We start from the raw sequence: 112508 nt of genomic DNA, 5'->3' as shown, positions 1-112508 counted from the left end.
AATGAAAAAAAAACCAAATTTCAGAGCAAGAAACCTGGTAAGTCCATAAATTTATCTTATTTATAGGTCATAACATTTTTTGTATTAATATAATTATAATTTGAATACATAATATCAATAAAGAAAAAGGAATGCTACATATTTTCTATATAAACATTAAGTGTATGACAAATATTAAAGAATTTAAATGTTTTTTTCTTCTCCTGAACAATTTCCAAAAGTGGACATACCAGGTTGTTGCACTGGACCCTTCAATTGTGGTCGATATTTGAAAAAATTGTTTTTAAATTAACCCATTACATAATTTCATGACAAAAAGGACGTAGCACACTACTTTATATTTTTCCTATGCAAGGAAAATAATTTATAGTTCATTGTTTTTCTCTCCCAAAAACATAGCTATTTATGATACCTACATAGATTTTCTTTGCAGAAAAAATATCAAGTAACATGCTATGTTTTTAAATTACAATTCGTAAATTATATCAGTTTTAAGTTTTATTATTATCAGTACTAAGGTAGGTTGAATTAATTTAACGATAGACGGATTACAGTTATGAATTAATACAGTTAACCCTCTTAGAGAGCGTGGTCACGTATCTAAATTTACCTAAACATAAACAATAAGTTGGTACATATTTTTTTCTCGTGAGTATGCATAGAAATTATCCTGATTGCTTTGTCCAATTTCATTATAATTTCCATTTTTATTTTAGTATTCTTATAGTTACTGGCAATAATTGCTTTTGTATTGTATCTTATTCACTGCGTTCCTATTATATGTTTAATTCAGTTTTGTTAACTTAATTGAATTTATGCTTTTACTTTAGAAATATTTTTTTTCCCTTGTAGCTTTTCTGTAATTTCCTTCATCAAAATTCAATATAGTTATGCCTCATATATTTATTCATTCATTTCTCAGTAAATATTTATTTTATATTCAACTTCATTTTTCTACAGTTAAAGTATATCTTGTATAGTATATTACTATTATATATTCGTTCCAATTTTAGTATATAAACTGCCGAAGCAAGTACAAAGCAAGTATATGTTTGTTATTTATGCTTTATGGAATACAAAAAAATATAACATCATAATATAATACAATATACAATTTCAAACCTTTTTTAAAAAAAAAAAAAATCTTTCAACTGATCTTTATATCATCATAATATGAGAATATGCGATTGAGTATTATACAATATTAAAACATAGATAATTTGTTTAACATAATATAAAAAATTATTTAAAAATATAATTTGTAATTATTAAATACGAATATAAAATACAAATATTATCTAAAATCAAACTATTTCAGATCGCTCCTATCTTTAATTTATTTTTAGATAAAAGATAATACTAATATTGAATCATTATGTAAAATCTAAAAATTTAATTTAAAAATGTTTGGTTAAAATAAAAAAAAAACTTGTGAACAACATGAGTATTGAATTCAAAAATGTAAATTTCCTATGACAATATTATCATTATAGGTAATAAAACATTATGTTTACTGTTTAGTATTAGTTGATGCAAATATAAGTACACGCATGAATTGTCTTTATCGATTATTTTCAATTACGGCATAAAATTAAACAAATTTAAAAACATACATAATTAATTTTAGTTTCTACTGACATTTTGTAAAACATTTAATTTATACTTACATATACGAGTATTTAAATTTTAATGTTTCAATTTAAATTCTCATTTTTCCGTATATATATATTTAATGTATAAATATACATCCACTCGCGTATCTCCACTGATTTATTATAAGCCTAATTATTGTTTATTATTTTATTTATGAACTATCTCATCTAAATAAATCAATATAGAACGAGTAATTATTGATTATTTTACTAGTGGAGTATCTAAAGGGGAGAAGGTTATTGAGGTTGTATCCCACTCATTGTCATATTTTTAGCTGACCTATTTATTAGAGCGGATTTTACTTATTAGTAATTACATAATAATCTGATAAACTTTTTAAATTTCTCCTATTGACTTGTATAAGTCTCTTCGTTACCAACATTTTTTAAATACTATTCCTAAAATGAATCTTGCCATAAATTTACTCCAGTAATACTTTTACTAGTTTTACTACCTTATATTCAGTATTTCAGTTTGATTTTCGTTCATCAACTGCATAGGTCAGTTTATGCCACGTATTTTTCTCTTGAAAAGAAATGTGTTTCCCATGTGTTCCATGATGTCTTACAAACGTTCATTAAGATCTGGCACAAGGAGTTATTTTATGAATTAAAACTTTTTCTTCCACCAAAATACTAATTAGTAATTACTGATTTAATTATACCTTAGCGACCGTCATTTCCATATCAGGTTTGGCTCTCTTCAATTTCAAAAATTGCAACCATTAGTGGAGGAGTCCCACAATGTAGCATTCATACTCTCCAAACATAACTGTAATTGAGTTTGCAAATGATAAGTCAATACTAACAATATAATATGAAGACCCATCATACTGCTTCCCTAAATCTTAAAAATCGACTACTTCAGCTAAAGACATTAGCTACGGTAATATAAACAATCAGGTAAACTAAATCAAACAACATTTTTACACTCTACTTCTACTCTTCACTTTGTTCCCTGTCCTGAAGTATTATTAGTTAACATCCCGAATCTATCTTCCCAATCGGTTAATACTTACTAGGCTAAACTATTGACTGCAATTTCAGGTCATAAAATGCATCTTTGTTTTCTATTAGACTCTTTCCCCACCTCAACCTCCTTATACGAAATTGTATTTAGTCACTCGTACAATTTTTGAAAATTCCACGTGACAACTAAAAATAAACTGGTATAAATATCTTCTTCATAGAGGACAGTAAAAAACAAATAAAAATTATTGTTATATCACTGAGTAGCTTTTTCCCTCATGTAAATAATCTTCACATATTCCTATTGTGTCCTAAGGCATATAAATACAATTTCTTTATATTTAAAAAAAATAATTATAAAATTATAACTTATTGCCTAGTACCTACCTACTATTATGTTCTGTGCTTCTGTTTACAATAAGTTATTTATGTTATTCATTATACAGAACACGTATAAGACTTAAAAACTTATCAAATGTAGTACCTAGCTGTAATTGTAAAAGTATCAATCTTTTACCAATCGTATTAACCAACTTATTTAATCAAATACAATTTTTAAAAACATATTGAATTCACCATGAAATTTAATTTAAAATGACTCTATTACATTTTTAAATTGATTAGTTCACTTATAAATATTATTTGAATTCAAAAATTTAATTTTAATGAGTCAAAAGTTCAATATCAAAAAAGTGGAAACCCCATTTTCAAGTAAACTGCATTACACACTCAAATATATTTTCAGAAGTGTTATGCGAAAACGAGTAGACTAGGATAGTCGGTTCAATCGACATAGGATAAATCTACTTAGATAAAAAACACAGACGGAGTTGAATCTCCTTAACGCTTATATAATATGTACAATATAGACTAAGATATATAAAATATTTAAATATATAAAACCTATCTATGTATTATTATTATACAATCGCAAGTATGGACTGTGATATACTTATATCTTAGTTTTGCTTGGTTCTAAATTATATTAATAATTTAGCCCATAAAGCATTAAAGCCTCTCGATTTTTTAATGGTTAACATCCACAATTTGTTAAAGTGATATGATTATTTATACGCTATAAAATCCTCTCCCATTAAATTCCTAAGCACGCTATTGGATTCTACTACTTTTATGGTTTTGAATATATTATATATATTATTTTTTTTTTTTACGAGCATTGTAGGTAATCAGTGGTGTATTGGTTACTCTGCACGTTTCTATATATACATGTTATTTTGGTAAAGATATAATAACGTATTTATAAAATATATACTGTAGTCGATATTGATTATTGAACCACGTGATAAACAGCTAATTAATAATATCATATTTTTATCGACCCTTAGCAAATCCTTTGCGAAAAAAAGTGATATAGTTATTACCTACACAAATAATTTATTAAAACCTATAATATAATGTATAATCACTTTAATCTCAAACGATTAATGGTAAAACCTATACGGGCTATACGATTATACAGTAATATTATATAAATAGTAAATAAATCTTGAAAATAGACAATATTCAATAATATTATATACTATTAAATTATTAATAAGATATTTTTTTTTAATTAGATATTTTTGACTAAAAGAAAAGAGTTATTGAATATTAACGAAATGATTTTTGCAATAAATTATTATAAAATACTTAAAATGTTAGGTTTTTTTTAGTATTCATTATTTTTTTATGTGTTTATTTTCCTGTAGCTAAAAATTAAATTAAAAAAAAAAATAAATAGGTACAATTAATAATTAGTTTATAGTCGTCATTTAGAGAAAGGCAAATAGTGAATAAAATAAATTAAAAATAGTGTATTTTAATGATGATCAATGACTCATGTATTAAGTTTTAATAATTCATTATTATTTGTTTTTTAATCATGTTTATCGGTTATAATCAAATTAATTAAATGTTATTTTAATAAAAAAGGGATCACAAGATATTATTCAAAAAAAATATTTTAGTAAAGTTTTAACTAAAAATTTTATTTTATTAAATTACAATTAAAATGTAATAATATTTAGGAAGGCATCGATATTAAAAAAAATAAAAATATATTCCAGTTAGTACTCCGTTTATCATTAATTTAATACGATATGAAAAAATAATTTTAATATCAGTTATATAGCACAAATTAATCATTATTTTAAACCGTATAAGATTGTATTTGTTCAAAACATTTCATCGACAATTTCATACAAATATAAATATAGACCATTGAAAAAATCAAAATAAATCTTAAATTTCATTTTTTTTTATAACATTTTATTTGGACTACGGTCGGAATCTAAAATTATCTACAAAAAAAAAATGTGCAGAGGACTTCAATCAATAATCATGATGCCATCATCAAATACCAATGTATTTATTTAAAGAACTAAAAAGTTTAAAATAGTTAAAATCATACTCATCATATTATTATCTTGTTTGTCGATTCGTTTACTTGACGGTGCTTTAATTTGATAGGTTTTATTTAACGATAATAATTTTACGATTCATATAATTACAAAAAGTATATATTTAGCATTAGCATATTTGTTTGATGTACCACTTAATTTTTAATTTTATGGACATTTATGTTTAAAAGATAATCTATAGTTATGTATATATATTTTATCATATGCCTATTATAGCAAAAACTACCAATTATATATCAAGCGCTATCTATTCGAGCGTAAAATATTATTATAGTTGTTAGTCAGTAGTCGCCTGATCGCCGGTACGAAAAATTCAACTCCTCTCTCGTCAAAATATTATAAATTATAATATTAAAGAAAACAAAAAATGGCTTTAATTCTCAATAAAAAGTACAAACTGGACTCCAGTGAAAATTTTGACGACTACATGAAAGCTCTGGGTAAGTAAACAATAAATATAATATTTTATTGTATATAAATTATACACGTATTTCACTGACGTTTTAAAAATATACTTTAGGCATGGAAACAATAAGTCAATACTTAAATGTTGCAAATTATTAAAATAATCGTTATTCTTATTTCAATCAAAAATTTTAATTGACATCAAAATTATACTTGTTATTAATTAGTAACGTGTTTATTAGTAACGCATTCCTATAGTTTTCAAAGTTACTAGACACTTATTTCTTTAGTCTCGATAATATAATATTCCTATTTCCTTGTGTATCATCTAAATGTATCACACAATTATTAATAGCTACTATTGCTGTATTAACATTAAGAACGCTGCATGTATTTTTTATTTTTATTTTACGTATAAAAAGTTTCACTGCGGAGTATTGTAAAAATGAATTTATAAGTATGCATTTTTTTATTATTATTACTTCCAATAACCTTCAAGTTACATGGGATATTTAATTGATTTAAAACGCATTGAAGCACATCTAAAGTGGTTTTCTGTTGACGTTGTTAGGTTTAATTAAAACAATTAATTTAAAATATGAGAAATACTTTTAAAATAAAATTCTTTAGATAGTCTATAAAATAAATATACAGGTTGATACACCGAGTATGCTCATCTATCCTTTTTTTGATAGTTAATTTAGTTAAGTTCTGATTTTTAGAATATTTAAGTATATTTAAACTTAAAAGACTATAGCATAAATTATTTAGATTTTTTACAACATTTTAGGAGTGTTCCAAGACTGTACTAACTTAATTTTTTCAAACGAAAACCAAATTTTTTTTACTTCAAATTATTAGGCAAGTAATTTTAACGAAAATGTTGATGTATCTAAATCAACATTCGAACGAGTAGTTCCTGAGTTATTAAATTATATATTGGAAATAAGCATAAAAAAATGTCTTTAATTCTACAAAAAATATATCGACTTAAGAAGTTAGAATTTTCAAAAATTTTAAAATTTTGATGGATTAATATTATAATTGGCAATTATACTATTATTTTACAATCACCAAATTCCTTCAATAACCGATATCTTTCGAGTTTATTATTATCATCCTTAGTCGATACACAAAATTAGATAACTCAACAATTACTCATTCTAATTTTGGTATGGGTACCTACATCAATATTTTCAAATATTCAAAAAGGAATCAAAGAATGGCGATTTTTGTTTGAAAAAACTTTGCATCGCCACAGTCTACAAGATACTACTGTTTATAACTAAGAAAAAAATCTAAAGACTTAAAAATATTACAATTCTTACGAATAATTAAAAATTCTAAAAATTAAAATTTGGATAACTAAAGAAAAAATGGGGTTGAACATTCTTGTCGAACCACTCTGTATAATAATATATTCTCAGTGATACTCGATATAGTCGATACTTATCATAGACTTATAATATTATTAGTCTATGATACTTATGTTCTGTAGTTTCTTGTCAAACAAAAGTCAATGCCCAACAAAATTAAACACAAATTTATGATATCCGTACTATTATTATTATATCATTATTATTTAAACATATTACTTTATTATAATACTAATAGCGATCGATTAATTACTGTTGTAATGCCTCAAATAGTAAAAAATCGTTTGTTGCAATAAGTTTTAAAAACAAATTACCAGATAAAATTATTTTTTTAAATTAGTAAATACTATTGATTTAAATGGTTATGATGACGTACGTTTCTTCGTGAATTCAAATTCAGAAATAAAATTAATAAATCTATTGCATACAAATAGTTTTTTACTTAACATACTTGTAGTTTGTATACCTATAGGCTATAGCTAATACGTTTTGCCATGAATTTCAAATTTCTGAATTTATTGATATTTATAATATTAGTTTTAGGTTTTGTATATCTATATAATATTATTATAATATAAAATTATGTTTTATTTATTAAGTCAATATAATTTAATGTCCATGGCCCATTTTATAATTAAAAACATTCGATTTTACTTTTAATTATATAGGCAGGTATTATAAATACCTTTTACCAATACGTAACGAATATTTACGAAATGTTTCACATGCATGTTTCGAACTGAAACAGATATCCATTTGATATAACAAAGCGTTATTTTGGCCGAGTAATGTTGGATTGTTGGACTATGATACTATAATAATTTATACTATCATGTCATTAAATATTAATCAATATCAAAGTATCAAAATGATGTGTAGGTACTGGGTAACTATACTATATTATATTTAACAAAAATAAAATGTGAAATGTGTATCTCATATTATAATTATTATGGTTATTATTGAAACTTAATTTTTGTGAATATGTATATTATTATATTATATGGTATAATTATATGAATAAGTAATAACTATACGATACACGGGATAATAATCAAACATCCAAATATCACGGGTTTTTTGATTATTATATGTTAAATTGTTATTCGTAGTTATTAATTTAATTAACGATCAAAGTATATAACCGGACCACGTCCCGATACGCTGTGTAAATATTATAAAGGCCACGGCAATTTTTCAAATTTAATGTTGTGCAACGAAATCGGCGGAGGGGAAGCCTATTCTGTACTTGTTGTAATTTTTAACTCGCGTAAACGCGTTCTTCGCCTAAGCTTATTTATATTGCCGATGCCGGGAAAGACGTTTAAAAAAATTGTTTGTTTTTCTACAGGCGTGGGCATGGTAAAACGCACATTAGGCAACACCGCGACTCCAGTGGTGGAACTGACCAAAAACGACGACGGAAAATTCGTGTTGTCGTCAAACTCGACTATGAAAAACTCGTCGATCGTTTTCAACCTCGACGAGGAATTCCTCGAAGAGACGATCGACGGCCGAAAAGTTAAATCGATCATCAGCCAAGATGGAAACAAGCTGATTCACGTTCAGAAATACGACAAGCACAGCGACACCACGATCGTCAGAGAATTCGAACCCGATCAATTGAAAATGGTACAAAACTGATGACAAAATACATATCATCGCGACTCCTCCCCTCCCTCCCAAACGAACACACACGCATACACGCATATATGCATATCACACGTTCCTCATACTTAGATCACGCGTATTAATGAGACCCTCGACGTATTATTATATAATAGTATAATAATATAAGTATATATAACAAAATTACGTCGTTGGTCGGTTAAACGTTTGCGTTTTATGTTAATGTGTTTTATATTCATTTATGATTTTTATATTTTTAGATCCTAACTATCGACGGAATCACCTGCACCAGAATCTACAAACCAATCGATTAAATACAATTTCACAATAATATATTATTATATTATAATGGTAAATGATTCAATCGATTTGATTATTCACTGCAGTCCTATGGAAGATTTGGACTACTGCAGCCTAAATTATAAATATTATATTTAGCAATATATCATACGATTACACAAAAATAAATAATTAATTTTAATTTTGGTCTTTGGTTTTTAAATTATTTTGTATGCATGTTTACTCTAATTAATATTATAATATACTATACTATTGCTATGTATTACCCGATACTTTTCCTAAGAGAAACGAATCAATACAAAATACGGCATTCTTTGTATTTCGGTTTGATATACGAGTACCTCAAAGTAAAAGTGAAAAATTGAGGTCCACTGACAATTCAGTGTTGTTGCACCAACTTAGATTTGTGGTTAAATCTGACCGAGATGGGGAATACCCGATTATATCATGAAGTTTATTGAATATGTATGAATATGTACATTACTGCAGCACTTGCAGATGTACTTCGATTTTAGGTAGGTAACAACTAATATCTAATAATTTCTTGAGAAAATTAGTTTTAAGTGTAAGTATACCTCCATTTAAAAAAAAAAGAAAAAAAGAAATGTAAACAACACAAGTTTTTAATACAGTAAAGTGATCTCTTAGAATATTTTAAAAATCATTGTAGTGGTGAAACCAAGGCTAAAATATTGGGGGACGCTATAGCCTCCGTCTGATATAACATGAAAAGTGACCTATGGCCTATGGGGGGGGGCTTTTACCCCTTTACTACCAAATTTATTAATTTAAAAATATTAAATAATAAATGAAAAAATTATATGAAAAAAAAACCAACCAATATTTATTAAATCAAGTTTCACTTTTAAAAATATTTTTTTTTAATATTTCATCAATTTGAATATCTTTATCTTTTCAATATGAAGTATTAATATGTTACTAGAACGATCTTGATTCATTGTGCAATGTAATTATTTTTCCTTATAGCTGAAAAAGAACATTCTGATGCAGTGGAACTGGGAGCGGAAGTAATTGAAACAGTAATAGTTACTAGCACCATTAAAATATTAAATACAAATTTGAAAACGATTTTGATTTTGATTTTTTTTTTTTAATCGAAGTCCTTTATATTATCACAAATATAATTTTTGAACACCAACATTTCAGATCATTATTTAATGCATTCTAAAAATAAATTCAACTATGAAATATTTTACATTGTAAACGGTTAACATACATATTATTATACTAGGAACCTACCACCTACCTTAAAGTGTTCGATCAAGAATGAGCTTTCCTCTTAGTCAAATCGCATTAAACTATCAACTGAAGTAACAATACGTAAACTTTCGTCGATAAAACCTGATTTTCGTGCTGCAAATAATTTAGTTCACGATGACATAGAAAGCATTAAAAATAAAATATTCTTTTTAATTTAAATCGTCATCACATAAACAATTTTTCTGCTGGAATTTAAATTTTTACATTAAAATCACACTTACTTAAGTAAGTAGGTTCGTCTCTAAGTCTCTTTAATCCTGTTAATATTATACAATTATAATTAAACCAATGTGTATTTACTAGGTAGTAGGTAAAAATATAAATAAAAATAATATTAAATAATTAATTTCAAAAAAGAACTATTAAATTTTACAAGGTTTATTAATATTTTAGGAAACAATTGAATAATTTATTTTCGGGGATAAACTCCCCAGATCTCCCAGTTGCGCTTATGTTGTAGCCACTAGTGTATATTTTCTTCTATACCACTCAATTCCCGGGAACAGGAATTCGATCTATGACATTTTTTATGCTTAAGACCTAGCCAAAGAAACTATTTGATGCAATAAGTTTTGAAAACCATTCACTACTTCATCAGATAAAACTTTGTTTAAAAATAAGTAATCCCGATAGGCCTTTTTCTTGTCAACAAAATGTTTTACGTTTTATTGTGATATGAATGCAAATTGAACAGTGAAAATCCCATTCAAATCCAATCAGTAGTTTGTAGGTAAGAGAAATAATATATGGAAAGCAAATATATAGTTTATAAATTAAACTCTAGCGGGATTTGAGTTAAATTTTATGCTGTTTAGATTTTAAATTTTTTTATAAATTAAATGATAAATACGCCGTTATGAAAAATTCTTGGAAAATATTTTCAGTGTCACCAATAGTAACCAGAAAATAAACAAACAAGAAAAATCAATTTTCGTAAAATATATATTTAACCAACCCTCTAGGGATTAATTAAATACCAGAATATAGAAAGTTAACTATTCGGCTATTCATCTAAATTATTAAAAACAATGTAATATAGGTATTATGCACAATAAAAATTTATCAGAAATCATGACATTCAAAAGTTTTTGTGAAATAGACATTCTATATTTGTCTACATCAGTATATTAGATATATAAAAATTTGGTTAATTATTAACTTAATTTAATTTTACATTTACAATCATTTTCACATAGCATTCAAGTTTCAAACTGATACTATTTTTACAAACATTTAATAGTCGTTCTATAGTATTGATCATATTTTTTTAATTTTAAAATTAAAAAAAAATTAGCTTCTCTAATCCCGTATTATACTGGTTCTCATGATCTCATCCTTTATTTCTCTACATGTGAGATTCAATAAATCATTATGTATTTGAAGAGATTGAAGTCACTTCAAGCATTCCACAAGTTGATCACTTGTCTCCTTTTCTAATTTATTTATTTATTATTAGTATATTATTTTTTTTCCCCTTTAACAATTCTAATATCTTACTTTTTGTTGATGTGAACATTTTTCTGTCTGATACTGATAGAATCCCTGAGTTATTTAATAAGCTTTAACAACTGGTGCTTAAAAATCGGCCTTTCCTTAAATATTAATAAATTTCTAATTATTACTTTTTCTAAGAAACCCACAAAGTTGATTTTTAATTATAATTTAAATGTTATTACTCTCACTCGTGCAGTCGTGCCTTGATATGTATATGACTATATACATTCTATAAATATTTGCTACACGGAAAGCTCGATGTTGTCATAAACCATCTGCACGGTTAGTTTTAGTTTAAGTTTTAAATCAGTTAGGTACAAAAAAAAAAATACAAAAGTATCTTTCTACAATATATTATTCACAATTTTCACAAGCCGTACATGAACTAATTATACAATTAAATAAAAAAAATTAAAATTATAAAATAATAAACAATTAAATAACTTAACAAAAAACTTTATTCATGTCAAACATAATTTTTACTTTTTAGTACACTGAATATAGCTATATAAGCTTTATATTAAAATAGGTACAAATATAAAGATCGAGATCAAGTAAGTGTGATAGAGTGGCTTTGCTTTATCACCATCACAAACGGTAATTAAATTAATAAAATTATTGTCGTTTGACATTTCCGGTGGTCGAGCCTGGAAAGCCCCCCCTGGCTACGGCACTGGTATAGTGGTATACAATAAACATACATATCAATAAACTACAATAATGAATAAATAACTTTTTTTTTTTAATCTGTCATTACAGTTTGTTTAATATTTCTTTTGTTTTTATAAAAATGTAAAAATCAATTGTTAGGACATTTAATTTACGCGTATTTTCCATTTCACTATATTGTATACGAGACACGAGTGATTACAATATTATTGACTACCAACGGGTGAAATCATAATCATTATGCTGATTGTATTATTTAATTTTATGTCCTACTGCAATAAAAATATTATTTGTGTATTCGAGATAACGAAAAACGATTAATTTTATTTCGAGTTATCGAGAGAAAAATGCTATTAAGTGTAATGGTAGTTTCATAGGGATTTCAATGGAGTTCGAGATAACGACGTTCAATATAATAAGAATCTACTGTATTTAAATTCCTGGCTTGGATTTAAATTCATTCGTACTTTTTAAGAATACTTGTTACGACACTTTTTATATTACAATTAATATGTATCTCTCAAAAGCCCATGTGGTAATTCAATTAATAAAATCATAATATGTTATTAGAGTTTTCATATTTTTTAGCGTAAAATAAATAGAAATAAAATTGCTACGTAGGTACTATAAATTATATGTAGTATGTAGAATTATGTTTTACAATAATTCACATATTAAGTTAAAATTTATTAAAAAAACAAAACGCGTAGATACTTATAATATAAATAATAACCATAGTTTGAACTTCAAAATTGTCGCCGAGGCGTCCATTTTACTATTATACCGATCAAAGTTGTAGGTACTTGATAATAATTTAAATCGGTTCAATTGATTTATTTTTTATAAATATGAACGTTTATATACGCATTCAAGAATGTATATTATGATATTTATGTAATCACGTTATTGATAAATGCGATATGAAAAAAATAAGGTAATCGTAAAATACATATAATATTTCTCACGTTCCTTTACTAAACATATAAAAGCCTCCGACCAGATACGAATTGAACATAAAGTGCATGTTAGATGTTGACTATAAATTCACACAGTACCTTTATACGCGTATACAGTAATCGTTTGACCGCCGGAAAGAAAAATTAAAACAGTTTTTTATTGGTTTGCAGTCAGTAAAACTAAATAGTAAAGAATGTCTCTGATTTTTGATAAAAAGTTCAAGCTGGAAACCAGCGAAAATTTTGATGAATTCTGTAAAGCTCTGGGTAAGTTTTTAATCAATAATTTATAATTTATATAGTAGTTTATTATAAAATATAATACCTACCTATCTTTCTTTTATTATATTAATATTATACATATCATTTTTAAATAAGTAGAAAATTAATAGATACACTATAGCAACCTATTGATAACATTTGATTTAATAACACAACATTACTCGTTTCTGGACTTAACAACAAATGTAAAGAAATGTAATAAATATGTTTTGTTTAATTATCTTTTAAGTTATAAAATAATACTCTATAATATACTAAAAAAAATCAGATTATTATATTTACACCATATTAATATCAAATAAAAATCCTATAAAATATGTGTCATATGTCACTAACTCACAACATTAATTAATTATTGATGTAAATTAAATAAATTAGTATAACTGTATAGTAGGTAGTCCAAAATGCATAAAGAAATAGATTGCTTTTACTGCTTTAGCTTCAAAATACTTGTTATCGTAAATCCTTTTCGTGTCAATAAAATTTAAATAGTTTCGTCGTCAACATAAATTGAGAAATAAACGAATCCATCCCGATACATACGTCATATACCATCATCTCCCATGTTTATATAGTATATCGACTTGATTGTATTAAAGGTGATGGGTCGTCGTAAATTTTAAATTTCAAAATTGCCTCGAATCTTGTTTGTTATATTGTATTTACCGTAGGTAGTAATATTTACTTCAGTCTAAAATGGAATCTAGACAAAATGATAAAAATATTAATTCAATTTTTCCTATAGAATTGTTTTTACTTTTTATTGCGTCAATATAATATATTATACTATTAATTTAATCTTAATTGTATTCAAGAATGAATTAGCATACACTATTGTGATTTAAGATATGTAAATACTTAGTTTAATTTATGATCGAAATACTATACTATTTAGTATTTTTAAGTTAATAAATATTTAATTACCATATTTAATAATTTATAACGCGAAATATCCATTTAATATTATTGTTATCATTATCTATAATAAGAAGTTTACCGTTGGCCCCGTTTGTTATTCGATTTACTTCAGTTTCCTAGGTATAATATTAATTATTAAATAATTTAAAAATAAATAAGTACGTGAACATATAATATGTTTAATAACTGCGATAACCGACGTTAAACTTGCATCCCGAGTAAAATATTATATTACACTGGCTGAATCGATACGAAAATCATTATAGTACCTAATTGAATACTTTAACGTTACAGACTAATGACTATTACTGTAATTAAATAAATTATGTATAACAATTTTAAAGTTTAAGTCAGTATTTTTAAAAATATTTGCAGGAAAACAGAATAAGAGAAAATAAGAAATTTTACGCAAATTCAGTTTTCAAAAAAATCGATTTTATTTTGTCGGTATAACTTGAAAACGAATATCCATATACGCTGGAAATTTAAAATTTTTACAAAAGCTTATAAGGTTATTCTCTATACATTACATTATAAATTTTAAATTATTTTATAGGAATTCAGAAATTCATAAAATAATTTCTTTTATACCTATCTAAGATTTGAAAATATAATAAAAGGTTCTTTAAAAGTTTTTGAATCTATAAAAGTTCCTACCAGAAAATAACATTTATTATTTATCATGAGCATTTTAAGTTTAAACTGTTATTAAGATATTCAATATCTTATAGGTATTTGCTCATAAAATAACTATTTTTGATGTTTTAATATAAAATAATTAACGTAGATAGGTACTTGAAAATTTCACAAAATGTTTATTATAATCATTTTCTATGTATGATGAAATTTTCAAAATATTTAGACTGAGTCAAATTTACTATAGACATTTGAAATTTTTTTTAGTTAAATTTCTTTGTATGTCAATAGAAAAATTTTACCCAAAAAAAACCTAACCCGAAGAAAAAATTTGAAAATTTAATACACGATTTTACATAAGTTTTTCTTATAGATATGTAAAAATATTTAAAATACATTGGCACAATATATTTTTATAAGTATTTGAACTTTAAATGTTGACAAAATTAGTTACTAATTAACTACCTATAAATAAATTCATTGTTTTGTTATAATTTTGAGCTAAAATCATGTGAGGGAAAATAAAACTTTTACGTATATTATTATATTTTGTACACGCAAAGATGAGATAAAATGCAACAATTTTGACATAAGTTAATTCAATCTACTGTATTAATTATACAGTAAATTACTTTATTTAATAGCCAATAGAGTAATAGTAACACCAAAAAAACATAGCATGAAATATACTTAGTGATATAGCCGATATAGACTGATAGATCGTTTCCGCTCAGATAGTTTTTCGTATACAATGATAAGTCATTGAATTCAAATTTAACACATCCATCACAGTGACCCGTTATTAATACTTACGATAATATAGCAAAGCCGCGCGTAGGTATAATACTCACTTTTTTTTGTTTTGAATTATATAGACTATAGTATTTATTTATTAGCGCTGTTTACCGATGTTTCCGTTTATTGATATTGTATAGGTCCCTCGTCGATAATACAGAAAAAAAGTTAAGTCTATGTGTTATAATAAATTATAATAAATAATAATTAAGCGTTTCTACGACCTTTAGACTCGTCGCTGCGTCTGTATTTACGCACCGGATAACTACTGCAACAACAACATATTGTACGTAACGTTTCAGGTATAAATGACGTGTGATAATATCGTATATATAAGTACTTACTAAAAGCAACAAACACATTGTTATAATTTATAATCATTCTTACACGCAATATTAGTAGATATATATGCCCGCGTATTGATCTACATTCTGAAATGAGGTAATAGACAATGTAGAAATTATAGGAAAGTAAATAATAACAAGTAAATAATATAATATAATATTATTGTATAATACCTAAATATTACCGCCGTTACCAGTATGAATCGAAAACAGAAAAAAATTGATGATATAGTTGAAGACGTCTGTTAACGTTTAGATTACAATAATCATATCATGTACCTATCGTATGTTTGAAAATGATTCTACTCGGGTGAATCTTCTGCAGGTGTTATTGAGGTGATGCGCACGTTGGGCAAAGTCATGACTCCGGTGGTGGAGCTGACCAAAAACCAGGACGGTAAGTATGTGTTGACGTGCAACACAATGATCAGAAACACATCGATCGAGTTCAACCTTGGCGAGGAATTCGTCGAAGAAACATTAGACGCCCATAAAGTGAGGTCGATCATCACTCAGGAGGGCAACAAGCTGGTGCACATTCAAAAAGGTTTAAGCAATAGAAAAGAGACAACGATAATCAGAGAATTTGAACCCGATCAACTCAAAATGGTAATAGTTATCTAAACCAGCGTTTCTCAGCCAGGGGGTCGCGATAACCTTGACTGGGGGTCGCGTAGGTCAAAAATAATAAAACGCTGATTTACAAAATGTATACCTTTTTAGTTTTTATTTAAAACTCTTTATTGAAAAAAAAATACTTAAAATAATAATATTAAAATTAGCCGATAAGGATATATATAAAAAAAAATGAATAAACATTATAAAATAAATAATTAGTGTGATCGTTGAATGATAGGATATTTTTATTTTTCAAATTTGTACTTAATATAGATGGAGGGGGAGGGGAAGCGAAGTGATTGACTATATTTTATACCTATTTTGAGGGACGCGATACTAAAAAGGTTGAGAAACGATGATCTAAAGATTCTAAACTATTCCTTCTAAACGAATCATGATGTTTAATAAACTACCCTTTCAGGGACTTGTCTCGTAACTGACGTAACTTGTGTAGTATTTGTACATTTTACATTCCCTTATTTCAACATTTTAAGCAACAATTCAAACTTAAGTACCAATAGTCAGCCACATACTATAATCACTAATTATTGTAAACCATCTAAGGTTTTAATGTGCCAGGATAACAAATAAAAAATATAACATTTTAAGAATACTTAAAAATGGCCACTTTATGATAGTTACGATTTCCTCGCATAAATATGGTTTGTACTCTATATACGCATCTCCGAAAATAAGCAGTTTAGTTATACCACTGTCTAGTCTAGTTCACATAATATTATTATTATTCATCATATATATTTGTGATTATCTATTAATTATTATAAATAACGATAAATATAATACGCATTAGTCGCGTGCCCAGCGCTCTTTTATTATATTTTATACTATTTGAATAATAATACACAGCTATGTGATTAGTATAAACATTAATCAGTAATAACTAATTATTATATATGCTTCGTTATCATAATGGTTAAAAATATTCAATTTTTTTATTAACGTATTCACCGTGTTCTTACATTAGGTATATTTATAATTTATATACAATCATAGTCCACGATCACTGATCAATTATGATATATTTGCATGTGATTAGGTACTATTAAGTTGCAACTTATAAGTTCGGAGTTCCATTCATAATAATAAATATTTATTAATTATTTCGTAATGGAAAATAATATATTGCTCTTGGTTGAGACTTGAGGTAAATATAATTTGGTATCTCAAATTCTCAAACAGCACGCAAAACTACCTATAAGCATTGATTATAAATACTAGTATTTATAAATTATAATCAATGCTATAGCCTATAAGGTACCTACTTAAAAGGTTTGATCACAGCTAGAATGTCTATTGTCTATAAAAAAAATAATGCATACATATTTTAGAATTTTGAGTTTCAGTAAAAGTATTAGGTACTTATGAAGAATTTACTTCATCAAAATAAATTAAAAACAATTTTTTTCTATAGCTGGGTTTGCGTAAAAATCTTGCTTTTCTCTATTTTTTTCTCAATTATTAACAACTCCAAGGATTAATAATTATTTACTTTTTTCCTACCAAAGTACTAACTAGTAACTAGTGAACTAGATTCACTTTTTAGTTTCCTATCGGGATATACATAATGGAGTTGAAGCATTTTTATTGCTCCAAAGGGTAGTGGCAGACACATACGCCATTATAAGCACAATGTCATCATTGTTCAACTCCGAACTTAAAATTTAAACCAGTTTTAATTACAATCAAGGTAGTTATAATACATATTATAACTACCTTGGTCGCAATTATTATAGATACGATACGATATAAGCGCACTCTACATACGTGGTCGGGATCACAATTAATATTATATTATTAATTACAAGTTTTTTTAGTTCTTATAATGCAAAAGCGTTATATTAATATTATTGTATAATGTATACATAGATACTAATAATTATGTGCTTATATGTATTTTTTAGTCGATGACTGCTGATGGAGTCACGTGTACAAGGATTTACAAACCAATCAAATAAATACGTCATTACACGTTCGAACTATTACTTCTGCAGTATACCTACCTTTATATATTGTAATATTATATTCAGAAATTTAAACTGAAATTTGACTTACTGTAATATATTTTAAACATTAAATACATAATAATACGTTTATTTTATGACTACACGAACTAAACTTATACTTATTCTAGTTTTGAGTTAATTTAATCATTCTTTACATGATTTGCTACCAGTGAATACGATAGTGTAGGTATCATATTATTATTTTCAATTTTGTCATGGTGTTCTCATTCATTCGTTGGTATGCAAATGCCCCATAATTGCCTACCCAAAACGCCGTTAAATATCGAAAGATTATTTCAATAAATAAAAATGTATAACAAAAACATTATTATCTCAAAATTTTTTTTTACAGTATAAGCCTTTAATAGTAAAATATACTAATATTTCAGTTTATATTCTAGAAAAAAAAATGATTTTACATCATGTAGACATTAGACAAACATTTTAAGTTAATCAATAAATTCAAAGATTTGAAGTGATGAGTAGTATATCAATTGACAGAAAAATACTAAAATATAATATAGAAGAATGAAAAAAAAACGCAACTAGAAAAATATGCATATTAAGAATGAATAACCACCTATTAGCCATGTAGCACGTAGGTGAGGTTGAGGATAATGATAATTAATAATACTAAATGTTTTGACTGTAACTATTTATTTTACTAATCTTTAGCTCTATCATTAGGGCTAGGCATTTCATGCCCTAAAAATCACTAAATTTGCTATTAAAAAAGTGTATTTGTACTTTGTAGTAAATAATATTATATGATACATAAATAGATAAATTTGATTATATAGATTAATTTGATTCATTATCTGAGATAATTATTTTCCTTTTCTCAGATTTGTTTTCATCTTACATTGAGTTTTAGTTTAAAATTTACATTGAACTAGGAAATTATTTTAAGTTGTGAATTAAAAACTTACCCATTCATATAAATAATTGTCAAGTATGCACTTATAAATGAAAAATGGTGAAATATGCAAAATATGCAACTATAAATTTTAAATATAAACTCGTATTGCTATGAAACAAATTTCTATATAACTTAGCTATGTTTTTAATGATTATTTAAAAACATGCAAACTCCTAGTATTACAACAATAGTTTGAGTGTATGAATATTGCACTATTTACATTGTGTCGTTTATATCTAAGTAGGCAAATATAAAAAAACACGAGAGAACTAAGCAAATATTGCAGGAGTAGCCCAATCATTTAAAAATGTTAACAATATTTACAAACGTTTTTTTATAAATCTTAATTTGAATGAGTATATTTTTTATTTATAACATTATTTTCTTGTACCAGATGTTTGATATTTTAAGAAAAAAATATTGATACGTTCATGTATTAAATTAATTTAATTTTAATAATAACTTTTTAAAGCACTGTATAGCAGAAAATTTTCACTTTACATCTAAAAAATATTTACTAAAAAGTCATTTTCCAATACTACGATCAGCATCCCAAATAAAGCGTTTGATATAGGTATGACAACACATTATTTTATGCTTAATTTAAATAAATATTGATCAAAACATGTATAACATTTCAGTACTTTTAATTCATTCAATAATAAATTGATAATTTGTAAGTAGTACTTAATGACTAATAGCATCTGGTGGCATGTATCCTGAATTACTATAACATCGTAAGGCTACTCTTCCATTAGGAAAAACAGAAAGCCAAGTAATACTTGCATGATCTAAGCTCAAACGTAACCATGCCTCTGGTGTCAACTGCAATGATCTATAACACAGGAATACAAAAACACAATAATGAAGTTAAAACAAGAGCAAAACAAAGTTTTTTTTAAATAGCGAAAAACCTATTTCTAAAATAAAATTGTAGGTTTTGTTAAGGTTATCAATACCTATGATTTCACATTTTTATCATCTACAACTAAGGATTAAATGCTTTTACACAATAAATAAATATTAAAATTACCTCATAACAAAATATCTTATAACATTTGCATGGCAAACTATTAATTCATAAGAGTCTTCTTTTTGTTCAGGTGGCGCCCTATGAATGAATTTTCGAAAAGCCGCCTCTATACGAGCTCCATCCCTATAGAACTGCTAAACATAATAATAACAATTTATGTAGGTTTATTATATGCAAAATATATAAGAGGTAAATATTTAATAAATTGAAGTTTACATATAACTCAGGTTTCCAGTGTTTGGATGGCGGATCTGGTTGTACTGGGGCTCCTTCCATTAATAAATCAGATGATGTTAGAGGAATATTTGCAGGCAATTGTTTTTGAATTATCGAACAAGTTTCCATTGCTCGAGTCATTGTTGACTGTGTAATTGTTGTCCATGGATAATTCAATATACTTAAGCGCTCACCGGTGAACAGAGCTTGTTTTCTCCCTGCAAGTAAATATTTTTTGAATTATAAACAATTTAATAAAAATATAGTAAATATCATAATTCAATTGTAGATAATAAATAAATACAGTAGAAAAACATTATTATTTAAACATATATAAATATATTATAAATGTAAATGTTTTATAAAGGTAGTGGTTATTGATTTAATATTGAATAAAGAGGGTAAGTTATCATAATAGTTTTTGTCTTGTTATTTATTAATATAGTTTACAAAACTGAAAATATTATCCATATTTAAGATAACAGTATATAAATAAAATTAACATTATTAGGCATATTTCATCACCATAGAATAAGTCAAATTTTCCTATTGAAATAAATAGTTCTATCAAGATACTAGTATTTAATAATAAACTTTGATTTAAATGAATTCATTCACATTTAAATATTTTCTTTGGACACAAAAATTTGTTATTATTCATTGATATTAGATACATACCTAATTCAGTCAACTTTCTTTCTCCGTCAGTCTCACCAGATACATTGTACTGGCCATGTCTAATAAGGAAAATGTGCCTTGTTGCAGAGGACTTTTGGTTTTCAATTTTCTTTTCATACTTATCTTGAAGCTCTGGTTTATTTGAGTCAACTGGTTTTACTAGACTTTTAGGTTGTCGCCTGAAAATGTATATGTTGACAAACACATTCAAAAACATTTACATGTGATAAAAGAAAAAGGTTAAGAATAAATAAAGAACAAATAAGAAATATATAGTATAAAATATAATTTATTAGTGTCATTCATTGTGCTGAAAGACTAGACAATATGACTATGTTAGTTTTGATTAGGACTTATTTTGCAATAAGCAAATAAAAAACAATTGAGATTATAAAGCAAAACATTAGTAATAGAAAATAGGAAACTAAATAAAATAAATTTTTCTTAAAGGTGACTAGGAATGTGAAAGAACATACAAAAGCAAAATATTAATAAATAAATATACCTATAGGTATTAGGTACTTAATATATATATCAGTGAGCAGAATATAAATTTAACAATGCAGTCTTATTTGATAGTAGTTGTTAGTATTCAAATATTATAAAATTAACAACATAAATATTTGGTGCACAAATTCAAGCATCCAGCAAATATTTTATTTTGGTATTAAGCCTCGTGCTCTAGGGTAGTTTTTATTTGAAGTGGGTTTAATCTTAGGTCCAACAGCACTGCGTACACTTTTGGGCCGTTCTGCAATTGATGCATCAACCTGCAGATCATCCTCAACTTTTAATGCTTCATCAAGCATTGATAATAATGAAGGAGAAATTTCTGGTTTCTTATACTCTTCTAATTTATGTTCAAGTGTAAGTAAATTTAATGTTATTAAATTCTCATTTCTTCTTGTATTGATCACACCATTAATGCAGCCACGTGTGTGGCCTTCTAATTGATTACTAACCATGCGCCACTCATTGGTATCATCATCATAATATAATCTATCTTTAACACTCTGAAGTTCATCTTGAGGTATAAAATTTGACATTATTATATTACCAAGTTTTAATTGACGAGTCATTGCTTCTTGATTTGACTCAATGTCTCTTCGTTGATTTGAGTATTCATCTTCTTTAACTTTTAATTCTCCTTTAAGGCTTTGATAAAGAACCATTAATTTGTCAAATTTAGCTTGTTTAGATTCTACTTCTTCCAGCAATGTTGAATAAGTTTCCCTGATTGACTCAGTATAACCAGCAATTTCTTCTAAATTTTTAGCTAGTTCTTGTTCCATTTTTATTTCTTCCTGAATTTCTTTATTACGTTTATCAATTTGACTTTGCTGTTCATATAAATGATCTGTTATAGATTTTCCTCCTCTTAACACACTGCTTTCCATGGACTGAATACGAGTAATCAATGAAGCCATAAAATCCATTTCTTCGGCAACTTTAGCCTTTTCTAATTCTATATCGTATAACATTCGATTTTGATCATCAGTAGATAAATTTTCTTTATTTTCTAATATATTGTTACGTTTTTCATTTAGATCTTGTTGTTGTTTTTCCAAGAATTTAGTATGTTCTTGAAGATTTTCCACATCATAATTTTTTTCCTCATGTTTTCCTTTTTTAGAAGTAACTTTTTTTGATGATTTTTCATTTAAAATGTTACGTAGCTTTGATATTTCATCCTGATATTGTCTAATTAAAGCATCCTTCGGGTCTTCATTAACACGTGGTGCATTATGTATATTTTTTGCTCTATTAGCATAGCGTAAAGTTGTTAGTGTTTCATCCCAGTTATAACTGGCTGGACCAATATTAGCAATCATCAATGTTTTTGAATTACCGCCTAATGAATCTTGTAATAATCGAGTGAGTTTGGAATCTCTGTATGGTATATGCGAGGAATTTTCTTCTACAAGTGCGTGTATAACATTTCCTAAAGTAGATAGTGAAAGATTTATTTTTCCAGCTTCTTTGAGCCTTTGGCCGGTAGCTCCACTCTTACTCTGTCTTTCACTACCTGCTAAATCAACGAGGTTCAATTTACCAACCCTAATACGTTCGGTTGAACTTTTTATTTCAACAGTAACTGTAAAAATAGCATGACTCCTAGAACTATGTTCATTCATGTCTGTAGCACCAATTGTTCGATTTTTATTACCTTCTTGCATTACTTTTAAGATTTCTTGGACGTTTTTACAAATATATTTGTTTAAATTATTTACATAAACTCCAACATCTTTGTCTTCACGAAGGTCACATTTTCCTTTGGATTTTGCTTCTAACAAATCATGAATTTCTTCCTGGTATATTTCCAAGTATGAAGAAAACACTAAATATTGTTTGTTATTTGACTGTTCAATAGTTTGGAAAATCTGTTCAAAAGTTCTGGGTATTATTCCACGGTTCTTTTGTTCAGATAAAGGAAGTTTTTCATCACGGATTCCTTCCATTGTAAATGTTTTACCAGTTCCAGTCTGCCCATATGCAAAAATAGTAGCGTTAAATCCATTCAAAATAGATTCAATGAGTGGATGGACCATTTTTTTATACAGCTCTTCTTGAGTGGAATTCCAATCAAAAACAGAATCAAATGTAAACTGTTTATATTCAGAATCATCATTCTTGGGAACAGCAACAGCAACAGAATTATCATCTTTGGATATTTTCACAACTTCTGTATACCCATTGGACACTTCTTTAGAACTCATCGGTCTACATCTCACAATCACTTGGATGTTTTCTTTTTTCGTTTTAGCTGAAGGCTGACGGCCACTTCGTTTTGTCGATGTTTCCATTTTGCAGTGGTTTAGCGGTAGTAGTGAAATATTTTATGTATGAACAAGACTGACGGACAGGAATAGTAAATATTTTAATGAGGTTGAATTAACACCTGAAAAAAAACGTTAAAAACACACTCCTGTCACAGTTGAACATTAATATTATATTGGATATTTAGGCGAAGCGATAGATGTTGTTCACAAAGAACAAACAAGAAGATATAAAAATATTATTGTTTGAATATTAGACACAAAACCGTCTGCGCACTAGAACACAAGCAGAGCGACACACTTACTTGTCCCAGTTAGAATCCCATTTCGATTCCTTGTTCTCGAATATTTTATAGTACCGCTGTTCTACTTCATTCTGTACCAGGGCTTCGGTTTCGTTTGATTCTAGAAACGAGAACACTGCGAAACCACTAACGGCACCGACACCAGTGGACAGCGCTAACGTGCTTAGGAAATGTTTGTTAAAGTATTTCGCCATGTGATTTGCAATAATAAATATGTACAAAAATACGTATCACCATAAAGGTATTCTAAACAAGTCGTCCTAATAAGGGTCTATTATGCGAGAACACAAGCACAACGAGAAACGATGCCCATTAATTATATATAGTCATGTATAGTATGACTAGTTGTTATATTATAACGCACTCATCTTGTCTGGTGAATATAAAATATCAAATAATAACTTATGATTAATGATTGTTATTGAGTAGTAAATACTTAAAAGTAATCAGTAATCAGTACAGATATATACAATATTGTGTATTAAATATTAATAAAGCATATGGTACAATCGAAATATTGAATGACGAATACAGCACCAAGTTTAGAAGTTTACTACCGATATGGCAATAACCGATTGGCGATTACCGAAAACCGATATGACTCATGATGTTTTAATATCATAAATGGTCATAATAATATATCTTCCACTACGACCACGACCACAGTTTAAAAAGATTTGTTTTAAACTTCGACCTAGGTCCACTATATCTTATCTTTTTTCGGTTGTCTCTTATCACTACTCCACCACTCAATCAAGGTTAGGTTTGTTATCCGATAAAAACATGTTTTGAACTTTTGAATTTCGCGTTAAAACACTGATCCGGACTTGTAACTCGTGAGTGGCGAGTCGTGGTTTCCCAACAACAATAATAATCCCGTCTACTTTCTAGATATATGACCGATGACCCTACAGTCGTAAGTTTAAATTAACATAATTTGTTTTAAATTTCTAATCCGTTTTAACTTGATTTATAATAAATGTTGTAGGCATAAGCTTAAGTACCTATTGTGTCCGAATCGTCATTTTTGATTATATTAAAATCAATGTTTTACGATTTAATTTTCAGATGTCTGTAGATTCAGATTCTGACCACAGTTTCGGTGACTGGGTGGAAAGTGGACCAGATATGGTAAAATGTCTGTTCTGTGAACTGTTATATGATGATGTACCAGAAGCAATTGTTCACTGTGCTAAGGACCATAATTTTGATTTATCATTGGCAAAACGTAAGTATACCATGGATTTTTATTCTTATATCAAATGCATCAACTACACAAGAACTCAGATACAAGAAGATGAAAATTTTAATCCTAGTATGCTGTTTGAAGTTGACTCTCAGCCGTGGAATGATGATAAATACTTAACACCAGTTTTAAAAGATGATCCTTGGCTAATGATTGGTAAGAAAACTAAAAGACCTTATTATTAATTTATGGTTAAATTAAATTATTAAATCTATTAATAGATATATAACAGCACTGTAATCCATTTGGTAGGATATAAGTTTATCATTTGTTAAGAACTTCTCATAATACAAAACATTTTTTTTTTAATTTTGCTAAAATTAAATATTTATGAGTTAATATTGATTAACCAATTTAGTTATTCTAATTATTTTAATAATTTATTATAACTAGTTTTAAACTTATATTTATAATTTTGCTATGTTTATACCTATATTAGGTAAACTAAAAAAAATTAAATATTAAAATATTTCAAAGCTATTTTAATAATTGTTAAATTTATTTTATTTTTATTATCAAGATATTGATGATGTAGTTGAAGATGATAAAGAATCAGAATCTGGATATACAGTCAATTTTGAAAATAATCAGTTTACATTGTCTTCTGAACATTTTAGCCATATACAAAATAAAATTCAAACAGTTACTAAACAAGTGAGAACAACAACTGTTCTATTTATTTTAATTATTCTTATTGAAATAATTTTATATGCAATATCTTCAGCTGGAAGTAAAAGAAAAAGAACTAGCTGACGCATACAATCAAATGCTACAAATGAAAGATACATTAACAAAAGTTTTATCTGCTCGGCCAAATGATTCCATTAACACAGCATCTACTTTAAACTTAGAAGATGATCATGGCTATTTTGGTTCATATTCATCTGTTGACATTCACTATGAAATGCTTAAAGTAAAGAATTAATTACCTATTTATAGGTCATAGCAATAATTAAACTATACAGATACTCAATTCATTTGCCAAAATAACTTAAGAATTTCTATAAATGTTAGCTTGAAAATATCTTAAGTCCAATAACTTGTCTATTCTTGAATAGTTATAAATGTATAAATTATTTTTGTATTATAATAACTTTAATGTAGATAATGTTTAAATTTTTAAAAACATCAATAATTAAAGTCTTCTAAATAGAATGACAAATAATAACTGTTTAATAAGCAAATTAATCATTTTCAGGATAAAGTACGAACAGAAAGTTATTGCTCTGCTATATTATTGAATACGCCTTCATTTAATGGCAAAACTGTATTAGATTTAGGCACAGGTAGTGGAATACTATCTATGTTTATGGCCAAAGCACAAGCAGTTAAGGTTTTTGCAGTTGATGAAGCTGATATACTGTACAATGCTATGGACAATTTTAGGTATTTTAATTTTTAATATTCTTGTAAAAATATTAGTCAATTAATGAACAACAATATTATATTAAATTTTCAGAGAAAATGGATTTGATGATGTGATTGTGCCAATCAAAGGAAGAATTGAGGATGTTAATTTACCTATTGAAAAAGTTGATGCTATTGTTTCTGAATGGATGGGATATTTTTTGTTATTTGAATCAATGTTAGATAGTTTAATATTTGCCCGTGACAAATATTTAAATAAAAATGGAATTATGTTGCCAAATGAATGTAACCTATTTATCTGTGGTGTGAGTGATATGGGTGAGAATAAATAATAATTCAATTTTAGTATTTATTATGATATTTTTTATAATTAAAATTGTTTTTTATATTTACTTGTAATTTATCTTTTTTTAACAATTTATAGATAGATATGATGAAATATTAGGATTTTGGTCAGATGTATATGGTTTTCGTATGCCTTCATTAAGGACAGAAACTTTAAACAAAGCACAAGTTGAAATTGTACCTGTTGACCAAATTGTTACTGAAGAATGTAAACTTTGCACTTTTGACATGTATACATGTGATACTAATTCTACTAATTTTAAAGTAGAATTTAAACTTAATGTTAAAAAAACATGTTCAATGACTAGTATAGTTGGATACTTTGATTCAAGATTTGATAATGATAACACAGTGATTTTATCAACAGCACCAAACTGTCCACCCACTCATTGGAAACAGACAGTATTTCTTCTACATGATCCAATTGATGTGAATGAAGGTAATTTTTTCAGTTCTTAATAAATTTGAGATTTATTTAGTATAATAAACCATTAGTTTGCAAAAATAGAGGTTCATTTAATTTAAATATTTACTTTAAAATTCTTTTTAATTCTTTGCGATTTAAAATTAGTTTTAGAACATAAAAAAAAACTTTATAAAGTTTAATTTCTGAGCAACTATAATAAACTTAATACTCATTCATATTATAAGTTTTTCTAGTTACTTTAGTAAATTATTATTTTTTTCTAACTGGTATAGCGAAACTTAACCTTTTAAAACAATAATAGTATTTCAATAGCTTAAAAAAATATATACACTTTAACTTACAAATTATACATTAATAAAATAATTAATTACTGTGGTATATGTTTTCTTAAAGCAAATAATGTAAAAAACTGAATAATAAAAGTTTTATAAATAAAATTATAATTATTAATTGTTTTTTGGCTTTCAATGACATCATTAAAATACTTACAATGCATGTCAATAATTGATAGTAGATTGTTATGTATTTGATATTTGATGATTCAAAATAACAAATCTACTAGTAATTAATATCATAATTTAATTTTTAGGTGATATACTTGTTGGAGAATTCCAGTGTACCAGAAATATAAAACAAGTAAGATCTTTAATTGTCACAATCACTATAAATAATAAAAGCTATACTTATAATGTATCTTAAGAATTTGTAATTTGTTTTATATTATTGAGCAAAATCTAAGGCATATTTTTTGTTAGCCAACAAGTTATTAAATAAATAATATTTAAAAAATATAAACTTTACAATCTAAAATGTATTATTTATTTATATTGCCTTGGGATATTCTTGTTTATCACTTGAAAAACTGACTCTTGCTATTATCTGAACATGGTTTGTTTGAATTTTCTATGTTCATTCGCAAGAAAACCACTCCTGTTAGGATTTTCAATTAATTAATTAATTTAATTTAACAATCGATACACATTTAATTTAAGCTTATGAATAATTATTATAAAAATAATATAGTTAATTGTGCATATTAAATACTAAGCTTAAAAAAAATGATATTCTGTTACCTGAAGGAATTACTCGAACTTTTACTGGATCGCTTGATTTATAAATACAAGAGGATGGACTTTTTTCTTTTCCAAAAAGGTTCTATAATTATTAATTATATAGTACAATCAGATTATTTTAGTGTTAATAACTAATATAAAAATTAATTTTAACCTAGAAATTAATAAAAATATTTAACTCACAATAAGTGAATAACCATTAGGATTTTTGAGACCTAAATCTTCCAATGTTATATTGTACGGATAAGGAGCACCGTCAACACGGCGGCTTACAAATGCTACAGCATACGAATGGTATCCATTATTAAAAGGTTCAACTGGTCTAGTCCAAATATCAATACCTTTATCCTAATAAAAAAAACAATTAGTTATTATGACTAATGGTACATATTATAAACTAAATTTAAAGACAAACATACTCTAAACACTCTAGTGCCTTGTATACCAAGTTTGTCTTGATTGACTTCAATAACTTCTTTGTTTTGTAAAATTTCTTTAAATTGTGGGTGCACTTCTGTTAATTTATTTGACATCAATAATGGAGCAGCTAGTATTGCCCAAATAGCCATTTGTGTTTTACTTTGATCATATGTTAATCCAAAATTACCAATTAAAAGCTTAAAAAAATATATTAAAAATTAATTTTTTACACACATATTATATATTATATACATTTCTAAAAATGTAACTACCATGTCTGGATCATTCCAGTGTCCAGGTCCAGCGTATTTTGCCCAAAATTCTTGTTTTTGTGCAAAATAATCTGCTATTTTGATCATACTTTCCCACGAGTCATCAATATCATCATAGTTACGCCAAAGATTACAGTGTTTAGCCATTGATGCATAGTCAATCTGTTGGTGAAATTTACGGATTTTAATTTACAATCGACATTCGACAGTATAAAATATATACAAATTAGGATACTTACTAACATTCCCTTTTCTTCTTGATAAGCTGGCCAACTACAAGAATATACCATTGGTCTTCCAGTGTTATTTAAATGTCTTCCGAATTCAGGATAGCCTAATTAATTTAATTTAAAATATAATTTTTTATCATTTCAATGCTGTTTATCATTACCTTTATCCATGTGTCTAACGTTTGAATAACATCCATCTAGTTTGACGTAGTCAACATCCCATTCTGCAAATGTCTTAGCATCCAACTCTTCATGACCCAATACTCCAGGATATCCTGCACATGTCTTAGTACCCCAGTCTTCATATAATCCAAACTTAAGACCTTTAGAATGTACCTATTGATAATTTTCATAATTATTAAGATGATGCAAATACAGTATTTGTTTTCTTTCTAATCCCTATGGTCATGCCCAACGTGTCAAATTTGAGATCAGCAGAGCCAATCCTGTGTTTGTTAGCTTTAATATTTGAGTGACATATTATCAAATTTAAATTTAAATACATTTTCGATTTTTTTACGTTAGATTTTTTACAAAATTAAAATTTTTATGCTAGTTATGAGTATAACTGAAATTATGGTTTTTAAGGATAATGAACAATTATTGCTATCTGCATGTATGTGGTCTATTCCCACCAATAATACATTATGAATATTATAATCAACACGTAGCTTTACGTTAAACATTTTTAAATTCCAATTAGATCAAGTCGAGGAATCTTGTATAACATTTTCAAGTCTTAGGTATATTTAAATTAAATATTTATCAATTATTTTGATGTTTAAAACTTATTTGGACGTCAAAAATCTTGATATATATACTTTAGGTCTTATGAACAACTTTTTCATTTTTTTATCTGTAAAAGCGTAATTAGTTGTTGATTATACAAACATGTATACAACATTTTTACATTTTTTTAAGTCAAATTATTTTATAAATAAATTGGTTTAAAAGTTGTTACCTAGTAGAATCTAAGTAAGACAAGGCAAGACATCCCAACTTGTTTTCAAAGTCCTTATCGTATATAATAATTACATATAAATCAGTATTGAGTGGGAATTAAAATGAATCTTTTTAACATGAAATATGTCCAATTCGATTTACAGTGTCCTACCACGGGGTGGCAAGTGTCTTATTATTCGTTGAGTAATAATTTATCGAATTCCGTATTACTCACATAGTCTGATAAGGCTTTAATACCACTTGGGAACCTTATTTTGTCGGCTTCTAATTTTCCATCCGCCGATCTGTTCTTGGCCAACCAACAGTCGTCCACTATGACATAATTATAACCCAATTCAGAGTAGCCTTCGCTAACTAATAAATCCGCTGCTCTCATAAACAATTGTTCGCTGAAAAGTATGTAAAACAATTTTTTGATAAAAAAATATTTGCAATCCGAATTTGATCAAAACAATTTTAAAAAAAATTAAAATTTACCACTGAAAAGTTATTACTAAATAGGCAACATGTATTTTTTAAAAACTGAATTGATGTGTATAAATAAATTCTGAATTTTATTTTGAGAAGCACAACAATTGACATATTAAATGAATTGAACCGCTTAAACTAGAACACCCTTATTTACCACCCCATTTAGTTTTGACAAAATTTATACTGACTTGACACATTCGTCGGGGTACGTTTCGCAATCTGTGATGCACCTGTAACGCTGCCACGCAAGCCACCCCATCGGTGGTGTGAGTGCGAGCCCATTGTCGAGTCCATCAAGCCCTCGTATAGCCACGATGATCAAACAGCAAGCCCATCGCAGTGCTGTGGTGACGATCATTTTGACGGACACTTTTTTACCTTTATACTACGTTCAATATAATTCAGCAAAATCATTTTTGTTGTTATTTATTTTTAATTTTAGATTTAGTTTATTAAAAAAAAAATTTACTTACGTTCCTTGGTTACCGTCGTAGCGTCGTCGGCTCGACTTGCACCAAAAATGAACAACTACAGTAAGACGTATAACTGTATATATTACTCGACGTCCGGCACGTTTACAACTATTATATACTATACCATAACACAATATTGTTGTTCAATTATGTATTTCGTCGAGGGGTCGGCAGGTGTACACAGTATGTGTACAATACTCGTTATTATTATACACTATACTCAAGTCCTACCGGGTTAGACCGGTTTTTTCAACACACTAGTGTTGATACTTACGGCTTAGGAGACAGATATTTTAAATGTTATGTAAAAGTAAAACTCTTATCGCGCGCACGCTCTCGCATAACAAATTATCTACTAAATATTTCGAAATGTCCGTAATGAAATGGAAACTAAGATGTCAATATACACGCAGAGAGTCTTGCGCTTCATACAGTATTTAAATGATGAAACTACACAAACAATGGATTTTTAATGAATAATATTTGACTATGTCAAAAAAAAAATAATGAGTGTCAACCTTATCATGTGGAGAATTATGTTACCAATAAAAATAATAATAATATTAATATTTTTTTTCATTTTTTAATACTTAAATTATCTTATATATAGTACATATACCAAAAAATATTAGATACGTATTAATCAAATATAAAGTTCAAAGTTTCTTAAAAAGTTTTAATTGCTATAACGTTATTAAAATAATGTTTTTACATAATATTTAAATTCTATATAATAAAGTTTTAAAAATATTCAATAATAAGGTATTGGTATGAAATTTAACAATATTTATATATCTATGAATATTGACAAAATGGAGGAGAAGGTGTTTTAAACTCCTCTAACTACACCAATATGTAGATATAATATCAAATTGACGATTTCCGCCATTTTCTTATGTATTTTTTGTTTGGTTTATTGTATTTGTATTACAATTTATTATTTATTTCCTAATAAAACCATTCTACAAGACTACAACTATAATATAATATATTCTTAATAATATGGAAATTAGCATATAGTTTATACCTCAGAGCTCAGCAAACATTTCAAATGAAGAGATGTAACTTTTTTTGAAACCACTTAAAAATGTAATTCTCTACAAATGCAATTATATGCAATATATTATATGTTACGACTAAATGTAATAGAAGAGTTGACAATGGACAAATACATATAAGTAAACCGCACTGCGACAAACATTAACTAACGGCAACAAACAAGTAGGTAACAACAATAATATTTATAATAAATTACTTTCACTATTGAATGGTTTTGTTATTCTTATATTTTGTCACGGATTAGCAAATTATTATTAAAAAAAAAAAATTAACATCCGTTAATAATTACCAAATACCGAACACCACCAACTGGTCTGACATTGAAACATTTAATAGTTTGAAAAAATTAGGAATAATGTATACGCTATATGCCTATATATATATTTAATTTTATGATGACCTTAAAAAAATTGTAGCTTGGAGTATTTGCCCATAATACTCTCTGTCAAATCTAGTACTGTTAACTCCTATCGTACTTATTTATAATGATGACATTTTTATGTTTTATAAAAAAATAAAACTAGTCAGACTAGATATGTTAAAAATCATAGTTTTATAATTAATTTTAAATTTTGCACACAGTTAGTCGGGTCGTACACAAGTTTATTCTGTCACTTTTATATTGCTGCTTTCGAACCGTTCACCAAGTATTTAGAATTGTTCCGAATTGAAGTCGTCGTGCTTATACTATAATCGCGTTAATAGCCGCAAATTAGAGTATTCCTGAGGAACCGGTTATAATATATTATAGTTTCCCGTCAGAAAGGTTTGGCAGGAATTCTGCTCGGCGATTATTATGTCCATCAATTTATTACCGTATTGTTTGGGGATTCTGGTCGTTTAATAGATTCTATTCAGCGCAGATGACTGTGAAAGACTCCTCAAAGTTTTCGGGAATGATTAGTGTACTATGCACATCGTTCACGGATACTGTTCGTCGAAAACCCGTCAAATAATTGGATAATGTCAAAAGGTCGAGTTCTCGGCCGGTACGATCAACTGAACCGAATCCTTGACCGGATACCGCCGAACGTCTTCAACATTCTTTAAGATTAATTTGTAAGATCGACTTGACAGTGACAGTGAATTTCTTTAACGCATAAATATAATAATAATATAAAAATGTTACATATATTATACTGTGTTATTATCAATAACCCTTAAAATAAAATAATTAAAATGGTTTTTACCATAAAATGATTGTAGTTCTTAAAAGGCCTAACGGCTGTTAGTCTGTATGCAATGAGCCTAAAAAACTGTAGGCTGTATGGAAAAATAATAAGTAGTTCGCAAACGGGCTATCCCATTGCAAAGAGCCTAGTCTTAGGTATAGCTAGTTTTCATAAAAAAATTTTGTATGTTTTTTAAAAAAAAGTTCTACTTTTCTATAATTGATTTTCAAAAACACCCGCTAAAACTTTTTTCTGCGTACGTCCCTGCACGTCAACGTCGTACACTCGTAAATTTTACGAACAGATAAAAATATGAGTGTTCGTGGTCTGAAGACCTGCTGTGTAGTGAAATACTCCACCTCTACGATATATATAATAGAATACAACACATTAGTAGTGTAAAAAGTTTGGTGACCCAAGTTAAACACAAACGATATGTGGGGTTGGTTAAATTAAAAATAATAATTTAATACGACTTCACTGTACTGCAGTGAATTGATAGATGTCCGTAAACGTGAATTATTATATTATATTTGACGGTTATATTATATATTATATGAGTTTATTAAGTGAAAATATAAAGTAAAAGAATAATCAAAAAATCATCTACGTCATTTACATATTAGGTTAAGAAATTAAAAATTGTCGGTAATTTTTCGAAATTTAAATACTTTGCTAAATAAACAAACAACAACGACGTCAAAACATTCGCGTTGTCATGTTATATTTACATTGCCAATCAATCGATCGGAAATAGCTCACAGATGATATTACGATATATTTTATATTTATCATTATACGTATATAGTCCTTGGGAATATCCGACGTACGAATGCGTATATAATATATTAAACTCACTAAAATTACATAACTAGTCCATAAGCGTGCGCCCAGCGGAGGCCGGGTGGGCTGTGGCCCACCCTGCGATCCGTACCAAAATTTTTATACAAGTAATACATGTTCTAAACATAACGATTTTTGATTTTTCAAAAATCATAAAACATTAAATAGGTAGGTGAAAAATAACTGATACACAATAATAATAAATTAAATGACTTTAAAAATAAAATTGATAACATATTATGTCATATTACCATTACAGAATGCGAAATTGTATTAAACTGTGTTGGCAATTACAATATTTCTTATTTAATTTGAAAAAAATATGTATCTGTTTTTAATCATATGAATGATTTATGCGTTAAAAAGTGGGTGATTATGAGTAGGTAAGTTAAAGTATGTAACGTTTTAATATTGTTTCTTCCATCAGAGTTCAGGTTTCTTAATATTTATTGACTTAGCCCACCCTGCCACAAATGTCTGCGCACGCCTATGATAACTACATAAGTTAAAGTTTGTTAAATTAATTTAGGTATTATTAGTGTTATTTAAAATGTTTACATGTATAGTTAAATCGAAAGAAATGAAATATTATTATAATTAAAGAATAAAAACACACCTAAAAGTACAATATACAAATCGAAACCGTCGTTTTAAAATATTACACCTATACTGGCCGATTAGATACTCGCTGGCTAGTAATAAACACATCGCGATACCCGTCGTCAGGGAAATGATCGAAATTCCGGCGCCGATAACGGGCGAAACATATCTCGAGCTCACTTGCCTTTCATCAGTCCTCCTACACACTTAAAATCATCGTAATCTCTACACAGCATCATCGTTATTACAATGGCACTATCCACGTATGTTTGCTTTATAAGGTTTGAGTTGATGAACGGTGGTGTTGACGAAGTCGCCGACGACTATGACATTTCGATCCATATCATTCGCGAATTAAATAAAATACAACAGATGATCGTCCAGCGTATGGAAAGTCAATGCGGCGGAGCTGGCGCCAGCACATATACATCGGAAGCCATAGTCGTGGAGATATTAAAAATCGGCACGGGCGAAGATATCGAAACGCCTGATTTGCATACCGCCGAAGACGTTCAACCGCCACACTATGTAAAGAGCGATGATGTGGACTGCCCGGTGGCGATCCGGGAGTTGGCCGAGGAGAAGAGTGTCCTGGTCGGTTTGCCCGATCCGCACGCGGCCGCGGTCACAGACGAAAGCGTCGGCGTTGGTCCGTTGCCCCGCAGAAGGCGTTATTTCGCGTCTGCGTGGCGGCGGGTCAAACGCTCCGCTCTGCGTCTGTGCTGCTGCAGCGTGCGTTGAGACGGCGTCCGCAGGCACCACCCCTCCCCCTCCCCCCATCGCCCCCGAAGACGTCGGCGGACGACGGTTTCGAAATCAGGTAAGAGGGGGGGGGATACGAGACAGAGCACGGACGGTGCGCGGCGGTATGTCGCCCGAGCACGTTTTCCGGCCACTCGCGGACGGGCGGGTGTCGCGGGCGTCGCGAGTCCGGTTGTCGACGCGGTCGATCCACTACGGCGGTTTGGCGGGCGCCCGACAGCTTTCGGTTCGTGTGCGGAACGATGGTGGACGTTGACGACGGCGAACGGCTAGCGGTACCGACGTGGGCAACGATCCCGCCCCGGCGGTACACCTTGTCAGACGGCGGCACTGCAGGAGACGACTCGTCACGACGGAGGCGGCGGACACTTTTCGGCACCGGGCGAGTGACGATTGTGCTGAGCCGGGAACACGGACGTCAGCGGCGCCGGACCCGTGGAGACTGTGCGTTTCACAGGATCCGGTGGCGCGCGACTCCGCGGCTGCTACCGCGGTGGACAGACGCGGCCGACGACGGGACACGCCAGTGGCGAGAGGGAGAGCGTCACTCTCTTTTTCGTCGCGAGGCGAACCGAAGCCGGCCGGGTCGCGTCCATCCGGTGGCCGCCGATTCCGCAGGCTCAAATCTTCTTCGCTCGCCCCGTGCCGTTTTTGGTATCCGTCGCTCGTCCAAGAGTCGCCGTCTGCACCGCCGTCTGACGCGCGCACGACATCGCGCACTAGCCGCTCGCCGTCAACCATCGCACCCGCGGCCGAACCTGTCGAGCCTCGCCTTGCCGTCTAGTGGTCGTCGTATCGCGCGGCCGAGCGAAACGATCTCGTGACACTCGTCTGTTCGTGGGCCGGTCGGAAAACGTTGCGGAGGCTACCAGTGGCCTTTAATACATTGCTTTTTTGCACCGAAACGCCATCTCGTATCCCCCCCCCCTCTTGCCTGATTTCGTGTCGTCCTGTCGACGTTTTTTTTTTGTTTTCATCTTTTTATTATCATTGTTTTTTCTATTGTTCTTATTCAAAATTTAATGCTTTTTTCGTACACACACATTGTTAGCCCATATGGCAAATTTTTTCCGGAATTTTTTTTTATATCTCATTCATTCAATTTTTCTACTTTTCATAATTGTTTATACCATTTGGTACACTGTTTTATTTATCAAAATGTATGACATTTTTGACAGCTCTTATGGCAAGTTTTTTCTATAACTTTTTATATAATCAAAATGCATAATGTTGTTAGCCTTTTAGGCAAGCTTTTTTGTTATTAAAATATGAATAAATTGAAAATCATATTTACACAATGAATTACTGTTTTATATTTTATTTATGAGTATATAAATCAATAATAAAAAATTAACGATTTATAAAATCGTTAAAAAATGTTCAAAGCTTATTGCAAGAGATATTTAAAAGAAAGGCAGCAAAATAGGTTCAACAATTAGTAGTTAGATCCATCGAGAAGAACACTACTCGTAAGAATACACCGGGAAGACTGAGAAAAATAAGCAACTAGATATAGGTACTAAAGAGTGTTGTAGCAGCAGTAGAATATGACGGATGAACAGGAATTTGTAAAATGGTCATAAGAATTTGATGTGTGTTTTTTTTTGTTTTGTGTGTGTCTGTCATCACTTTTTGGAGTAGTAATAATGCTTCGATTTTTGACTATCGGATGAATAATGAGTGTCAACCTTATCATGTGGAGAATTATGTTACCAATATAAATAATAATAATATTAATATTTTTTTTCATTTTTTAATACTTAAATTATCTTATATATAGTACATATACCAAAAAATATTAGATACGTATAATCAAATATAAAGTTCAAAGTTTCTTAAAAAGTTTTAATTGCTATAACGTTATTAAAATAATGTTTTTACATAATATTCAAATTCTAAATAATGTAGTTTTAAAAATATTCAATAATTAGATATTGGTATCAAATTTAACAATATTTAAATATCTATGAATACTGACAAAATGGAGTAGAAGGTGTTTTAAACTCCTCTAACTACACCAATATGTAGATATAATATCAAATTGACGATTTCCGCCATTTTCTTATGTATTTTTTGTTTGGTTTATTGTATTTGTATTACAATTTATTATTTATTTCCTAATAAAACCATTCTACAAGACTACAACTATAATATAATATATTCTTAATAATATGGAAATTAGCATATAGTTTATACCTCAGAGCTCAGCAAACATTTCAAATGAAGAGATGTAACTTTTTTTGAAACCACTTAAAAATGTAATTCTCTACAAATGCAATTATATGCAATATATTATGAGTTACGACTAAGTGTAATAGAAGAGTTGACAATGGACAAATACATATAAGTAAACCGCACTGCGACAAACATTAACTAACGGCAACAAACAAGTAGGTAACAACAATAATATTTATAATAAATTACTTTCACTATTGAATGGTTTTGTTATTCTTATATTTTGTCACGGATTAGCAAATTATTATTAAAAACAAAAAATTAACATCCGTTAATAATTACCAAATACCGAACACCACCAACTGGTCTGACATTGAAACATTTAATAGTTTGAAAAAATTAGGAATAATGTATACACTATATATATATTTTTTTTACTTGAATATTATTTCTAATTAATTAATTATCAGATCCGTTCCAAATGCAAAACATAAATACCTCCTAAACCTAAAAATTGTAATTTATTGATAGAGCACATTAATTATTCTGCCCACTCATATTATCATTACTCACTCGTACATATTTTCTATCAATATTTTAAAAATAATTAATTATCGTAGTGCATTCATTATATTATTTTATTATACCTACTGTTTTTTAATATTTTTTCACTAACGCTATGGTGAAATACATTAAATATACCCCATACGAGTATAGAATAATATAGTTGTAACATAATTACTATATAAGTGTTGATTACGAAAAATAATTTTTGACTCGTCCCAAAGTCAACGATCAGTGAGAGTGTGGACTAGTGTCTAGTACAGCATATGATTATTATTATATAGGTCCTTAGCATAATCATCATGCAATACCGACAATATTCGCAAAGTAATATATTTAATATCACGTGGATATCGAGCGCTCAAGGCCACTGGTCTGGTCGCCAAATATTATATCGTGCTAAATATATGGTGATCATAAGTGTAGGTATATCATATTAATAATGTTTATTTAGGTTATAGTTAAAGCACATATTATATAAAATATACAGTGTTATAAATCAGTTATAGTATACACTAGTATACACTATACGTTTCTTCAAAAAACGTAATTTCTAACACTTTAATTTTGAGAAAAAACGAATAAGGGATGCAGTGCCTTACACAATCATAACCCAACACTCAAAATTAGATTTAGCATTTTGATAGCACAGGCCCCTGGATTGATTATATTTTTATTCTTTATAACCCTTTATTTTGACTTTGTGCTATACAATACAAAAATTAATAATCACATCTTTACTTGGTTATTTACAAATAATAAACATTTAGTCATTTTTTGAATCTATAGGTAAAAATATACCAATATATACAAGATAATTTTATGATGACCTTAAAAAAATTGAGGCTTGGAGTATTTGCCCATAATACTCTCTATTTAAAAGAAAAGGCAGCAAAATAGGTTCAACAATTAGTAGTTAGATCCATCGAGAAGAACACTACTCGTAAGAATACACCGGGAAGACTGAGAAAAATAAGCAACTAGATATAGGTACTAAAGAGTGTTGTAGCAGAAGTAGAATATGACGGATGAACAGGAATTTGTAAAATGGTCATAAGAATTTGATGTGTGTTTTTTTTTGTTTTGTGTGTGTCTGTCATCACTTTTTGGAGTAGTAATAATACTTCGATTTTTGACTTCAGCCCCTCTTTGAAAAGGAAAATTCATCTTGTTGGTACTTTGGAGAGTCAAATAATGAAAAAATTCATTATTCTCGATATCATAAATTGATCACATATTACACACATTTTATGATACACGTAACAACATACAGATCACTTGAGTCTTGACTATATTCTTGACATCATTCTCAACATTTATAATTGAGATTTTTATATTAAAATGATAGGTAACGTACTCACAACTCACAACACGTTTATCAAGCATTTTATTAATAGGTATTTACTATTTATTCTAACATTCTATATACGTTTATAGTTTTATAAGAAGCATTATTGCCATTATAACAAAAAAATATACGGTAATTGTTAATATATAATGTTATGAATTATTATAATTTATAAGTTAACTAGTATTGTGGTTTTTCTTTTTTTAAACTAATTTAAATAAATGTTATGGTTTTGTTGAGTTCGCTGTTGTAAATATCGTCTTCCAATTTGATCGTGATAATGTCGAATCGCAGGAACACAACACCTGATTTAAATAGCACACATAATTATAGTATATACCAGTTTCGCCAATACAAGCGCGTATAAAATAATTATTACAGTTTATAGATAATTATTTTACCTGACGGAATAACTCTTACGTTGACCACAGTCTTTGGCAAGGCGTAGTGTTTGATACCGTTTGAGGTAGGTTTATCAAACAAATTCTGTAACGGGTTAATAATAAGATATCTTAATAAGAATAACAGCAGGTATAAACTATAAGCTTAACTTATAGCCATAATGGTAAGTATCATTTATTACCTCAATACTAAGCGGATAAATAGTTATTAATTTATTATATATTATACGTACATAATTACGTATTTATCTACTATTTAGGTAAACAAGGTTGTTCGTATATTAGTACTTTTATTTTAATTTTTCTCAGTGTTTGGAAATAGAATTTTAAGTGATTATACATATGGGAAAAAATTATTGAGTAAGGACAGGAATACATCACTATTTTTTTTTGATTTTTATTCTAGAAAATATTTTGCTCTAGAAGTTTGGAGTATGAAATAAAAATGATAATGTATGTTTTTTTGCAAAAAAGTAAAAAAATTATATGATGTTAATAAAATATTTAAAATATAATTTTTGTTGATAAAATATGTGTTTACCTTTAAAATAAATTACCTATGTAGATCTTAATTTTCGATTAAAACTTAAATATTATACATTATACACATACTATATAGTATAGCTGTGCAATTAATTCGAATAATCGATTATTTTTATTAAACTGTTTCAACAATCGAGTACTGTTGACTGTTGTACTCTTGATAAAAATCTTTGGTTAATCGAAATCTTCAATTATTTCATATTGTTGACAATCATACGAATCTACATAGTAATATGACAATCGAACAACGAAGGACCTAACTATTTAGTATCTATAAGACGTGGAATGCTAATTCATTAATGTCAATCACCTTAATCGTGTAACCAATGTGATGGTTCAGTCCTAAGTCTTCCAGAGCTATTTTGTACGGGTAAGGAGCGCCATCCTCGCGACGACTCACAAACGCCACCGCGTATGAATAATTTCCACGATGAACCGGTTCGACTGGTCGGGTCCAAATGTCAATACCCTTATCCTGAAATACGGTATATTATAAAACAATGAGCAGAAAATATTGGATGAAGAATAACTGTGCTAATTTTGTTTTAGAATTTAAAAAAATAATTTCTTATTGATCAATGAGCCAGTTTTCACGTTTATCCAGGACTTTCTGTGGCCAGTGGCCAGTAATCAAATATTATGCCAATATTATTTATCTGGACAAAATTAGTGTCACTAAAAAACGTAGTACGTGGACAAATATATATACTTCCTTATTACGTATAGAATATTTATATTTATACTATAAAAGTACTCACCTTAAATACTCGAGTGCCTTGTATTCCCAAGGCGTCTTGGTTGACTTTGATGACTTCAGCGTTTTGTAAGATTTCTTTGAATTCCGGACGTACGGTGGACAATTTGTTGGACATAAGCAGGGGAGCGGCCAACACAGCCCAAATGGCCATTTGCGATTTGCTTTGGTCGATTGTCAGACCAAAGTTGCCGATCAGGAGCTAAAAAATGCATATACGATTTAACACATACGGAACTGATAATACTAAATATGAATATATAATATATTTATACATTATACATAATAGATACATATTTATATGTTTTATAAACATAATTTTATCGTCACTGTATAATTATGTTAATTATGTATAGTACTATAGTCTAATAATGAATAACAATATGAACTTGCCATGTCTGGATCGTTCCAGTGTCCGGGTCCTGCATATTGCGCCCAGAACTCTTGTTTCGTTGCAAAGTAATCAGCGATGGATGTCACACTACTCCACGAGTCGTCAATGTCTCCGTAGTTACGCCACAGGTTACAGTGTTGAGCCATCAACGCGTAATTGATCTACACTTGATGAGATTTACAGTTGACGAATGATGATAAATTTATCACACGACGACATAAAAAAATATAATAAAAAACATCATAAAATAATTTTTTGTAGAAATTGTCGTTTATAAATTATACTAATTCAATAGAATAACTAATACGTTCAATTAGTCGTTATTGACAATTATTTATTTAATTTATTAAAATGTCCAATCGCAACAATAATTAATATTATATTAAATATTTAAATATTGCTTACTATTACAGTGCTATTATATTATGATAAACATTTAAATGTATAATTTATCTAATTTATAAATTTAAAAAAAAATGCAATTTTTAAACTCAAATGATGCTCTCTTCTAGCGACCAATGCGTATTATCATTGATTATAAATAGTATTTATAATCAATGGTATTATGTTTAATATGTTTAGAACAATTATACCGACACACCACGTAAAGTATTCTTTCCTAACACATTAAAGTACAATAAAATTTCATATCATGTTAAATTATATGAATAATTAATAATTGTACTATAATATATCAATAATTTATAATTTTGTAATAACCGTATTTATTATTTACCCGCATTCCCTTGTCTTCTTGATACGCCGGCCAGCTACACGAGTACACCATTGGCCTTCCTGTATTGTTCAGGTGTTTTCCGAATTCGACGTAACCTGTGAACGTATATTATGTTTTAGTTGTTTATTGTTAGTCCGTCATTCAAGTGCCGAAAATTAAAAATTATATTTATATGGAAAAATAAAATTAAAGGAGTTGTAGTTATATTATAATAAGTATACTGTATAACTAATCTGGCGGCTAAATTAATGTTTAACTGACCGCCTAGTCTTACCCCTATCCATATCCCTGACGTTCGAATAACATCCGTCTAATTTTACGTAATCGACTTCCCATTCGGCGAACTGTTTGGCGTCCATCGCTTCGCTGCCCAGCACGCCCGGGTAACCGGCACAAGTTTTCTCGCCCCAGTCTTGATACAAGCCAAATTTCAACCCTTTCGAGTGAACCTGTAGCAGTGTATAATCAATAGAAGTTTTAACCATTACTTAAGTTTAGTTACGTCATTTTTTTTTATGTAGCTATAGCTATAAGTACGAGTTTATTCTGTATAAATGAATGTCCGTGTAATATAGATCAAATTAAATGCTTAAGAAATAGGTATTACACGCGTAATACATTTTATAAAACTATATATTATACAGTATAGCTATATCGCCTATCATAAAGTATAGTTGCCTATCGAAAGAAATTCAAAATTTCTCTATAGATTTTCTCGAATTCAGTATAATATTTTATTTAATGTACTCCGCTACACACGAATTTGTTGTCTCGATAACATACGCACACGTATATACTCAGAAATGTACGTTCAAATTTCTAACATAAACAAATCTCTGCTGTTTTTGATATCAGATTATAGGGATATAGCGTACTTTTGTAATATCAACTTAAAGCCTATAACAACACCGCTGTAATCAAATATTGAAAAATAACACCGATAAGAGAACACGTATAACATTATTAGTTTATTACATAAGTTATATAAGCTTTATGTGTAAAGTGTAGCTCACTATAGCCTATAACAGTGTTTAAGTTTAATAATTACATTTTCTCTAATATGAGTATTATAATATTGTATTTGACATTGTCACATATTTACCTACACATAAACAACAAAACTTTATATTAGAAAATTGTAACTTAAATTTATGAAGTAGGTACCTACGTAGTTATAATTTATGTGTACGACAAAAATAACGATGAATGAAACCGTGTGTAAGGTCCTTTGAAGAGTTACTATTTAGTTTTTGATTTATTTGTCAATGATATTATAAACTTAATTATTTAATAATATGTTGTGTGTATAAAATACGCATGTATATTATATAGCTGCATAATTATAAAAGCACGGGAGAATTTCTTAATTGCAGCTTACGTAGTCAGACAGTGCTTTGATACCGCTCGGGAACCTCGTTTTGTCGGCTTCCAACTTCCCGTCGTCCGATCTGTTCTTAGCCAACCAACAGTCGTCCACGATAACGTATTTGTATCCCAAGTCTGCGTAGCCTTCACTGACCAACAAATCAGCCGCATTCATAAACAGCTTTTCACTAAATATTCATACATACAATATTGTAGTTCTTGAATACAGGACACGAAATCATTACTTCGTCATTATTATTAATATAACGCGAATCTAGTCTCAATATCAATAGTCTTTGTACATTTATAATAAAAAATAAACAATACTTTATTATTTATTCAAATGGTATATGAAAATATTTCTTATCGGTATGTAAACCGATAAGTAAACGATTGATATTTTATTTATTTTCATTTTTATTAAGAAACACCTACAACTGTAGTTTTGAATAATATAGTATTACCCATAAATATTTTATTTAAAATTAATTCATTTAAAAAAAGTTACACGGGGAGGTGTCTGGACCCTCCGAATTTTTTTCATTTACGGCCTTGTATACAATACGAGTATACGCTTTTTATATTGATATAATAAAGATAATTATTAATTAATAGCTATATATACTTATAAGTTATAATTCATTATTTTTGATATCTCCAGTTTCCAACATGTGGAAATACAGAACATTGGTCTTAAAATAAACGTATTAAGTAATGAATTGTATTAAATGTTTTTTTAAAAATGCACTGCGCTGGGAGGTTTACGATCAATTATTGCAATTAATTATTGGAGAAAAAAAATAAAATTGTATACAGCTGCAGTGCCTTTATAAATGTTTTATACATATATTCACATACCTGACACATTCGTCGGGATACGTTTCGCAGTCTGTGATACACCTGTATCTCTGCCACGCGAGCCATCCCATCGGCGGTGTTAAAGCCAACCCGTTGTCGAGGCCGGTGACCCCGTGCAGCATAACTGCAAACGCCGCAACCGTCACCGAAATCGAATTCAACATCGTGACCGGAAGCTGTATAATAAAATATTAAGTTAAAATTTAAGTACTTATGCTATACATCATAATTCTATAAAATTATTTTCCTGTTTTCATAAAGCCCGTTTCCCAAGAAATTATAATTCCAGAATTATATATAAGTTCCAAGATTATAAGGCACTTATATTCCACATTATATAATTTAGGTACATACTTACCCATTAAACGATAAAATATTAATTGTACATATGTGAATTTTCGTCTGGCTCAAAGCAATGAAGAAGCAATAAAGATAGTATATACATGTATAATTAAGTTATACGATAATTCAGTAAAAACAATAATAATAATAATAATATTTAATTTATTCAGTACATACTACGGGACATACCACATACGATGGTACCCATGTACAATGTACACAAAATTAAATAGTGTATTATTTTATTGCCGCTGTATTCTTCACTCATTAGTAGGTGCCTATACCAACACAACCAGATAATTAATTTGTATATTGGAAAACCATGGAATCATAACAAAATACATTATAAAACCCATTATACATATTTAAATTTTCTTTTGTATAGTTATCAGTTTCATAATTACCTATTGGAACAGTATATTATTATTATAGGTAGATCTTTCAAATATTATTACCTTTATTTAATTGCTATAAATCTTTAGTTAAAATAACGTACGGAAATATTTAACTTAACCGTTTTAAAACAGATTTTTAACGGTTAAATCTTTTTTTTCTTATAAAACTCCTTCTATAAGTATATGTAAGGTACTTATACTACACTTAATATACTATTTTATTACAAAAATATTCAAATATTTATTTAGATATTAAAACGAGCGAGACCCAATTACATGATAATAATAATAATTTTATAAAATATATAAACATTGTACAAGTGTAAATGAATTAGAAAAATATAATATAACTTTACTATTGAATGAATATAAGTTTGGTGATTTTGATTTTAACATATCAATTTTATAATTATTATATATACTCGAATTAAATATTTACGTAAATATACTATTACTATAGTCTATAATATAGGTAGTTATAACTAGTTACCTTATTGACTATTGTACTTTACCTTAAAAATATTGTGTTAATAAATATATAGGTACTCACGAAAAATTATAATATTTTAACATTAATACATAGCTAGGTAGGTAAACGGTTACCTACTCTTGAAGTGAACTCAGCGATACAAGAGTTGATACATACTGATACATTGGATTTTATAATAATTAAACTTCAACTGGTTTTGTTGATAAATTTGAATATTTTATACCATGTCCCGTGGCTTAAAAAAACCCGTTGCGTGAAATCTCATTACAACAACAATATCATTGACAATTTAACAATATTCGCTTAATGAAAGTATAAAACTAATTAGCATTTCTATTCAAAATCACGTTGTTATTCTATTATTATACATATAAAACCTTAAATAATTTCGTTTATAATTTCAATAATATACGACTTTTACTTATACGTAGTTACATACAAATTACCTACTGTAATATATTATAATTTGAAATGTAAGTATACCTATATATTTTTTTAAAACATTGTTTTAGTATTGTTATTAGGTATTTTTAACCGGTATGTGGTATACCGTATACATCTATGTATACTATTAATAATTATTTTCTATTTGGAACTCAATTAAAATAATACACAATATATATTATAGTATACAGTAATATCGAATAATGCTCGACAGAAAAAAAGACTATAAAAAGTATCTATTGAAAAAAAAATATTCGTGGTCTTAGTTAAAACATTTTATTACTTGACACATAATAAAAATGATCATAATACCAATTGTTATTTGTCCATTTTGTAAATAAACTAAAAAAAAAATTTGTAATTATGAATAAGTATAATATAAAGGTACTAACCTGCTTACTAAATATGTAGTATGTATAGGTAAGTATACCCAAATAAATTTTATTTTAATACAAGTATACAATGTGTTCCGGGGGGAAGTGATCGGCCGACGCCATATGAAAGTATACCTAAAATGATGAAGAAATCCCCTTTAAAAAGGGGGTCTAACATTTTTATTTTTTTAAGTTATGGGCTAATCAACTTTTTTAAATAAAACCAAATCTACAACACATTTTTTTTATGTTTCTCCAAAAATTTTCAACATTTTAACATAATTCTTTTTTTAATTTAAAGCTATTTAATTATTTTATCAACCAGCATACGCAATTAAACCAGAATTGTGCAAATTATTATTATTAACTTGAAAAAGTAAACATTTTTTATTAAAAGTTAGAATTTTTAAAAATAAATCTCGTATTACTCCAAATAATTCAATATTTAGTATGGGTTTTTTGTTTGTGTATTATTTTACTGAATAATAAAAAACATAAAAAAATGTGTGGTAGATTTGGTTTTATTTTAAAATAGTTGATTAGCCCATAACTTAAAAACTAAAAATGTTAGACCCCTCTTTAAAGGGCATTTTTTCATCGTTTTAGGTATACTTTCATATGACGTCGGCCGGTCACTTCCTCCCGGAATACATTGTATGATATATTATACAAAAATGTTTGAATTTCAAGAATTAGATATTTACCTACCTACTAATTACTATATAATAACGTAAAAATAAAATTAAAAATAAATTGAAAATTAAAAATCAAAAAATGCTTAACAGAGGCTAAGACTTGAATAATAGGGCCATGTTTGAGAAATTCTTCCTTACTTATGTACAGGAGAATATAATCACCTACCAGATATAAATATTAAATTCAGGCTATTTTCTTCTTCCTGATCTTCGGAAGACTCTCAAGATCGTGTATTCGAGAATGTGATCGAGTACGTCATAATAGAGAAAAAATTATAACTATAACAATTGATAGGATGATGCGCCTTGGCAATGAGCACCCTCACTTGTTTATTAGATATCAATGAATATTGGATTATTATTATTATGTACCTAAAAATGTAAATATTTATGTCTCACTATATATTATATTATGTGTTTGTATTATTACTATTGTCTCCATAAAATTTCTATTTGTAAAGTTAGGTAACTGTAACACCCACTTAGGTTAAATTTATATATTTTTGTACATTATATTGGGCTCGTGACCCGTAATAAATAAATAATAATAATAATGTATATTATAATAATGCGTCTTACCTAACTCGCAGCTGTATATCTATATATATTATGCTGTGGTTTAATGAAGTGACATAAATAAAGAACTGAACACTCGAATCCAAGTAAACATAACACTGGTATCTCGTTAAAAAGGGAAGCTCAGTTTGTCGCTCGCAGGATCTGGTATTGAGAGATGTTGCTACTGAGACTGGTGCACATGCACTGGTGAAAAAGACGACACGATCACGCCGGCCAGAGTAGTTGGCGGCTTCATCAAAGGCCTCTGCATTTCCAAGAAACTAGTTTTATCTTAGGCGGTAGAGACCCTGTCTCTGCATGTGGCACTCAAGAAAATCACACGTCTTGCACTCCATATCACAAATATGTGTCAGTTTCTACGTGACTTTACAATGCAAATCGTCCCTTTCATCTTGAAAGTAACCACTATATACACTCGACTACTTGACTATTATTTTTTTATTATATTTAATATTTAAACATTTTAAACTGCTATAAAATTATATGTTAGCACAATAGCATATTATTACAGTCATTGAGTCAGTATACTACTTATAAATAATAAAGCTCATAATGGTTAGTATTAGTATACCTATGTTAAAATAAATATTTTCAAACAGGTTTTTATTTTTTAAATTAACTGTTTTTTTAGATTTAAGGATAGCAAAAAGTATAGATGCCTATATATTACAATAAAACGTGTTTTTTTATCTTTTATGTTACACAATAAATACATATAGTAGTATAGTATATACTATACAGGACGATTCTTTTATCATTATACACTCATTATTTTGTCAAGTATTGACTTTTTTTCATTTTTTTTTCAAAATATTTTGTATCATACTTTTTCAAATTGTATGCATTTTTTTATTTGCTTCACCCTTTTATTTAATAGTGAAACCACTATCAACTTTTGATTTTCAAATGGTAACATATATTTAAAATGTCATAAAATAGTAGGGCTATTTTTTTTATGAATTGTAACGTTAAAATCATTATTTTTCATTTAACCGTTAGTGAATTATAGCTGTTCATGTTCAAAGTTGGATGGTTTGATGTTTTTAGGTGTTCATCCTACAGGTTATTACTGCTTTGAAGCGTTGGTATAATTACAGGTATAAAGTTCATCACTGCGTCGATAGTCGATATAACGAGTTTATTACAAATGAAAATCATATGTATTTCTTGGCTTTTATTATCTATTACCCATGTGCCTACTGGTCTTCAAAAGCAAAAAGTATTATGAAAAATAATAATTTGAATGTTAAAATTCATAAAAATAAGTGTTAGAAAAGCATGATATACTGAATATTTTGAAAAAAAATTAAACAAAATCAATACTTGGCGAAATAATGAGTGTTTAATGATAAAAGAATCGCCCTGTATTATATGATATATGGAATAGAATAACAATAATCAAAAGTGCTTAAAAAGATTCGTGTATAATGACTATAATGGGTACATACAATATTAGTCCATGCACAGAGTCACTGAAAGATTTCATCCACACAAACCGTAATTTTGTATAACGTGTTTACGTGTGCATATATGTATGTAGGTATATAGTAACTCAAAGGAATTAGACTGGATTGCAAAGCAAAACCATAGAGTGCTAGTGTGTAGTTATATAGTTATATTATATATTTATATATTTGTGTATGTAAGCTTAAAATTAAGAACAAATAGCTAATTCTGGTATAAAACAAGGTTAGGTAACTCAAAAAGTAATGCAATAATTCTATAATAAATAAATTACAGTCCTGTTGGCCCAAGTAAAATATAAAAATGTAACAATTAAATAAACAATTACCTATTTGGCACAGCCAATTTATACATAGAAAAAAAAATGATAAATAAAACCCTTTTGGGTCAAAAATTATAAAAAAAATAAATAGCCTTTCTGCTTCAACAAATGATACTATTATATAAACAATCTACAATTCTTCTGGCCCACCACACCCAATAATGTATAAAAACAATTACTAATAAAGTAATAACTAATAATAACTCATTTATTTAATTAATCAATTAATTATGTTAACCCACTAACTACTCATGGATTATTGTTGGACCCACCATCACTGCAACAGTTTTATCGCTTTTGCGCCTTTGCGGCCTGTTGCCATTGTGACTTCGTAACCTGTCACTCCTAGACTTTTGCGGCTAGTTGTCACTACTTCTTTAAAAGGCTAATTGTCGCCGAGTCGCCTTCACGAACTATTGTCGCTGCACATTCACGGTGTATTGCTACTGTGCCTTCACGGTCTGTTGCCAGCTGAATCACTTTGGACAGCGACGGTCCACGAAGTAGAAATTCGACAGCATGTCAAAATGTATTAATACCATGTTCAAGATATAAGTATATATATTTTTTTTAACTCGCGACAATAAATCATTGAATATGCATATTGCATACATCCAATGTGTAAAATTATTTTCAATATGATACATTATGCGGAGTAATACGAAATTAAAAAGTGTGCTGCAGTACCTACTATAATGACAGTAGCAATGCAATAGGTATTACTGTTACAGTATTTCTGTTTATGATATTAATATACATTATAACGTATGATGTATGTATATGAATTTATAATATATCTCAGATGACTCAAACGCTTGTTTAATTATCTTTCATGATGCATAATAATGTAATAACGTAAAATAAAATATAAAATAAATGTGGCTCAAACGAAGTCGAAGTCTTGTTTAATAAAGCCGGATCTAGGGGATTGTTCCTTACACTTACGAGTGCTGGAGAATATTACAAACTACCAGATACAAATATTGAAATATTAATAATTTACGTTATTATCTTCTTCTTGATCTTCGAAGGGCTCTCGAGATCGTGTATTCGAGAATATGATCGAGTACGTCATAATAGAGAATAAATTATAACTATAATAATAACATAATGCATATTATAATAATGCGTCTTACCTAACTCGCAGCTGTATATCTATAGATATTATGCTGTGGTTTAATGAAGTGACATAAATAAAGAACTGAACACTCGAATCCAAGTAAACATAACACTGGTATCTCGTTAAAAAGGGAAGCTCAGTTTGTAGCTCGCAGGATCTGGTATTGAGAGATGTTGCTACTGTGACTGGTGCACATGCACTGGTGAAAAAGACGACACGATCACGCCGGCCATAGTAGTTAGCGGCTTCATCAAAGGCCTCTGCGTTTCCAAGAAACTAGCTTTATCTTAGGCGGCAGAGACCCTGTCTCTGCATGTGGCACACAAGAAAATCACACGTCTTGCACTCCATATCACAAATATGTGTGATGTGTCAGTTTCTACGTGACCTTACAATGAAAATCGTCCCTTTCATCAGTGTTTAAAGATACATAGAGAAAGTAACCGCTATATACACTCGACTACTTGACCGTTATTTATTTATTATCTTTAAATTGCTATAAAATCACAGAAAAATAACAAATATGGGTAGATACTTGAATTTCATTATTTTATCAAGCTGTTTTTTAACAGTTCAAAATACACAACAAAATTATTGAGCAAACAATTTTACAGTTATATTACTTATATTCACTATATAATAAAAGTACTTGTTTTGTTTATTAATAATTGTACACAAATCCATAATAATAAGCATATATACAATGTACATATCTACAATATTTTATAAATTAAATTATTTCATAGAAATCAATTTTTTAAAAAAATGACACTTAATTTAAGTAAAATAATGTAACATAATTTATTAGTACCTATAGTATAATTGAGCTAAACAAAGAATGTGCTATGAATTTTTTCTAATACACAATGTCCATTATTTAAAAAAATCCAAAATTCACTAGTATCATGTAACCCATGTGTCAATTGATTGAAAATTAAGTCTATAATTGGTATTTATCTTGAAATATAATCTTAAATTTTATCATTAGTTATTTTTATTGTAAAATTGATGTATAAATAAAATGTTCATTCAAGTACATAAGTATAAGTAAACAAATCAATAATTATAGCATTTATAACTTATTATAAAATTATAATTAACTATAAATAACATGAAATTTAAGATCAATTGCTAAGCCATTGATAAATATGTATATTTTATGATTAAATAAAATTAATACATTATAGATTATCCTCTATGAAGGAACTTTATTAACTTAAGTTTAAAAATAATGTTTTTTATAGTAATTTGTTTTTTATATGCTTAAAGTAAAAATGAATCTTTAAATTTTTTGTAACACCTCAGATATTTTATAAATGTAACATAAATAGTACTTCAGAAATATAATTTTTCATGATTTCTAATAATGTTTGAAAAAAGTACAAAAGTAGCAAAATACTAAATAATGACTATTTATAATTTATAAATTAATTGAGCTTTGATTAAAACTGTTTTTCTTCAATTAAGTTCCATTTTTATACAGGTATAAACAACTTAACTTTTAACTAGAGTAATATAAAGATAATTGTAAAACTTGAGTACTATTTCAAGTAAAAATTATTTTTATTTAACGTATTGATTAAACTTAAATTTTAATTAATAATTCTTCTCTTTCTATCAACATACTATTGAAAGGCATTTGAAGTACATAAGTCTAAGGCAATAATAACATAGTATTTTGGATTATTTCAGCAAGTATATTAAGAATATACAGTTTTGAATATACTTTTGAATATAATATATTTATTGATATGAATTTAATTTAAAAAAAAATGATTACCTAAAATATTTAAAAATAATTTCTAAACATTCTTAAAACAAATCGTACCCAAAGTGGTGCTTTAAATTCACCGTCTGGTATATATAATGATGTTGATTTAAAAATATCACATTTCTCTGTATGAAAGTTTTGTTGCAGTTTTTGGTTATTTGTTACAATTATCAATTGTGATTCTAAATCACAATTTAATGATCTAGCTCCTGAAAAAAAAATTACAACTATAAAAAAAAAAACTAAATTGTATGATGAAAATAAATTGTACAAAAAATTAAATCCATCCCGATTCAATACTTAAAGAAAAAATTAGTTATGTACCATAATTCGAAGAGCCAACAGCTGTTAGTACAGGCAATTCAGACTTGTTTGGAGTGTACCACAAACCCTTGGAATGAAATGTCCATCCAGTTCTTTGGTATTCAAAACATGTGATCCGTTCATGAAGTTTGAGTTTTTCAATTTTACTATAAAAAGTATTTGTGAGATAACTGTATGCAGTAGGTATAAATCCAGCAGGTCCTTTAGCTTGTTGAAATGAATTAGCCAATGGATGAGAAAATAATATTTTGAAGTTAGCCAATGATTTTTGGAACATAGTATTAATGTAAATATCTGGTATGTTAAAGTATCCAGTGGCCATATGCATTGTAGATCCAGGTTCAGCATTACACATAAGAAGATCAGTTGTTTGACTATCATGGTGTATATTAAATGGAGGAAATTCAATTAAAGGATAAACTACTGTGTCTGTAACTAAGATTCAAAAAGAAAATAGTAAGTTATCATAATACATATTATACTTTAAAGAAAAACATTGATAATACCTTTTTCAGACACTGATTGTTTTACAATGTGTGTATTATAATATTGCATTAACTGTTTTCTAGCCTCTGAAGCATAAGTTTTATAAGGACTCTTATAAGGATGATGTTCCCAGGTAGGATCCAATGTCAAAGTGTTTTTATTTGTCAGTTGAAACGACATACGGCCTAATAATTCAACTAATCCTATATAAAAATCTACTAATGACTTGCAGTCTTCAATGATGATGTATCTGTCTTGTCTAAAATTTAAATTAAAACAAATTACAATTACTTTCATACTAATACATTATGTAAACAGAATTAATAAAAAATAAAAAGTTTATGTGGTAAATTAATTTACCGATTAGTAAAATAGTCTTGACTTAAATTTGCACCGCTGATAATTATAGAGTCATCAAACATATATAGTTTCATATGCTGTATTCCTATTAATTCATTATATCTGTCAGGTAACAGCAACCGTAAAAGACCTCTCAATTTCGGAGTATGATACAAAAATACCTTAATGATAAATAATTAATAAATATATTAGATAATGTGTTTAATTTATATTTTACCATATTTACCTACACGACAATCGAATGATGGATTCAGTATGGGCATCAACATGGTACGTGAACTGACTTTACCTCTAGACCCACGATTAGCGTCCAACAAAACCCTCACGCTCAATTCTCGCCTGTTTTCCATAGCATCTTTTAAGGTGTTTACCTGAAATTAAAGTCAGTAATAAGTCATAACATAATACCAATCCATGCAAATATTACTCACAAGATCTTGCTCTAAATTCCCAATGCCCAGGTACAAAGAAGCTATTACAATGCGATGTTTTGCTGTACGACATCTGTATAAAAGTGTGCGATAAAACTCTGAGGGACTTTTCAACGCTGTGATCTAAACAATCATAATATAAAAATAGAAGACCATATTAGGAATATCATGTAACATTGCTACATAATTTGAATTTAAAAATACACTTACGTTTTCTGCTTTAACCGAGTATGATGGTCCAAACTTTTGCAGCCATTTGAATTTGGAAAGATAACAGTTTTTGTCACAGCTAGTAGTCATTTTTATATTTTAAAATTCCAAATTCCAATTAATTAATGAAATTGTTCAACAAATAATGATGACCACAATCGAAATTTGCAGGGACAAGGGCGAATGGTTAAGATAGCTGTGAAATAACCAGAACTAATGGCAAGAAGAAACTAAAAATGAAACAACGAAATAAAAGTGAAAAAAAAGTGAATGGGTTAGATTGATGGCCAGCAGCCAGATCAGGGACGACTAGAGTAGTAGACTAGAAGAGTAGAAGATAAGTAATAACTATAAAAGTATTATAGACGACCATGGAATACGGATTATAGGTGACATAATTATAGTGATAACGATGTTGATAAGCGGCATTTTTAAGATTACAGAAAAGGAGTCTTATCATTGTGATAGTTGGATGTACAAATTGTGTGTAGAGGCAGGTATTTAAATTATTTAATTCCTACACAATATATAAAAATTAATATCTAGGTATATGAATACGATTTAACTACTCATTTACGTTCTAAACAATTCAAAACGTACTTTTGATTCATTAAAATAAATTATAATTTATTCCACACGTTACTTCTTAGAGAAATTTTTAGATACAAATTAGGTAAACATCTAGGTATCTAATAATAATAAATATGTGCATAATAACATGTTATTTTTAATTTATTTTTTTGAATAAAAGATGAAGTAGCATTGTAGCAATGTTATATAACTGGTACTAAATACTGCGCATTGACTATCGTACATTATATAGGTGGTCACCCCGTCCCCGAGCGGTCTAATTCGTCGGCTGCGGAGCAGCTGGATCCGGTTCGATCCTCGGCCACTGGGCGGCATTTTTCTCCGGGTAAGTCACGGTGTCCGGAGAACAAGTGCTGCCATCCCCCCCCACCCCGGGGCATGGCAGAAACCTACGGGTGCCCCATTAAAAATTCTGCCAATCAGGCGCCGGGCTTACTCCCGAACTGAATACGCCATACGAAAAAAAAAAAAAAAAAAATATAGGTGGTAATATTTGATAGTGAACATTTATAAATTATAATATTAGTAATACCTAACTATTTATTATTTTATACATATTTTGTTTACTGGATTTACTAAAAAAAAAAATTTACACAACAGAATTATACAATAATATGCACATACCTATTATTTGTGTTATGCAATAAGTAAAAGTTGTGATAAAATATTAAATAAATTAAAAATATTTAAGAGGAGGAAGAGTTTAATAATTAGTTCACTCGGCATGATGAATATTTTAGTTATCTTGATTTTTCAAATGGAGAAGTAATTATTTTAAACAATTTAAACGGTCTCTATTATTAAAACGCCTCTATTAGATAGAATGTTTTTAGAAGAAAAAATTATAACTAGACCAAGGACTTACATTATGCATTTAAAAATATGAACTTATGCATCAAAACTTTAAATACGCGCTAAAACAAATTAAAACTAGTATTATACCATTGCTACGTAGTACTTATTAGTTATTATCCGAAATATTAAGTAAAAATGTAGGTACGTAACAACATCGATCATAGAATAGACTATTCTATAATCAATAGTAATAATAATAAATAATGTGATACATTTTGAGTTGCACTACATTGTAATCTTAACTATGTGTCTATGTTCACTGACCATTAAGATGAAAATTAATCTGTATTGTCTATAGTTGATAACCTTGATTTACGAAAAATATTTCTCAAAGTCCTTGATTTATTATTCAAAATATGCACTAAAAGAATTGAATATTTGATCACAAACATGGTGAATTGTATTTTTTACTTACTAAGCATATGATAAAATTAACCAAATAAATATGCAAATGCATGAAAGTCCTTGCTTAAGTTATATAACTATTAACTAATATCTATTATGGGTTTGACTGCAGAAGAGTTTTTGCGCGTTATTTTAAGTATGTCTTTTAAAAAGTTAATTTGACGGTTTACAATATTTGCATAAATACATTTTAAAATTAAAATTTCTCTATGAACCATTACATCGAAGATGTAAAAACTAAAAATGAAACTTTTAATAATTAACACGCTAACTTATATATAATTAAAACGTGTCGTAAACGTTACAATTATATCATTACCTATACTACGTAATTTCTATTGTTAAATCAGATTAATTCTTTCTGTAGTGAGCTGTGATTACGTACATTATATTATGTATAAGTATAATGTAAGTATATAACAACTATCAACAAACACGATAACATGGCACAGACCTAACTTAATTTATAATTATAAGACATATTTTAAAAATACGAACGATTTAGTATAAACTAATTGGATAATATAAACATTATAAACATGAAATGGCACATTCATTTAATGACATAACATGGGTAAAATGGTTAACAAGGAGTTTAACGGACACGCAGGCTAGATAGACATAAAAATGAAAATTATTTAATATACTACAAAAATAATAGGACTTTTGATGTCATTAATTTTAATTTTGATGTTATACGCATAACTTATAAATGGAAATCGAATTCCGCTAAAATTTAAAATGCAAAAAAAAAAGGTAATGATATAGGCTCATCGGAGAAATGTAAAATAATATAAGTGACTACTGACACACCTGATAAATTAGGAATAAGACTAGTTTGCCGCTGATTATTGGTGAATAAAAAAAATTTGTAGTAAAAAAAAATAAATAGAAGTAAGATATAGTTAAAAGTTAATAATAATTAAAAAATTGTATTGTAGGTACACAAACATGACACTCACAAGTTTATTATAGTTACATATAGTTTTTTGTAATAAACAAAACAAGTAAGGTATTAATATCTGGAGCTATCTCGAACAGTCTTGATCGAAAATATACATCATACCTCGTAATTCGCAAATTAGAAGGCTGACTATTATTATTGCCAGTGAAAGATCGAATGTAACCTATCAAGAAATGTTAATGCCTAAAAGAGAAATTAAGAGGATATTTAAATATAAGATCGAGTAAAGAGATATGTCTACAACAATTAAGTAAAAGTATATGAAACCCATAAGCGCAATTTGAGGGGGGCTTGGGAGCTAAGCCTCCTCAAAAATCAATCATAGCCTCCCCTAAATGGTTTGTATACATCTCCTTCCACCTTTATATATCTCTGGGAGCATACAAACAGTACATTGTTACATGCAAATTATAATAGCCCTACAAATTTAAAACTCGAATTTCGCCTATGGATGGAATCAAAAATAAATAATTTAGCACCCTTGTACGTACAAAAAGTGTTCAGCCACCTGGAATATACATTTAGATAGAAATATATTAAATAGATTAGGAATTAAACAATTTCCATTACTAAATATACTATGACAAATAATGTGTTAACCAACACTTTACTTTACAATTAGAAACGTTTAGTACAAATAGTACGAATCAGATTATTTTTTAAACGAAGATAGCCGCTAGGAACCTTTAATAAGCAAGGACGATTTAAAAACTTGGAAGAAACCCATAAAATGATCTGTTTAGGAAAACATTAAACGGAATCCTTATACATGATCCAAGAACAGACATTAAACTAACAAAATGTATATTTGATTATATGAATAGTCATATAAAAAAAAAATAACATTAGAGAATATAGTTACGAACGTTATTTGATTAAACATTTCATGTGAATTGAAATAGTGAGTCGATTTTAAGTAACGTGAACGCAATTATTAGAACCTTATTTATACTATAAATGTACATGTTAATTCAGAAAGATAAAGAGCTAATCAAATCCTATGGATTGGTAAAGAGACTTAATAGTTAGCAATGAAGTAAATAATGAATGTTAGAATTTAGAAAAACTTCAATTATATTAAACAATATCATGATGTATGTCATGTACATACAAAGTATGAGGATGGATATACCTATATATATATACTATAGGTATACGAGTGTTTACATTGAATTAACAAATTAAACTAATTTATTAAAACATTTTATATTATATAGGTACTTATGTAAAAGAATATGTATATTAAATAACTAAAATAATCGTTTTTTCGTTATTGTATTATTTGTATTACTTCTTATCGAATATCATTATTCATTACTAACAAATATTTTATTTTAATTAATAATCAAAATATCAAATTATGTAAATTACTAATCAGTAAGCACTTTTAGCAAAGACAGGATGTTGTTCATTCTAATAAAAAATCAAATCAAATGATATGAAAATCATAATATAATTAAAAAGTAATAAACAATGTATAATTACCTAATATGCATATTATATATATTATATTTTATATTATGTATATTAATATATACTTAATGTGTGGACATGTAATTATTGTAATTATAAGATTTTGAAAAACTAAATATTGTAAGAAAGATATAATACGTAAAATAACTTACTATAAATCTATGAATTATAACTATTTTAATTTGAAAGATTTTTGTTTGTGACAAGAACCTTCTTTTTTGATGATGGGGAGGTATAGTTAGCCGTGATTACGTATATATATATAAAATATTGTTAGTATATAAATATAATGTATACCTACCTAACAACTATAAACAAATAAGTCACAGACCTAACTTAATTAATAATCATAAGATACATGTTAAAAATTAAAATACGAATTGACTATAAAGGTCGACAAGATATTTTAATGTATTTAATCATATTTAATTAATTATGGTATTTAATACAAGCTTGAATACGGACGATTAGTGTGACGTCACGTACGTTATTAATCCTTATCAACATTTCATTTTGATCCAAACAAAACAAAATACACATTTGAAATGTATATAAAATCAAATAAGTTCTTATCTAAATTATAGTCTTTTAAAACAGCTAAATCTATTAGATCTATTCAGTATTCACAAAAGAAAAATGCAAAATAAAAAAATGCTCTAAAATGTTTTAAATTGTTTTAAAAAATAAAATTAATTTAATAATTTATTTTGTACTTATATATTTTAAATAAGCATCTTAGTTTGTTTGGATCCAAAACGATTCAATTGATAAAATTTATACCATTTGATAACGCGTATGACGATGACGTAGCCACTAATCGAGCGTATAGTGTTTTTATATATAAATGATGATGGAGAGGTATAGTTAGCCGTGATTACGTATATATATATAAAATATGGTTAGTATATAAATATAATGTATACCTAACAACTATAAACAAACATGTCACAGACCTAACTTAATTAATAATCATAAGATACATGTTAAAAATTAAAATACTAATTGACTATGACTATAAAGTCATAAAGACAGAAAAGCATAGGCGCAATTTGAGTTTTAAATTTGTAGGGCTATTATAATTTGTATGTAACAATGTAATGTGTGTATGCTCCCTGAGATATATAAATGTGGAAAGATATATATACAAACCATTTAGAGGGGGCCTATGATTGATTTTTATATTTAATTATATTTAATTAATTATGGTATTTTAATACGAGCTAGAATAGTGCTTTTATCGCATTGGCACGCAGGATATCTAACACGTGTATGCAGCAAATAGATACAAGAGTAGGAGATTGATCACAGACTATATAATGGTTGTTCGCGATTATTATAGTAGAGATAAGCACTCTAATCTAGGAGAGGATTGCTGATTTCTAGATTGACTGCAGCGTTTTGTCAGATTCTGCATCACAGAGCTTGAAGCAACACTTCTTTGTTTAACACTATATTATTGTACTCTTATTATTTTAAAAATTTCAAATTTCAATAAATAATAAACACTTAGAAAATATTTACCTAACTGTGTTGAAATTATTCTAATTTCATCCTTCGACCTGTACCTATCACATTGGAGTTCACAACACTTACCATTTTTACAAAAAAAAACAACCAAAAATAGTTAAAGCAATCAGTGAAGAAAGGTTTGTAAACAATAACCACATTTAATTGAATAAAAAATAATATAATATGATGCCTATTGTCTGTTATAGTTTTATCAATGGTTATGATTTTATGAATACTAGTCTAGGTAGATTTTAAAATCAATGTTATTATAAACTAAATTGGTATTTAAAATTATTAGATAAATTATTTTAGAATTACCTATCGTTTCAAAAAGATAGCTGAAAATTTAAAGAAAAGAAAACATAAGTGATACTCATACACAATATTTGAATCGAAATAATTATATACGTTTGCTCATTAGGAGACTCTCATTTCGAAATGACAATATCTAGAAACCGCGCAAGATTTCAACCTTCGTTTCAATAATCTAAAAAAAAAAAATCAATCATTTTAGATGATAATATATATTAAATATAAATATAATATAATACAACTATACAAGTGCACAACTATAGATATATTACAGATACTCTACTCATATTATCTCTGTACTTGTAAAACGGCGATGATTCCGTATCCTAACCTAACCTAATCCGTTACGTTTATTATTCATTGTATGTTAAGTGTCTAATTATAAGTCACAACCAATAGGTTACGATAAAAAAGTAGATTCTATGACTATAATACAGAGTTGTAGATTACAGTTAATGTGTTTAATTTTTATAGCTTAATAAACCAGTGTTTTATAAAATGATTAAAAATAATAAATTGTTTGCATCATAATTTGTATTTAGATGTTTATTGAAATTTACGTTTCTTTAAAAATTAATTTATATAACCAATAACCATGTTTGGTTTGAAAATACTCGTACACTATTTTTAAGATCTCGTAAATAGGTAAAATGCACCGTTCAAAATATAAATTAGATCAATATTTCTTGCAGTGTTATTAAACATATGGGTAACATATGTATACATTACATGTGACTGTGTATATGTTACTGTGAATGTCCGCAATTGGTGAGTGCTGACAATCACCTAGTGAATGTCGACATACACCTACTAAATTAGTGAATGTTGAAAATTAAAATAATATAGACATTTACTAGTGGATGTTAACATTCACATTAGGATTTTGGTCAATGTTGACATATACAACACGGTTTTGGTTAATGTTGACATAAGTTATGTATTCGCACATACTATTGTAGTATAGTACTATAGAGTATAGACAATAATATAAAATATAAATTATATGTTTAGTTATAAATATTAACGAATAACGATTAATTATGATTATTATTATTGAACAATACGAGCATTATACCTGCGTGTATTATTAATTTAAATTATGATTATTTTGCCATACAAAAATTATTATTTTAAAACAACGGCGAAAAATGTTCTATTTATTGTAACATAACAAAGTGTCATGACATTTTGAACTGCATAAAATGCCAACATTTCTAAAACCACAAATTTTTGTGGTGCACTTTGTTTTGCAATTACATCTTGTGTAGGTAGGTACTAGGATTTTAGATAAGATTAGATATCGGCATTACTAACATTCACCAATATCTTCATATAAATGTCAACATTCACTAGTAAATGTTTACAAACAGTACAAATTTAATCAATATGCCAACATTCACCAATGATATTGATGTATGACGGCATTAACCGGTGACTGTCAGCACTCACCAATTGCGGACATTCGCAGTACCATATATATTATATCAGTATATAATTTTATATTATTTGATCAGATTTAAAAATTGATAATTTTGATGACGTTTTACAAGTTTGTTAATTACAGAATTGAAGAATTACTTTTACCTACCATAATAATTTATATTATGTATTATTATATATTATATTATATTAATGAAGCTTATTTCAAAAAAATTTTGCTTATAGGAATGTAGACCACCTATACCTGCACGTCGCACTTAAGTCCGCTTAGGCTTACATCATATTGTATTATTGCGAAACATCATTGTTTACCTATCAAATAACTAACGTACTTGTGTACGTCATAGTGAAGAGAGAAATTCCAGCTGTTATAAGTGTCAAAACTTGACCATAATAAAATATAATATATATAATGCACAAAATAATATATATCGTAGATCACATATAGTTTATTTATGTTGTCAAATCACCTTCCGGGCAAAGCTTGATAATAGTCACAATCCGTAATAAATTTAAACTACAATAAAATAAAATTAATAACATTTTTTCAGATTGTTCGAAAAAAATATTTATTATAAAAAAAAAACAAAGACGATTAATATAATAACGCAAAAGTTACTATAGAATTTATACGTATAATTCAAAATACATCGTAGTCAACACAGTGATAAATTTAACTAAATAGTGTAGGATTGCGCTAGCAAATGTTTTCAAATACCTACAGTAACTATATAAGAGCACATAATATTTAATTTTCATAATAATATAAGTAATATATATATATAAGAATAGTAACAAATTAAAAAGTTATAAGTATATTCGACAGACGTCGTGCATGCTGTGGTTTTTTTCTTTTAAATATAAACTCAACAATATATAATATAATATAATAATACTTAAGTGCTATAGATTCAAACAATTTTTTTTTTACTGAATTTTTGTATTCGCTAAGACAATTTTTTTTTTTATATACTTTTTGCATGTTTTTTTTTTACTATCACACTGGTTTTCCGAGTTTTTCTTATCTAATAAGTATACGCATATAAATATCGTCAGACGAAAGCCACATGAAGTTTTCTTGTCGTTTTTTTAAAGTTTTTTTTCTTATAATTTTGTGATTTTATAATTTTTTTTTATGTTTTTTCGGTCTTGTTATTTTACAAATTAACAAAATATTTAATCCAATGACATCGTTTCTTTTAACTGATTGTAACTATTACTAATGGCTTCTTTGATTTGAGCAAATACATTATGGTTATTCACAGACCGTGCTGTGTTCGTTCTCTCAAAAGGTTCTGAAAAAAAAAATGAATAACCATGACGATTGGCAACTAAATTATCTATAAAAAATAAAATATTTTGGACAACTTTGAAGAATTAACTTGATTTTATTAAGCCAAAATGTTCTTATTAATTGTACTGTCTAATTACTTTTTGTGAAGTTTTAAATTTTTATTACATCCAGAGTCACGCAAAACTAGGACTTGGCGAGACTGGCCCAGGCCCCGTAGGCTAGGTAAAAAAGTGCAACATATAAATGACCAAATATTAAAATATAATTATAGGTACCTATCAATAAACATAAATATATTAATGCTATTAATAATATTACTATCACTTGGCATAATATTATAACGTTATGTATTTTATGTCATAGCATTTTTCAATATTTGTATACTAAATAATATATTAATAGTATACATAGTATGTATGTATGCTATTAATTAATAAAAATCATAAACATGGAGCAATTTTAGGCTATTCAAGATAGATTACCATTTAATAATAATAATACACATTATAGGAATTTATTTAGTATCTATATACAAATATTACAAAATGCTTACGACATAAAATATATGACGTTATAATATTACGCCAAGTGATAGTAATAATTTTTTTAATTGATTTGCATAACTATTATTAAATATAAGATTTAATATTCAACTTGCTATCAATATATTTATGTTTATATTAGGTTCCTATTCATATTTCAATATTTCAATATTTAATAATTTATATTTTATAATCTTATGAAAGGAAATTATAGAAGAAACCTCACGTTCGTTTAGTCATAATATAAAATTAATATACTTATATAAAAAAATAAGTTTTAATTTAGGTTTTAATAAGATAATTATAAATGAAAACGAAAATGAAAATATCTGTAGTTATTTAAGAAGTTGCTATTACTATTTGTTGGTTTTTGAATTTGAATTCAAATAATGTAAGAAAACATTAGTTTGTCCACATGTAAAATACAATAGTTATATAAAAATTTGATTTAAAATGAATTTAATTATTTGAAACCAAATAAAAAGTTTGCGGGGAGAGGGATTACAATTGTAGAAGATCGCAAATATACTAATATATTAATATATGACCATGAGCACAAATTTGTATTTGCATGATAATCAATAATACCTACATGTATGTAAAATTAATATATTATAAATTATAATAATAATTATTATTATAATATTTAACGATAAAATGTAATAAACCTTATTGGTACAAACCTTCAATCCCTATGAATTTCCATTGTCCTGGGTTGTTTTTTGCGGCGTCGGCCATCCGACAGCTTTCTAGCAGTATCGGTGATCCCATTCTCACAGAAACCGCGTATTTATAAAAACTAAAAACAGATATATATATATATATATATATATATATATATAGTATAATATTATTAATATTAGGTTTAATTTAAACCGTAAGTAATAATATCGTTTAAGAATTTGTATCTATGTAATGTAATTAAGTAAGTGGGACTGCATTTCTTACAATGTGTTAATTAAAATAGCAAAGAAAAAATTAATAATAATGATTAGAAATTAATATTAATTTAAAATATCGAAAATATTTTTTTTTATTATCATGGTATTATCCTAAATTATTTATTATATTGAATATCTTGTATATTATAATATACAATTTAAAAAACTAGTATCATCTTTATTATTATGCATATTTATAATATATATGCATTTTTGAGGTTATATATTATGCAACTTTTTTTCGATCACACCCATCGGTATAGTACATAATATCAAGTACCGATAATATACAGAAGTTTATAAAATAAAATAAGTAGACATACACACAAACTAATTAATATTAACTATATACAATAAATTATTTTTACTTGAAATCGTTGTAGTATTCAAAAAACTGCAAAAGCAACTCGCCCAGGCTCTGTTTGTTGTCGCTTCTCCATCCACTGCTAGGTAACTGTTCGTGCATGTGTACGAATTCGATGTCGGTGTTGGCCGAGAACTTCATGCCGTAGATGCACTGCAGCGACGGTAACACGGGCGGTTCAACGCCTGCGTATCGCAAATATAGTATATGAAAATATGTATAATATACATAAATTGTATATACAATCATACAGACATAATATAGATCGATCACGACGACTAACGAACGATAAAGTATGAACGTCGAGCGTTATCGTCAATTGTCAAAACGATTCCCATTATAAAATAAATATCATTCATTGCCGTTGCGTAAAATTTTGTAATTATTAGTTATTACATATTATTATTTATAAGTAAAGCTAAAATTTAAATACCTTGAAGTAAAATCTATCAAAAAATGTTTTAAAATATAACCAAAAATGTATTTCCAATGCCTTTAAAAAATGATCATTATAATATAATATTTATTATAGTTACGGAATTACATATAAGCAATAGGAAAACGGTGGTTTAATTTAAAAAAATTTCCAACACTCCATCATTATCTTATCAAAACTAACAATAATATACATAAAAAAAATGCCAAACTTAGGCATGGATAAAAAATATCTAAAAAATTATTAAAGCAAATATCAAGAAAACAATATTTTTTGATATAATATTTTGAATTTCTTAATTTAACAAAAAATTCGTACATCGCTCGTACGATGAAAAATGATCGGCAAATATTAAAAATGGAAAATAAAAGTTTAATATTTAAAAAATATCCAAGAAACGTATTATGTACTTATAATGTATTATCTTAGACTAAAAAATAATACACTTTGTGTTATAATATAGGCCCTGAGTTAAAAGCTTAAGTATGTTTATTTATCTTACTTTGCAAAAAATTGATTACCATCAACACCAGCGAGTAACTGGACAGCGTCATTTTTTTCGGATCGTTGATGTTATGACGGGACGCCCACAGTTTAATGGTTACTACCAATGGCCTGACCCTATAATCAACTGAAAAATCATTAAAACCATTAGAATAACCCAATATGTGGTGGTATAGAAAAAAAAAGCGAATATATATTATACAAAATATGTCATCACAGACACATACACCGCTTTCCCATCTAGTGCAGAAAGTTAGGCAAATATTTATAAATTAATGCTAGTACATATTAAAATAAAACATTAAACCAGTGGTGTATTTGGGAAAAACGATCGGTATACCCTACTCCCAGGAAGTTGGCCTTTGTTTTTTTTGTGTTTATAATTGTATATCTATAATATTCAAATATTTAAATTAGAATTAAATAAAAAAAAGTCGTGGGTAATCGCTTTGCTGCAGTACGACATTGGTGTCTAGAGGTACTTGAGTATATCACTAAAGTAATGGATGTGTTAAGGGCCCTCGCTACTGTCGTCAATTTTAGTTCAAAAGACCTACATTTTGACAAAATTAAAGGTAGTTTAAGATGTCCGATTTTAATTCTGAAAAAAAATTTTAATTTGACAGAAAATTGTCTATAGATTACTTTACGGAATACTTTGTAAAAATTAAATTAATTAAGAACAGACAACATTAACTAACTTAATTTTATCAAATCAATAAGTTGTCGTAAAATTCGTATAGTGAATTTTGACGTGTGCATGCGCGTACGAGAGTGGCATCAAAGATCCCGGACGGCTAAGACGAGATTGTAAATTGCCTAAATTTTGCCCCTTAAATAATAACCATATAGCGAGGCTCCTAAAAATTGAATTCAATATAATATTTATGATAAAAATTATTCTGAGCGAAGTCTTGATTTAAATTTTTAGTTTCTATGGTTCATTGTTTTTTTTTTGTTTTTCTCAATTATTCTAAGAATTACTAGACAATTTCTACTCTTGACAAGCTAAATTCAATTTTCTACCAGAAACTGCCCTTATTGAAGCATTTTTTCTAGTAGAAAATGGTCTTTACACTCACCCTATTCCCATCAAAAAACATATCATTGTAAAACTAATATAAATTCATTGTTCTGCTCAGAATCTAAAGTAATTATAACTGTTAAATCAAAAATTCAAGAATTTGATTAATACGTGGTGGGTGGACCGGAGTCTTCTCCGTAACTAGAGTTGTACTAATACATTTTAAACGTTCCATCTACCTTAGTCGAATTTCAGAATCCTATTACGGAGTACGCCACTAAATTAAGCATTATCCATCATGTAAAGAGCATGGATTTTTATGCACTAAAATGTATCAAAATATGCATATAATATGCGGAATATATCCAATAAATATACACGAAAATTTTAATTATTTATATGACAAATTTTTACAATATTAATAGAATTATTAGTATTGGTACTTATATTTAAATATTGTAAAATGCATATAATAAATTTAAAAATTAATATATTTTTTTTTATTTATGAATAAACATATGTCATATGCATTTCTAATTTTTCTTCAGTGAAGCTGCAGTGACGTTTTTTGTCAATATATTTTTAAATACAGATGAGAACGACCGTTCAATGTCAACTGATGTGGTTGGGGCATATTTTAAGCAACTATATATATAGCTAAATAGTAATAGCTTAACATTTTTTTTTTATTTCATCAATTATTGAAATGCTTTCATGTAATGTCATATTTAAAGTTTCTATATAGTTTCTTTATTGCTATCACTAAAAATAGCAAATGAGTACGTACAATTCATTGACAACATTACCATCTTCAAATTATATCTAAAACTTATACATTTTTCTACTTAACGTTTTATTTCATACCTTTTATTCAAATTTTTCTTTAATTTAATGCAATACATTTTGAATTTCGTAAAATATGCAAACAAAAATTGGCCAGCATATATATACTATTATGAAGTTTTAGTAAAAGCAAACTTTTAACTTTAACTATACCAAACTATAATATAAATTATAGTCGAACATTATTTAATCGACTTACATATGAGTCAATTCATATATTATACACTTTACCATGGTTGTGATATTAGTTTTATATAATAATTATCATATATTATAGTTTCTAAATTCTCATATTATATAATTTCAAAGTACGTATATGCAGGTATTAAAATTAAACTGTTAAATTCTTGGACATCGTTATTCTACTATAAATAGCTGGGTTATTATAATATTAATACAATTTTAAAATACGTCTAACTTACGCCTCGAATAGCAGTACAGAAGATGAGTGTTGCGGATGCCCACCACGTTGTTGCAGCAAAAGTCCACGTCCATCTTGTCGTCGCCGGCACCAATCCACCGAAACCGAAGTATGGGCACCTTGGCATAAACAATGCGCATTTCCGAGGTACCGACCTTACCGTTGATACGCTCGTGGTTCAGCAATCCCATCAGCCACTGGAGCCGTTCGACGGCACATATCCGATGCCGCTCTTCAGTAACGGTTCGGTGCTGCCGGACGCCAGCGTTAACTCCCGCGGCCGCCGTGCAGCCGGTGAGTAGGCAGAAATCTGCGTCACTCACGTCGCCGCCAAAACCGTTCATCGTGGACCCGACCAGGTAAAGACCGCAACCAGGCGCCCAGCTTTTGATCAGCGCTGACAACCTGCGCCACATGGTCATCTTTGTTTCGTAAACGCCCTCGGACTGACGGTTGTCTAAGTACGTGTGCCAGACTTCCGACGACAGCTGAAACGATAATGATGATGATGATGAAGATGATATTTATAATGTTATAAAATAATTACAATGTATAAAAATATATATAAAAATATTATTCACCAGCCCTTTATGTATTTCGTTTATCTAGGATTTAAGAATGGGAGGTAGGAATATTAGGACTTAACATATTGAAATTTTTACTATATCATAATATAGTAATATACAACATAAATTATAATATAAATGAATAAATCATAATTTTGGAGTCCAGATGTTCGATAATCATTAATCTATATTACTATCGAAAATAAATTAATATATTAAAATAAACATATAAAAGCGAATACCTATATAATATTAATTATCCGCATTAAGAACAGTAAATGTCGAGTATACCTCCTCACAGTAATGTATTAGAGTAAAGTTTTAATTCAATAATAAATCATTATCATTATTATAGTTTAATTTATTTTAGATTATTAGCAATACACGATATTATGTTGAATTAATTTTTGAAAAACACATTGCATTTATTTTATTATTTTATTAATATTTAATTATTATAATATAGTATCTTAGTATGTATTTATATCATATAGGTATTATTGTTATGAACTTTTGAGTCATTACCGAAATACCGTAAAACGATATGAATAGGTTCGTGGTAAAAATATAGACTTTAAAATAATATAATTAATTTATATATTTTAAAAGTCATCATGTATATATTATAAAATAATAATATATGTACATAATACGATGATGATGATAATGATAATTGATAATAATAATTATTACATAACAGAATAGTAGTATTAGTATATAATAATAAGCAAAAGTTCTGTGTCATATATTATGTTCAAGGTTTGATTTTAGCATTTATAAATACCTAAGATTTAATTTTTAATAGAAGATTTCACGTAAGTTGTGATCACTGTGGGAATAATGAAATTATAAAAAAAACGTTAAGTCTAATTATCCACAAATATTTTTTATAAGCGTCCGTAGTTTAAATTTCGGCGAAATTGGAAATTTATACGTAAAAGAACGATTTTTTTTATATATTTTTTTTTAAATTCAATAAGTATTAATTGTAGAAACTTGAAGCATGTCAATGTTACTTGAGTATCATAAATTTCTATACTCAATCAAATCTTCAACAAATTTAGACGCAGTTAATACTATTTAAAGACATTTAAAAAAAAAAAATGTTTTTTAATGTGCTAATTAAAAATGTTAGGCTTGATCAAAAATCTTATACATTGAATACAAGATCCCACATCGATTGTTCTTTAAGCTACTTAAAAATACATAGACACATTTTTTTAAGCATTTATAGTTCAAATTTTGACATAATTCGTTCATTTTTTATAGCTTAATATAGAAATGTAATGCAAAGTTTCTTGATAATATTGCTTATTAAAACCGGAAAAATTAGCAATGCTACGATTTTATTTACACCGTTATTAGGTACATCAGTACTCACTACGATTTAATAATATAAAATGGTTTCTCATCCGATATTTTATTTAATGGCAACGGAATAATTTATTAACGTAACTATATTTTAACAAAATATTTGCATAATATATTATACTCAATTGCATTTATGAATCGTTCACTAAGTAATTTACTCGTGCGTTCTATCTACGCTCACATGAGTCACATGGTACTATAGGTAAGACTGGTCTATGCATATAAGCTTATATATCATTATAATAATATTCTATTGCTGACAAAATATAATTATATAGTAATATTATTATATTATTATATTGTACATTACTTTGTCTGTTTCATCCACTTTTATTAATGAGTCTTCCAGGATAACGTTCTTAGCGTGATTGTCGTACCTCTGTGGCTCCGACAGGTAATACGCGTTCATAAACGTCCCGGCAGGTCCTCCGTAAGGGCTCCATTGCCACGGTTTACAGCACGGCTGGTGAGCTGCAGCTATCACCATCGGTTTCCTAGCGTTAGTGTTTCTGGTGGCCTACATGATATTAACGGTCGTTAACAATATTAGTTAATTTTTTATTATGATGATTATTATACACAAAAATGTCGACACAATTATTATACACAAAAATGTCGACACAAACGCCATGTATTAATTCAGATCATCGTATTTTTGATTTAATTTTCCCATAGTTAATTATTATGTTATGATATTACTTACGTATGCCACCTGGTGCAATTTGTGCAGATCGCTATAATACTGTAAATGATGATGTTGTGGTATGTTCGTTTGTGGATGTCCGTTGTGGAACTGTTTCGCATTTTTCTCTTTGATAAATGGTGGCAATCTGTATCATAACAATAATATAGCATATAATAAAGATTAGGTTAATATTTCGATATCAATGTACTTCATATTCAAGATACACGATTTGTTTAAAAAATAATAGAAAACGACATCATAGATAGTAATTAACAATTGTGATGATTTTAATTTAAGTTTGATTTTATATCACTTTAAACACTGAAATTTCAGTTAAAATATGTAGAAGTCAAACTGTCAAACCCGAATATATGGAAGATTTGTATCAAAAATTTGGATCTTCTATAGATATAAAAGGTACACTTATAAAGTTATAATAATTATTACTATTTGTTTTTATATATACAGAGTCAAAAATGTATATTTTTTTTTTTTATTAATTTTTGATAAAATATTAATCAAAAGTTATAAAGTTTGAAAATATAGTATAAAGTTCTTCGTGAGTTTTACTTATTGCAATTTAAAAAATCAAAAATATATTATACTACAAGTATACCTCTTTTATTCCGTCTTTTATAGTTTATCGGTAATTATATTTATATTTTAAGTTAATAACACTAATAAATTTTTTTATAAAATATCTATAGAACATAGAAGTATATTATATGCTGACAGGCCATCTACGCTCAGAATTGTTTTCATATACAATGATCATTCGTTATTGATTTCAAATTCAACACCTCCATTACAGTGTATAATATACAGTAAATGACTATAGGAACTACACTTGATATCAATTAAAAAGCAGAACTTTTTTAATTATAAAATGTCTGTTCGTACTATAATAAAAGTGCTGTATTCTATTTTAAAATATTTAAAATTATTTTCTACTCTCCTTTAAGAAAACACTAATGCCAATATTTATTTATGAATGCTTATCTATATTGTTAGTTATGAACCATTAAAAAATGAAAAAAAATGTTAGCTCAACGCAAGATTATTTAAATTTATAATTAGTGTTTTAATTTAATTTGAGTTATGAATTTAAAATTAATGAATTAGGTAAAGAAACAATTATCATGCAGAATATTTTAATTGTCTATCTATCTTATCGTTTATCCTGAAAAAGTTAGACGGTATAGACTCATAGAATATCATATTTTTAAAATAAGTAAAAACTATCATTAAAAAAGGTGGGCAAGTGAGTATTGCTCTGCAATATAGTAAAGATGGAGAGTAGGTCGCTATAAGGGATGTGTTAAATTTGATTGCAATGACAGGTATCATTGTACGCGAAAAACGATTCTGAACGGAGATGATTTGTCAGTCTAGGAGAATTAGTAGGATATACTATATTATTAACTATATTTAAATTGTAATAAATCGTTATTTTACGCGATTTCGCATTTGAAAACTACTGGACATTTTTTACTTTTGACTCCCATAGTACCAACTAGATTCATTTTCCTTTTCAAAGAGAGGCTGAAGTTAAAAATTAAAGCACTATTACTACTCCAAAACGTGATGACAGACATAAAAATAAAAAAGAATAAAAAAACACATCACTATTCACTGTAAAATCAATACATTCATCACTCCAGAATCTAAAATATTTTTACTCGTCAATGTAGTCACTGAGATGTGACATTAGTTGATTTAATCTGGCAGAACATCAATAAACCTTTCTTATCTAACACGAGAAATATAAATGACAACTGTTGATTTGTAATTAGTAATACCTACCGACATTATAACAACGCATATTCCGACGTCCACAGATAATTTCAAATCTAGAAATAGGACATTTATCAAAGTTATCGTAATATCGATTGTTGCGGATAACCTTAGTTGCCGTAAGTGTTCAAAATCAAACAAATTAAATATGTCTATAAAAATATACTATAATATAATTTAACAAATACCGACGTATTTTGTAGATCTTTTTAAACTTCATAATATAATATAGGTAATGCGTATATTGTATGGCATTCGACGGCTATGGTAGTTGAAAGTTAGTCGAAATTGGTAATGGTTATTCTTATTCGATTAAAATTTATTGTTTGTTTTTGAGTAAAACACGGTTGCAAGCTTTGTAATTATAGTTAGCATTTATTTTACATATATTACATATATATATAGTAATTTGATTCAAATGTGGGTCTACACAGATTTTTATCAAATTCATATGGATTGTAAAAATCTTTAAAATTAGATTACATTTAAACGTGAATAACTCATCATACTCAATCCTCTACCCCGACCATGTCAAAACCGCCTACTTCCCACAACAAGTACAGTACATAACATCTTTGTGGTCAGCCATCGAAAAACTGTAGTAGTCGGTATACACAATATAATATACAACCGTATCATTCACCTGGCAAAGTGTTTGGACATGACTTCCCATTCGATGGCCTCACAGGTTTCGACGTTGTTGGGGTTGGGACGGCGGAACGGTTCGTAGTAGCAATGTGTCGACGGAGCGGACGATGTTGACGGTGACGGTGACGACAACGACGACAACGATGGCGACGGCGATGACGACAACAGCATCCCGTTCCCTGGTTTGCGGATTTCCGGTCCTTCGTCGCCTCGTGCAACGGGCCTCCGGACCGTCGTAAACTTTTTGTTCGGCCGGCGCGGGGCCCCGAAAGCCATCGGCCAGTGATGACGATCGCCAGCACCGTTCACACCGCATTCGCTGTCGTACGTCCGAAACCGGTCGGTCATTATTGTATTATTGTTCCGGATGGAATTGTCTGCGTGCCGGCGGTAACGACGATGACGATGGTCATTTAACGCGACGACGACGACGACTATAATAATAATATTGCAGTGGTATTATAATGAGACGCGCCGACTGAAAGCAGTGTGCGCGTGCACGATAATATTGTTGAGGTATACCGATAACCGAAGACTTATTGGCAAGCACCAGCACGTGCAGGTGTATACAATGTATAATAATAATGTAATTGACGATGATATTTCGCGGGTCCACACAAACGACCCGCTTGTGCGATAAGTCGTCGTCTGTCTACGGTATCTCCTCGGCGTCGGTGGCGGCGGTGATGATGCTTGTGGTGGCGGCGATGGGTTTTCGTCCCGCGTCCGTTGATACGAAAAATCCCCCTGTTACGCCGCACCGCGTCGCACAGTAGATAATATGGTACGCGATTTCTTAAAATAAAAATCGAAGTTTCTCTGTAACACACAACCCATAGAGTAATATTACTCTATGATACAACCACAGGTAGTTGACATCAACTGCGTACCGATATGTCGCGATTACGTGACAATCGTAAGCATACAGGCTAATAGGCTACCTGCAGGTCCTGTATGATATTACCATTGATTCGTAAATAATTAAAATTAAACATTAATCTATTATTAAATATTTAAATTATTATAATAATATTTTTTTTATTATTATTATAATTGTTGTTGTTGTTATTATTGTTATTATTATTATAATTATAATGTATAGTTTATTTATCATCAATAATTATTGCTTCTACCAATACGCTATATACATACATACAGCCTATATTCAACTGAACACACCGACCATCGTATACTACTTAGTGCAAACAGAGTGATTCTATTTTGACTATAAACGTGCTCATTGTTTCGGTGAAATTATATAAAAAACATTTTACACAATCAGAAGTATGAAGTATTGGTATTTAAATATGTAATTAAATAATATGAATAAGTTTTTAACCACTTCTTCTTCAACTGTTAACGGCCAATATTTTAAATTTAATTTTAAATCTGAAGTGAAATATTATTATAAAACTATTGACGTAAACATTTTAAAACAAAGCTATAGTTTTTTTTTATCTACATAATTATTATAATATATTACGTAGCTATATTATTTAAATATTTATAAATTATAATTTATAGGTATGTTTAGGTAATTGGAATGAAATAGCAGTGATTTTTCGTGTACTAAATTCGTCTACTAAACTTTGAAATCTTTAAATTGTGATAAACAAAATACAAATAACTATTTGTTCAATAATTTAATAATAATAATAATAGTAATAATAATTTATTTTTGCATTTTTAGAAAAATATTCTGTTTAATTAAAGTAAAGTTTAATTTTAACAGTGTAATAATATAAGTAGCGAAGTAATCATCGAACTATATAGACGTTATAACTATATGATAGGTAATTTATTTTCTAAATTGTCTGGTATTATGACAGTTTACAGTTGAAATATATAAAGAACTAGTAGAACTACCCTTTGAAAAGTGTGTCGAAAAAATGTTTCATATTCGAATTATTGAATCGTAAAATTATTAGTTGTTTTAATATTATATGATTAAAAATTTTAAACATTAGAGGCAGGGTATAATTTGTTTTACGATAATTCCTAATTATATTTTATTTGAATCAAAGAAAATAATTATTTCAACTGAATAAAAATATTGATGTATGTTTTAAAAACGACACATATTTTTATTAGATTTATCGAAAACATTTTACTAAATACCTATAGTAATTATAAAATAATATGCAATTATACAATAGAAGATTATAAATTCATGATATAACGTCAAAATACAAATTTACTTATTATATATTATATTATAATACGTCTGTAAACCACTATCGACTTCCAAGTTTCAATAAAGCTACTGTACCATAACGTAACTTGACACTAAAAGAATTAAGCATTTGAGAGTGCATTTTTAATAACGAAAATGTTCGCGAGTAAGTTTTTTATTGCTTCTATTGAAAATATTATAATCTTTAAACTCGTGTCATATGATGTTATGATTCAATGATTTTGAATAAAACTTTTGCGAGTGATGAAGGACGGAGGTGATTGAGTACTCATTTCACCGGAAAATACGACACGTAGGGCTGAATATTGACTGTGAATATTAAAAAGACCTACGTGTTTTTACAAAAGGGTGGGTTATATTGAATGTATAAACTACAATGTCAATGTGGTTTAGGACGGAAGTAATTATATATTTAGAAATACATTACAATATGTATTCAAAATGTGAAAGCAATACAAATGTGTATAATATAATATAATATTATTTAAAAAAAATGTATATGTATATTATATTATGTACTTGTAAATTTAATTCATCAGAAAATTAATGTGACTTTTATTTAGTTTAGAATAAATTGTTGTGTGTTATGTTAATAATAATAAAAAATGTTTAAAAGCACGTTTTTCATCATGATTGGTTTACCTATTTTACCTATACCAATTCAATTTATATAATTTAAATAATATACAATATCTCATAAAATACAATTAGAAGTTAGTAATCTTATAAACATAAGAATATAAAATATTATAAATATTAATTTATCTCTTACTTTCTTTTGATATCACTACATACTGTTTCAGAACGTTCATACATTTATGGGGATCAACATTTTTTTGTTTTGAAATATCATATTAATATACTAATTTTTTTTTTAAGATTTTTGAGGATTTAATTAATTTTTGTAAATGCATTAGTTAATTATTTAAAATAAACTAAAATCAATACAGTCGAACATTGTAGTTATTATATTATTCATTTACAGGTAATCATGGAAACAACCATTAAAAAGATATTTTTGATAATTCAAAATCAGATTTTCCTAATTTAGTAAAAAAAAATCAAATAAATTAAATCAAAAACTATTAATTAATTTTATTATTGTTTGAATACTCGTAATATTCAATATAAATATACGCATTTTAATTATTCAAGCCTGCAAATATACTATTATATACTTATAGAATATAAAATAACCAATAAAAATACATTACTTGGTATTTTATTTATAATTTCTGAAATCCAAATTTTAGCTGTATATTGTTTAAAGAATTTTCGATACCCACAATTAGAATGTGTCTAATTAATTATTATCAACTGTGTCCAGAGGCATCACCTTATACTTGTATAATGAATCAGCAGCTGATTTACTATATTATATTGTTAGCACCGATCGCGATAGTAGTGACATAGAACTGAGAAAAACAAAGATAAAGTATAACAATATCATGTTACATGTAAATTGGATATACCTAGGATGCACAAATAGGATACAATGGGAACAAAAAAAAAAAACTTAAAAACTGAATTGATTTCAAAATGACTAAATATTATTTATAATTTAAGAATATAAATAAATAAAACACAATTCAACAATAAATATTCAATAATCATTATACATAAATTAATTTAGTAGTAAAAATAGTTTAACACCGACTGAAGCAGGTTTTTGAAAAATTTCCAAATAATAATAATAATACAATGTATATAATAGGTAACGAAATGACTAGATAATTACAATATGAGATTTAAATAAAATTATTTAACAGCTTTCGTGGTTGTTAAAAGTATGTATTACATAAAATGACAGTTAGAAAAAAAAAATCACGCTCACAATTAATATTTATCATGGCCTATTATAAATTATAATATAATGCCACATCATTTATTTTCAACCCGAAGTTAATCACCTCAAATATTTGTTTACTAAATCTATTTTAATGCGTTCGAACAATAATTAAATATTTATTGCGAACTTTTACAATATTTACTAATTTATTATATAATAATATATTAATAAATTATTGATTGTGTATCACAACGTCTTACAATAAAATCATACTATGTAACGGACAGCGATTCTTATATTATTTAATATTTAATTAGGTATTCATTAATATGTCCGGTGTAAGGTAATAAGTTATGAGCTGAACTCGATAATTGTAAGTATACCTATACAAAATTTTAATTATTTTAAGATTATTAATATAGTCTGTGATTATTAGCTATGTAGGTAACGAAAATATTGTATGCAGGTAAACACTGTATAATGTTTATTATATTATGTCATTTTCACTTTATTTGCCTACATTATAATAGCAGCTGTGTTCCATGAACGGCATGAACGATGAACTATAATATTATTTTATATATTATATAGTAGTAAAATTCATGCTAGGTACAAATTATTACTAAAATCCTGAAGATGGATGTATTGAAATATTTGAAATAAAAAAAATGAATTATAAAATTATGCAATTACATTAGTTTGTCCTAGTAATATTTCATAGAATATTTATATATATTATGGATAATCTTTTATCTTCTCAAATGTATTCAACATTAATAATTAATGCCTATACACACAATGCATATTATGATGTTCATTATTAATTATAGGTATAATATAATGTTGTTATTAATTTATTACAAATAATGACTAATGAGGACCAAAATATCAAAATTTGTTTTTCTCAGTTAACATATAATATATGTACTCAAATACCTATCATCATGTATTTATATCTAATTAATCTATTAATTATTATTCTATAATATAGTTTTGATACTAATAAAAAGTAACTAAATTACATTTTTAACATCGTTAATGTACCACGTAGGTACACAATAGAGCTAAAACCACATGACTGAAGAGTGAAGACTGAAGGTTACATAACAGTTTTCGTTTGATTAAATAGTGGTGATAAATACTGTTAATATAACATTTGATTATTTGAACTATGCATTTTGGCAACACTTCATATTTTGATCATTTTGCCCATCTTTATTATTTCCGTGTTTGACGTAATCTACAACTAATTCTAATCCAATTAGAGCCGTTAAATCCTTACAGTTTTTTTTTTCGCCACCTTCGGGTTGCGCTGTTTCAGGACCATCACCCTCTACATCAATAATTTTTTCTTCCTCCGGCGCCACTTGTCTGTATATTTTGGTCAAGTTTCCCATCAAATAACTCGTTCCTTGTTTATTGTTGATGTTTTCGTGTTCTTCCACTTTTGACGGTTCGGGTACACGGAACGCCGAATAATGTCTATCCTGCTTTAAGGGATCCGAACGTATTTGTAAGTTTAGTGGTTCCGCTTCTGGAGTCTTAAAATACACCGGTGGGTAAGTAGGTGGATAAAATGGTGGATACCATAATGGGAATTGTGGTTCCGTTTGTGCGGGTGGCGGTATTGGTACGAAATCCATTTTCTTTTGCTTAGCTTCAGACGGTTGTTCGGCCTTTCCGCTATCCTTCCACGTCCGTTTTCGTCCTCTTTTATTTAAGGATAAGGGTGCACAAGATTTTGCCTGTACGAATCTTTTCAGCATTTCGCTAAAATATAATCCCGGTGGCACAAACGTAGAATTGGTCTGATATGGTGGTGTGGCCGCTAATAAACGACTTATCAAATCACCATTTCTAAAGTCCGATGGAGACTCTCGAACTGTGCCCGACATTATCTAAAAAAAATAAAGAATATTTTTATTAGGAATTATTATCAAATACATTTGATCGTAATTAACAAAATAAAAAATAATAAAATACATTAAAAAAATAATATTGTCAAATAAACTGTCCCTAAATGTAATTATTTATCTTGGAATACTGCAATATATATATATATATATATATATATATATATATGAATACAATTATAAAAATTACAACAATGTTGTTCGCAAATAACTATGCATATATTACACACAGCTGGTCTTTTGATGGTCATAAACTTATAAAAGACTAAGTATAAATTGAGCAGGTGTATAGTAAAATGTACTCGTATTTATTTTTTTTTTTTTAATAAACACGCTGTAACTGTGGCTATTGATTGAATTGTATTATAAACGTTTTACATTTTAATACAGTACAATTTTCAAGACATAGCATTAAAAAATGCGCATTCTCCAATTTAAAGTAAAAATGATAACTATGTGTATTTTTTTTTTATTAATTATTATTATTATATGTATTAGCAATACCGGACTCATTTTTATAACAATGTAAAGTCGTTTCAAGTTGAAGAATTCTAAAAACAATACTTGATCGTCTTGATCATCTTGAACTATTGATTTCAGTGAAAATGTTGTACTTATTTATTATATTATATAAAATTCAATATCAGGTTATCCGCACTAACTCATCGAGTATGATCAAATCATATATATTTTTATAGAGAGTGGCAAATGTAATGATTTTATTTACAACAACAATTGTACCGAATCAATGTTATTATTATAAATTTATTTTTGGCCGATGACAATTTGAACACTCTAGAGATTTATGCGAAAGTTTTGAATTACAATATTGGACGTTGTGCAGAGTGACGGAAATAAAATTCGATTTGCGCGCGGTCTCGTGGCGTCCAAAAATATATAATAATTTATAATTGGTATATACACTGTATATAGCAGTCGGAAATAATATATGCACGTCTAGTTAACTATAACCCCAGGACTCATTAGTCATCATCGCCCTCGACAATACCACATATGCATACGTATATGCCCGTCCCCATCATATTATATAATGTACATATGTATACCGCAGCCGGCCTTTTTCACGCAAAAGCAAAAAACACGCAATCACGTCGGATGGACATCGTTTTAAATTTACTACCTCTACCATAATTGTATTCAACGATCCACCCCTGTTCATATTATTATTATACGAGGACCTGACAACGAGTAGTGTATAATCTCATCAATTTTTCACGCGTTTATGTTAACTAATTTACACTATTTAAAATAAAATAATCGTTATGCGCCGCAATAACTGGACATGATTTAAAATATATGTATCAAGTATAACACGTAAGGTGATTCTGTATCACTAAACAGTAATTTTCCCCGTAAATGTATATTTTTTAAAACGTTATTATTATTTTTTTGTTTTATATTTATAATTTGAAAAATAACAATACTGAATTGTTATTAAAACTTATAATTTTAAGTTTTTTTTAAATGTTTTATTTTTTGAAATACCACAATAATTATACAACACACACTATAATTTATTAAATATTCTGAATTAAAATATATTTCCTATAATTTTTAATTATGAATAATGATGCTTATATTGTGTTATACCGTATTCAATCGTAATTTGCCAAGACCTATAAGTCGTATTGTATATTAGCGAAAAAGTTATCCACAGTGTAAATATATCTTTATGCAGGGCAGCATATGTTAATAAGTATTATAATATAGACATGTAGTTATATTATAATATAAAAGGGTGATGAAAGTCAGATTAGATTTTAGATCCCAATATTACTATTTTTTTAAAGAAATTTTAATTATTATATTTAAAAAAAAAGTTTTAAAATATAACTAGTGTATATAGATTTTATTTTTATTTATAGGTACCTATATATTACTATATAGGTAAAAACAGCTGCGGCTTCATAAAGGTCCGAGTGGTTTGAAAAACAAAATGTTAGCTTAAGTGAATAAAAACATTATCTATGTTTTTACATAGATTTTTTATGATATTTTAATCTTTAAGCAAGTTATAAGGGTTTTTATATTTTAATATTTTACATATTCATAATTTGCTTAAAAATTAAAATATAGTAAAAACCTATATGAAAACATTGATAATACTCTTACCTTTACGTATGACTGTAGAACTTTATTCACTCAATATTAAGGGTTACTATACACAACATTGGAACTGATAAACACAAATTTGCTATGCAATACATTTGTTAGACGAAAATAATACATGCGGGTGTGGTGTATTCAAGATTATTTACAACATGTGAAGTGGAGTGTCTTGAAGCGATATCAATGATATCATGTATTTAGAATTTACTAATTACCAAACTATTTTTCCTAAAAATGGTACAACAGAAGTCTAAAAAATCAAAATTACATTTTTTATTATTAGATATTTATTAAATTGTATTTTTAAGGCATTTTCTTGTTTTTAGAGTATAATTTAAATCGTCACTCAACTAAAAACCTTTTTTTAGGGTTTATAAATATTTTAAAACATTATTTTTTGTATATTGGTTAATATTTTACTATTGATCCCTTCCCCTACCACCATATCATAAGTTATGTATACTCCACTGAGTCCACTGGATTTATAGTTTATATATATATAATACAAGTATATGTATATTTTCGGCAATTGGTAATACGATCGCATAACCGCTATGTCTATAACGCCTATATTCTCATCGTAACTGCCAACCGGAAAAACGTTGGAGGTGGATACCTATATTCATTTTGTGTTTCACTGTTTCGCGTGCAAATAAAAAAAACAGTAATAATATAACTGCATAATATTATTATTTGCGTTATGCCCGAAGTATAGATATCATCACCGGTATCGAGTTTTAAACTATATTTTTCGTCGACGAAGATACATTATAAATATATTATAATATGTACTGTAGATTTTTCTCGGAATCGTTATTATTAATTTTTTGTTCATTCGGTTTAGGGAAAAATAAAAAACTATAATATTTGAAACCGAGGAGGCGAGAGGACACCGGAAACAAAAGACGTGACAGGGACCGCGCGTCGGTCGGTCGGACTCGCTGCAGATAATACGTATTATGCACAGTTGACAACCGGACAGACAATGCGAAATAATATTCTCGTCTGCGATGCGAATAATTCAATTATCGCGAGTAAATGGGAAATTCGAACCCAATTTGCACTACGTTGCAGCGTCAATCCCCTCTACATTTTGCATTTCCATTGTATCACATATACATTCGCGCGTGCACACACCCGTACAACAATTGCTATAATACATACACATATAATACGTGTTTGTGTGTGTGGGCGAGTTTGACATTCATGTTTCCTACGGCTATACGTTTGTCATTTATAGGGGAACAATCATCCTTTCGTGTTCTCTCTGCGGTTAGGTATACACTACATATTATTATACGCAGACTCCCAAAGTTCCATATTATTATACATTTATACATGTTATACATATATATGCGCATTTAAAGTATACCTATAGACTATACATAGTTATCTACGTATATATATTACACACACACACACCACAATGATTAAAACATTTTAAACAATAATCGTTCACAGTACGATAAAATACGACATTAATCCTGTACATAAACTTTTAACTTTAAGATAATAATAATAACGTAATATCTGATATCAAATTATTACAGTGTTAAGATGTCATCATTTATATAGCTATAATGCTATATCACTATAGGTTTATATTTCCTCAATAGCAGGGGTGGCAAATTATTTGAACGCTACGTGCCAAAAATTAACTTTTTTTTTTTGAGCGTATGTCATGAAAAATATTATATATATTATATTCAATATTGTGAGAAAATAATTATCGTAATTTTATTGTATAAATAATGTATTAATTAAATAAAGGTTAGTATATATAATATAAAAAAAAATAGATATTATAAAAATAGAATAAAATATTATATACATTGCAAAAATTAAATTTTAACTTAAAAACTATTTTTTCCTATTTTTTCCCTATCTTTTATCGGTTTTTTAAATAGTTTTTTTAGCGCTTTTTCAAAGTGAAGAAATGTTTTCCCGAGAACTTGTAGAAAGAAAAATATAATAATATTATGTAGTATAAATAGTAAAATATATGGTATATTTTTAATGTATGCGCCTTTTTAACAGCAGTTGATGTTTTCCGATTTAAAAAAATATTTTGTCAGGTCTCCGACGTATTAAACAATATCAAACATTTTTTATTAATTTATTTAATGCAACTTTCGGCATATCATTATATCAGTACAATAGCTAAACTATACTCATTTTATAAAACTAATTGGACGTAAAAGTATAAATTTGAGTAAAATTGTGTAAAAATTATAAATGAACGTGTTTCTTTGTTATACAATTTCGTAATTTCTTTTCTGTTTAAAAAACTTATTGACATGAACGCATTTGTTAGAAACATAATAGAATTAATTTATTTTCTATTATATAATTTATAATAATATTGCTCCATCGTGTACGGTTTTTACGAACAATACATATAATCAAATCAGTATAGGTGTGTACATAATGAGTCGAAAAAGTTTTCAAGCTTTTAACCATACACTATATTAAATACGTTTCATTGATACCTTTTATTAGTATAGTATTCCATATAGTTACAAGTTAATGTACAACTATAGTTACGTACGTCGAATTAAACCGTAACTTTTAATATATTTATAGTAAAAGTTGGTAATTATATTAAATATTAGGTGCTGCAATAATAATTATATTATCACAATTCACAGTCTTGTAAGTTTCACATTCAATTAATTGGCAATTAACAATTCACAATTATTGTGACTATAATACACCTACGACATCATTGGCTAAGTTGTACAAGTTTTATAGGTATACATTTCAGTTAGTGTATATAATATGTAATAAACACGCAAGCCACTTTATGCGTATCTATAGGTCTGATGACTGGTGTTTTTAGTATTTATTATAATTATAGAACTGTAGGATTAAGACATTTAGAACTCAAATGTAATGACGAAAAAATCCATAGTGTATACAAACAATAAAGGAGAGCAAATCTTTGGGGAATGGCAAACTGCCGAATAGTAGTACATATTATATACACAGACCAAATGAACAAAAGATTCTACCCCGATGCAAACAAAAGGCAGTACGCCCTATATATATTATATGGTGTATGATCTGCGAGTTGTTTGTTGGTCAGAAATAATGCTGTCTTATTGGAACCCGTGTGGTTTTCGAATTAGGCAAAGTGCCTTACTAATAATACAGCTAACCGCAAAACATCGATACTTTGGCATGAAAAATATAATTGTTTTTTTATAACTAAAAATCAAAAAACTGTTTATAAATCATAATACTATTTAATAGAGCACAGATAGTGTTAAGAAAAAAATGCATTCATTAATGATACAAAATAAACCTTCTCTATAATATAATTAGAAAAGTAGTTGTAACAATGTAGCACCAAAATCTCATATGGTCTGCAACTTCGGTGTGTTTTTTGTCCCATCTAGATTCGTGAATAATTTCGAAATAAAAGGTCGCAGAAAAATATTGATAATTTAAATTTAAGAGGTCGCGGAAGGTAGATAATACATATTTATATTCTGTTGCTGCTCACCCTTACGGATTGCAATTGCAGTCGATGTGGTATATAACCTATAAAAGGTATACCTTATTTGGAACGAGATGTTTACATGAATATTCATCGTGATAATATACGCTTCGTCGCATCGTGTCATGCGGTTTGTAACTGATTTTAGTGCGTAATTAACGACTTGCGCCACTTGCGGCTGTTTTATCGTTTGACAACGTTTATTATAATATACGTAATATGGTTTTACACTATTACAAGTAATAATAGTGCAAAATAAAATAATTTATTTAAAAAAGTCACATTATATAAAATATTTATCCGCGGACATATGGTCAGTAAAAATTTGGCCATTCGCAATGAATGCCAATTTACCTGATTGTAGTTGGTACTTATAGTAGTTATATGTGTTATAACTGCAAACAAGGACGTATCCGGAAGGGGTTAAGAGTTCAATCTCCCAAAAATTGGGTACGGTTTTGATTGCATTACTGCAAATACCGCTTAACATTACAAGGTTATATATATAATGATTAATAATAAAATATATTATATAAATCACATACACTACATAATATTTATTAAATATTAATACTTTATTACTATATTTGATATAATATTCATTTATTAATTATTGTAATTTTTTTTAATTTATCTGCTTTCTGCACTTTTTGAGCACTGAATGTAAGCGAATAACCATAATAATATAAAAAGGGCTATAATAACTGTTATGATTTAAATAGCATAAACAAAATTATTCCGATATTCTCATTTAGTTGAAGTTAATATGCATAAAAATATATAGTTAGATGAGAATACGAAATAAGTAATTAATAACATTGGACGTTCGAAGCATTCAGTCAGCGTCAAAACTGAGACAATAACCATTATATAATATTATTATTTATATATATACAAGAAACGGTAAAAATAATAAAGAAGACTAAATTAAAATCCTTTCTGAACGAGACGGTTTGAATTAATGTCAAATAGAATTATAGGTAGAATTGAAAACTTTGTTGATTTGCAACTTACACCCCTTCTCCACCCATCACGCGCGTTCTATTCCGCGGATGCTAATTACTCTGAAAGGGACCGAAACTTTAATACTCTTTGAGATTCGTACCGTACTGCACCGCTGCCGATTTAATTACAAGACGGTTGTTTAATGCCCCCTACCTCTTCGACAAACTAATTAAAACGCTGGAGACCTGAGAAAACACTATACCTATCTTTTCTTTTCCTCTCTCTTTTCTTTTCCCTTGTGTTTCTTTTTTTCGCTTTGTCGAGCAGCAGACGATTTCCATGGATACGAATCTGTTTCAATTTGTCGCTCCCTTTCGCACCAGCACATCGCAGACAACGAAGACAACGAAGACAACGATTATTATATTGTCAGGAAAATACTCACGCAATATTGTCGTCCTTATTGAATACAAAACAATATTTATAAATAAATATTATACTCGGAATTTTATGCATTTCATTATATATTTTTTTATAGTGTTATTAATATTATACACAAAAATGTGTGTACAAATATATAATATATTATGTAAACAATATTTTAAACGCTATAAAAACGAAAAATACCTGAAAGTAATTAATCAAACACACACGTTAAATATTTTAGAAACAATCAGAATAATATTTTAAAATTATTATGTTTTTTTGTTTATATACATATATATATATATATATATATATATATATATATTAACGAGTAACAAGTACTTGGCAATACTTTAAACTTTTAATATACTACTGGTAGTCACCAGTCATCATGACAACCCCATAGGACGTTCAAAGTAGGTAACATATTATTATTTGGAATAATTCATTTGAAGACGTTTTTGGGATATGGTGCAGAAATTCAAATTAATAGTTTATCAACTGTATGTTCACAACGAATTCTATACGACACAACTGAATTAATTTATTGTTGAAAAGTAAGACAAAAGAAAAGTTTTAACTAAAATGCAATCAATTTCGTTACAATGTTACATTAGAGTTTGTGACAATAAAACACCTTCGATTTAAAATTCCACGAATACAATAAAAAATAAATAAAATCTTATAATTTTTTTTTTAATTTTAAATACCCGTTATAGTTGTATCATTTTTACGGTAATCAATAATCTTAATATTCCTTTTAAATGATTTATGAATGTTATTCTTATTTTTTATAAATGTATACATAAATTATACAATATCAATTTTATATTATTGAGGTTGTATTGCAAACAATTAATATGTATTCATAATACTGTAAAGAGTTTTTATAGAAATTAATGAATACATTTAAATATTTCTATAGGTATTATCTTTTACTTTTAAGTTTTAACAATGTGCTATTGAATATATTTGAATATTTTTTTAATATTGATTTTTTTTCTAAAACATACATAATATATATATAATAATTTATACTAGGCGATTATATATTAAGTTGATGCAACGGTAAAATTATCATTGTGTATGTATAATATTATAGTAATTGTATTTAAAATACGTATAAATCGATTCATATCAACAATTAAAATATAATTATAAATTCGTAATATCATGTTTTTATTAAAAATATACTTTCTAAACTATAAGCAATTAAAAAAAATATAAACAAACATATATCACGTCAAATTTTAACCCTATTCTAACCAACTGGCAACTATAAACAAAACGAAACAAATCCCTTTTTTCATAAATAATAAATATAGGTAGTAATGTAATGTTAAACATCTTTTTCACAAATTAAAAAAATGATGCTGACTAAACGTGGTTGCAGAGAGGAAACTTTTTCCATTAAAAAAAATAACATAAATTAATATTATTTTTTTTCTTTTAGATGGACAAAAATCGGAATTGAAATTAATGAATCACTCTATATACTTCTATATATAACCTATAAAACGAATAATAGAAATATGAATAAAAATATAATTATTTAAGTCTAACCGAAAATGTTTCTTTTATTTTTATTTATACAAATGGATTTTAAAAACATTTTAGTTTGTTTTATGGTACTTATATATAAGCAAGCTAAAAATAAAAATAAATAAAAGGCCAGGTAGACTTGGTTGATTACGTTGGAACTCGATTTTCTTCGTTCATATATATACCACGACACAGGCTACTGGTTAGTGATATGATATAATTTCAATTTCATATTTTAGATTTTTTAACAGTTACAATAATAATATAGTCGTAATGGTATTTAATATATCAAAATACGTTTTATATAATCTGATCAACATTTTTCAAAAAAGTTATAAGTTTATAAAATAACAGCTGCTCTCGAAAATCCTCCATTTGTGATGATAGAAATAATTATAAACTGTATTTATAGGGAGATAATTCGATTTTTTTTAATTATTGAAATGAAACATGTATGCTAACTTACGAGAGAAAAGTTATGATTTAAAGAAGATCTAAAACTTTTGTTGTTTAATTTATTATATTAATAAAACAATAAAACGTATTAAAACAACTGAAATAGTTTTGTAAATATTATTTTAGTAAATAGATTTACTGTAAAATAATAAATATTATATTTAGATATTTATCAACAAATTTCTATTCAAAACACGAAAACTAAGTCATGCAATATGAACTATCCAAGTCTATTTGAATTTAATTTTTATAAAAAAAATTAAAGTCAAGTACATATAAATTTATGCAACGAGAGTGGTACAAATAATGCATTTTTTTGTTATACATTTTTACAGAATTATATTAAAATATACTTCAATAAGAAGATAATACTCGAGTAATAATGATAAATAAATCTTTTCAAGCTATACATCCAACAGTGTTTTAAAATCCTTCGCTTAATTCATTACGCCCCATGAGTTAGACATAAGTTGGCTTAGTGAATCATGTAATTTTGAATTTATGCTTGTATTCAAATTGTTAAACTAAGTATATTTTTATTATTATTAAACTATATTTTCTTGTACCTATTTTCAGAAATTATATAAAACAATGCGTTACAAAAAGGACGTTTTTTTAAATTATAGCTATACACACTTTAAAAATGATGGGACTTAAGAACCATCACTGTATATGATCTTTGTCTTTTCATAAAACAAAATGTGCATTAGCGAGGAAATATCCGTCTGTTGATGTATTTTAATTTCAATATCTCAATATAAAAGAAAAATCGTATTATCTGAGTGCTTTAGTGCGTGAAAAATGTAAACTGAAAAAAATGAAAAAATAAAAATCTCTTAGGAATAAATTAAGACGATATTTCCACGTTCTGTTTTTTAACCAGACACCTTCATTACAATAGTGAGAAAAACATTTTTTCGCTTTTCTCATCATCAGGGTGGTGACAGGGTGGCGTGGTTTCAAAAATGCACCGGCTGTATAATTTACATAAATTGGACGGATGTCCCTCAACGGGAGTTAGAAGTCGGCAGAGATTAATGACGTCATTTTGCAAATATCGCGAGGGTAAAAAAAATATATTTATTAATATTGATGATCGGTGTAGGCTAACGGAATTTTGAATAATTTAAGTTACCCGAGCAGATAATAACAATATTATCATATTGTCTGTTGCAAGAGGTATTAAAAATGGCACTTTAAACAATTTGAAGCAACATGGAAAGTTTATTGCCCCGGGATTTTAGTTGAAAATTACCATAATCTCTATGAACTTGGACTTGTCGACAGAACTTTTAACAAATATTTCAAAGCGTGTACACATATGATATATGTACGTATGTATATTAAATAAACGAGCCATCAACCATCTTATTGTCAACAGAATGAGAGCAGAAAAAAAGTGCTCACAAAAGTTGTGTTTTCATTTTATTATTGACTATTAACGATCTGAATCGTCACATTAAATAATAAGTAAAATAAAAAAATATTATACATTAACTTACTGAATATTACACAAAAGCATTTTACAATTGATATTATTAATATAGATATAGAGCTTAATTATTATTAACCCATGAATGATATAGTTCACTATAGTCTATATTTGATTACTTGTTTTTGTGAAGATTTAACGATGATGTTCACTTTTTCAGTTATATCTAATAACATATTAGTGTTAATATTACGTATAACGTATTATTATTTTTTTTCTGTGCTTAGCTTGTATTTTAAGTGAATTTTAATCTTAGCCATCCTAATTTATAGAGAGTTGCGTGATATGAAAAAGGACGGATTTTTCACTATGTTCACCGGCTTATAATATAATATTGTTTACTTTTAACTTTGATTCAATTAGTATTTTATATTTATTATAATATAGTAGATACATTATTTGTTTGATCATCTAGAGCGAAGTTTTTCAAATTCTCAGTAGACTATAAGAAGTTCAACTTTTCTGCAGATGATGCATTACTTATTTACTATTTAGTATTTTTTTGGAACAATGGAACTATAAGTGAACTCCAAATGTTTTATGCAGTCTTGCCTCGTTAAAAATGTTTTTTATTTTTATTATAATTTATATCATAAAAATAAATCTTTATATTAAGATTTTTTAAATGTTAAGAAATATCATATTTACATTATTTTATACAAAATGTTGTGTTAAATTATTCAGGTAATTTAATTTAGTGTTTGATCCAAATAACCGCGAATGGCGGTATAAAACTTTTTCTACATGAATTTTACGCAAATTTATATGGTTATTAAGTAAAAATTAATACTAAATAATAACCTAATAAAATGTTAAGAAAAAAAATTTTAAAAATATAATATATAAGTATGGATATTATAAGATCCTACGATTTTAAGTAGAATTCGGCTTACTTAAGTTAATAAAATATTTTCAATATTTAAAGTTGACCAAAAAAGTTTAAGTAAATATCATGACTATAGATAATAACAAAACCTAATAAGTTACTCAATACATTGTGATAAAAAAATGTAATATGAGTAAGTATGTACCGAGTAATCTTATTTTATTATTTATTAATTATTAATTTCCAATCAAAATTATTTTCAATAAAAATTATTCTATTAATAATATCGTCGTAAAATTATAAAAATTAATTTTTTTGACATTTAACAACTTTTGAAATGTTTGAACTATGTATATTGTATATGTTAATATGTATTCAATTTTTAGATCTTATAAACTATAATAATATATGAATTACATGCAATTTTATATATTATATTATTATTATTTATGATTTTAAAATTGTCAATATTTGTGAAGTTAATCAATTTTTAATCACATACAAACATTATATATGTAAATATAATATATCCCTTCTTTCCGTTTGAAACATAGCAACATAAATATGTATTACCCCTATAAGGATGTAAAACTTTGATCAGAAAATTATTGTCTTTTACCGTAGTAATTATAGTACTCGTCAGAAAAATATTTATACATTTTTTACTATGCATGATGATTATACAAATTTAAAATTAAATACCGCTCGTTTATTCGAACATATTGTACAATTATATATTTTATTTTATTCATGGATATTATTGAAATAATTGTTAAATTAAAAATAAATAAAGTATGGATTATTATAATATATAATCATAAAAACAGCATACTTTAATTTGTTTATATATTTAAGGCCCTTAAGAAGGGACTTAAGGATTAAGGAATCAAAATTTAAAGACAATATAATATATCAAAATTGCATAATAATTTTAATCTCAACTCAACCTATAACATACCTATTATATTCAATGTATATATAATATTATGTACCTACAGTTCTAAAAATAATATATCACAATAATATACATTTTAAACATTTAAGACAAAAAAAAGTATTTATGAAATTATTGAAATATTAAAATATTTATAATTAATTAGTATTTAAATGATCAAAAGTTAAAACATAAATTTATAAACTTACTATAGCAAAATAACTAAATCTTAAATTAAAGAACATATTTTTATTAAAAGAAAATATACATGATTCCACTATAGCCCGTGAATAACATATATTTTCTATAGAATATAAAATTTAGAGAAACGAGTTTTGATTTATATATAGTTAGGACAATACGAGTAAATATTACATAGCTTTTATCGCCGTAAACTAAAATTTTCAAATTGTACTCAAAATTCAACTGAAAGACCAAAAATTATGCATATTCAAAATGCTATAATTAGCTAAAAGATTGACACAATTTTCAAAAAATTATTTCATATAGGAAAGCGTCAAAAGTGGCCAAAAAACGAGTCACATTATTGTTATATATTCAATAATTATACGTATATATGTCATCGCATCAAAAAAAAAATCTAAAAGACGTAGTGATAAATACCACTATAGCAGTTTATGTTCTCATAATATAGCATAAGTCATAAACTCTTTATATTTCGTAATCATAATATTATACCCATTATAAATTTAATAAAGCGCAAATTATAAAAAGGCACAAGGTATTAGGTATATCTTACACTATTTTTACCTGGTTGACTTGTATATTGTGTTGTGTTGACGACGGTCCGGGACGACGAACGCGTGCAATATGACGATATATTATATAATTCACGATTAAAAAAACATAAACATAGGTTACTAAATATATTTTTGTTTTATATGCATTATGTTATGCACTGTTGTACGTAGTAATTTTACGCAGAAAACGATCGAGGTCCGTCTGTTTGTGTGGCGCGTGTATGAATAATGCGCTTCAAATTGAACAGAGTCCACGCCTCCGGGACCTCCTCTTCCACCCCCGACACAGCGCCGCCGCCGACGCCGGTAACCTTCGCCACCGGCCGCTCCGTCGCGCTCGTCTCGCGGCGTCACCCGCCGTCGCCACCGGAGAAAACAATAATTTTTACGCACCGACGTTTAACAGCTATAAAACTTGTGTAAATCCCTTCGGATGAATAACAAAAAACAAAAAAAAAGAGATTTTTTTTCCTTCTCGCCGTCGTCGCATTGTATTATTTTATTATTACTGTATACAGTGCTATTATTGTTGTCGTCGCATCGAAGCTTCCGCCCGCGCATAATGTATACAAACATATACATATTATTATATACCTACACGTGTGTGTCGTGTATATATGTAGATCAATGCCATATAATAATACGGTGGTGAAAAAAAACAATACGCACTGTTTGCGCGGCTTATATATGTATATAACGATAATATAATATACATATATGTGTATATAATATTATAATATTAAATATGTGTATATGTATACATTTTTGTGCCGACTCTAAGACGCGTACACCTCAGTTACATAATATAATATTATGAAGTCATCGTATATCGTCTTCGTCTACTTCTCCCTTGTTGCGTGCAGCTTTACCGCGTGCAGTATGGTCTAGTGACGCTCGTTTTAGCCAAGCGCTCCAGCAATGTATACTTATTATACTTATATACTATATGTATATATATTATAATGTTGTCGCAACTTGCAGTGCGCGTACATTTGTATACATAGATGAATAAACGATACGATATTTACATACTGCAGCCAGTAGCGCAACTGCAGGGTAAAAATCTATAGGGTGGGAGCAAAATATTGCGTATTATTCGCCAAAATCTAAATCACAACATAATTATCTGTTTTTACACAAGTCTTAAAACTAATTTTATAGCTTCGATTCAAATCTTAGAAACCGATTTATTTAAATAATATAACTACGCTATAAATTATTTGAAAAAATAATGCGATGACTGATGATAAATGATAATCCTGTAACCATGTAATAATTCATTTTTTATTTATTTAAGAAGATTTAAAGATTTTTTCTATTGATACATCTGGAGAAAATAACGATACACTCGTTTTTCCACAAAAGTTTTCCCCCACATTAATTAATAGCTGCAGCAATCTGTAGAACTCTTAAAGTCTCAACCAATAACAATTACAAGTGTTACACGGTGAAACGCATAGTGAGTAGTGATTAGTATCATTGATTATAAATACTAGTATTTATAATCAATGGTAGTAGGTACTCACTCGTGGTACTCATCGCCTGTAACTACCCAGTGCCCACATATTATTACAATTTATTACAAATAAACGTATGCAGTTTAATATTATCATACTATAAAGTATAAACTATCTACTAAATAATTAAAAAAATATGTTATAAGTATCGAAAAATGTAAGAAACTGGTGCCCGTGTGTTAATCAAACATACCTTTCAATAGCCTTAAGCGAGTGTGCTTATTTATGTAAGAATAAAAAAAAATGTTATTGATGTACGAAAGGGTACAATATAATAATATTTACCAATATCGTATATAATAACAACAGTGCTATAAATATTAGATTGAAATATGTAGGATGTACTGGATGTAAAAAAAATAATATCAAGATCTATCTTAATTTAAGCTTAATTTTCAATTGTATTTAAACATTGACACAAAATAATACATGTATTTTTGGGCATGTTTTTTATACTTAAACGTTATATATACATTTCATAGAACATAGTTATACATTATAAACTTAGAAATGTATATAATGCATGCATTATACATTTTTTTTATAATTATATTTAACGATTATAACGAATGCAAAAATAATTTTTATTGCGTACGTTGGACACGCGGTGTAACGAAAACGTTTGGTAAAATACTTTTTCAAAATCATTAAATGCAGAATTAATTTCAACACATGATGTTGAATAAAATACGGAGGGATTTAAAAACCAACCCTCGTTACAACAAGCTCGCCCGATGTACGCGAAGCCGTTAAATCTCCACCAACCCTTCCCTTGCTTGTGAGGATCGGAGAAGAATACCACAAGTGTCATAGTGAACCATTTTTTTTAATTTCTATATATTATGTTAAAAAAATCCCCAACAGTTGAAAACAAATGACGATTGAGACTTTTCGAGTATGCTTTGGAAAAAGGTTTGGGAAAACAGCAGCTATAATGATTCACAACCCTCTTGACAAAATAATCAAGACTCGAAAGCAATGGGTTTTTAAAACGTTAGGGGTAGAATTGGTTTTATAGTATAGGGAAACTTTTGATTACTAAAGGCGTTGAACCGTGGACCGTATAGTGTAAGTAATATATAGGTGTACGGTGGCATGTACCTACTGACAGCTGCAATCCGCCGTATATTATACCCGCGGTTTATATATACACACAAACATAATAAGCGCCAAACGATGTAATCAAATGAAATCTTTAACTTCAGAAAAGACACACACCTGTCGGTTAACAAACTTCATTATATAGTACTTTCTCATTCAACTGTGTTTTTTTATTTTCAAATTTGTGTTAATTTAATACATTATTTATTGTTATAATCACGAAAACGATCGACGATAACAATTATACAATACTATTTATACGGTTTATTGATACGAGTTTGGAACCCGAAATCGGTGATGGCGAATAGGTTTATTAAGGCTGAAATCCTGAAAATCGCCAAATGGCTATTATTCGACCGTATATATTGTTATATAATAATAATAATAATAATAATATAGGACTAACATATTAAAAACTTTTTAAATTTAAAGTTAAAAATTGAGCTTAAAAAGATAAACTAAAACATATTATATTAATAATACTTAATATAAATTATTTGTACTACGAATAATTACTAAAATATACGATGTATATAATATACCTATAACCTATAAATGTATAATACTTGAATATATATGTTTAAGACGTTTGATATGTGCGTACTACGCTGGAATAGATCTAGAGCAAAAGTTAAGTACAATTATTAGATAAAATATTTTTTTTTTAAATTGGAATTTTGTATACCTTCTGAATCAGCTCCATATGGGGATATGAAAAAATTAGCTCATTAAATTAATTTTTAAAACAATTAATCATTGCTTTGGATAAATATATTAAGTTTCGTGTTTAAATATTAGATGTGAACTTATAAAAATGTCGATTCATGAATCGGAAAATGTACTTTATTAACCATACGATTTGGACCATATCTATAGAATAATATTCAAAAAAATAAAGTTCACTATTTAATGAAAACTAATTAATAAATCAGCACATATTTTTAAATATTTTTAGAAATTAAGTTTGTATAAATATAATTTATTTTTTGCCAACCATCTATATCCAGGGTTCTTAAGAGGTGATAAATTACATTTTTTCGAATTTCTAAATAATAATAATTATGAACGAATAGGAAAATTTAAGTATATCTATTGTCTTATAAAAAATAATCAATATAAGCATATATAAAAATAATAATTGGGAACTGTTAATATAATTATACATAATATGTATTTTTTATGTAATTTTTTGGCCTATGTAGTATTATAGTTATATAATGTATGTGTTTTTTTAAGCATACAGGTATTTTTCAATAATTAATGTTACATAGTATTTGTTTATCATAATATTTGATTAAACTTGATGTTCATATTTGTCTGTAAGAAATTTCACTAACGTCCAGCCGTCATTCATTGATTAAAGAAAACATTTCTTAGAAAATCTTCATATCTTTTAGTTTTTGTGCTTAATAACTAAAAAGGCTGACGAATTATAAAGTATAACTTTTAATTGTTAGTTGGAAGCCTTCATTAGTAGCCACAGTTAGTTTTCTTTAGAATATTTTTCAATTTGCATTTATTACGAAGATCTAACAAACAAATTCGTTACTAAACAAAAATAATTTTAATGTTTTATACGGTACCTATGCCTGCTATATAAATATTAAACTTAAAATATGTACAATGGCAATATAAATAAATTTAACAATAATTTTAATTTTAATTTAATATTAAACTAAAGAAGACAAAACATGTACTCCGTGTTTTGTTTTATATTATATAACCACTTATTAAAACTGTAAATATTTTATTTATATTTCTACAACAAACCAATCATATATATAATAATATACAGAATGATTCACCAAATATGTTTACGCCTTTTTTAATATAGTTGTTCAACATCCTATTGTTGTATTTTTTAAATAATAAATAATATACTTTTAAAATGTTTTTCTACATTATTATTTCCTGTAGAGATACAAACTTCTGTTTTTCAAATGAAAACTCCGCTACTTTTTTTACTTTTACTTTTAATTATTTACCGAATAATACTTCTCAAGTTATTTAACTATTTTAATTTTCTGTACTACAAGGATAAATGATAATAGGTTTGAAAGATATGGGGTAATGCCACTATAGTAATTACCGATTTGAACATTTTTATAATTAATATTAATTTATCAACATTAGTTATAATTTTTTTAAATAATCCAAGTATAATAAATGCTAGATCCAATATAATTCGAGTTTTGAATAAAGTATACATTAATATTAAAAGTATTAATTATCCACTTATAAATTATTACCTACAGTTTACAGTCACAAACTGGGTATTTCGCCTGAAAAAACAGAAGTTTGATCACCACAAAATACTCCTTAATATAATAGAAAAATCTTAAAAATTCGAAAGTATGTTCTTTAAATATATTTAAAAATTCTAATAATCATAATTTGAATTGTCTCATTATTAAAGGAAAAAATGTAAGTAAGAGTATGCTAAATGAATTACACAAATATATTTATAAATATTTTATTATATAGTATCATTGTAATTATCCATGTGATTCGCGAACATATTCAAGTTGGCTACCCCTGCAGTTATAATGTTATTAGTTATTACCGTGTATGGAATATCTAAATCTAATGAAAAGTACTATACATGATACTTATCAAATTTAATGAATACATACATAAAACGAAAAGAATATGTAATGATAATAGAAATTCGTATTTAAAAATGAAAAAAATATGGATATTTTATAATAGGGTTGGAAATGATTTTTGTAAATTTTGAAACCAATTTGCAAATATTTGCAAATTAATTTAAAATAAATTGGTTGTTATAACGGTCCAACTTCACACAATCCAATTTGCTACAAAAAACCATCCCCATTATTGAAAATCAAAGCATTATTATACTGTTCTAAAATGTGATGGTAGATAGAAAAAAATTAAAAAAACACCTATCATTGTATAATCAATGCATTCATCGGTATGCTCTTACACCAACCATATAATTATTCATTATGTGACAATATATTTTACGACATCCATATTTATGCAGTAATTTTGTACCTACGCTATATTATAAACATTATTTTTTTCAATCAAAGTTTATACAACGTTTTGAATAAAATGTTTTATCATAATTAAGACATTTAAGTTACAACTTATTACGAGTACAACTTGGTACCTAATAATAGTAACATTTAAAAACTTGTTAAAGTCAAAACGATTTAGTAGCAGAACTGCATCATTTTGTTATTGCCACACTTATATTTTCCTAATTCTTATCTCATATCTATAAGAGCTTATAAATAATCAACAGTTGAATATTTATAAGCTATAATAATGATTATAATTTTTAATATTTATACAAGGTATTGAAATGTCGAATTAAAAAAAAAAAAAAAATTATAACAAATGTTCCAATTGTGTACTATAACTGTATAAGGTACTCTGTCTACTTACTATTGTATGTAAGACTAGAAGTACCACCTACTTCAATCGAATAAAACGTGATATGAAATTTAAAAAAAAAAATAATGTCATAAAATATCAACTGAATAGTATTACATACCTACAGGGTGTACAAAATAACACGTATAGAGACAATGATTCGATATTATATATTTATATTATACACCATTATTGTATCTCGTGTAAAAAAAAAATCTCGCCTCGCTCAAGTCAGACGTGTGCGCGCGTGCCGATCAAACCGCGTATAATCCCTATATACTCAAAATGCATAAATACACACACACACACACATATTCGTCCCACGCGTTACCCGAACCGTGATAGGTACAAATAATCGTGTTTCGTCATTACGGTCGTGTGGGTTCGTATCGATACGCTTATATACAACACACACACACACACACTCGTATATTATAATACCGATTTGGATTGTCAACAATCATCGGGCCGACGTCGGCTGTATATATATACGGCGCGTATATATTATATATTATACAGCACGTAAGTATATATAAATCCCGTCCACCGCTACAAGTTCCCTGGGGATATTAAAAGGCTTCTAAAAGGTTGGAGTCGGCGGGCCGGGCGGTTTTCGCCCGTTCTCTTGTTCGGATTAAAATGCGTCGACAAAAGAACAGACGCCGCACGACGGAGAAAAGAGAATACAAGAGACATCATCACACACACACACGCGCGCGCGCGCACTAAATATATATATACAACACACACGCATATAATAATATGTATATATTGTAATGTATGTCGTCGGAGATTGATCAAGAGACGAAGAGTGTGAGAGAGGAAAACATATACACACGCGCGCACTGCAATAGTTGTGCGGCGTGTACGTATACATATACATATATATATATATATATATATATACATATTATTTAATGTATTCAACCGAGGCGGACGGGATTAATGCGGAAAACGTTTTCCTCCCTTTACGCCACGTTAGACAACAGACATCAGCGCGCTGCAGCATCCCGCCTGTCGCGCAACAACGCCGTGAGACGATGACGATATACGCGCGCAATAAGTTTCTTTCCCCCCCCCCCCCCCCGTATCAGCCGCTTAGCTCTGGTATTCGCGCAATGACGCACGTGTGTATACAGGGTGCAGTCTATATATATATATATATATGATGGTCTGCTAGTTGATTTGCAGTTCTTCGCGAATATATATACGTATAGGTAGTTACCGGCCTCTGTGTCCGGCTGTCGAACCTGATATTTATTCTGCAACTCTTAATTAATGAAAATATTGCATAATATCCTTCATAAACCATCTCTATATATGCGTATTAACTATATTATATACATACATGTATATATACTGCACGATGAACCATAGAGATAATATTATGACAGTTTGACATTAAAATTACACTTAAAAATGTGTTAGATCATATTGTGATATACTTTGTATATATATCAGACTTTGAAGAGACGTAACAACAATAAAGTAAGCATATTTAGATTATATATGTATGTTTAATCGACACGCGAAACAATAAAATTATAATTGATTAGAAAAAAATATTCATAGATTAGGTTAGGTACAAATAACACAACGTGAGACACCCTATACACGATGTATATAGGTATGTATATATGCATTACAATATAATATGACGTGTATGCTTTTCGGATAAGCTCTCGCGGCTGTGTATACGTATATATTATACTACCTATCTCGTGCATCACGGCGCGGCGACGGGGAAAGACGTAAAGCGATCGCGTATTTCATTTAATACATTATATATCATATTATATAGCTACGTATAGGTATAATATTAATATTAATAATGATAATAATAATAATATAAGACGCGAATTCGTCACACAACCTTATCCTATATATACATCTCAGTATCCCACCATCACTCGACTACAAACGTCATATATATATGTGTATATATATACCTATGATATAATATAAAGGGCTTTATCGTGTGTATATACGTGTATAATATATATTGTTCCATCCCGGAAATGCTGGAGTCTGTAGCGAAGTGAGAGGACGTGTATTATTATTTTATTTTATCGTCCTCGTCCTCCACCCTCTCGCGTACCACCCCGCCAAAGTCGAGTCGTCACTCCGAGTATAATAATATTATAATACGATGATTTACGGCCGCTTGCGTAGTTTAAGGAATTTAATGTCGTCAATTTGAGTTTGTGTGTACCTATATGTGTATTATATACTTACGCATAATATATGACACACAAATACACACACACACGGCACACATATTATACACGAAATAATATATTATTATCTTATACGATCGACGACAAAGACGTTATTATATTGCCATTGTGTGTACTGTGCACAGGTAACACCGGGGCACGTGGAGATGCTGCAGCAAGGGTGCATATCGGAACCCGCGAAGAGATTGGAGAATGTGCATATTATATTATAATATAAACATTATAAAATATTATTATATTGGTTAATAGGTATATCAATATTGTTATTGTCTCGTTACTATATATGAATTTCGATAGTATGCCAATGTATTCTTTTATGTTGCGTATATAATATTTTGTTGACTTATCAATCAATATAAATATAAATAATATAATATTCATGATATTAGATTTTATATCAGGCTTAAAGGTATCTAACTAATGTTTGACCTAATAACCCGTAATTATGTGGACAAATTGTTAAAAATTAAAAAGTTTAAATTTCTATTGACTATAATTAAAATTTAAAAATATTATAATACAATACCTATCGCATGTATTTCCTATTAGTTTTTCAAGTATAAAATTTGGTTTTATCTTTTTTAATAGTTTTTGAATAAATTTGTGTGAAATTATGTGTTATACATTTTTTTAGAACATTTTTACTTCAGCAACCTATTTCTAAGGAGAAAGAAATTTATTATTATTTTCTATTAAATATTAAAACTATAATTAAAATATAATAATAACACTTTTATTCGCTATACGTGGAATATTACTCGTATAAATAATTATGTCTATGTATTGTAACACATATTATAAACTATATAATCGATATTCGAATATTATTATCATCCATTTTTATGTAAGGTTTAAGAGTGTAGTGTGTTTGTCGTGTGTGTTTCAAATTCAATGTGCTTAACTAAATCAACAATAATACAAAAACAAGATACCGTACTTAAAAAGCACGCACAATATTTAATTAAATGTAACGTGCCCATCGTACATCGTATTTCCTTAATTTTTATGTCGAGAACTTTTTTCCGACTACCGGTCGATTAATATTGTACATACCTAAAAGCGAACACTACGTAACAGTGGGCAATACAGTACAGGTATACGCTATATACTGATTATTACCCAATCCACTTTATTATGCTTATTATAGAAACACTGTTTGTGCGCGTTTCAATAAAACAACAATGTCAGCTCGTTAGTCTGTTCGTGAATCATAGGAATGATATTCTACTGAGATATTGAATGGACGTTAGACGGCAATTACCTATTGAGTTTCGCGTCCAAAGTGTAAAATGTTATTGTTTCAATCCGCGGCGGCGCTTAGATTGGGTACAAAATACGGTAGGCCATTATAAACTTTACGCCTACTACTGTATTATTATAATATATGTAGATCAAACGTGTACGTCTGTTTTATCTAATATTATTACAACAGTAGTATGTCCGTGATGTGATGATAAATACACAATATGATTTTTAATTTTTTTTTATATTTCTATTATGCGTTTCAGTGATAATCTCGACGTAATTCAAATTTCACCGGAAATCTGAATCGTTATCAGCAGTAAGTTGCCATCGTATTCAATTTGGGTCGTGTGATCGTCGTGGTCATGGAACAGAAAGACGACGAATACCGCCCGACCGTCGTATAATAAATGTATTGAATCGCGATTCGTGCAGTGCTACGGAGTACGGTCACCGAACCGTCGCTGTCCTGTTCAGTAAAACATCTGTTCCTTTAACCTCTCACCCATTTTCGTTTTAAAAATACTATCGAGTGATCAACCCTCTCTTGCGGCCAGGACAGTCGAGGAGAAAAATTCTCTCCGACCGTAAACCCTTTGAGAGAGTTCTTTTTCGACCTCATCTCCCATCGACGACCGTTCGCCATGGCTCACAGGATATTAAACAAAATCGTAAGTATATATAACTTGACGAAAAACGGATTCTTTGTCGTTTTCTGTTGCCGCCGCAGTGGTATATGTGTACATTTTCGTCCTCTACTCGAAATTAAACGCGTTGATTTGTTGACAGAACAACGTTACCCAGTACCTAGCTCGTTCCTATGGCGTTGAAGCTCGGAAAGTGACTTTGATCCCCGGCGATGGAATTGGTCCAGAAATTTCGGCCGCTGTTCAGAAGATTTTCGAAGCCGCTAAAGTAAGTGATTATCTCACTTAAAATGAGGAATTTAAGAATTTAAACTAATCGGATCTTGTAGGTATTTAGTGAGATTTTTATAAAAAATATTGTTTATACCTGTTTGCCATAGGTCGAACAAAGTATTGAAAGTTATTTAGGGATTTTTTTTTTTTGCTTTTTTTACTAGAGTGGATTTATTGACAAGGCTAAATAGAATTTAATAGCAAATTAACAGTCTGTATTTGTATGGTATTACTAATCTGGTAGACAACAAGAAACTGAATGTTAAAAAGTTTTTTTTTATGAATGCATTTTAAGATTCTCACTAGATTTGTAATTCAAAATAAATCTTGGTTTTTCAATTTTTTTAGTTGAAAAACCCTATTGATTGTAATTATAATAAAAACAAGATATTTCTATTTTTAGACTCCAATTGAATGGGATGTAGTTGATGTTACTCCTGTAAGAGCACCAGATGGCACAATGAAAATACCATCTAAAGCTATTGAATCGGTAAACACTAATAAAATTGGATTAAAAGGGCCTCTTATGACGCCAGTTGGAAAAGGTCATCGATCATTGAACTTGGCGCTTAGAAAGTAATTATAATGTTACTTACTAATTATAAAAACAGTGTATATAGATATCTTTTGAATATTTTTGTTTATCTCAGATTACAATTTGTGCTCATTATTTTTCTAGAGAATTCAATTTATACGCCAATGTAAGGCCATGTCGCTCACTTGAGGGATATCCTACATTATATGAAAATGTAGATGTAGTAACAATTCGAGAAAATACTGAAGGTGAATATTCAGGAATTGAACACGAAATTGTTGAAGGAGTAGTACAATCCATCAAATTGATCACAGAAGAAGCTTCAACTAGGGTAGCTGAATTTGCTTTTAAATATGCTGTTGAAAATAAACGATCCAAGGTCACTGCTGTACATAAGGCTAACATTATGTATGATAAACTAAACATTTTTTTTTTAATTTTGTATAAATTTATAATTAATATGTTTAAAAATGTTAAATGTTATAGGAGAATGTCTGATGGTTTGTTCTTGAGGTGCTGCCGTATGGCAGCTTCAAAGTACCCACAAATCAAATTTGAAGAAAAATACTTAGATACAGTATGTTTGACCATGGTTCAAGATCCAAGTCATTATGATGTTTTGGTAATGCCTAATTTGTATGGTGATATATTGTCAGATATGTGTGCTGGTTTGGTTGGTGGCTTAGGTCTGACACCCAGTGGAAACATTGGTAGCAATGGTGCTTTGTTTGAATCTGTAAGTAATATTTTATTTTTTATTAGTTTATTTCTTTAATTTAACTAAGTTGTCAATTTATAAACAAATCAAATTTGTTTAGGTTCATGGAACCGCTCCGGACATAGCCGGCAAAGACTTGGCCAATCCTACTGCTCTTCTGCTATCAGCTGTAATGATGTTGCGCCACATGGAACTCAACAGCCAAGCTGACATTATTCAAAAAGCTTGTTTTGATACAATCAAAGAAGGCAAATACAGAACTGGAGATTTAGGCGGAAAAGCGAAGTGCTCAGAATTTACAGATGAAATTTGCCGTAAAGTTGAAGAGTCTTCTTAACTTCATGTTAAGTAATAATTGTTGGTCCATCAATTTTAATTATTTGTATTTGTGTATATTTATCTTGTGAAAAAACTAGGCCACACAGATTAGCAATAACCCTCTCGAGTTTTTCGTGTTTGTTCCTTTCTATTTAAATATAAAAGTAATATTTTATCCAGTAATTGTATAATTTAACTAGGATTTTTTATGAAAATGATGGTTTTTACTAGTACCGAGTCATTATTTCTGTGATAAATATTTAGAAGAAAACCATTCGTCAATTTTTAACTGTCATTTTCCATTAATTCATTTATCACATAATTCATTTGTTGATTAATTACTATATATAATTTATTGATCATTTTATAATTTTCAAGATCAAAAATATCTATCACCCATGACTTGATGTACTAATAACAATAAATCATTTGCTTTACAATTTAATCATTGTCGTTATTATTATTTATTTATTTATTATTGATAGAAAAATTGTTGCGATATTCATCATATTATTTTATGTACTTACTGATAGTTCTGTTAATCATTAAATCAAATATAGTTTACAAATAATTGACAAAATACAAGTGCTCAGTAAACATTGCAATAATTATAAATGTGCATAATGAATTAATGATTGTTCTTTGTTAATGAGAGTATGAAAGTATTAGATACACGTGCCTAGTCACTAGCCGGTATTATTAAATATTATATAATAAAATATAATTTTGTTATTTTACTGAAATCAACTGTGGCTCATTTTAATTATTACTTTTACTTATTATACCCTCATAGTGAAAATGTTGTCAATCTCCATACTAATATGATTGGCATTAAAATTGTACAAATATTAAATTATTTATTAATTTGAGCGTACAAAGTGTAATGTCAATAACAGGTTTGTGGTCATCTCTACGATAATTTTAAAATAATTGATGTTATATGATTTTAACTCATTGTTGTGTGTAATGCATCATGGACAATCAAATACCAGCCGTTAATGGGTTTTCTCCAGTAGCTGTACATTCTGTTATCTTTAACATTTTAACTTGGAAATAGCATTTTTTTCAATAATTGAAAATGAATAACAAAATATGATATTGTGTACATTTATTTCTATAAGCAATTACAATTATTACTTAATAATATGCTAAAATGTACCATCGTTTTATTACGCGATGACAAAAATAAAAATATTTGGGAAGAAAATATACAAGTAGTTGTAGTGTAAATGTTGCTAACATTGACAATATTTTTATCATTAATTTGCTACAAACATTCAGTTCAAATTAATACATTGGATTGTTACAATTTGATAAGATTAAAAAATAAAAATAAATAACTAGTAACAATAAATAGCACATCAATTAGCAATTATAACATGCCAGGTTAGAGTATTGGAACATTTAGTATTGTGGGCAGACATAAATTAATAATTATAATAATCAATAACCTTATACTACACAACAACATTGAAAAATTATATTAATACGTAATTCAAAAATATATAAAAATATATATCGGTGTTAAATAATATTTTTATTAATTTACCAAAATATAAATATAATTATTTGGAAATAATTTATTAAAATCCATCCAATTAATTTTCAAACATCAAATCATCTCGTCAATCATTAATTGTTGGGTACTCGTTTAATCGCTTGTATCGCCTATTGCAATATAACTCTCGTGGGCATCAATAGGACGAGGAGATTCGCATACTAAACTTTGAACTATCCATAAAGTTGATAGTTTGGGAATTCTTTGATTCATGATTGCGCTCGGACAATGGTCGTCGGTTACAATTACAGTCATGTGGCGTATTAATGGCAGACTTACCGCTCCTAGTAAACAAACACATTTACATGACTTGTTCAATCAGTAATATTTTTCACATCAATAATTAAAATTGTGTTAAAGACCAATCATTCAGTAGTTAAAATAATTCAGTTTACATACCTTTTTTACTGATAGTGTAAACAATGGCACCAGAAAATTTTAACAAACTGGAAAAAAAGCTATTCTTAGGTTCATCTGATAAAGCTACATATACAACATAATCAGAAAATATATTCGAATGTACAGTTTGAGGTGAACGGAAAATAACTTCTTTCTTTTCCACAGACCAACCATTTGGTATTGGTTTGACATCATTCTTTATTATAAACTCAGAGAATGACATTTTCTAGAATAAAATAAAAAAAATTCACAATCTGAAATATAATTAGGTACTAAACTATATGAAAGAGTTAAGAGGACATCTCATCCGCATGTGTTGTCTCCGTCTTACACACTACGACATAGTGAATTTTCGTTCACCAGTTTTAATAGTGTGATTTTAGTTTTAATATTAGAGTAAATTGATCTATTATCAAACTTTTAGGTAAGAACATTATCTGTATTCTCTCGTTGGTTTTTTACGATATTTTAATTTTAAGGTGAATTATAAGTATGAAAAATATTTAATATTTACTGTCGTGCGTATGTAAGACAGAGACAACACATGCCGATGCGACATCCTCTTAACAATAAATAATATTGTATATTATACAATTAAGTAATAGGTTATGGTAATTATATGGTCCTTATACTATTTATTTGAAATTAGTACTTAAATGTTAGATTATTAATTTGGTGTCTTACATTCATAAATATTTAATTTATCACAATATATGATGTTTCATTTTATATATTTTTTTAACACAATAACCTCCGTGATGTAGTTAATCAAACTTCTAAATTATTGACTTAAATACATTTTTTTAGTAATATAATTGATATTTTTAAGTATAAAGGAAGAAATGGACAATAATGGTACCTAATTGTCAAAATAAGATTTTTTAAACAATAATGTAACAAATTGTTAATAAGTTAAGTACTTTGTAGTATTTGATGCATTATATTCTTGTAGTTATATAAAATTAGCCTAACAAATACATGACATCGACCTCTTGCACAACACATAAAAATAAAAACTACTGAATAATTATGTATAAAAATGTAAATGTTGACTTCATTACCTAGTGAATTTTGTTGTAAAAATATGTTTATAAAATTGGTACACTATACATAGTCAGCTGATGTCATAGCTGTTAACCGAGGTACTCTACATTAGTTTATTGTGTATACTAATATATGAACTAAAAATTGCCTACATAATGCTTTCAAATATTTTTTTGGGGTAGAGTAATTTACAATAACAAAATCATTTTATTTTTATTCTCAATAGTTATGAGTAGGGCATTAAGTTATATGTTTTCCTTTAATTATACTTTAAGTATAAAAAAAATAAACAACTAAATATCTTAAAACAGCATATATATATATTGTCATAACTTACTTGAGAAATAGCATGTTCAATACATCTATGATGGTAAGCAGGTATACCAAGACTTAAACCCAATAAAAAATTACAAGTTTGTGAAGGAGTATCAGTAATAATGTATGAACATTTATAACATGACTTTGGTAACACATTCAAATACCTATGTACAGCACCACCATGCTTATATATTAAGGATTCTAGATACTTTTTATGGATTTTATCTGGTTTGAAATAATGTGAATCTAAAAATAAAATCAAGTCTAGTAAAATAATTGAAAATACGTTATACAACTAATGTATTATTTTAATTTTATACTTACGTTGGTTGATTTCATTATCAGTGCATTGATCACTGTCATTGGCCATTGGTATCCGTTTATACTTAGAATAAGAGATAATAAAATGTAAGTTCTCAAATAATTTTATGGATTTATTAGGAGGAGATACAACTGTGCGGTTAATTTTGTCAGGAGATGAATACTCGCTATCAATGTCAGAATTTTTTAATTGAGCCATGTTAACATTTGTTAAATCTTCTCTTGTGTGACTAAAAAATAAAATCAATAATAATATTTCATTAAGATTTAATAAACAAGTATTTAGATAGTTTAAACTTAAAAAAATGATAACAATTATGAAATTAAATTAAAAACTGGTAACAGCTAAGCTAACAAAGTATTAACTTTAAAATAATTTTTACACGTAGAATTACAAAAACCAAGTGCAGAGAATATTTTATTGGTTAATAGAAGACCTCTTGAAAGAGATGAGTTTGTTCCGTTAACTTCCTTATAAAAAGGAATATTAAATATTTAAATAAGTCAAGATTGCATGTATACTGATGACTGATTAGTAATACGGAATCCTATCACAACTAATACAGACAATGTCACTGTTAATAATATCAAAAATGAACATTATATTGGTCAAATTGTATCTCAAAGAAAGACATTTGAGACCTAAAGATTCTTTTAAATAATTTATTGAGTCTTAAGAGAAGGAAAAATTTGATACAATAAGTATTTTTTTTCATATGATATTACGTAATAAATCTTAAATTTATTATATATATATATACTTTTGTAAAAGATAATAAATCTTGATAATTACCACAATTCATATAGTAACATTGCATACTATTTGTATTTTGTATATTTTAGTAACCTTTAGAAAAATGTTGATCACTTAATTTTATTTCACTTTATTTTAGGGATGTAAATATAACATGTTTATGTTAAAATAATTATACAGAAAATACTATATATTGCACAAAAAATATCTTACTCAAAGTCTGAATCTGAAGAAGCAGCTTGGAAGTTTCCTTCATCGTAATCATCTCCAGTAATTCCTGTGCTAGTACTAGGAATGTTTCTGGGATCAGGTACTTCAGGAAATAGACATTTTCGTTTTTTTCTATTGGTTTCTGGACCATCTTGTTTAGTTTTCTTACGTTTACTAGATTCATTTTTTGTAGTTTTACATTTTGTACTAGTTGATCGTGATAAGCGAAGTCTTTTTCCTTCAGATACATTAGCTAATATTATAAAAAAATAATTATTTTAAATTAGATGATAATTGAGAACTATTAATAAATAATAATTAATATGAATGCAATCACATACACATGCTAAGTCTATCATAATTTCTTAATACAACTTTGTCTTGTAAATTTCTTGCTTTTTCAACATCCAATACTAGTTTATCAAAAGAAACAACAACCACCTCTGAATTCAAGTCTACAGTAAATGTTTTTTCACTATTTGGTACACTGTTAACAATAATGTTTTATGTACCTTTATTATAATTATAAACACTATATTGTTTTATAAAATATACTATACATACTCATTAATAGTAATTATTTCACCAACTCTATACTCTTGGGAAACAGTATCAAATATTGCAACAAGAGTCCCAATTTTTAAAGCTGAACTATGTACAAGACAATCAGAATTTAATAGTTTTATATAGTAATCAGATATAAATTCTACTTTAAATTTTGGGGGTGCTATATCAATTATAACAGCTGGATAAAACATTTTATCTGCCATCCAGTAAGCAAATATTTTATCCCCTGTAAAAGAAAAATAATGAAATTAAAATTACCTGACAACTATATATATATATAAATATAATAATTATATTTCAAAAACCTGTTTTAAATGTAATAGGATCATTTGTTGTATTTTCAATAGAATCAATCGGCATATCACAACATTTAGGTTCCTCTATTTTAACATCCTTTTTCTCATTGAAAACATTTTCAGAATTTTGTTTTGTTTTCTGATAAAAAAAACCCAAACCAAATACAATGTATAGAGTGTTTTGTATTAAAAAACTATAATATTTAATGTAATAATTATTAAATTATCTGCATATTAGGTAATTATGAATTATTTTATTATAATATAGATAATATATTAAAGAAGACACATACTTTTAAAATTGTTTTTGTACTACTATCATTATTCTGTTTAGGTCTTTTTTTTTGTTTTGACTTTCCAGTACTGTAAAATAAAAATAGTTTAAAATTAAGATTTGAATTAATTTTAATTTTCTTACCGAGTTTTAGTTTGCGGTACACTCTGGAAGTCTTTATTATCCATATTATTAGCAATATAATTTTCTGTAACTCGTGGATAAACATGATCGCACTTGTGACAAGCCAAATTTTCTGGATACGTGTATACATTTTTTGATAGTAAAATATTGCTATGTTTGGCTGAAATATATAATATATCAAGACAGTTATGAATAGGGCTGTGAAATTTTAGAAAAATGCATTTGTTAAATTTTTTTTTTTTGATTACGAATAGTTAAGAATAAACAAAATGTATGACTTAATTTAAGTTTATACAGTTTGAAGTAAATTATAGATTTTCTATCAAATAACAAATCGTTATTATAATACCTTTAAAATAAAACTTGTATTAATATGTTATTTTATGACATTTTTTTATTTATATGTAATTTATTGTACCTAACTAATCCATATATAAAATGTGCATTAATTAATCTATTACTTTATAATATATAAATATTGGTAAATTTAATAAATACTTTATCTAGGCACGATGGATTTATCATACATTTTAAAACAAAATGTGATGCAGTTTAGATATATTGAAAGTTAAATTGTCATAACATAATCTTTATTGATTAAATTAAGTAGAAAAAGTAACCGTTGAAATTAGTTATACTTACATTTTGATTGTTGTAAAAGTATTCCAGTTGATGAACCACTGCTAGATGATGACATAAATGAATCTCTTGGAGCTTTGGGTACTAAGAATGGTTCTTCAATTAAATGACTACAACTAAAACAATAAATAATTAAATGTTAAACATCTTTTAAAAATAAAAAATAATTGTGTATAAATGTTTAATAATCATTATTTTAATACAGAGTTCTTAAAGATTAAAATGTATAAAAATTTACAGTAATTAAAAACCATGATAACAGATCTTCATTATTAAGAATAGTGCATTGTGTAAGCTGCATATTCAAATAAATAAATAAAATTGATTAATAGTTACGTTGAATTTGATGAGCTAGAATGATCAGCTGTATAACCATTAAGAGAAGATACATCAGACTTTATATCAACTTTAATGTTCGAATCAATTTTGGATATCTAAAACATAAATATATAGATGATTTTGAATATTATACATTCAATAAATATAATATAAAATATCTAGATAAATTGATTTTTAAATATATATATTTTTATTTTTTACATAAAAACTAAACCCACAATTTTGAATAGTTAAATGGCAGACAATTAAAATTTAAAAACCCAACATACACCAACTCAAAAGCTAATCAATAATTTTAAAACAATACTTGAATATTACTTAAGACATTGATGGGTCATAATTGGCTGGGTATTTCTATTACACATAATATTTATATTATGATGGATATTAATTTTGATTAA

The 112508-nt window shown here is 27.8% G+C and overlaps 12 protein-coding genes across 17 annotated transcripts in view; 4 read left to right on the top strand and 8 right to left on the bottom strand.

Annotated features, from left to right (window-relative positions):
• The first annotated feature begins 5283 nt into the window (after positions 1 to 5283).
• On the top strand, positions 5284 to 8933 carry LOC132917883 (fatty acid-binding protein, muscle-like). The gene is made up of 3 exons (XM_060978859.1): positions 5284 to 5481; positions 8174 to 8454; positions 8712 to 8933. Exons 1-3 carry the CDS (start codon positions 5409 to 5411, stop codon positions 8763 to 8765), a joined length of 408 nt encoding a protein of 135 aa, XP_060834842.1. The 5' UTR covers positions 5284 to 5408; the 3' UTR covers positions 8766 to 8933.
• A 4252-nt stretch (positions 8934 to 13185) lies between these two features.
• On the top strand, positions 13186 to 18850 carry LOC132917250 (fatty acid-binding protein, muscle-like). The gene is made up of 3 exons (XM_060977896.1): positions 13186 to 13418; positions 16452 to 16735; positions 18667 to 18850. Exons 1-3 carry the CDS (start codon positions 13346 to 13348, stop codon positions 18718 to 18720), a joined length of 411 nt encoding a protein of 136 aa, XP_060833879.1. The 5' UTR covers positions 13186 to 13345; the 3' UTR covers positions 18721 to 18850.
• A 1524-nt stretch (positions 18851 to 20374) lies between these two features.
• On the bottom strand, positions 20375 to 21831 carry LOC132927005 (serine/threonine-protein phosphatase PGAM5, mitochondrial-like). The gene is made up of 4 exons (XM_060991451.1): positions 21615 to 21831; positions 20937 to 21154; positions 20721 to 20854; positions 20375 to 20522 (listed from the first exon to the last, which is right to left on the bottom strand). The coding sequence occupies exons 1-4, from the start codon at positions 21829 to 21831 to the stop codon at positions 20375 to 20377; spliced, it is 717 nt and encodes a 238-aa protein (XP_060847434.1).
• A 54-nt stretch (positions 21832 to 21885) lies between these two features.
• On the bottom strand, positions 21886 to 24836 carry LOC132917246 (kinesin-II 95 kDa subunit). Its single transcript, XM_060977890.1, has 2 exons — positions 24697 to 24836; positions 21886 to 24513 (listed from the first exon to the last, which is right to left on the bottom strand). The coding sequence occupies exon 2, from the start codon at positions 24416 to 24418 to the stop codon at positions 22271 to 22273; it is 2148 nt and encodes a 715-aa protein (XP_060833873.1). The 5' UTR covers positions 24419 to 24513; positions 24697 to 24836; the 3' UTR covers positions 21886 to 22270.
• Positions 24837 to 25452: 616 nt separating this feature from the next.
• On the top strand, positions 25453 to 28892 carry LOC132917248 (protein arginine N-methyltransferase 3-like). Of its 2 annotated transcripts, none has more exons than XM_060977893.1 (8): positions 25453 to 25612; positions 25765 to 26098; positions 26463 to 26596; positions 26667 to 26855; positions 27141 to 27328; positions 27402 to 27628; positions 27735 to 28094; positions 28672 to 28892. In XM_060977893.1, the coding sequence occupies exons 1-8, from the start codon at positions 25592 to 25594 to the stop codon at positions 28779 to 28781; spliced, it is 1563 nt and encodes a 520-aa protein (XP_060833876.1). In that variant the 5' UTR covers positions 25453 to 25591; the 3' UTR covers positions 28782 to 28892. The 2 variants fall into 2 exon arrangements, with proteins under 2 accessions (XP_060833876.1, XP_060833877.1); XM_060977894.1 differs by lacking the exon at positions 25453 to 25612 and having other exon boundaries at positions 25791 to 25924; positions 26013 to 26098.
• Positions 28766 to 69281, bottom strand: LOC132917249 (alpha-N-acetylgalactosaminidase-like). The gene is made up of 11 exons (XM_060977895.1): positions 69271 to 69281; positions 31985 to 32047; positions 31700 to 31896; positions 31255 to 31429; positions 30239 to 30413; positions 30087 to 30181; positions 29848 to 30009; positions 29575 to 29772; positions 29339 to 29503; positions 29156 to 29237; positions 28766 to 29012 (listed from the first exon to the last, which is right to left on the bottom strand). Exons 3-11 carry the CDS (start codon positions 31867 to 31869, stop codon positions 28933 to 28935), a joined length of 1302 nt encoding a protein of 433 aa, XP_060833878.1. The 5' UTR covers positions 31870 to 31896; positions 31985 to 32047; positions 69271 to 69281; the 3' UTR covers positions 28766 to 28932.
• LOC132931809 (alpha-N-acetylgalactosaminidase-like) lies at positions 40545 to 49061 on the bottom strand. 5 transcript variants are annotated; one of them, XM_060997829.1, is made up of 10 exons: positions 48878 to 49061; positions 45559 to 45734; positions 44714 to 44888; positions 43610 to 43784; positions 43336 to 43430; positions 42599 to 42760; positions 42210 to 42407; positions 41762 to 41926; positions 40909 to 40993; positions 40545 to 40812 (listed from the first exon to the last, which is right to left on the bottom strand). In XM_060997829.1, exons 2-10 carry the CDS (start codon positions 45720 to 45722, stop codon positions 40721 to 40723), a joined length of 1311 nt encoding a protein of 436 aa, XP_060853812.1. In that variant the 5' UTR covers positions 45723 to 45734; positions 48878 to 49061; the 3' UTR covers positions 40545 to 40720. The 5 variants fall into 5 exon arrangements, with proteins under 5 accessions (XP_060853812.1, XP_060853814.1, XP_060853809.1 ...); XM_060997831.1 differs by lacking the exon at positions 48878 to 49061 and adding an exon at positions 46903 to 47005; XM_060997826.1 differs by lacking the exon at positions 48878 to 49061 and adding an exon at positions 46846 to 46993.
• On the bottom strand, positions 52235 to 55919 carry LOC132931808 (CDP-diacylglycerol--glycerol-3-phosphate 3-phosphatidyltransferase, mitochondrial). Its single transcript, XM_060997825.1, has 7 exons — positions 55366 to 55919; positions 55156 to 55278; positions 54955 to 55095; positions 54725 to 54885; positions 54385 to 54623; positions 53879 to 54313; positions 52235 to 53763 (listed from the first exon to the last, which is right to left on the bottom strand). Exons 1-7 carry the CDS (start codon positions 55453 to 55455, stop codon positions 53573 to 53575), a joined length of 1380 nt encoding a protein of 459 aa, XP_060853808.1. The 5' UTR covers positions 55456 to 55919; the 3' UTR covers positions 52235 to 53572.
• On the bottom strand, positions 63342 to 74831 carry LOC132917247 (poly(A) RNA polymerase gld-2 homolog A-like). The gene is made up of 8 exons (XM_060977891.1): positions 74343 to 74831; positions 71924 to 72050; positions 71531 to 71737; positions 69285 to 69771; positions 66994 to 67122; positions 66060 to 66240; positions 65434 to 65549; positions 63342 to 64209 (listed from the first exon to the last, which is right to left on the bottom strand). Exons 1-8 carry the CDS (start codon positions 74693 to 74695, stop codon positions 64091 to 64093), a joined length of 1719 nt encoding a protein of 572 aa, XP_060833874.1. The 5' UTR covers positions 74696 to 74831; the 3' UTR covers positions 63342 to 64090.
• Positions 74832 to 77798: 2967 nt separating this feature from the next.
• On the bottom strand, positions 77799 to 93493 carry LOC132917913 (uncharacterized). The gene is made up of 2 exons (XM_060978909.1): positions 93265 to 93493; positions 77799 to 80228 (listed from the first exon to the last, which is right to left on the bottom strand). The coding sequence occupies exon 2, from the start codon at positions 80223 to 80225 to the stop codon at positions 79500 to 79502; it is 726 nt and encodes a 241-aa protein (XP_060834892.1). The 5' UTR covers positions 80226 to 80228; positions 93265 to 93493; the 3' UTR covers positions 77799 to 79499.
• Positions 93494 to 103031: 9538 nt separating this feature from the next.
• On the top strand, positions 103032 to 105987 carry LOC132918693 (probable isocitrate dehydrogenase [NAD] subunit alpha, mitochondrial). The gene is made up of 6 exons (XM_060980111.1): positions 103032 to 103424; positions 103543 to 103668; positions 104077 to 104249; positions 104353 to 104616; positions 104695 to 104944; positions 105027 to 105987. The coding sequence occupies exons 1-6, from the start codon at positions 103398 to 103400 to the stop codon at positions 105261 to 105263; spliced, it is 1077 nt and encodes a 358-aa protein (XP_060836094.1). The 5' UTR covers positions 103032 to 103397; the 3' UTR covers positions 105264 to 105987.
• A 348-nt stretch (positions 105988 to 106335) lies between these two features.
• LOC132918692 (uncharacterized) overlaps positions 106336 to 112508 on the bottom strand; it is an 8756-nt gene continuing 2583 nt past the window's right edge. The window contains exons 4-15 of the mRNA XM_060980110.1: positions 112105 to 112202; positions 111772 to 111884; positions 111130 to 111289; positions 111005 to 111074; positions 110721 to 110850; positions 110413 to 110641; positions 110190 to 110335; positions 109852 to 110101; positions 108888 to 109114; positions 108583 to 108809; positions 107202 to 107427; positions 106336 to 107086 (exon numbers count right to left, since the gene is read on the bottom strand). Of these exons, the coding sequence (XP_060836093.1) occupies positions 106896 to 107086; positions 107202 to 107427; positions 108583 to 108809; positions 108888 to 109114; positions 109852 to 110101; positions 110190 to 110335; positions 110413 to 110641; positions 110721 to 110850; positions 111005 to 111074; positions 111130 to 111289; positions 111772 to 111884; positions 112105 to 112202 (2067 nt within the window). The 3' untranslated portion in view covers positions 106336 to 106895. The remainder of the gene's footprint in view (positions 107087 to 107201; positions 107428 to 108582; positions 108810 to 108887; positions 109115 to 109851; positions 110102 to 110189; positions 110336 to 110412; positions 110642 to 110720; positions 110851 to 111004; positions 111075 to 111129; positions 111290 to 111771; positions 111885 to 112104; positions 112203 to 112508) is intronic.

The sequence above is a fragment of the Rhopalosiphum padi genome, chromosome 1 (genome assembly GCF_020882245.1).
Source record: "Rhopalosiphum padi isolate XX-2018 chromosome 1, ASM2088224v1, whole genome shotgun sequence".
NCBI lineage: Eukaryota > Metazoa > Arthropoda > Insecta > Hemiptera > Aphididae > Rhopalosiphum > Rhopalosiphum padi.
Note: the sequence above shows the minus strand (reverse complement) of the source record. Positions and strands in the feature narration are given on the sequence as shown.

Excerpts from the sequence above, each read along its gene's own strand:
- LOC132917883 (XM_060978859.1), top strand. The coding sequence starts at position 5,409 with ATGGCTTTAATTCTCAATAAAAAGTACAAACTGGACTCCAGTGAAAAT. Across the intron at positions 5,482-8,173 it reads CGACTACATGAAAGCTCTGG|GCGTGGGCATGGTAAAACGC; the intron begins GTAAGTAAACAA and ends GTTTTTCTACAG. Across the intron at positions 8,455-8,711 it reads AACCCGATCAATTGAAAATG|ATCCTAACTATCGACGGAAT; the intron begins GTACAAAACTGA and ends TTATATTTTTAG.
- LOC132917250 (XM_060977896.1), top strand. The coding sequence starts at position 13,346 with ATGTCTCTGATTTTTGATAAAAAGTTCAAGCTGGAAACCAGCGAAAAT. Across the intron at positions 13,419-16,451 it reads TGAATTCTGTAAAGCTCTGG|GTGTTATTGAGGTGATGCGC; the intron begins GTAAGTTTTTAA and ends AATCTTCTGCAG. Across the intron at positions 16,736-18,666 it reads AACCCGATCAACTCAAAATG|TCGATGACTGCTGATGGAGT; the intron begins GTAATAGTTATC and ends TGTATTTTTTAG.
- LOC132927005 (XM_060991451.1), bottom strand. The coding sequence starts at position 21,831 with ATGTTTTTGAATGTGTTTGTCAACATATACATTTTCAGGCGACAACCT. Across the intron at positions 20,855-20,936 it reads ACTGGAAACCTGAGTTATAT|CAGTTCTATAGGGATGGAGC; the intron begins GTAAACTTCAAT and ends TATTATGTTTAG. Across the intron at positions 20,523-20,720 it reads ATAAGATATTTTGTTATGAG|ATCATTGCAGTTGACACCAG; the intron begins GTAATTTTAATA and ends CCTGTGTTATAG.
- LOC132917246 (XM_060977890.1), bottom strand. The coding sequence starts at position 24,418 with ATGGAAACATCGACAAAACGAAGTGGCCGTCAGCCTTCAGCTAAAACG.
- LOC132917248 (XM_060977893.1), top strand. The coding sequence starts at position 25,592 with ATGACCGATGACCCTACAGTC. Across the intron at positions 26,099-26,462 it reads TGATCCTTGGCTAATGATTG|ATATTGATGATGTAGTTGAA; the intron begins GTAAGAAAACTA and ends TTTATTATCAAG. Across the intron at positions 26,856-27,140 it reads TTCACTATGAAATGCTTAAA|GATAAAGTACGAACAGAAAG; the intron begins GTAAAGAATTAA and ends AATCATTTTCAG.
- LOC132917249 (XM_060977895.1), bottom strand. The coding sequence starts at position 31,869 with ATGATCGTCACCACAGCACTGCGATGGGCTTGCTGTTTGATCATCGTG. Across the intron at positions 30,010-30,086 it reads AAGAAGAAAAGGGAATGTTA|ATTGACTATGCATCAATGGC; the intron begins GTAAGTATCCTA and ends TTTCACCAACAG. Across the intron at positions 29,238-29,338 it reads CTAATGGTTATTCACTTATT|AACCTTTTTGGAAAAGAAAA; the intron begins GTGAGTTAAATA and ends TAATAATTATAG.
- LOC132931809 (XM_060997829.1), bottom strand. The coding sequence starts at position 45,722 with ATGTTGAATTCGATTTCGGTGACGGTTGCGGCGTTTGCAGTTATGCTG. Across the intron at positions 43,785-44,713 it reads TCAAAGCACTGTCTGACTAC|GTTCACTCGAAAGGGTTGAA; the intron begins GTAAGCTGCAAT and ends ACACTGCTACAG. Across the intron at positions 41,927-42,209 it reads AAGGCACTCGAGTATTTAAG|GATAAGGGTATTGACATTTG; the intron begins GTGAGTACTTTT and ends ACCGTATTTCAG.
- LOC132931808 (XM_060997825.1), bottom strand. The coding sequence starts at position 55,455 with ATGACTACTAGCTGTGACAAAAACTGTTATCTTTCCAAATTCAAATGG. Across the intron at positions 55,096-55,155 it reads GGAATTTAGAGCAAGATCTT|GTAAACACCTTAAAAGATGC; the intron begins GTGAGTAATATT and ends CTTTAATTTCAG. Across the intron at positions 54,314-54,384 it reads ACAATCAGTGTCTGAAAAAG|TTACAGACACAGTAGTTTAT; the intron begins GTATTATCAATG and ends TTTGAATCTTAG.
- LOC132917247 (XM_060977891.1), bottom strand. The coding sequence starts at position 74,695 with ATGACCGACCGGTTTCGGACGTACGACAGCGAATGCGGTGTGAACGGT. Across the intron at positions 67,123-69,284 it reads TCTGTACTGCTATTCGAGGC|TTGATTATAGGGTCAGGCCA; the intron begins GTAAGTTAGACG and ends ATGATTTTTCAG. Across the intron at positions 66,241-66,993 it reads GGTAATCAATTTTTTGCAAA|GCGTTGAACCGCCCGTGTTA; the intron begins GTAAGATAAATA and ends TGCGATACGCAG.
- LOC132917913 (XM_060978909.1), bottom strand. The coding sequence starts at position 80,225 with ATGTCGGGCACAGTTCGAGAGTCTCCATCGGACTTTAGAAATGGTGAT.
- LOC132918693 (XM_060980111.1), top strand. The coding sequence starts at position 103,398 with ATGGCTCACAGGATATTAAACAAAATC. Across the intron at positions 104,250-104,352 it reads TTGAACTTGGCGCTTAGAAA|AGAATTCAATTTATACGCCA; the intron begins GTAATTATAATG and ends TTATTTTTCTAG. Across the intron at positions 104,617-104,694 it reads GTACATAAGGCTAACATTAT|GAGAATGTCTGATGGTTTGT; the intron begins GTATGATAAACT and ends TAAATGTTATAG.